The 144,179-nt window shown below is 34.1% G+C and overlaps 1 protein-coding gene across 2 annotated transcripts; it reads left to right on the top strand.

The window, feature by feature from the left end:
- Positions 1 to 59,078: 59,078 nt before the first annotated feature.
- LOC150108006 (glutamate receptor ionotropic, delta-2-like) lies at positions 59,079 to 126,708 on the top strand. Of its 2 annotated transcripts, XM_090415507.1 has the most exons (12): positions 59,079 to 59,198; positions 67,338 to 67,463; positions 71,961 to 72,166; positions 73,473 to 73,631; positions 76,856 to 77,077; positions 92,365 to 92,471; positions 104,332 to 104,419; positions 104,575 to 104,733; positions 105,284 to 105,428; positions 110,290 to 110,516; positions 121,277 to 121,539; positions 126,441 to 126,708. In XM_090415507.1, exons 1-12 carry the CDS (start codon positions 59,138 to 59,140, stop codon positions 126,700 to 126,702), a joined length of 2,025 nt encoding a protein of 674 aa, XP_090271633.1. In that variant the 5' UTR covers positions 59,079 to 59,137; the 3' UTR covers positions 126,703 to 126,708. The 2 variants fall into 2 exon arrangements, with proteins under 2 accessions (XP_090271633.1, XP_090271634.1); XM_090415508.1 differs by lacking the exon at positions 67,338 to 67,463 and having other exon boundaries at positions 59,087 to 59,198.
- The last annotated feature ends 17,471 nt before the right edge of the window (positions 126,709 to 144,179 follow it).

Here is a 144,179-nt window from a genome sequence, read left to right as displayed (position 1 = left end):
GTTTCATATGTTGGAAAGTGGATGTTGGATGGTTATATATTTGTTATTAACTGGTCGAGTCACTGGATTTCTGAATATCATTAGTTTTATCTTTTCTAAATTTAGGTGTATATAGGTTTTCGTGAGCCAGACTATTATCCGATTTATGTCATGTTGCATATTTGTTTGGGCAATGCTTGCGTTATTATGGATGGATATTATAGGTGTATCGTCTGAGTATTGGAATATATTACCTTTGAGAGGTAGCTGAGTAATATTGTGCATATAAATGTTGAATACAGTTGAGGAGAGTACAGCTCCCCGTGGCACTCCGCAGGTTACTGGTAGCTCTCTGCTTCGGTTTGATCCGATACTTGTAACATGCTTTCTATTTTGAAGGTAGTTTTTAAACCACCTGTGAAGAGGCCCTAATAATAATAATAATAATAATAATAATAATAATAATAATAATAATAATAATAATAATAATAATAATCTGAAATATTGGTATCGTGTTCTGTTATATAAATTAGATTTGGCGATTACTTGTCAACGAGAATTGAATTTGTCGACTTTATTTTCTTGATTTACTTGCTTGTTACTACAATATGATTTCTCTTGTATTTTGACTGGAAAAGTTGCAAGACATGCAGGTCGTCTCTGTCACCGTCTCTCTCTCTCTCTCTCTCTCTCTCTCTCTCTCTCTCTGTGTGTCTCTATCTCTGTGGTCCTCGAGTAGAGAAGTGATGACTGTCGTTTTGTATATTTCTCCGAATGATTTGCGTAATTCGATTGTATTAGATAGTTTATATCTTCCGCCTATCTTTTGGAATGTACAATAATTGCAGTTTTTTTTTTCTCATTCTTTCCACAGTATATGTTCCATTTGGTATTCGTGTATTTACTTTGTTTCCTTGTTTTTCATTCTTGCGTATTAGGTGTTCCTGCGCTTCTGTTGCTACGAACAATTTCGAGTTTATATTTCTCACTGCTCAAACACCTTCTATACAAGCATTATTGTACTGTTCATACCACACCAATGCTCACACTAGGGAAAGTTTTGGTAATTTCTTCCATGTTTATGTAGCAAGTATATCTTTTATTATGTCTTGAAAAGAGTCAATATTGTCAGCAAACTTGAGATCATGAATGAATTTAACTGATTGCCTTTCACAGCTTTTGTTTGACGACGTTTTTACTACTTTTGTTTCGGCACATTGTGGTCATCGCCATTCTCTAGGTATAGATACTCCCTTTGCTTTCTATGTGCGTCTCGAGATCTTGGAGCAATAGTAGTAGTCGTTGGACATTCCTATCACCTCCATTGTCGCACAAACGTTCATCGCAGAGTTACAGCTGAGTCACTTAGTGATCGTTATTGTCTCAGTGTGCTTCGCAGTTAAATGGTCCGCTAAAGTTAATGTTCACCGTGAAGCATTGTGGTTGTGCTTCGCTATCTTAGCTTTCTTGTGTGCGTAAATAAAATTTAAATAACGTAAAATTGAAGTGTGAAATAATATTCCACTAGCTCATGCGATTCATGATGTTAGTGCCTCAAATTCAAGTTCCTTATACCATCGATTCTAGTGCCTGACGATAGGGGCTTTTGATGGATATATACTGTATTTCTTTATGATCACGAGGTATTTTGCCATAGAAAGTAATTTATCCATTATGAATATTAGAGATTATATGCACACAGCTCATTAAACTCTACCGTAGAATTGACGTAGAATAGAGAATTAAAATCGATTTCGAATTTTAATTCTCTGACCTCACATTTAGGTCATTAACAGAGCTCGTAATATTTCTATAATATCCTAATTAATCTGATATTCCAAAGTATATATGATCTGAAATGTGTCATTGAATTTGATACTACTCTGTATCTCGTTGTTTTGTTGCAGGAACTAGAACTTAATTATCTCTCATTGGACGAAAATAATGACAGCTCAAACCATTTACAGAACTATTATATCAGACAATTTAGAAGGCCATGTTTTCCTTCGAGAACAATGCACATTGATAGAGAAGAATACATCGCAAGCAATTTCCGTTCAGTAAAGTCATCTTTCTACATGTGTCGAAATTTGAATAACAGCGAATTGAACATTGTATTTAAAGAAGTAAGTTTTCTCTCATTTACTAAAAATTTAAGTCAGCCATATCAATGTAGAAAAGCAAAGCGTTTCTAAAGAGGAGGGTATATTATTTCCTATAATGAGTTTCCATCACATATTATAGAACTTTGAATTATCAAAAATTTGAAAATTTCATATTTTGAAAAGTGAAAAACAAAAACAAAAATAAATAAATAAAATAGAATACAAATAAACCGCTGATATGATTGAATATACCTTAGCTCTCGGTTTGAAAAATTAATGCTGAATTTACGAGTACATTTCCAAATAGAAAACGCTTCTTAGAATTCTCCCGTAGTGACCTCAATAATATTAAACACAGAGAAGAAAATTCTGAACATGAATCAGCATTGACAATGTTCATGTTTTAGATTGGGTTTTTACTCAGTTTATGTATTTTTAAATTAATTCGGTGGATTATTCTAGGAAACGTTTTCAGTGTTTCTTTTATTAGTGTAATAATGATTAGAAAGATTAATTGATTAGGTGATTTATTTAAATATTTCAAGTGTCGTGCATAAAACGAATATTTTACTAGTTATTCTTGTATTATTTGGAGACAAGTTTAATATTAAGGTGAACATGAAGGGCGCTTAGTAATTTATTATGCTCATATAATAAAATACATAAAATTGTAACGATCTTGCAGTTCCTCAAAGAAACGAACCAAATTGAAGTAATTATTTATGAGATATCAATTATTTTATTTAGTGCTTCTATGCGCTTAGCGCTAAATTTTTGCAAATCGTACATGCTTAGTATTGGTCACACGATAAAGTAAAGCAATATATGCTTAATGTATATACATATTGTGATCATTTTTGATCATTTCTCACCCATTCGAAGCATACATATTTTCTAAAAACGGGAAAAATTTTAATTTTCACTTTGTTCTGGTTCAGTTCCTCAATGTTTTCAGTTGATACATATCTTTTCTGATATGAAATATCATATTCGAATAATTGTCTCACAGGTCTCCATGTCAAAATATTTTATTGAAAGAATATGAGTCTCCTCTATATCTTTTCAATCTCACTTTTTAATATATACCATTTGATGTGCCGATTTCTCCATAGTTCCAAATATAATGCTTTATAAAAATGAATGGTGTTTTGGCTCTGTACGATGCCATACTCAATATATATAATTTATGTGTTATAGTATTGAGATAGAAGGTGTTGAGTCAAACGGAAAGCTTTTTTATTCAAAATGTTCTAGATAAAATTTTGATAAGTTACATGATAGTACCGATCCGATCGCAGTTCCTTCGACATGTTGGTATAGTTATTTCCATGTACAATACCTTGATGCGATTTTTTGGATTTGAAAAGGTCCGCTATGTCTTCTGGAAATTCTTCGGCTAGAATATTTTTGTATGGGAAATATTCGCGAAGAGGGACGTGATGTCAAATATCCACATCATATCTGAAGATGTCAGTCTTCTTCGAAATGGAGCTTTTAAAAATGGGGTTGTCATATTTAAAATGCCGATCGAATCCACAATATGAACAAGTTGACAATCACAATTGTGTTGTTTGGTGCTTCCTGCATTCTCTGGGGGAAATTTGCGTGGTATGTTCTGAGATTTTTAACAGTTTCTTGGGCTATGGATGTCGTTTCGTCTGAGAGCTTATTAAACTTATTAATTGCCTTTTAGTAGCATTCAACTTTTATTAGGATTTTTATTCATCTAATAGAATAAATTCCTATCTCGTAGGAATAGATTCATTTTCCGTACATAAAAGTTGATAAACTTGATTCCTGGAAAGATAACATGCTATTTTTTAATATTATGAAAGAATTCAAGATTCACAATTCGTTTAGGTGAAACTGCCAACTTAATTCACTGGGGGAACATTAAATTCGCCTTGCGTTCATCCGTTCAGTGGCGTCCAGATGGATTACCCACTTCTCTGTGAGTAATTTGGATGAATAATCGTTCCTATATTTTTAATACTTATAAAAATGAAGTATATGTTACATTTTTACTTAAATCATCTGATTCGAATCGTCCACTAGCGCGAATACCTCTTTGAGCTACATATGCAAGTGAAGGTATCTGCCATTGAAGGAAGTTCTTCTGAATCTGTGTCTCTTGCTTTTTTCGTTTTAATGAAAAGAAATTCGGATTAAAATTTCACGACGAAAATCTAATCTGTTAGGAAGACAGAAAATAAGTCTACTTGAACTGAAAATAAATCTTCAGTTCAAGTAGACAACGGGCGAGGTTTACCAAATCCTTCTAATAATTCTTGAATGTTGAAAGTGTTTATAACTCATATATATATAATTTCCTTCTCACGATCAAAAAAGTAAACTAAGATACTCGTGTAACTTACTTCAACAGGTGTTGGACAACTCGCAAAAAATTGAATTGCACATATACATTGCCACTCTACTCTATAAGCACTCTTTAAGTTCACTCAGGAAAGCGACACTGGTCATAGAGTCATCTCTAAAAGAAAAACGCAATTGGAATTAACTCTCCGCCATTTTAGAATATCATGATTTCATTTATACTAAGAAAATTTAAACATATGAATATCTATTATTTTTTAACAAAAAAAGTTATGAAATTGGTATTCACAAATATGTTTTTTTTTTTTTTTTTTTTGAAATTCGGCTACGAAATTACAAATATTTCCTCTCTCAGAAATACCGGATCTATAACGAAGTAATGAAGTATACTACTAAGTAAATTCTTTTCTCCTTCTCCTGCTTCGTCTTCTTATTCTTCTTATTATTATATTCAATTAACAGTGTTCATAGCCAAAACAGTGAGAAGGAACTTGAAATAGAATAATCAAATTTTTGACGAGCAAAATAAGTTCAATTCAGACTTATCCAAAGGCCTAAGAATCGACTAGATATCGTCGTAAAATGTGAGATATCCCTAAATATGAGTTTTCTGGACTTGAGATGATGTTATATCCGGGAGACTCAAATTTTTCAGATATTTCATATATGGTCTAGGAATTGCTCCTAACGCTTCTATGAGAATTGAAAGAATTGAAACCATTGTTGCTTTCCTCCTCCAAAGTAGATGAATTTCAATCTCCAGTCACTATACTTTTTAGTTTTTCTTCTAGTCTTCGATCTCCTGGTATAATCACATGAGTTGTGGTAATACCACAGCAACTCATGTGGTAATGTTCATCTTGTCGTTCGACAACAGTGATGTCTGGCAAATTATGTTCAAGATATCTATCTGTCTGATATATCCATACATTTTTCATCTGTGCGTTCCCAAAAAAATATGCAAGTTGGGAAACCATATCTTTCTGCAAAAGCTCCAATATATAACTTTTGCTACCTAATTATGTCTTTGTTTATAGTCTATATGCTCAATCCTGCTGCACAGACGGCAATTGCTATCGTTGCAGATCTTTTCATTCCCCTCCTTTATTTCATTCGTTTGCAGTATTTCTTCTTGAGCAGCAAGCATCTGACGTTCTGTCTCTTTCTTTATGTTGCCCTGCTGAGGCCAATGCCAAGAAAAGCGACTATCAAGTTTCCCCTCAATATGTTTCAAATATTAACCATGCAGTGCCTTTATTTTTCCAACCTTTTGATCTTTTTGGCATTGGTTTTCAATTGTACTGCTTTATTGAAACTACTACATTCACCACTTTTCTTTGCAAGCTTCTATTAACATATATGCTTTCATCAATGAAAGCACGTTAATTAACAATTAATGTGTTTTCGTTGATGAAATCTTTCAACCCTTGGTTTTCTTCTTCTGCTGCTGTTTGCTTCATTGGCAAAAGAGAATGCATAACCTATCCACATCACTGGTGGGTTCAAAGCATGATTCACTTATTAATTTTCGTATTATTCAATCAAATGCATCTCCAAATCGGCATATGTCCAGTCAATTATCACCGCTCTGTATCTGATGCAGGGAATGGCTTATGTACTGATTGCTGTAAGTGTTGCCTGCATTCAGCTTGGAATAGAACTTATGTAACTCTTTTCAGAAATTCACACACTTTTTCTTTTTGATTTCTGAACTTTTATTGCATATTTTATTATTATTATTATATTATTATTATTATTATTATTATTATTATTATTATTATTATTATTAGCGATGATGTAGTTTGGATCTGGATCCTATTTGATGAATAGATTATGTTATGTAATAGAGTATGTAATATATTATATACATAGTGCATAAACTGTTTGAGATAAAATCTAGAAGATGAAAAGTAGATACCGAATACAGCAATTGTCTAACTTGGAACATAATAAATGCATTATTGCTAATTCCAAAGCTATTGCAAACACTTTGGGCGAAAGAGTTTCTAGAATCTCAGCAACAGCATCATATTCTGCCTTATCATATTCCAGAATTTTTAATATTGAAAGAGTGGCAAGAGAAACACCGACTAAGCTTCTGTAACAAGAGCAGAGTGCCATACAATCAGCCATGTATTAAAGATGAACTCAAAAGAGCACTTTGCTATCTCACCTGCGCATTCGGCCCCGATGAGATGATGGTATTTAACCACTATCTCATCTTCCACCATCTTCTCTGGAGCTGCTTCTTTTACTGTACAACAGTATATTTCCAGAGGAACAATTTCCTGAATCTTAGCATAAGACGATTGTCATTGCTAGTCAGCAAAGACAATATTTGTGGTATAGCTGCATTTTTAAGATCTTGGATCCTGGAACTTGGATCTTGGAAAGATCCAGAGACAGGAATCGAAACTAGGTTTTGAAGTTATGCGGTGCATATTTCATGCAAATTCGGGGTTCCCCCTTTGCCTATAATGAACAGCGTGTTGCAGCACGCTGTTCATTATGTAGCATTCCGACGTAACGTGAGTAACAGGTAAGCTGCGAGTGTTCGTGATGGTATTTAACCACTAACTCATCTTCCACCATCTTCTCTGGAGCTGCTTCTTTTACTGTACAACAGTATATTTCCAGAGGAATAATTTCCTGAATCTTAGCATAAGATGATTGTCATTGCTAGTCAGCAAAGACAATATTTGTTGTATAGCTGCATTTGTAAGATCTTAGATCCTGGAACTTGGATCTTGGAAAGATCCAGAGACAGGAATCGAAACTAGGTTTTGAAGATGCGGTGCATATTTCATGCAAATTCGGGGGTTCCCCGTTGCCTATAATGAACAGCGTGTTGCAGCACGTTGTTCATTATGTAGCATTCCGACGTAACGTGAGTAACAGGTAAGCTGCGAGTGTCCGTGAAGTTTAATTTTGCATGTGAGTAAGTTTTTGTCTTTTCATTATTGTAAGTCTAAATTTTGATAATTTTTATTTTAAAGATTTAATTTGGCCCAATGGAGAAACAAAAGCAACAAAGAAAAACAGTTTCTTTGGGAATGAAAATTGCAATTTTAGATCGCTTAGTAAAATGAAAGAGATCTACGGTGATTGGTAAACATTTTGATTTAAGTGAATCTACTATAAGAGCAATAAAAAAGAATAAAGTAGCAATAAGAAAATCTGTCATTTCTGGCACTAAGTGCCAAATTATTATTGTACTCAAGAGATGCTTTGGTAGAAAATTGGAACGAGTCTCGTAATTCAGATTGAAGAATTAACTCAAGGAAGAAATTTTATAAGTGGTTATTTAATTAAACAAAAAGCTCCTCAGTTTTTTGAACAGATGAAGAAATTGTTGCCATCTACATCAGCTTCTCTGATAAACAAATTTTCGGCTAGGAACTGATTGCTAACCGTGTTTTTAAAAAGGAATGCGCTTCATAACGTGAAGATTGCAGGTAAGGTTGCAGCAGAAGATGAAGAAGCAGCCAAACATTATCAAGAGAAGTTAGCCATAATTATTGAAGATGGTGGATATTGTCCCGATCATGTCTTTAACGCTGATGAAACAGGATTGTTTTGAAAGAAAATGCCTAGTCGAACTTGTATCGCAAAGTCTAAGAAAAAGGCATGTAGGTTTCAAGCAAGCAAAGATCGAGTAACGTTTTTACTTTTGTAGCAGTGCATCAGGGGATTGAATGTTGAAACCTCTCCTAGGAAATCTATCTCTAAAACCAAGTGCTCTAAAAGGCAAAGATCTAAAATAGCTGCCGGTACACTGGATGGCTAATAGAAAGGTCTGGGTAACAACTGCTGTATTTACTGAATGGTAATTGCTTTGTACCACACGTGGAAACATATATGAAGCAAAAACGCTCACGATTTTAAAGTTTTATTAATTGTTGACAATGCACCAAGTCATCCGCATTTAGAACATCCATATGTTCAGTCCCACCCAATACAAGCATTATTCAGCCATTAGATCAAGGCATAATTGTATTTTAAAAAATATATTATGTTAAGCACAGATTGCAATTTCTATTGGATAAACAAGAAAATGACTCATTAACAGTAACTGTTTAAATGATGTTGCATCTGCTGTAGCTGAAATCAGACCACAAACTTTAAATGCCTGCTGGAAAGCAGCTTGGCTTTAATGTGTTGCGAACAGTGCAACCATTCAAACATCTATATTATCAGATGAAATCATTCCTTTGGCACATGACATTAGTGTAGAAGATGTTGATACCTTTAGCCATAATGATGTACACGATTTCCTTGTGGATAATGTCTTATGTGACGATGATATTTTTGGATATCGATTAAATTTAGTAATCGTCGAAGATCCAGAAAACTATAGTGAAACAGAAGAAAAAACATGTTTACCTCACTGCAAATATAATTAGAGAAGGTCTTGAACTGTGCAATAAATTGGAAAATAATGTTCTTCTTAATGACACAAATCCTGAACAAGCCTTTAAATTCCAACGTTAGCTGAAAAACTGTATTTCTGGATATCGCACGGTGATGATGTTACTCTGGAAAGTGACATCATCACCGTAAAGTTTAATCACTGATTACATTGTCAGTAGAAAAACATCAGCACAGAACGAGGATGAAACTAATTCTATTTGTGAAGAACCATTGCCTTTACCATACAAATCTGATGCGTTGACTATCCCTTCTGGTGATGAATTTGATTTGGCACCAGTTGCAAACTTTGCCGAATATTGTTTAATGGCAACGATAATTCGGATGAACAAATGTAAGAAAAAAGTTACTTTCCAATAAAATTAATTGAATAAAGCTTTAAAACTAACTTAGGCATCTGTTTTCCCTGAATTTTTATAAAACATTTTATGAGATTTTAGGTTTATTTAAATTCATTACTTCGATTATATATATATATATATATATATATATATATATATATATATATATATATATATATATATATATATATATATATATATATATATATATATATATATATATTGTGTGTGTGTGTGTGTGTGTGTGTGTGTGTGTGTGTGTGTGTGTGTGTGTGTGTGTGTGTGTGTGTGTGTGTGTGTGTGTGTGTGTGTGTGTGTTCAGGAGTTAAGATTTTCAATCTGTACAGCTTGCTTGCTTGTTGTTATCCAAAATATAAATTATGTGTTTCATGTGGTTATTCTAGTATGTGTATCAAGATAAATTCAAATGCATTGTATTGCTTGAATCTTTGGAATGGTAGTGATCTGTTATCAACTTATTCTCAACTCAGTGCCTGATTATTTTTCTGAATATCAATGATTTTAGATTATCGGAGTTTAAGTGAATGGAGTTTATGGTGAACTGATTAATGTCATGTACAGTATATAGATAACATATATATATATAGAGAGAGACAGAGAGCAGCAGTTCTCTCTGGAACTCCATTTTACTGATGATTTTATAAAGGGAAATAATGTGATCCTTGCGATTTGTTTTCTGTTTTTCAGGTAATTTCTATCTTACGTAGACTTATCTATTTCAATATATCTTAACTTGTCTAGAAGACGTTCATGTTCGAGTGCATCAGATGTTTTCAAAGGTCAATAAAGTCGACAATGGCTATTTTGTTTTTATCTAAGGCAGTGTTGATTAGCTACGCTTCTGTTTGTTCTGTTATTATTCTGAAAATTATGTAGTGTGTTTAGAATGGTATGAAATATTTCCCTATATGTGTTGCAAATTTATTAATAATAACCCTTTCTATTCTTTGGTTGATAATAAATAATCATTTATCTCTATGCGACATTTCCTCTCTGCTGTGAAAACAGACTTTTTGCTAATTTCATGCTTCCTAATAATACGCAATTAAAATATGGATTATTAATAACGTCTTCGGATATTCACATAAGGTAATCTGATTCAACTTTCTATCAAAATCAGAGAAATAAACTAAAAATAATTTTAATAGCCTATACGTCATAATGATAATGATTATTATCAGGTAATATTTTCCATAAAATGCATTAAAGGGCATGTACACACACACACACACACACACACACACACACACACACACACACACACACACACACACACACACACACACACAAATGCCTTACAAATTGTTCGAATAATAAAGGTTTACATACAAAGAATAATATTTTAATAATAAAATTTGCGACATGACATTATTAATATATACAGTGTAGTCGCGGATTAATTTTTCTCATCTCTTTCAAGTTCCTCCATTATTTTGAAGTATCTTTGAATAGCAATGGGGAAAGAGTTATAAGCGGCGGTGTAGAAGGGATGTTACTGAAGATTTTAGCAGAATTCTTAAACTTCAGGTAAAGTATGGCTTCTGAAACAATTGAAATTAAATTATATCCCACTAAATCTTTACATCATTGCATATAAAATTTAGATACAGCTTGAAGGTAAAAAGATATTATACTATACTTAAGTATGAAAATACCTTACATCTCTGTGTACACGTATGTAATACCAAAGTGGTAAGCTTGTCTAGTAGTAGTGAAGTAATACTTATAGTATTACATAAGTATAGGCATTTTATTCCACTATCATGCAGAATACAGAAAAAAATTCATTGTTAACTATTAATACAACTCATAGATTTAAGGTATTTTTCCCTTACATTCTAGAATTCATCGTTTATTACTTCTCCACTAAAAACTGCATTTGGTAAATTTGATTTCTAGCCATGTCATTAGATAGAATCTCTTCGTATCATTTTCAAGTGTATGGAACAGAAATAAGGTAGCCTCATTTGATTAGCTAAACCATTTTCCTATAGCAAAAACAGAAACATTCATAGAATCTAGCATTCTATTGGTACGAACAGTACGAACTTCATCATCTGTACCGCAATGCCTACCAGCCGAATAAACTCTACTAGAATCATGTTATAAAACTTCAGTTACATACAGAATACCACAATAACTCTATCTTGACCACTATCTATCATACAGTACAAACTGCTCACCAATCTCAGCAATCACTTCTCTCCATTGTGCTGTCATTCTCAAATTTCCGAAGCGTAGGTTGACAACATTCAACTAGCCGTAGAATTCAATTTCGATTGCAAAAAATCGTCTGGTTCTACAGCTTCTGACCCAGTAAAAAAACAAACAAAAAAAAGATCGATAAATGACTGTCCCCGCCTCGTAAAAGTGACTTGTAACACATCGATATGCACTTCAAATCAATAGCTGAAACATCAAAATCCTTCTCTTCTTCCCTACAGACCTCTCCTACCAATCAGCAGGAAAAAGACCGAAATCTAAGAAAACAAAATTGGAAGAAAGGAGAAAAAATAGTGAGGATGTTTATATCATTGACACTACAAATGAAAGCTATTTTAGAAAACAAGCGATGTTAATAGCCACTCAAAAACCATGATGAAAGCACTACACAGTAAACTTGCATGATACATGTTGTAAAAAACACCGAAGAGCGTTCAAAATATATTTCGGCTCCAAAGTGAATAGTATTCGATGATATCTCCATTCTACAAAATCAGACTTATTCCTTTTAGTACTAACCTTCAAGCAATACTCATCTCAGATTTCTCAATTACACATTCTCTGACTCCTTTCAATCCCAAGTGTGGTGGCTATCCTTGACTATATATATATATATATATATATATAGTCAAGTATTAATTCTTCTATATATATATATATATAGTCAAGGATTAATTCTTTCTCTCTTTCAAGTTACCGCAGCTTTTAAAACATGATTATTTTGACCTTCTTTAGCAGACGATGTCTGCCACACTCATGCAAATTCACTAGCTGTAAATTGTAGACATCAGTGAGTCTTGGCTATTAGAATCAGACAATTTCATCAATACTACTAAGCGTTTCATGTAACAGTGACTTTGAAGCCATCTGGTGTGAAGTGGAATATAAAAATATATAGTGGGGTATTGTTATAGACCTGTTGGATCGGTTGCTAAATATGAAGAAATGCATCACCGAATAGAAAAGATGAGGAACAAAACAATCATAATGGAAAAGTTTCATTACCCAAATATTGTTTGGGTAGAAGAATAATCTCATTAGAAGAATAGAAATCGTATCATTTAACTAAGTTCTTGCGCGACAACTACCTCAAGCAGCATGTGACAGAAGGAAATCCAAGTGTTAGACTCAAAAAGTGTTAGATTTGATTATTGTGTCAGAGGGCGTTTCAGTTAAAAACGTAGCTATTCTGCCTCCTGTTGCTGACAGTGATCATGTGATACTCATTTAGGAAATGACTAAGTATATGAATGTTCCATTCAGAAAAGGTTACTTTCTAAACTACAAAGCAGAACATTATGAAAAACTAAGGAGTATACCGAGTGAGGTGGAATGGGATCAGTTGCTAGTGGGAAGAATCAGTAGTGCATGGGAAGTATTTAAAACTACTTAAATGATACAATATCAGATGAGTGTCCCGAAAGTTCAAAGAATAAATAGAGTAAGATTGAATTGGATGTGTAGTCTTATTAAACAAGAGATTCGTAAGAAAATAGATGTGGAGGAATACCGTGTGCATAAGCACGATGTCCATTAAGAAAATGATGAGCAGCAGGCTAGAACAGTAACACCTGTTGTACTGTTGTCGAAAGAAAGTTTGAGTATGAAAAGAAAGTGACTCTGGGTGATAAAGACAACCGACAACGAATTCCATCGATATGCTGCAAGTAAAAGAAAGAATAAATATGAAATAATAACTCCTCTAAATGCAGGTGACGTGAGGGAACCAGATACAGAAGAGGTTGCTCAACTAACTAGAGTCTATTTTGTTATAACATATCAACCTGCTGTACACAACATTTAACTCACGGCCACTTCTTCACTATATGAAGAAAGTCAGGTGTATGAAGAGGTGTTATCAGAGCTGTTGATAAAACCGAGTAAGAATTCCGCAATAGAGACTGATGGGATATCAGCACGTCGTGTGCTGAAAGTGTGTAAAGCTGAAATGGTTATTCCTTTGACCAGGTGGTTTAATATGAGTCTCATAACGGGAAGATTCCGCAGGAATGGAAAGAATGTAAGGTAATTCCATTGCACAAGGGTGAGGAAAAGACTGATATATCCAACTATCGAGAAATTCGTATCTCTAGAGTGGTAGTGAAGATTTTCTAATACTACCAATACTACCACCACTAGTATTCCCACAGTCACAAACATCCATGCCCACCGTGGGATTCGAACTCGTATGCTTTTGGCTAGAGAGAGGATACGCTCATCACTCGGTCATCCAGATCGGCATTTCACTGGAAAATGCTAGTCGCGATCCACTGAATTGATTTCGCGACATCCATTTAGTTAGAAAAAACTCTGCTCGAGATCAATTTTACTCTCTAATGTGTTTACCAAGGAACAAAACAGATAAATCAAACTAAAACCTCGTTTCCCAATTACCGTTTGCGATCAACACATTAAAAAAATTATAAAAATACCGTGACAATATTCAACAGCAGCACAATCCCATTCATTTAAACTCCAAATAGCAGGCAATAAATAATGCACAAATAGGAATTTGTGTAAAATAGGCGTTTAAAAAATCCATCATCATCGTCGTCATTCTTAGTTACTTGATATATACATCCTCATGAGGGTGTTCAGTCTAGAGCTAGATGATTATTATCATCATCATCATCATCATCATTTTCCTGCCATGTACTCTGAAGTGGTGCACAGAATATGATAGTACCACATGAAAAATTTACATCCTTACTAACTTCTGATCTACAATTTTCTCTAAATCAATCTGTTAACTGTCAAGACTCCAACATTATCAGATCTTATATTTCTATCGTCTACGGTACTTTGTACCGTATCAATCCACATATATCTTGGTCTTCCTCTGGGTCGTTTTCCTGCCAACTTGGCAGAGAACTTGTTTTGCTGATCTTTCCTCGTCCATTCTGTTTAATCTAGATGATTAAGTTTACATTATTATTCTTTGTCTATGAACAATTTGCTTCCAAATTAATCAGTTATCTGTCAACATTGCAATGTTGTCGTATCTAAAATATTGGTAATTTTAAGGCACTTCTGACTGAATCAATTCACCTAAACTAGATCTCCCTCTGGCTCTGTTTCCTACAATCGTAGCAAGAAATACTTGTGTGTCTGTTTATTTGACCATATCAGCGTAGATTAGCCCTCATTACACATTCTTGAATGCTAATAATGTCAAGTTCCTATTTAGTCTAATGTATTAAAACTGAAAACTTTATAATAAGAGACCATACGATTTAATTCAAAAAATACAAATTGCCTAGCTACTGTCTAGCATTATCAAGGCTGTACTGGTGTAAATACGAATGCATCAAGTTACATGAATTATGCAACTGCCTCATAGGTACTAACGCTTCTATATTCATGAAACGTGGTGCATTTGTATTTACACCAGTACAGCCTTGATAACGCTAGGCAATTTGTATTATATTCATTAAATCGTATGGTCTCTTATTATAAATTTTCAGTTTTAATGTCAAGTTCCTTTCTAATTTCTTCCTTTTAATGAGATTCTGCTATTGATGCCACATGTTCAGATCTCTAATATTTCTAAGAACTCTCAAATCTGTAATCTCTAATATTTTATCAGTAGCTTTATTTTAACAATTCTCAGATCCGTAACTTAAAACTCGTTCGACTACTGTCTCGTGTACGGCTTTAGTGATTTGGCTAATTTTTATCTGTGTCCGTAAATTTATTTAACTGGCTTCCTACCATACCTGCATTGGTTATTCTTTACAGGACCTTTTTGTAGTCCCAAAATTTCTCAAAGATTTGTCGTAAGGTGAAAACAACGTCTATTTGGCCAACCTGTTGTTATCAAAGTTTCTCTTCCACACTTTTTCTCGGCTACTTTTCAGGAATGCTTGCAGTAAACCTTCCTTGGAATACTTTGTGAAATACTTGGAATATATGAGAACTATGAGAGCTCTACTCCAATCATCTTGAATTTGATTTTATGAGTGCAGAATAGCCACTACTAAACTTTTACACCTCCATATTTTAGCATTTAAGGCAGAGAATCATCTACTTTAGCTGCCTTTCCAGATTTTGACAGTTTTCTATCTCACGTATTGATATGTACTCCTTCTCGTTCGCGTTTCTCTAAGATTTTCTACTATTCATTTGTCACTTCTTGTTTTGTGTAATGTACTTTTTTCTTAATAGTTGGTGTATATATTAAATTGAAATTCAATTTAGTATATACTATCATATGAAATCGGATTTCAATTTAGTATGTTATACTAAAGATTAGGAAGTCATTTTGCCCTTTTACAAGGCCTTGATACGAACACGCTTGGACTGCTGTTCGGATGTCTGATCTGGTTTCCTTTGTGATTTTGATACATTGGAGAACGTTCAAAGTGAAGTGTTAAAAAAATATCAGGATTGTGGAGTACTGATTACTAAGACAGATTCTGAATTTGTAGACTACACAGTAAAGATACATCAAAGGTTACACTGGATAGCAAGAGACGGTAGTTTCATTTCATCGAAGGTGTGAAAGAACATGATAAGGAATTCTTGGAAGTTGCGAATGACTGCTCTGATGGAGTAGGGTGAGAGCTAGATTTTCCTCTCTTCTTGTAGTGCATGATTGGACTGGAATGCCATTGGAATATGTGTGTGCAAGTTTTTGTTGTTATGTTTTTTTTTTTATATTGGGTCCATAAAAGAGAGATTGTCTGGTCAATTTATAGTTAGGGTGACCATACATATCGTTTTGAACGGACAGTACCGTATTTTTATTTTTATTATTTTTTTTTTTCATATTTCCCCTGCCGTCCCGTCGTTTTAACAAAAATGTCAATTTTTTCCGTTTTTAATAAAAACTATAAATATACTTTAATATTGGTCAATCATAAATTATATTCATAACCTATAATCTATATCATACGATTATAGGTTATATATCAAGTGGAGTATTAAAAACCGATATCAGGATTGTGGAGTACTGATATGGAGTCACAGCGCGTCTCAGACGCAGCGTCTGTTCTGCAGTAGCGCAGTTTTTGTTTTGCCTGTATACTAACCGCTGGCATTATTATTCATTGCTGGTGGTTTAAATTTCATATATCTTTTTTAAAGGTTTAATATTCTTTTTTAAAGTTTTAAGTCTTATTTTTTAAAACTTTAAGTCTCTCCTTGCAGTGTCAAAGAGGCGAAACTGCAGTTTTAAAGACGATCGCCAGAAAGAATTCAAATTTATTGAACTAGACAAGCTGTGTAGTGATGGAACAAAAAGGTATGCCAACATTGTAATCTCCATTTTTCTGTTGCTCATGGAGGCAGAAGCAACATCAAACAACATATATGTAGCCAGAAAGGATGCTGAAAAGACTCTGGCTTCAGTTAGAAACATCAGCTCATTTATGGTGAGACAAGAGAGTAAAAGTGATAAAATTGCAGCAGTTGAAACTCCTTTGTTTTTCATACTGTGAGTCAGGGCCAACGTTTTTGCGCAAATGATTGCTTGTCGACATTGATAAATAAAATTTATGAACCAAAATTTTCAGCAGCTCGTACCGAATCAGAAGCAATAATTACTAACCTTTTATCACCATATTGGGCGCAGTAATAGAGTATTTGAACAAAACAAAAAGCATTATAGTCAGTTCAGATGCATCAAACAAAAAAGACATCGAACTTTTTCCAATCGTTGTCTGCAGTACTTTTTGTCAATTATACTTTATTTCTTTACCTGGTAAAACATTCCACCTACAGTGTTGAAGGAAGTAAGTGCCAAATTTGCCTTACAAAAGAAAATTGTAGTTTTGCTTTCAGATAACAAGAACAACAATTTTGATGATTGCAAAAGACTTGGCAAAAATAACGTGTGGCAAAAACTTGAAACTGAACTGAAGAGGCAGATTATTAGTATTGGTTGTAAGGCACATGTACACAATTGAGTCCACTGTGTGTCGTCGACTGTTTAGCGATATATACACAGTCAGAATTGAAAAACTGAAAAACTTTTATGACTTTACAGTAAACAATTACACTAAATTGTTAGAGCGTGTAAATACAAGATTCTTATCTTTGGATCCATCAATTGACAGAATTTTAAGCACGTTTGATGGGCTTCGTTCGTATTTTCTTTCTCATGAAAAATGTCCTGTTATGTTGCGAAAATTATTTGAAGAACCCTGTTTCAAATTGTGGTTGTCATTTTCAAGAGATCAAGTGACTACGTTCCTAACATACATTAGCTTAATTGAAAAAGATAATATTTCAGGTACAAAAGTAGCCATGAACATTGAAAATCGTGTAAACAATTTATAGTCCGGAACAAAACCCCGTCCGGTTTTTGCCATCTAGATGTCCCCTTTTGATCTCAAGGAAATCTGGTCAGCCTATTTATTGTGCATTAGTACTATGTACGGGATGAGATTTTGGGAAAGAGAAACTTGTTCACCTTAAATTTGAGGGCCTATTCAGTGCATTTCTTGTGAAATGCACTGAATAGGCCCAAAGTCGTTCGGAGGCTGTTGTAGACTACGGAAGCATTAGAATAAATAAAGGAAGAGGACAAGAGATTTGTATGAGTATGCAGTTGGACTGTAAAAGATTGCTGCTTGGCAACCGCATCTGTTTCAACGAATTTGGGAGATAGAGAGAGAGAAAAAAAATAGAATTATTTATGCTAGTTATGATGAATATTTACAATTGAAATATTTAAAGATTTGTGCAATAAATCCATAATGACTGTGAGAGAGAGATTGGAAAGAATTTGTTAAGAGATGAGTCATTTATCAGTCTTGTTACTATGCATTTAGCATTTTAGAGAACGGTTTGGGGCACTGCCCCAGATGTGTGAGCTCTACTCCATCGAAGGCGAATTTTTGATTCGTTAGTGTTAATAACTGTTCAGAGGTAAAGTAATTCCTTGAGTGAAAAAGAACTCCTAATGTTTTGGACGCTATGGAAGAAATGGCCATAATATGTTTACTCCAAGGGAGTTTTGGAGTCAAGATAAGCTCATGGAAAGAAATCTCATCCTGACTAAAGATTTTATTGTAGTCAAAGGTAAGCCGGAAAATAGAGATCTTTTTCGTTGGAAATAAGGCAGAACTGTGTTTTTTGCTGACATTGAAATTAACAAGGTTATTAGAATGGTTTTGAGATCAGAATTTTAGTTTGCAATGGTTGTTCCGTGGGTTGCATTAGTTTGCATGGTGCAGGGTCTGTCAAGTAAGAAGGAGGAATATAATTCGCTGTCTTCAGCGAATCTGGATATTGGATTGATGGCCAAATTATACAGGTCATTAATATATAGAAGACAGAGGGTAAGTAAAAGTACGGAACCTTGTAGGATCTCAGCACTAGTTACAGAGTTAGAAGATAGTGAACTGTCCACTATCACGTGCAAAACTCGTCCATTGACAAAACTGGCAACCCAGATGTAGCAGTCAGAGAACAGACTGACTGATGAAAGCTTATTTAATAGACCTCTGTGCTAGACGCTATCATACTTTAGATGTTGATCTGGAAACATTTATAGACAGAAAACGAGCCTTGGAGATAACGAGTGGAACCACGTGGGATTCACTAAACGTTTCCATGGTATATGATGATATATTTAACCATATTTCTTTGTTTCTCGTCATTGGTTGAATAAAGGTGTGTGAATGAATTCAAGGACAGATACGACTGCTGGTCCAGGTAATATGTGGCTTCCCTCGATGAATCCTTAACACACTAAAGGTTTCTTGAATAATAACAATAATAATATTTTTTATTTTTTTAAAACACTTTAACACTTTATCATGTATTGAATACATTTAATATTTATATTATAAAATTATAGAAATTACAAACTTTAAAATGTTTACACATATAATAATAATAGTATATAATTTTTTTAATTCAATGATTTTTATTATTAAAATTTTGATTATATATTATGCATTTATGGATTTTTTAACAATGAATTTCATATAAATTTTCCTTTTTTGTATAATATATTGATAATAGTTACTATAAGTGGTAATTTATAGTTGCAGTTGAATAAGATTACATTTTTTTTCAAACAGTATTTATAGTAAACAATAAGTTATATATATTTTGCAAGTTTTGCTTTTAAATATTTAAGCACTGTAACAACAGCACTTCAATGTAATAAATGGATTTTTTTCTTTCTGTTGATTTCGGTTGAGATGTAATGTCTCAGCTTCATCCTAGAGATTTTTTGTAAGCTTATCTCAGGATGACACAAGTTAGTTATTTTTTTTACTGATATCATTTCTGTGTTGGAATTTGGCTGATGTTTCAGAGGTCAAATGAATAATCTGAAATGTCTGATGAAAATGAAATTGCTGATATATTCTGGTGGCATTATATCTGCGTGATTGCCCACATTCATTCCTTTATTGTGGTCTTCTTTCTGAACTAATTGGCAGCCTTTTTTTCAGTGTGGCAGGATTTCTATGTCTTCTGAGCATTGGATTTGTATCGGTTTTGAAGTTTGTGACTTCCTTAAGAATATCTTGCATCTATGATCCATAAACATTGGTAATTTGTTTTTGTTTTTTTTTTGGTTTTGCTTTTCTTGCTTGGTACAACAGATTCCGGTTGAACGGTGTTAAATATTCAAATAGGAAGATTGGTGAATTATCTTGCAATGCGTTCAAGTCCTTAGCAACTGGTGTTTTGTGCTGGCTTTTATAAAGATTGTCTCCTGTGGACTTCATTGCAAGATGAACTGTGAGTGGTGAGGTCATGGCAAACCTTATTTTTTGCTCTTCCTGGAAATCTGATTTATGGTCTGAATGTCATTATGCTGAAGGGGGATGTTCCTGGAAATCTGATTTATGGTCTGAATGTCATTATGCTGAAGGGGGATGTCAATTACATGGTATAATTTTAAAACTACATATCTGAGGTTGTCTGTAGTTAGAGTTTCAAGAAGACATGACAAGATCTTTATATTGTTGCTGATTCAAACGTTTGTGTTACAGTTTTAGTGAATTGAGTTCAGATTTCTCTTTCATCAAATTATGTTGCCTGTAACTTAGTACATTAACACTAATTTTGATGTGTTTTACTGTCTGCAAGACTTCTTCCACTGTTAAATTATTATGTTTGACAAAATCGTCATATTTGCTAGATTTTATGTTATTTGTTCGTTCTGTTTTTTCAAAGATAAAACAGAATTTAGTATTTATTTATTTATTAGAATTTATTAGAATTTAGTATTTATTAATATTTACTTAGTAAATCTTGCACAAGATTTACTAAGCTGGTTTTTACAGTCTCTACATCGTTTTGTATTAGATATATTTCAGGAGTTGAAATTACAGGACTTACTTGTATTTTTTTTGCTGTTCAGTTCGCCAATTTTGCCACTGGTATAATCGACTGCACCATAGCTGAATGGGTTTCATTATTCTCCCTGCAGAGTAGGCACATATTCCTTTCGTTGTACATTGGATTTACGTTGCCAGGTTGTTTTAGGAAGGCTAGCGTATGTAAAGTGTAGTTTTCTACTGCATTTCGTACAGGTTATATGGTTTCTATCGGTCAATAAATCCTCCAGGCATTTCATACACTTCATGACTCACCCTTTTCCCTTGAGCAACTATAGTGGGGTTGTAAAAATGGTGACGTCCTTTGTTCTTTGCTCGTTTTTGACCACTGTCCTTGCTGTTCAATTTTCATCACTCAAAATTCGGATTCTATTTAGCCAAGTTTGGTGAATTTCATATCACTATCTTCGGTGTGACAATTAGAATTACTTGGGAATACTTTCAAATTGAAAACAAGATATAGAAGCATTTTAAAACTATAAACACGAGAGCGGCGATTTCACTGTGACTGATTCCATGCCTGCACTGCACCCTCTATCAACTAATAACAATCATAATCATAATAATGCCTGCTTCCACCTTTTCCAGGAAAGGTAAATGCATGCATTCTAAATAACATGTGCTCAAAAAAGAAGTAACCATTGGATTTCTTCATTTTTATCTCTTCAAAAAGAGATAATTTGGCGAATTATGGTTTTATATTTGTTATTTTTAGCTCAGATTGAACTCTACATAGAGAGAACTGTTACCTTTTTTACTTTAAGAATCATACATATAATTCTCGTTCAATACTTCCATTACCAATATCTGATATTAATTAATCATCATGTTTCTGCTCACAGTTAGAAGAGCCATTTTTTTTTCCTTTATTATTTCTAAAGACATTTCGTGTAAGCCTACCACACTTAGATAAACAGTGACATGGAATATAGCATTAACTACAGAAGCCACAGTCATTACTATGTTTTATAACAAACCCCAAACAGGAATATTAACAGAATTGCTAGAAGAGGTGCTTTTTCACCTGTTCAGTTATTTCAGCAAGAAAAATTAAATAACATTTTTGTTTTTGTATAGATATAAACTGTTGAATACGCCTGATAAAAACTGGGGAGGAATCAAAAACAACAGTTTTGTTGGTTTCAGCAGAATGCTCTTCTATCAAGTATGTATTCATTTAAATTAAATACCAAAATTTACATAAATAAAATATACTTTATACATTAATTCTGTTCCATTATTTACTTAAGCTCTTGTTTATATTAAATGAAAAATTGAAGATTAGGCAATATGACATATACTTTTTTTAAATTCTATATTTCAGGAAGCAGATATAAATGGTATTACGTATGAATTTACCTACGACAGATCTCATGCAGCCGACATGCTGTTTCCTCTATATATTACGCCTCTTTCATTCTTGACAAAAAGTCCAAGACACATATTATCACCATATGCAATAATTCAGCCGTTTTCATTTACTGTAAGTCATTTTAAGTAATTTGTCAATACACACACACACACACACACACACACACACAAAAAAAAAAAAACTTTAATACTCTCATTTTAATATGTTTAATATGTTTCTCAAATTCTCAATATCATGAAAATGCTGGTTGTTCATGATATTTATGGAGGTCACATATTGCATTTTATTCGACACAGTTTGAGTATCTTTACCACTATCCAATAACGTGAACCTAATACACCTACTAAATGGGTATAGAAGTGGCTAAACATTTATATGAAATGTGGGCACATTACGGTATAGCTGTACCTTTTACAATACGACAGTAAGTCTATTAAAATATAGAAAAGTTTGATGTTTAACCTGAGTTTAATTATTTACTCTTCTCAATAGTAATTTAATCATATTGCAATACGATTATATATTTCCATCCAATTATATGAATTTATTCGTCTCCTCATTCGTTTCTCAGGTATGGATTTTCCTACTGGCATCACTTTTAGTAGGCAGTTTGTCAGGGTATTTCTTTCTAATAAATTCATCTCATAATACTAATTTTGTAAAAGTGGACTTCACTGATGTTTTCTGGGTACTCTTCGGAACACTTACTTCTAAAGGTAAGTAATATTTCTAAACAAAGTCCATACGTAAATAAACAAAAGACACGCACATGTCACATAGTAATCCTTCTAAGACTCGTGTATTATACATTTTATATAAATTAATTTTCATAAAATAATTTGTAAAAATGGGTAAGACACTTAAAATGATTTTTATATAAGTAATAAGATGCAAACATTTAATGGAGCCTTTAGAATACAAATTTAATTATTTTCAATTTTCCTTTCTAGACTTTCTTTCATTAATAATACTTTGTATTGGATATCTTACTTTCTTGTACTCCATAGAATACAACCTTTCAAATTAGTTTAAATAACCAGTTAAAACGACTTCTTCCATGCAGTTTCTTTTTCATGTCCAAACAGGCAATATTTTAATAAAGAATTTCAATGTCTGCTTTTGATCAAGGTCTGACATGAATAGTAATAACCTCACTTATTTGATTACAAAAGTGTTCATTTTTTGCCCTTTATTCTCTTTGTTTCAAACTTGTATCATTTTTATTAGTAATCTGAATTATGAAATTAAAAATAGATGCTACTTTTTTGGTGGCGCCACAAGTCGACTTTTCGCTTCTTGCAACACTGAAAGTCTTGACATTTTCCTACTCGTCGTGCGACTGTCTCATAGAAGTGATGCTCTGAAGTTTCAAACAATACTAGTACAAATGTATAGAACTTAACTTTGTTAGATATGAGATATTTTCTTTGGATTTTATTGGGTCATTATTCTTTATAAATATATGTATATAAGAATCTACCAGTTTCGCCAGCTTGAATCTCTCTGGCTTCTTCAGGACGGGAATGGTTACACTAACATTAAATGCTAAAACAGAAAAATGCAGTAACAACATTAAATTCAATTAAACAATTGAAAAGACGCGTGACATTAAGAGCATAGAGCGTGGAGACTTAGTCTTTGTTAGTAGATCGCGTTTTACAGTTTTTCTCGAAATTAAGTTCTGCTAAACATACTGAATTTATAAAACTTTTCCAAATGTCTTTAAATATCATGCCTTGATTTCTATTGAGGTTGTCTCCTGTCCGGTGTACCACTGCAGCTTCTTTAAAGTTTCTACGTCTGAAATCTTCGTCAGTGTACGGCATGGAGCTGTTGTTCCAATCGGTGGAATTTTTCGAAATCGAGGAATGATGGGCTAGTCCTGAAGTGTCTGTTCTGTCGTTGTTGACATCTCCTACATTTTCTTTTTTTCAGATTTCCAGGCTTCGTGATGATTGGCCTACATAAGTCAGTCCACAGGAACATGGGATGTTGTATACACCTGTGCACTTGTAGAAGGCGATGCAGTCCTTACGAGATCTTAACATGTGCCGTATAGTTAAAATAGGTTTGAAGGCCACCCTGATGTTGAAAGACTTCATGATTTTTGCTATTTTCGCTGAGAATGAGCCGGTGGACGATGTATACTACGTTACTTGAGGTTATTGCTGTGGGCTGTTTCTATAGAGAATCGTTTGAATGATATTTTGTGGGTAACTATTTTTGGATAGAGTTTTTGATATGAGTGAGAGCTCATCAAGCAGATCTTTATATTCTGTGATGATGTTTGTTGCTCTGTTTTTGAGCATATGTATGATGCTAAGTTTTTATGCATAATGATGAGTATATTTAAAGTGAAGAGAACGTCCAGATATGTGGGGCGATTTCTTCATCATTTGGAAAGACATAGAAAATGTTTTACACGAGTACCTTCAAAATATAAATTCCTTCCACAAAAAATTAAGTTCACATTACAGTTAGAAAATAACCATCAATTACCTTTTTTGGACGTACTATTAAAAAAACAAGATAATGGACAAATCAAGCTCACAATCTACCGCAAACCTACAGACACTGGACGTTATCTTGTTATGCTCTTAATGTCAGGGGAACTTTCAATTTTTAACTTGAATTTAATGTTGTTATTACTGCATTCTTCTGATTTAGGATTTAATGTTAGTGTAACCATTACAGTCCTGAAGAAGCCAGACAGAATTAAGTTGGCGAAATTGGTAGACGATTACATACATATATTTATAAAGAATGTTGGTCCAATAAAATCCAAAGAAAATGTATCATATTTAGTATAAAAGGATCAAATATTATTAGTCAAAATTATAGTTGTTAGGCTACTCGAGGACAATTACTTTTCTTAATTTTCAGTCTTGTAATACTGATTTGTTATTTCTTAAAATTTACCCGTTATGAAATGAGCAAACATAGCACATTGTTTGATTCTATAAATCAAATAAATTTCCTAAAGTTTTTACACTAATATTTAAGTAACGTTGATTTCTTTTTTCTGATTTTTGTCATTATAATCAGTAAGTAAAACCACTATGTTTTTTAAGAAAATATTTAATTATTATTATGTTACTACAAACTAGGGGGCTGCAAAAATATATTAGGATACTTGGGGAGACGCGACAACTAAAATGTTAAGAACACTGACCTAACCAGTTGATATCACCAACCTCACTAATTTTTCGCGTCTAATAAAATAATACTTAGTCTCTATCAGACTCCTAAGTATTGATTTTTGTCACCAGTAAATCTTATAAATAAAATCCTAGAATTTTTCTTTCTCGGACAATTACAAATATCAGCCAAGCATTGACTCTATTGAAAGCAATTCCCTCACATGTACTCAAATCCTAGTGTCACCTGTCATCATGAGAATTTTATTTGTTAATCTACATTCTCTAAAAAAATTGTAAAGGTTTTGTCAAGAAGAATCACACAAATCTCAGCTGTTCTTTATCATTATACTAATCTTCCTTTTCTTTCTATACCGAAGTTAAAACACTATTTTCAGATATTAAAAAATATGTTAAGGTTAGGGATCATGAGATGGCCGCACTTGTTGAACCGTCTCTTCACTGCGAGCTGATGAAACTGCCTGCTATTAGTGACAGCCTTGGGGCAGCTATCTTTGATTGGAGATTGAACAGCCCACTCAGTCTCCAAAAATTTATATAGGGCTAAAACTACTTCCCTACTACCTATACGGGAATAAAAGATGTTAGCTGATTTTTTAAAACTTTTTTAAATAAAATAACGACATTCTGGCTAAACACCTCCTATTAGCCTTTGAATTGTACATTGAGCTGAAGCGACCATAAAATTATTGATTCCTCTCACCCTAGATGGGATATGAACTGTATCTTTCGAACTGCGATGGGGACGTACTGCTGTTGTGTCCGTTGCTAAAACTATATCTACTATTAATGACTAAAGTTATTCAACCATTTTAATGATAATATAATATAAAATTTAAAATAAAACTGTTACAAGGGTCAATAATACCAGCTTCTCAAACCAAAAATATTACCGTAAAATGATAGCTATCTGGCAAGAACAAACCATGTATACTGCTAGCAGCAAAATTAATGAAACTGTTTTAATGAAACCAAAGTGAGGATCATCACCTCATGAACATTCTCACTATCCTATCCCAATGGCTTTAACAGGCCTTTAAGGCCCACAACCTTCCAAGCATGCTTGGATTTCGTAACCGAAATACGAGGATAGAATGGTCACTCCTATGCCTCAAGGTATTCTTGGCTGTATCGCTATGTGTTCAAGGGGCCGGTTTGCCTGCTTGCGGGATGAAAAACACCAGATAATCTGGCGAAAAAACCCTACTGCCTGCGCCCAAGACCGGCTAACTTGGCTATGGTTGAGGAAGATCCTTCAGCTCCTCACGTCTCCGACGGGAATCGAACCTAGGACACTCCTTCCCCAGGCATATGGTTGCGAAGCGCAAAGCCACTAGGCTAACCGCGCGGACGTGAACGTTCTCACTGAGATTTTATAATCAGAAAAAACTCTCAAAATATTTGTAAAACAGATGATTTCACATAAAGTATGTTCTAGGTAAGAATAGGGTATTGCTAATCTAGAGAAAATAGCAGATGCTATTTCTAGCAAATCTAGATATCCTTTCAAATAGTTATTTATTATTTTATTTTTATTTTTTTCAGGTTTCAACTCTTTTCATTATTCAACAGCATTCCATATTTTTGCTTCCTTCTGGTTAAGTTTTGCTTTTGTAATAGCTGCATCTTATAGCAGTTGTCTGCTGTCTTATTTGACAATTTTGAAAAAGGAAAAACTAATAGAAACAACCTCAGATCTATCGAGAGCACTGGAAAACAACGAAATAAGGTGTGGAGCAATGAAAGCTACATCTGTAGTGTCTACAATTATGGTAAGTCACTTTCATTTCACTGTGTGTGTGTGTGTGTATATATGTGTGTGTGTGTGTGTGTGTGTGTGTGTGATACTCTTAATGGAGTCAAAGATAAGGTATTGGCCCTTCATGATTAAAAGGGAAAGATTTCTTTAAGTTTAACTAGTGTACCGCTTTTGTTTAACGAATTTCAAAAAGCTTAGTACAATATTTGATTTATGACAAGAAACAGTTGCATATTCTCTCCTCATGTCTTCGTATAATGAAGTCATTACAATTCTGAAATGTTCAAACACAGTTAAATTAGTTCCGTTTCTTTTCAGTATTTACATATTCAGATTTTCCGTAGTTCGGTTTATTCATGTGGAAATCAATCCATCATGTAGTGTTCCATCAAAGAGATTACCTTCATTCTTCTCGGGAACCCATTGTACCTTTATGGAAGTGCTTAAAAAGCATTGAAACATAGCGAGGGGGATATTTTGGAAAAAAGCTCTAGTTTATCGTAAACAGAAATATTAATTAAACGAAATTACACATCACAGCTCACTAAGCGATCGTTATCATACAACTGAAGTTTACGTATACTGGTTCGTATTCAGATTTGTGTGGTTTTTATGTAAGGCGATGCCTTGCAGATATACTTGCTGAGTTCGAATGCCAAATGTAGGTAGAGAAATTTATCGCATCAATGAAGGAGTGTAGAGGATACTCCGCGCTTTGCACCTTAAGTAGCAAAGTGTGGTGTGGTGCAGTGTGGTGTGTGAGGTTCATTTTTTTAATTTTGCACAAAATGTCCGTTGGCAAGCTTGTAATATTCTCTGACAGCCTTATTTTTTAATTTTTATCGATGATCTTTGATCCCTACTATTGGAATGTAATGCATGTTGACTTATCCAATAAACATTCTGGTATTTAGTTATTGTATCGGTCACGAAATAATATTATTTATCTTTACAATACAGTACTACTATGTTATTGTTATGTTTCAGATTTCTCAAGGCTGCCTTTTCCTCTACTGATACGCTGCATGTTTGAGAAAGAGAGAGAGAGAGAGAGAGAGAGAGAGAGAGAGAGAGAGAGAGAGAGAGAGAGAGAGAGAGAGAGAGAGAGAGAGAGTTTTTTAACAAGTTTGAGGTTGCAATCATAAATAATGTCGGCTTCGTCTGGCAGAAGTCTTTTAAGACGAATTATATGTTTCACGTCCGAATCGAGTTTAAGTTAAACTTTTTAACTTAAACTTGTTTTTGTTTTATTATTCCAAAGTTCATAATCTGGCAAAGATAAGAATTAGCTTGTCTTCTGGAAATTTAGAAACTTTCTAAAACTATGTGTGTGTGTGTGAGTGGGTGTGTATTTTTTGGACCATACGATGCACTTTTTACGTAGAGAAATCGACTTAGAATTGGGGTGCGTCATATGGTCCGAAGTTAGGTGATACCGGGTAACTACTGGATTTCCACGCTTTCAATGCGAGCCAAATCCCTGTCTCGCTGCATATGTGGAAATCCCCAATTTACATACGAACACTTTACCGCCGTCAATAGTAGTTAGAGGGCGAGCGAATGCGGCATAAGTAACGCGATGTAAGTACTGAAGATGACTTAGTTTTGAAGAGATTGATAACAATAGTTCAGACAATAATAAGAAAAGTGACAAGAACGAATGAATGATGACGGTAAAATAATAAATGAAATCTAAGGTTTGTGAATATTTTATATAATATTATTTTTCTTTAAAAAATTCAAAAAAGACACACACACACACACACACACACACACACATATATATATATATATAAGGCCTGAAAAATGCTCTCAACCTCTCGTTCCGTGATGAATCAATTCTTTGATCTCACGATTAAAAAAATCAGGAAAGTGTTTCCGTGTAATTGTTTAAAATGCACGACGTTTACCCTTAAGGATTAATCCATCCATCCATTTATCATCTATTCTATAGTGGAAGGAAATTTAATGCAGACAATTTCCATTCCTCTGATCCATCTCTCTAGGAGCGTACGTATTTGTCTATAAAATTGTGAGATTGATGGATGAAAAACCCGAGTTTCGAAGAAAAAACCTTCCACTACCGTTCGAGATCGACTAACTCACTGTTCGATTGAAAAAACCTGATAAAATGTTTCCTCATGTCACAGACGGAATTAGAACCCGGGACATTACAACCGAATGGTTTAATTATATCAAACGAGAACGATGGCTCTCAGAGACTGATAAACACTAATACATAAGTTGATAATATATTTTCTTAATTAGTGGTAGTTTTTCAGGATTATAATCACCTATGTATTTACAAAAGCATATAAATTGACCATCATCATCATGCATATCAAGGATTTAGGCCTAGCATGGCCTGTTCCGGCCTTAGAAGACATCGTTGAATCGTTTAAGAGGACGACCTGGTCTTCTTTTTCCTGATGGATTGTACTTTAAGGCTTGTTTTGGTAATCTTTCTGTTTTCATTCCTTGAACGTGTTCTATCCATTTATGTTTATATGTTTAATTTTTTCTATTACTAATTGACCATATCCAGAAATAAACACGTAAATAAAATATGTTAGGCCATGATGATGTAGTGCACCTTGGTTATCGTCTAATTAGTAATAAAAATATATGCTTGACTGGTGAGCTACCGCAAGATGTTTCAAAAACTATATATATGTGTGTGTGTGTGTGTGTGTGTGTGTGTGTGTGTGTGTGTGTGTGTGTGTGTGTGTGTGTGTGTGTGTGTGTGTGTGTGTGTGTGTGTGAAAATTTAAAAATTCTAACTGTCGCCGTCCTTCTTATTCTCCATGAAGAAAAGCAAAAAGCAGTTCTTCACCCCTTAATTACACTCTCCTTGTAGCTTTACTATATAACCCGCTGTTTCTCCCCTCTTTCTACGTAAAACCTCTTCCATATTAATTTGGCAACATATATCCCTTTACGGATAACCCTAAAGGGATATAATCAATTTATATGTTTAAATCATATACCTTTTCATTCACCATCGTCTGTAAATTGCATTTCTGAACTCTTCTATCTGCTCAACATTCCAGATACCAAAAATACCTTAATCAACCCTCTCTGAAGCCTTTACAAATTCCCTCCATCCTTTTAAAAAACAGCTGGACCCCCCTCCGTACACAGTAATCCTTATGTGCCCTGGTCAAAGTGTTATGTAATGGAACGAAAACATCTTTACTTTTCAACAAATAAGTGTTCTCTACATTATTCGCACACTGTGCTGTCCTCACAAGTTTAACTTTCAAACCAGAAACGTTTAGGTCTCTGCACACAAGCACGAGCGGATCTCTGTAATCTCAACTTCCTTCAATATACTTCCACCAATTTTACACTCTACATACTATTTCTGCTTCTCAAATTTTAAAACTTTCAGTACGTAACATTAAAGTGGTAAACCCACTGACCTAGCCATTCAGCAGAGACATTCAAGTTCTATTTTCAAAGTCACAACATTCGTTCTAATCCTCATAGTTGTTCCCAGCATTGCATCATCTGCAAATGGCATATTACCATTCAGATTTCTCTTTATGTCATTAATGTACAAAACTAAACATATTAATTAAATTGACACCCGTAGTGACACCATGAGCTGTCATGCTCATCACCTGAGTGCTCATTATTATGTGCTTCCGCGTTCATCTATTTCAATATGCTCCATGCCACAGCATCATCAAGTGCTGATTTTCCTCTACTCTCTACTCATTCAATAACAGTATTGCCTTCTGCATTTGTCTCTTGTGCTTCTTAATCCATCATAATTCACACGGTAGAGAGCAGCTTACAGTGAATTGGCCCAATCATGGAAAACTCTCTTTCACATTTAAAATTATTAGCATCATTAAACGTTATTTCTGTAAACATGCTTAAAGGAATTCAAAATATCTTTCGTTAAATAACGTATGGTTATGTTTTATCAACTTGCTCCCATTCTATAACAATGTTACCATTGAACTAGAAAGGCGAAATGGATACAGCATGACACTTTTGAATTTTCCAAAGGCTTTTGACAGAACACAGCATCACAGACATAAATTGGAGACAAATAGTTAGATTATAAATATCATCATGGATAAGACGATAGATGACTGATTGAGAGATAACAAAAAGTGGTATACAGGGAGATGAGAGTCTGGAAGATTCAAGGTAACTTGTGGTGTACCAAAAGAATCAGTACTTGGTCCACTGTTATTCAATCTGTACATTTATAGGGAAGGATTTCACAAACGACATACAGGTGTTTGCTGATGATAATGTAATGATAGCCAGGGTAATCAAGAAAATTGCTGATATGCAGTACTTGCAGAATGATTTGAATAGGCTGGAATTGTTGACATGGGAAAATGGGTGACAGTTCAATGTCAGTAAATATAAAGTCATTCACCTCGGCGTGATTATATATCCAATGTCGTATTATGTTGGTAGGATTAGATTAGAGAAAACTGGTGAGGCTAGGAATCTTGGAGTGTTAAGTTGAAGTTCATGGTCATGTAGCAAAAATTATAAATACAACTCAAAAATAATTGTAATTCTGAAACGAACATTGTCATGTAAAGACAACGATGTTATTTTGTCAATTTACAAGACCTTGATAAGATCTCACTTGGACTATTGTGCATAGATCAGGTCTCCTAGTTTCAGTTGAGATTCTGATATATTGGAGAGAGTAAAAAACAGAGGGTTAAAAATTATATCAGAGTTGGAAATTCTGATTATGAAGACAGATTGAGAATTTGTAGACTACAGAGTAGCAAACAGGAGAATGATGGGTTATATGATTGAGACTTACAAACTTCTGAAAGGGTTATACAGGATTTCAATCAATGAAAATTTTCAATTTATGGAGGGTGGCCAAAGGACAAGATGGTATCTTTGGAAGCCGAGAATGAAGGTCGATAAGAAGGTGATGAAGACTTTGATTTTTCTTTCCGAAGGTGGGACGTGATTGAAATATTGAAATGGATTTCCATTGGATGTTGTTAGTGCAGGCAATGTGAATGAATTCAGGAATACGTATGGTAGCTGGTATCGTGTAGTATATGGCCTCCCTCGATAAGTCTCTTACTCCTTGTCTCTTAATAAAAATAATAAATATCGCTAAAGACATAATAAAATAATATAAAGAATTCAATTAAAAATTATGGTCAAGTTGAATAATTTAGTTTCGAAAAGTGGCCATTTGAGGTAGGTCAATAGAATTAACCGGAAGTTTACAGGTCTCCTTTTGGGGGCTTTTGGATTAGGAGAAAGAACTATAGAATGTTTCAGTTGTTTTCACGTATTTTATAATAATAATGATATTATTATTATAATGAATATTAAGTAAATTGTTAAATCTTCTATATTGCTTTTTAGAAACAATAAACAAATAAATAACCTGTCCTATTTTATTGAATAAACACTAGTAATCACAAATTGAAGACAAGCTCATATTTAAAAAGGTGCGATTCATTAAACGGAAAAAAAAAAGAACATATTTTGAATAAAAAGAGTCTGCATCAGTTACTTGGAACAATGAAACGCCACGTTTCATTGGAAGCACCTTGATATCTGAATCCCATCTAGAATATACGAATTTGCGCCTTTCATTTGTATCGAATATATATTATTTAGCTTTATCATATATTATTCCCATTAGAGGGTTTATCATCTGCCCTTGATATCACATCAGCATTCTTCAGTGTAATGATGATTTAAATCAATGATCTACATTTAATGCATTCATCAAGAACCTTTCCTAAATAAATAGTTTATGTTATGAAATACATTATAGATATTACATCACATCAGAAATTTAAAAATACCCTAAAAAGATTAAATATATATACTTTTCTTAGGTCTTGCTATAACTTTTGAATTGAAATTTCACTATGTTGTGTTGTCTTATTTGAATATAAATGATGATTTGTTTCTCTTCTTACCACAAAAAAGAATCGTCTTGTTTATTTCAAGATAATTGTTAATGTCTGATTGTGGACGGTGTTTTATTTATTTTTTTATAGGGTTCAACTGAAGGTGTTCTGAAAGATGTCGGGAAACACCTCGCAGGTGATCCTTCACTTGTTTGTGAAACACATCAGAAATGTGCCATGAAAATCTTGCAAGAGAATTACTGCTATATTTCGATGGGAAAGTTCTTACAAACTGCTGCTTACGAGAATGGTCCTGATAATTTTTTTTTGTCTAAAGACGGATTTTATATTACTTCTGTTGGTTTTTCCCTCCCCAAAGCACACCCCTGTACCGAGGTATTTTCGATAATGTAAGTGAATATAAAGTATATTTGAAGTTCAGAATTAGTAATTTAAAAATCGATTAAAAATATTTTTTCTTTTTTTTTTGTCCGCGATCTAACCCAAGTGTTTCCTTTTAAGCATTTAAATTTGTTTTAATCTTGAATTTCCAATCGTTTCTTCAGCCGAATAAGTTGGAGACTTCTCAACATTTAATTTTTAAGGTTACAGTGAAAAGGTCCAATTCAAACAAAGTAACCACTCAGACATTAAAACACATACTTCGTCTAGGAAAAAAAAATAAAGCATTTTCTGCGCTTTCTAATAATAATAATAATAAATTATTATTATTATTATTATTATTATTATTATTATTATTATTATTATTATTACTAGAAAAAGGTTTAGAAAATATAAAAGCCAGCTTGGTAGATCTTGTCCAAGAACTATTTGATAAACAGAATAAAGAATTAACAAAAAAAATAGCGAATATGAAGAGTTTGTTAAATTTAATAATTCAAAAGTCAAAGAAGTCTTACAAACGTTAAAAGACATTAAAACCAGCATTAACGCATTAACTGACAGGCAGCACAAATTGATAAAAGACACATCGGAACTCCGTCAAGAATTTAATTCCCTGAAACAACAATACGAAGTTTTAAACCAACAACAACATAAAGAAGACCGTGTCATAAACAGTCTTCCAGAAACCGAATCCACAGAAAATCTCAGAGACACGTAGTTCTAAAGTTAGGCCATGCAATTCACATCCCCTTACAGTATAATGATATTCAGACCATAAATCGGTTTCCCAGGAAGAAGAGAAAACAAGGTTCGCCACGACCGGCACCAGTCATAGTTCGTCTGACAAGCAAGGCTACAAGAGACAACCTCATAAAAGCCAGCAGACTAAAAAAAACCAGTAGTCAAGGATTTAAATGCATCGCAAGACAATACGCCAATCTTTCTACTGGGTATTTGACACCTTTCAATCAGAATCTTTTGTACCAAGCAAGAAAGGAAAAAACAGAAAAATGTATCAATTTTTATGGATCAAAGACGGCAAAATATTCTTGAGAAAGTCAGAGACTTCAAAGTCTATACAAATAAAAAGCTCGGAAGATATAGACACGTTGCCAGAGTGAAACAAAAGACTCTAACTTACTTCAATAAGAAGATCTCAACACAACAAAAATGAATGTGAACCATCAGATAGATGTAATTACAACAGAATACATCAGTGATTGTACTTTCGAATCTCTTGATGCATGGAAAGAAAACGCAGTACAAGCGAGAGGTCTCACAATCTTGCATATTAACATCAGAAGCATCCGAAAACATTGGTTATTATTACAGGCTTATTTGACGAATTGCACTGATATTATTGATATATGGATTCTTACAGAAGTATCCATAGCTAATGACAAAGCGACTGCCTTCCAAATTCCAGGCTTCCAACAACATAGATCAGGCCGCCAAACAAGAAGAGGGGGGTGGAATACTAATATTTATGAAACAAAAATTAATAGCAAAAGAAATGGCCTATTAGTTTGAGCATGCTGAAACCCTCTGCCTCGAAATCATCAGTACCACGAATACACAGCCTCCCATAATACTAAATGCTATTTATAGGCCACCAAACCTAAACATGATAAAATTCTTACACGAACTCAATTGCTGGCTTTCAAGCCAAGAAATATGCTCAACCGAACACCTAATGATAATTGGCGACATAAACATAAATATTGCAAATGAAAACCAGAACAACACTGTACAATACCTAGACACACTATCCATGTACAATCTAATACCAACAATAACATCATGTACTAGAGAAGAAATATTCGGAAATATTATCACTGCCTCCTGTCCAGACCATATAAACGTCCGAGCATCACCAAATAGTTACACTGCATCTGTCATAAAGTGCAAAGTAGCAGACCATTACTTCACCCTCTAAACCTGCACACCAAGACAATACCCATGCAATGTCCCACAGAAGAAAAACGACAGAAAACAATAATAGACGAAGAAATAGTCAACCACGAAATAAGAAAAACAGACTGGGAACACCTGGTCAGATTCAGCAGATATCTTATACAACAACATTAAAATCACACTGGAGGAAATATATAAGAAAGCTACAAAGAAAGTCCGAATTCGATCAAAAACAACACAAAATCCTTGGATAACACAAAACGTAATCCTAGAAATACACAGAAAGGACGCTTTATGGAAAGAATTAAAGCGATATCCAAATAACACAACTTTAAAAACTGAATATAAGATAACAAGGAATCGCCTTACAACACAAATCAGAAATGCAAAAAGAAGCTACTACAGAGACAAACTAACCTCGGCACAAAACAGCATGAAACAAACCTGGCATCTGATTAATGAGATGCTAGATTCTGTTCCCAACACCACTGCCTCCGAAACCATAAAACACAGCTTCATGAAAGACACAAAACCTATCCAACAACTAGCAAATGACTTTAACCAATACTTTGCAAACTCCATTTAAGAAATTCACAGAAATATTTCCCCAATCACAAAACGAGACCCTCTACTTGGACCGCGATCAAAACAGACATTATGGTTCCCAACCATAAAAGAAGCAGAAGTTCTCTCAGCAATACATCAAATCAAACCAAACAAAGGCCCAGGAATAGATGGTATCAGACCTAAAGATATAAAGCAACATGCAACTAGTTTAAGTCCTATCCTACTAAAACTAATAAATAATATATTTAAAACCGGACAGATACCAAGTATGCTAAAGACCGCAATAATTACACCCATATACAAACAAGGAAAAAGAAATTTAATCAGCAATTACAGACCCATAGCAACTTTACCAATTATCAATCAAATTATGGAGCAGATCATACTGAAGAAACTCACATCATACACTGAGATCTTTAATATTATCCCCAAAACACAATATGGTTTTCAGAAAAATAAGGGAACAACATCTCTCTTGGAAGACTTTAGAGACGTAATTAATTCCGCCTTCGACAAAAACAATATAGCCATGGTAGTCTTTGTACATCTCACCAAAGCATTCGATACACTTACACATCAAACCTTGTTAGAAAAGCTGAGGCATGTTGGAATAGACTGTCTCTTCACAGGTGGTTTACAAACTACCTCCAAAATAGAAAGCATATCACACGTACCGGATCAAACCGAAGCAGAGAGCTACCAGTAATCTGTGGAGTGCCACAGGGTGCTGTACTCTCCCCAACTCTATTCAGCATTTACAAGCACGCTATTAATCAGTTACCGCTCAAAGGTAAGATATTCCAGTACCCAGACGATACAGCAATAATATCCATCCATAATAACCCAAGCATAGCCCAAACAAATATGCAACATGATATAAATCTGATCATAGACTGGCTCACGAAAAACTCCATACACCTAAACTTAGAAAAGAAAAAATTAATGATATTCAGAAATCCACTGACTCGACCAGTTGATAACAAATATATAACCATCCAACGTCCACTTTCCAAAACAAAAAACACACAGAACAGCAAAACCACTACAATCACTCAGGTTGAAACAATACGATACCTTGGAATTTACCTCGATGCAGATATGAACTGGAATAGCCATATAAAACATCTACACAACAAACTCCGAACAATAAGTGGCAAACTCTACAGATTAAAAGGCATAGTTCCCATACGCCTAAAAACACTAATATACAAAGCACTATGCCAAAATAAACCATACAAACTAAGATACGCTATAACAACGCATGCTTTCTCTTCACCCTACAAATTAAATAGATTAATGTCGCTACAATACAAAATGACAAATCTGATCTTTTGGGAACAGAGAAAATCACGACCTTATAAGCATTGCAATGGCAGAACACAAAATGACAGCAAAACATTTATGTCATTATGCAGCCTTGCTAAAACATTATTTCGATGCCAACTACAGGACAGTTAGGAATACATACTGTATAACAAGACCTCAGACTACTAATTATATCAAATATAAATACAATAATCACTACGGAAAGGCCCCGAGAAACTTCTACATCCCAGGCATGATAAACAAATTACCTTTTGAATACAGAAACCTTACAAACTACAATAGCCTGAAAAGAGCTCTAAGGACATACTACGAACAAGAAACACGCAATATATTCGCTCAGGCATCCAGTTCAGAGACGCATCAGTACATTTCAATTTATTGTGTGTGTGTGTGGGGGGTGCCCGTGCGCGTGTGTGTGCGTGCGTGTGAGTGCGCGCGAGCGAATTTCTCAATCATAGATTCCGTAGCATCCTAACACAGCAAAAAAAAAAAAAAACATAATAATCAACTGGTGTCATCTTCAGATGAGCTTACATTTAAGCTTCGAGGATGAAAGGAAAAAAAATTAGTTCTCATCCAAGATATATCATATGTAACGAAATGCATGTAATGTACGTATCACATGAAAACCAATGTATGTATTATATGTAAACCAATGTACGTAATGTAAATATCACATGTAAACAAATGTAAAGTAATGTATCATATGTAAACAAATGAATGTAATGTATATAATAATTATAACAAATGTATGTAATGTATATAATAACTGTAACAAATGTATGCAATGTAAAAAAAAAATTATCTTAAAAGTAAATAATGAGTTTACACCGTATGTTTGTGAAAGTAAGGACACATAATATTCAGATTGCATATGTGTAAATACTGTTGTATAATCACATCTTTTCAAACTTGAAAAAAAAATAGTAAACCACAACATATAATATTATACAACTTATGTAACTCTGAACAATATAATTGTAAATTATTATTATGATTGTTATATAAAAAAAACTGTTATCATCATTACAATTTAAATCTCATTATATGTAGCACAAAGTGCTGAACCGTGTAAAATAATATACTGAATAGATGATCATTGTACATATCTAAATATTTGAAAGAACAATAAAAAAAAAATTATTAATGGAAAAAAAAATTATTATTATTATTATTATTGGCTATCGATAAGCATCTGGAACAGTTCTGAAATTCGGAAGATGAGTAGGCTGGTCCCATATCATATAGGTAGTGGTGTTTTTATTCCAGGAATGTTAAGTTTGTCATTCTGCTAAATATCGAAAATTTAGCTAGACTAAAAAAAAAAAATAAAATCACAAAAAAACTAGACTAAAAAAAATTAATAACTAAACCAAAAAATCCACAACTGCAAACAAGAACAGTCATATTTACCGATGTACTTCATAGGCTGTATTCCGTGATGATCAGTGGCAGTCAAAATATTGCTTGTACCGAAGCACATTAATCACGAAAACCGTTATACATTAGAAAACAGTACATGAATTTTTCTAAAATACAATAAAATAGCTATTTTAATTCTAAATGATCACTTATTAAAAAATTTAGAAATTTTAGAGTTTCGGAATTATAAAAAGTAACTTATCGAAAACGATCCGTACGTGTTTTTTTTTTTTTTTTTTTAATATTGTATTTGCAATGTACGTCCGTTATTCAGTTATTCCTATTTGGCGTCAGTTTGACGAACACATGGTGACTGCCGAACCTCATAATGTTTAGAAATACTTCCTTTGCTATCAGAAAGTGTAGGATCGCACGCCTTCCACACAGAATTACCAGAAAGTCCATGGTGGCGACATTCCAACCAACAGCCTATTGGCTCGAAAACGCATACTGCAACCAGTTGGTCAAATATGCCGACGTTATTTAACTTTTAATAAGCTTGATTTCAAGCTGATTTTAAGCTCATTAACAGAAAAGTTGTTATTAAGTTTGAAATCAGCTTAAAATCTGATAAGGGCTCCAATATATTAAACGGATTTTTGGAAAGTAAGAAAGGGTTTGGAGCTCGAACCACCTTTGTTATCCCTTGCTTTTATATAGCACTATTCTGTGAAGAATGTTCGCACTTTTATGTGAACATTCTTCACGGAACGAAAAAGGAAAAACATATACACATAAAATGATAACGTGAAAAAACAGAATTTGCGAAATATTTTATTTATTGCAACCAGTGTGTTTGATATGCAACATAAAAGTGTTCATTTTTATTTACAAGAATAAAAAGCATTTTGTTCGCAATGACCATTCTTTCTAATGGCTGGGATAAGGTTTTCCCTATATGGTCATAAACATCTGCACCGCAATACATACTATACTTCAAATGCAAGAAAAAGGGTTAACCTCATTTTATGAGTAATTACTTCATACAGACAAGTGTACAGACAACTGCAAAGAAACAAATCATGCATAACCGAAAAATAACGACACTGTACTGCATACAGAGAAGCAATGCAAGTTTTATCGTAGCGTCATACACGAAATCTAACAACATTCAAAATTTCAGTGACATTTTTCATAATGAAATCATTGGGTTTAGAAAACAAACCTGGTAAACTAGCCTGTTATTGTAGTATCCCTTGGTTTTGTATCCTCCACTATGGAAGGATACCAAAATATATGAACATGAAAACAACGACAAAAAAAACAAAAAAAATACAGAAATTACATAACATACAAACATAACAAAAATAATAGGTAGTGCCTTACCAGATATATATATATATATATAACTCGAAACATATATAAATATCTCGAGAGCATTCAGAATTATATTTGAGATTTTGATGTCATTAAGATAGTACACGAATATTAATTTTATAAATAAAATTTAACCGATAAAATTCAAACTTGAACCGCATTAAAACATTAGGAAAACTAGCCTGCTCGACGCAGAAGAGAGAATTATATCACGCAGGGGGCTCACCAGCCACATTGGACATGTTTCAGAATTTCGTAAGATATAAGATTTTTTAAAACACATTAGTTATTAAAGACACATATATTTATAATCATACTGATATTATTAGATTATTCAATTACTGAAGGGTGCTGCTTGATACTGGCGAATGATGAACCGTTGGTTCCTGCTACGCAGAACAAAATCCCAAATGCATGATATATGTTATCAATTCAAAATATCTTTGTATTTTATTATATTTATTTCTTTATGAAAAATATATTTGAATGTATGTATTAATGTGTTTTATGAGATTTTGATATCAATAAAACGAATGTTACTGTAGATGTCTGTAAAACACATTACATATGTATGTCGCCCACAAGCCAAATTTGGGCACGGCTGATACATCGTTAAGAGACTTCCCGATTGAAGAAAACAGAAATGTGAAACCTACCATGTCATATTTTTTTTATCTTACTTCATAAAAAATTTGCTGGTCGCGACCTACTAAATTGATTAAATTCCACTCTAATTGGTTGCGACCAGCAGAATGAATTATCCTAATCCTGTATAGTTACAGTTATGGCTCATTTGGGAGAGAATCCATATTTCAGAATGTGATTGTGATGTGTGTCTGTATGTGTGTAACAGAGAATGTGGTTAACTTATTATAATAAGTAATTATATACATTTCTAAGAATGTAGTTATTTTAAAATTTTATTTTAAAATTAAGCATTATATCGAGAATTTCCCTGAATTAAACGAATAAACAATTGTTGAAAACTATTTTCATTTTCTTTCCAGGATAATAAGACTCCATCAGTCAGGAATAATACTGAAACAATGGAACAGTATTCTCTTTAAAATGGAGTTAAATGTAATTCTGAAAAGAGAAGCTGAGCAACAGGCTAGTGAAACGTCTCCAGCTTTGAACTTGGGTCACATTCGTATGTCATTGATTTTGTTAATATCAGGATATATGATTTCATTCCCTGCTCTCCTATTTGAAGTCCTTTATTTCAAATGTAAAATAACTCTAAAGAAGAAAAGTCAAAAGAACAGCAAATAGCTCAGTCCGCCAAGACAAGAACTGTAGTTCAGTTTATTATTTAGTTATAAAATCAGGATAATTTCAAATCTCTTAAATATGTTGATTGGATACTTACCAACGTTTTGTCCAGCATATCATATTTTATCTCCACAGTATCTTATGGAAAATGTTATCCTTCAGTGCTGAATCATTTATTTTACCTTTCAACCCATAAATAAGTGAAATATGATTTCATATTAAAGAAACGATCACAGAAACTATTGCGAGGTTGGAAAGCGACCATATAATTCCCTACAAAGATCAGAGGTGTTTGTTTGTCATTGTCTGCAGCTGCCACAAGAAGCAGAATTCAATCTAGTGCATAGTCATATTTAATCCTTTATCGTCATTATGATGAAGAGAGATTGACAAATTAAGGAAACCTTGCTCGCTGTTCAAAATATTTACTCGTTTAATTAATCCACTCAATAATTCAACGAGTTCCAGAAAATGATTACTTGTGCTATATCCTGATTGGAAAAGTTACTTTTTAAATTGAATATAAACTATTATATTTTGTCTCTGCAGTTACTTACTACCTAGCAAAATATTCTAGCCACAGGAATATGGGCGAACTCATTTGTCGAGCCCACATTATTATTATTATCATTATTATTATTTTTAGTAGTAATAGTAGTAGTATTGGTAGTAGTGGTAGTAAATTGTAAACATTAATGCAATCATAAACTAACAAGAAAGCATAATCCTTTAATCATGTCTAAACATTCCTTGGTCTCCTATTTGAAGTTCTTTAATTCAAAATTAAAATGATTCTAAAGACGAAAATTGAAAAGAACAGCGAATAACTCAGTCCACCAAGACAAGAATTGTAGTTCAGTTTATTATTTAGTTATAAAATCAGGATATAAACGTTTATATCGAATACCAAACACACGTCATGAAATCTTCGAAATCATAATATTTGTTGAACAGATTAAAGCAAAAAATGCCCTAGAAAACCTCTATGGTTTAGATCAGGAATGTCAAACTCGTTTATCTGCAAGGGCCAAATTAAGAATTATACATCAAGATGCAGGCCGCAACAGAAAAAAAATCTCGAAATAAGAGGAAACAGATTTTTTAATATTAACATTAGAGTATATAACGACAAAATACAACCATGTTACAAAAATGCATATAAAATGTAAAGTTTACATATTTAAATAAAATTATACATATCTTTTTTAGAAAAAAACTTGAGAACGTTGTTCATTAACGAAATCTTCAAAATTTGGTTGAATTTGTTGAGCTGTAGTTATTTTCAATATTGATTGCATATGTATGTCTGTTAATCTTGATCTCGCAATTTTATTATACTTTAAAGTTGAAAATAGTTCTTCGCATAAGTATGTGCTACCGAATATACATAAAATACGCCTAATTGCACATAACACATTCGGGTGTCTATCGATTGATAAATAATTATTGAACTTTGAAATTCCAACATCCATATATTTTTGTTTCAATACGGAATCACATTGAATTTCGATTAATTCCAACTGTAAATTGTCATGAACAGTTACAACATCAATCGATAGAGAAGAAGTAAATAGGCGAAACTGATTTTCATATTTCTTAAAAATCTAAAAATCGCCCTTTCGAATTCATTTTCTAATAACTTCATTTCATTGGAATATTCTGAACATTTCAATTTCGGCGATTTTTCTAATAATGATTCACAACATTCAAAATGGGATAAATTTTTAAAAATTTTTTTTGAATTTGTTTTTGCCAAAGTAATAATTTCTGTTTGAAAATGTTAATATTATCAAATAATATAGTAACTAATTGACATTTGCCTTGTAGCTTAAGATTAATTTGACTAAGGTGACTTGTAATGTCAACTTAAAAAGCCAGGTCCTTTATTCATTGATCATTTTTAATATTTCACATTCATAATTTTTCGATTCTAAAAAAATGGTAATTTGTCCAGCATTTCGAAGAATCGCTTTAAAACTTTGACTGTAAAGCCATCTAATTTCTGTATAATAATGTCGATCGCTATATTCACTTTCTATATCTTCTAGAAAGTTACTAAATTGGCGATGATTAAGCCCACGTGCACGAATAAAATTTACAATTTTACTGACATTTTTAGGGCATGTTCAATACTTTAGAGCATATTGTTTTTGCTCATGAATAATGTAACGAAAATGTTGAAAATTATTATTACCTTGTTCTTTGCATTTTTCTTTTAAATTATTAACAACTCCTTTAAAAAACACCAGTCATGGCAAGAGCACCATCTTTTGGAAGACAACCTAGTTTTTTTAACGGTAAACTGTATTCTTCCAAAACTTCCATAAGGGCGTCAAAAATATCAACTCCAGTAGTTGAATCATGCATAAGAATAATTTCTAGAAGTTCTTCACTTACTTTTAATTTCATATCACAACCACGAATAAAAATAGCCAGCAGAGCGATATATCCCGTACATCTGTACTTTCGTCAATTGCAAGGGAATAGGTCTGAAATGTTGGAATTATTGATTTATTTGATTCCTTTAGTTTCTGGCTATATCATCAATTCTGCTAGCAATGGTATTTCGAGATAAGGCTTATATTTTTAAATTTCTTTAAATAATCAGGACACAGCACCTCGACTGCTTTAATAATACATTCGCCAATAAATTCCCCTTCAGTGAATGGTTCGACTTGATTGCAATTAAATGTGATAATAAATAACTGGTTTTTGCAGTAGCTCTATTATCTTCAATAGGTTTGGTAAATCCGCATTGTTGATTTTTTGTTGATAAAGTAAACAGTACACTTTGTTACGACTTGAAAATTTGCTAACGGCTAGCCTCCGATTGCTGTGGTCAACGGATGTATCCGCGTACGTAGGCTTGTTCGTTAAAATTCAGTAAAATTCGAAATTTATGCAGTGGTGTAACAAGATTTTTCGAAATGACAAATAGAACATACTTTCCTTTAGAAATTGCAGAGTGGTTTGGCGTATAAAATAATCTTAAGTGGAAATGTTACATTTTTAAATATGTTTATTTATTCTGTGTTGTCAAAAGTTATATAACATTATTGGTTACAAAGTTTGGCTGGCCGCATGTTACTTGTCCACATACGGCCCGCGTGTTTGTTATGCCCGGCTTAGATGATAAAAACGATGTTTTAGTTAAAAACGCCTGCTCTGAAAACTAGAACGTGAAGAACGTTATCAGTCTCTCAAACGAATACGAGTCAATTCAGTTGCATATGGATGTGGTGAGTTTCTTTGGTAGAAGATAGAGCAATCCACTATATAAATTAGTCTGCTTGCCATGCATATGCATGGAGAACTTAGTTTAGTTAGAATACTGACAGGAGCTGAGGCTATGAGACAAGTGTATTATGTCTATTAATTAAGAGTAGTCGCATTTTCAGAGCTGAGAACCTGAGTTATGGGAAAGAAACTAATCCGTATTAAAGAGAGAGAGAGAGAGAGAGAGAGAGAGAGAGAGAAGGGTGGGGGGGACTAAATCGTGTGTGTGTGTGCGCGTGTTATATGCAATGCGGCATATCACTCTCAATTCGGCAGACTTTTATTTCCAACAAATATAAAATAGTATTTGAAAATCAACATAATGATATAAAAAATTCCAAAACATAAAATTATATTAATTCAAGTAAAGAAAAAAAAGCATTATTTGTTTTCGAAAATGTTGCACTACATAAATTCATTTATTTCTCCAACTACGCGAAGTATATATAAATAAATACATTCCCCTTATCAGGTACTTACCTGTACGTTGTTAGGATATTATTCTTAATTTATTGCTGCAAAGTAGAAATTCTATGTAACTTTGCTTGGTCTGAGCAGCAGTAACTGTGCAGAAAGATGTTATTCACTGTATAAGGTAATTAATGCCAGGTTTCTCTAATTGCACTGAATAATGTACTCATTCTAGATGTTAACAAGTATCGTGTATTAGCTGTTTATGTTGTATTTTAAGTTACAATAAAGCTGTGTTGCTTGCAGCTGTGTAGTATTTTGTCATTTGGGTAGTCGATTTTTGCTATTCCGGGTCATTTTTATTCCAACACAAATATACTGATATACAGGCATTTTATATTATTGATCAGTTAAAATACAAACAAATATAGAATCCCCCTTGATTAGTATTTCTGATGTATCCTGAAAAAAAATAGACTTTCACCTTCTACATGTATTTGATTTTAAAGAGTGCGTTTGTTCCTGTCCACTGTATATTGCGAACGTGTTAAAGCAGGGGGTGGGGAACCCCTCACCCGCGAGCGAAATTTCGCCCGCGAGTCTATTTCAATTCACCCCTTTGCTGATGTACTCGTATGTACATCAGCACACTACCTACACTATATATAATAGTTAAAATTTTCCAGTCGCCCGCAGAAGTTTTTAAATTAGCAATTTTCGCCCTTCATACTAAAAAGGTTCCCCACCCCTGTGTTAAAGTATTTAATCATTTTGACAATGCATATAACGACAAAGTTGTATTTGTGATTCTTTGTTCGCAATGATCGTTAAGAAAAGTACTGAAAATGTACTGAAGCTGCACGTTCAGATTTGTATAAACGGTTATAAAAAATCAAAGCAGTTAGTGAAGATAATTTCGGATTACATAACCTACCTAATATAACATAACATTAACTAATGAAAGGGAGCGTGAGGGGGGAGGGGATGATGAATCAGCACCCTCTACTGAAGTTTTCGCTGATAAGACTAATCAGAATACTCGAACAAAAATTCACAATAATTTAACAACACATTCATGGCATTTTTGCTGCATTAGTATGCATGACAGCACGGAATTCATTCAATTTCAGTAAATTTATATACAGTATATAGAAATATAGAGTGTGGCCTATAAGACAACTTTATTAAATGTTTAAACTCCTTCGTAACTTATGGACCACCCTGTGCTATAACAAAGATCATCACGGACACGAGAACAATATCGTTTGCGGATTTTATTACTTAAGCTGTTTTACCAGTAGCTAAGATTTGGATACTGAGGTAGCAGTTAAGTCTCCACATGCAGCCAATCCGAGTAAGCTGGCTGAAGACTATCACTAATTTACAAATGGCATCCGATAAAGTTCTGACACCTTTTGCCATCTCATGGTTCCTAAACTTAACACAATATAGGTATTATTTCTGAAAAAAATCCCATGTCACTCAACTAAGTAAATATTATTTTTATGGCTATTTAGCCTATTTTTGTTTAGGAGTATCCCTTTTTATAATGTCATTGGCTTTTTACTCAATTTTTAGGGCATTATTTCCAAGCCCACTGGGAAAAAACCCGGGTTTTAAAATTGGCATATCTCTTGCCTCATCCGTAATTTTGCCACACATCTCTATATTTCCACATTTGCAACCCCTCCTGTTCCCGTTCAATCATAAAAATGTATATAACCATATGCCAGATGCCTCTGAATAAGCAGAAAACCAGCAACATCCTTCAAAGGTATGTCCGAATTAATCTTCCTATATATTCTTCATATATATATGTCTTTAATACGACAGTAATGTCCTAACAATTGATAAAAAGACAATGACATTATAAAAACAGTGCTAAAAACAAATCTACTAGAGAAATAAGAAACACTTTGATCAATATCATTTGTGCGTCACACTAAAGATATACACCTTCTTTCTAAAAAGAAACCGAACTTTTCGAAAATAGACGAAACTAGCTGGGCCACCTGTTGTGTCTTTTTGTTGTCGAAAGCGGCAACCATCATTACTGTTGTGTCAACTGTTTATGCATTTATTTCATTAGAAGCCGAGTTGTAGTGCCAAGAGTGACAATGTGTTTTGACGAACTGTCGGTCGTTACGATATTCATGCCGTTAACCCATCTATCATCAAGTGAAGTGCACCTTCATTTTCGGACTGGTATCAGTTAAGTGTGTATGTTACAAACTCAACTGATACCAATCTTCCAGAGTTAGTAGCCGCTCTGCAATTTCTGTATATTCTCTTAATGCAACCGATGGTTGACTGAATGGCATCATGTTTTTCATCAATTCCAAAATCTGATAATGGTAACTGTACCATAGGCCTTTCCGAGTACACAAAACAGATGCATTTCCTGCCATCCATTTGAATATACTTTTTCCGTTTTTTCGGAATTTGTCTTATGTGGAAAATGTCATTGACAAGATTTCCGTAATGAAGTTTCTTTCTTATATAATCGTATATAAGAAAGATACAGATGTTGAAATAGTTAACTATACCTAAGTATATTTAAATTTTTAAGTTGGAATCATCTGTAAATTGGAACGGAATTCACCTCTCGAATTGGAAGAATTGTTTCAAGAAGAATTATTATATTCAGAACAAAATACAGATTACTAACTTGCAGATTTCCTGTAACTTTCCTTACCAACGCAGTTAATTTACCTGATTTTTCAGAATACGGAAGTACCTCAGGACTCTCAACGGCCGCTCTTTCGTAGTAGATATCCTTCAAGAGCTGTAACATTGCTGTGCATTTTCAAGATTCCTGAAATTCTGAGGTATGAGTCTGGTGGGCTATGGAAATTTTGACAAAGGGCTCGCATCGTCGAGCAAAAAAAATGCCGTATTTCACAAAAACGTTTATTAATAGAGTTTGTGTACAAATGCCAATCAAAAAGTATGAATTGACAATAAACCTGTAGCTATCATTCATGATCTAAAAATGAAATATTTGCACACAATCATCTGTGTTAATTTATCTTACATAAGAAAAGCATTTTTAACTATCAAAATATAATAAGAATAAAACCTTTTATAATCGCACATATGAAATAGTCCGCATTTTTTATAAACAAAATAAATTTCTTTTGTTTGCGGTAGAAGTTTCTATAATCAATCTATAAATAATAAATAAATATTATATAAAAACAATAATATTGAAGTACGTTAAATTTCTCCTTTGTTTTTATACTTCAAGTGATAATCAACGGTGCCAATCAAGGGGGCATTGTTTTATAGTCCAGTCCTATTTATTTATAAGCGATTACCAAAAGTTAATTCTTATTTGTAAAATTGTAGTAACAGTAACTATAATATTGTATTTAATAAAATCACTTTGATAGGTTACCGTATGAGTTTTTCGCTTAATATATTTCAATTTTTTTTTTTAAATAAAGTAAACAAGAAGAACAAGGGGCTCGCAAATTTGACCAATATTTAACAAAGGTCTCGGGCGAGCCCCTTATAGCTAACCACTGGTTTGACCGTACATCAGATGTAGTTTAAATCCGATTTGTGAACTAAATTCGAATCTTTAATGACTAGTGTAAATTCGTGTTAATTGATTGTTTACAAACTCTTTTAATAATTAGTCACATAATTGTTAACAGAAATTGTAATAGAATCATTTAAGTTTGCGCGTAAAGTAACTTTACTGAACTTTTTTGATTACATGTCGGTAAAGACTTAAAAGAAGAGTAGAATAATAGTCTCGTGAAATTTAAGTGGAATGATTTGGGTTCAAATTCTGTCCAGAGTAATGAGTTACTTTTTATAAAGAATCTTCTGATGAAGGTGATCTAGCTGTTGTCTTATTGAGAAGGTAGAGTTTCCACTTCGACACTTCATGTTTTTTTTTTTTTCTTAATACGAAACTGCTTCTATGATAATTAGAATAAAATCGAAGGGAATATCAAGGTATTAATTGGCATATATATGTATAAGAGCCACTAGGAAGCTAACTAATATTTCATTTTATACGTACCTTCCAAACACGGACGTCTCAGTTTAGTATTTGATCACTTGGTTGAGAAGGAATAGTACGAAGCCGCTGCAGTTTTTTTTTATTTAGTTATTTTTATTGAGTTTTACTCAATGATATGTTCTTTGAAGGATGGCTGTTGTAGATGATACGTAGACGAAAAGGATATCTGGACAGAATGAAAGTTGACCAGATGAGAAATCCGTTCGATAGGCTCGAAGATGACAATTGTTGTACAGGGTAAGTTGGACTAACGATCAAAAGCAATTCAGTAGTACAGCGTCATGAAAATATGTATGGAAGAATGGAAGAGAGTACAGTGGGCCCCTTGCTCAATGTAAGAGGAGTGCTCGAATGTTTGAAAAATTAGAGAATCGAGAGTTAGAAGCTGTACAGATGATAAATACATTTTTCTAATCGAAGAAACACAAACACGAATAAGTAAGATAGGATTCTTTCGTATCCTATCTCTCTTTCGTATTCACCGAAAATCCAATTTTTTGTTTATTGATCACCAAATAGTTCTTTATATCAATCTGGAAACTCTAACAATTTTCATTCCATGGAGCAACTGCAAGAATACTTTTGTACGCTTTTGTTTGGAAATATATGGGAATGACATCCTGTCCTCACAGAATAAACATTTAAAAAGATGTTTCAGCGAAACGTGAATTAACCGATCTCAGTGTTGGTGATGATAATTTATCATTTTTTATTTCCAGAAAGTTTATATTTTCTCTCCCGTAAAAAATACATCAACTGAATTAATGGGATTGTGAAAAATGCAACTAATAAAATATTTATTTAATGCATTGAAAATTACCATTAGACTGACAGCCCTCCTTCCTAATTAATTAAATCTAACTAAACAAATCCGCGCTGTTATAAGGAATAAAAAGTATATAGTAATTCCAAAATGTTGTCATTAAATTCATCATACATAATGACATTATTTATTTATCTCAACTAAAATTACTCACAGAAAATCCACGCCATATTTGTTTCTTAATGAAGCTCACACCCATAACAGACTCTGGTCCTGTAGCCAAATAGACGTGTGGGAAGACCAAGCTTTTTATTTAGATCAAATAAAATTAAACCCAGTTAGTATGTCGAATTCGTGTGCAGCTGGCCCTACATCGATCAATGAAAGTCCGCTCCCATCTGAAAACATGTGTGTATGAATCTGTATATCTAAAACAAGCAAATAGACAGGTATGTAAGTCAAACACCCATTATAGTCCTAAGGAAATATCACATTAAGCAGATAATTTCGTGCTTTGAGTGCTTATTTCACTCTTCATCTTTTTGTTTAGTCATTGTCGTTCTCTGAACTGAATAAATATTTTCGATGATTGGACAATGGTCTCAAAAAACATATTATTTGAAAGAAAAAAGCAAAATATTTCGATATTTATATCCTCGTTATCCACTTTTTAAATTAAAATTAGCTAATATTTAATTTGGTTAATTTTGTACAATTATACAACTGTGTGTAATATTGTAATATTCATTTGGTTTATTTATTGCGTCATTGAGTACGGTAGTGTTGATATCTTCAGGACAATTTAATATAAAAGAGTATACATATGATTTGAAAGTGATCACCACTTAGTTATTAAACAGGATAAAATTAAACAACATATGGAAAAATATGCGGGAATATTCTAAAAGATATTTAATGTTTTAAAAGGAAGTTAAGTTAATCATTTATCGAGGCGAACTGTATACTCAACTATACATATATTATTCAACAAAAGATGAAGGTGTGTGAAACCAGAGACCAAACCGTGGATAGCCAGTGGTATACACTGAAAAAAAAAAAGAAAACCCTGATCTATTGACTGATCCAGAGAGGCATTCTTGGAGATTTTTGCAAGAATAGAAAAATGTCAACATGTGCGTTCTGTAATATAACATATTCGGAATATAAATTGGAGTATAACATGAATGAATATGACGAAATATATGATTGAGGTAAGCTATGTATTAAAGAAGCTAAGCAAAAGTCATAGGAATAACACTGGTAAGAACACCAACGATAATCGTTAGGAAGGTAGCAAAATGTCCTGGAGGCTATTGTAAAAATTCATAGAAATTGATATGGAAAAATTATAGAAAAGTATAAAATATTGTAAACGAAATGTGACACGAAACTTAGATAAACATGTTCTAGCTCGCTGGAGTAATTACATAGAAAGACTGCTAAGACCAGGAGTGACACCACATCGGTAGAAAACAGTACATATAAATACTAAAGGTAGATAAGTCATCAAAAATCTGAAATTTGGAAGGCAGCCCGAGCAGATGACTTTCGACCCAATATGTTCAAAGATATGTGTATAAAGTGTACGTGTACTACATAATTCAGAAGGTCTAACTCCATGTATAGGGAATAAAGCTGAATATCATAATTACAGAGAAAGTTCTCTATTAAACGTTACAGGTAAGAGTTATGTAAGCATATTAAAAATTGATTGAGAAAACTTGTGTGAATACAAACATGGAGAAGACCTCACTGGATTAGGTCTAACATAGATCTGATTTTGGCAACAAGAGGATTTTTTTCAGTCCCGCTTTATTAGCAGTTTCAAGATTCAACCCTCGAAGTTGAGAAAAAATATATTTTTCTCATCTATGAAAGAAGGTATTTTAAGCGTGTGACTAAAACTGAAAAAAAAAAAAAAAACAGAGAATTCAAACGATTTTTGACAGTAATGCTCATTACGGTTTAGAATCATCCACCGATAGCAATTGCTACAGTTTACCGTTGGCAAGCTTGTAATATTCTCTGACAGAGCCCTATTTTTTTAATTTTTATCGATGATCTTTGATCTCTTACTATTGGAAAGTAATGCATGTTGACTTATCCAATAAACAATCTTTTAGTTAATTATTGATTCTACTTATATTAAGGGTGATGGAATAATTTCCTTTATCTTTACAATACTACTATGCTATGGTTCCCAGCGGCAGACTAGGCGACAGGTCGGTTAGGAGTGGTACTAACAAGTAGTCGCATCTAAGTAACACGCGGACTCTGCATAGGAAGCGGGAATAACGCGTAGTGAAAGAAGAAGTCTACTATGTTATGTTTCAGATTTCTCAAGGATGTCTTTTCCTCTACTGATACGCTGCACTTTTGGAAAGGTAGACAGAGAGAGAGAGAGAGAGAGAGAGAGAGAGAGTTTATTTTAAAAAGTTTGAGGTTTCTAGCAGAAATAATGTCGGCTTCGTCTGGCAGTAATCTTTTAAGACAAATTATGTGTTTCACGTCCGAATCGTTTCCTTAAACTTTTTAACTTAAACTTGCTTTTGTTTTATTATTCCAAAGTTCACAATCTGACAAAGATAAGAATTAGCTTGTTTGCTGGAAATTTAGAAACTTCCAAAACTATGTGTGTGTGTGAGTGGGTGTGTGTTTTTTTGGGCCATACGATGCAACTTTTTATGTAGAGAAATAGACTTAGAATTGGGGTGCGTCATATGGTCCGAAGCTAGGTGATATCGGGTAACCTGAATTCCCACGTTTTGAATGCGAGCCAAATCCGTGTCTCGCTGCATATGTGGGAATCCCCAGTTAACATACGAACACTTTACCGCCGTCAATAGTAGTTAGGGGGCGGGCGAATGCTGCATAAGTAACGTGATGGTTAGTACTGAAGATGACTTAGTTTTTGAAGAGAGTCATAACAATAGTTCAGACAATAATATGAAAAGTGACAAGAACGAGATGAATGATGACGAACTAAATGATGGTGGTAAAAGTTATGGTAATAATAAATGAAATCTAAGGTTTGCGAATTTAAAAAAAAAAAAAAACATCAGCTAAGGCCTATTTATTCCCGTATAGGGAGTAGGCTAGTTGCGAAGAGTTGCGAATTTTTATACAATATTATTTTTCTTCAAAAAATTCAAAAAAAAAAATATATATATATATAAGGCCTAAAAAATGCTCTCATCCTCTCGTTCTGTGATGGATCAGAATTTTGATTTCACGATTAAAAAATCAGCTAAGAGTTTCCATATAATTGTTTAAAAATGTACGACGTTTATCTTTGAGGATTAATCCATTCATCTATGCATTTATCATCCATTCTATAGTGGTCTTAAGGAAATTTAATGCAGACAATTTCCATTCCTCTGATGCATCTCTCTCTCTAGGAGTAGACGTATTTGTCTATAGAACTGTGAGATTGAAGGATGGTTGAGGGATGAAAAACCCGAGTTTCGGAAGAAATACCCTCCACCACCGTTCGAGATTGACTAATTTACAATTTATTGAAAAGACCTGATAAAGATTTCTTCATGTCAGAGACGGAATTCGCTCCCGGGACTTTACAACCGAATGGTTTAATTATATCAAACGAGAACGATGGATCTCAGAGACTGATAAACACTAATACATAAGTTGATAATATATTTTCTTGAATAGTGGTAGTTGTTCAGGATTATAATCAGTTATGTATTTACAAAAGCATAAAATTGACCATATCCAGAAATAAACAAGTGAATAAAATATGTTAGGCCATCACGATGTTGCACACCTTCGTTACCATCAAATTAGTAAAGAAAATATATGACTTAATTAATGAGCTAGTGCCAAAGGTTTCAAAACCTGTGTGTGTGTGTGTGTGTGTGTGTGTGTGTGTGTGTGTGTGTGTGTGTGTGTGTGTGTGTGTGTGTGTGTGTGGGTGGGTGTGGGTGTGGGTGTGTGTGTGTGTGTAAAAATTAAAAATTCTCACTGTCACCGTCCTTCTTATTCTCCATGCAGAAAAGCAAAAAGCAGTTGTTCCCCCTTAATTACACTCTCTTTGTAGCTTCCTTAGATACCCCCCTCTTTCTACGTAAAAGCTCTTCCATATTAATTTGTAAAAAACCTTAAGGGGGATATTATCAATTTATATGTTTAAATCATATACCTTCCCATTCACCATTCTGTGAATTGCATTTCTAAATTCGTCTATCTGCTCAACATTCCAGACACCAAAAATACCTTAATTAACCCTCTCTGAACCCTCTACAATATCCCTCCATCCTTTTGAAAAACATATGGATTACTGTACACAGTAATCCATATGTGTCCTGATCGATAAATGTTATTTAATGGAACGAAAACATTCTTACTTTTCAACATATAAGTGTCCTCTACATTATTCGCATAACGCACTGTACTGTCCTCACAGTTTAACTTTCAAACCACAAAGGTTTAGGTCCCTGTCCACAAGCACCAGCAGATCTCTGTATTCTCGACCTCCTCCAATATACTTCCACCAATTTTATACTCTACATAGTATTTCCGCTTCCCAAATTTTAAAACTTTACACTTCGTAACATTAAAGTGGTAGACCCACTGACCTACCCATTCAGCCAAGAACATTCAAGTTCTCCTAATAAAGTCACAACATTCGCTCTACTCCTCATAGTTGTCCCCAACATTGCATCATCTGCAAATGGCATATTACCATTCAGATTTCTCTTGATGTCATTAATATACAAACTAAACATACTAATTAAACTGACACCCGTAGTGACACCATGAGCTGTCGTGCTCATCACCTAATTGCTCATTATTATGTGTTTCCACTTCCATCTCTTTCAATATGCCACATCTTCATCGAGTGTTGATTTTCCACTATGCTCTACTACAATAACAGTAATGCCTTTTGTATTCGTTTCTTGTGCTTTTTTCTCCATCATAATTCATACGGAAGAGAGCAGCTTTCAGAGAATTTGTCCATTCATGGAAAGTTCTCTTTCACATTTAGAAAAGTTTGCATCGTTAAACTTTATTTCTGTAAACATGCTTAAAGGAATTCAAAATATCTTACGTTAAATAAGGAATGGTTATGTTATAGCAACGTGCTCACATTCTATAACAATATTACCATTGAAGTAGAAAGGCGGAATGGATACAACATGATACTTTTGGATTATCCTAATGCATTTGACAGAATACAGCATGACAGACTGCTGCATAAATTGGATAAAATGGGCTAGTTTATAAATATTAGCATGGATAAGACGATGAATGGCTGACTGAGAGATAACAAAAAGTCGTACACGGGGAGATGCGAGTCTGGAAGCTTCAAGGTAACTTGTGGTGTATCACAAGGATCAGTACTTGGTGTACTGTTATTCAATCTGTACATTAATGATATAGGGAAGAATTTGACAAGCGATATACAGGTGTTTGCTGATGATAATGTAAAGATATCCAGGGTAATCGGGAATATCGCTGATATGCAGTACTTGCAGAATGATTTGATTAGGCTGGAATTGTTGACATGGGAAAATGGGTGACAGTTCAATGTCAGTAAATATAAAGTCATTCACATCGGCGTGATTAAATATCCAATGTTGTATTATGTTGGTAGGATTAAACTAGAGGAAACTGGTAAGGCTAGGGATCATGGAGTGTTAAGCTGAAGTTCATGGCCATGTAGCAAAAATTATAAATACAACTCAAAAATTAATTGCAATTCTGAAACGATCATTGCCATGTAAAGATAAGGATGTTATTTTGCCACTTTACAAGACCTTGATAATATCTCAGTTGGACTATTGTGCATAGATCTGGTCTCCTGGTTGCCGTTGTGATTCTGATATATTGGAGAGAGTAAAAAAAACAGAGGGTTAAAAATGATATCAGAATTGGAAATTCTGATTATGAAGACAGATTGAGAATTTGTAGACTGCAGACTAGCAAACAGGAGAAAGATTGGTTATATGATTAAGACTTACAAACTTCTTAAAGGATCATACAGGATTTCAATCAATGAAAATTTTCAATTTATGGAGGGTGGCGAAAGGACAAGATGGCATCCTTGGAAGCCGAGAATGAAGGCCAATAAGAAGGGGATGAGGAATTTAATTTTTCTTTCGGAGGGTGGGGCGTGATTGAAATGGATTTTCATTGAATGTTGTTAGTGCAATCAGTGTGAATGAATTCAAGGATAAATATGATAGCTGATATGGGTGGTATGTGGCCTCCTTCAATGAGTCTCTGACTCCTTGGAGGTCTCGCTTAAAAATAATAATAAATACCTCTAAAGACAAAATAAAATAATGTAAAGAAATCAATTAAAAATTATTGTCAAGTTGGATATTTTAGTTTCGAAAAGTCGCCATTTGAAGTAGGTAAATAGAATTACCCGGAAGTTTACAGGTTTCCTTTTGGTTGCTTCTGGATTAAAAGAAATAATTACAGAATATTTCAGTTATTTTCACGTATTTTATAATAGTATTATTAATATTATAATGAATATTAAGTAAATTGTTAAATCTTCTATATCGCTCTTTAAAAATAAAAATAAACAAATAAATAACCTGTCCTGTTTTATTGAATAAACACCAGGAATCACAAATTTAAGACAAACACATCTTTAAAAATGCGCAGTCCATGAAACCAATAAAAAAATGAACATTTTTTGAATTAAAAGTGTCTGCATCAGTTAATTGGAATAATGATACTTCACGTTTCACTGGAAGCACATTGATATCTGAATCCCATCTAGAATACACGAATTTGCGCCTTTCATTTGTATCGAATGTGTATTATTTAGTTTTCTTATATATTATTTCCATTAGAGGGTTTGTCATCTGCCCTTGATATCACATCATTCGCAATCACGTTCACAGAGTGAAAGTAAAAGATGTATCCCACGAACACATACAAAAGCGTTATTCAGTTTAATTATCAGTGATGACAGATCTAATAATAATTTAAATCAGTGATCTAGATTTGGTTAAAAACCCTGATGGAACTGATATAGATGGCAGTGCCAGTATTTTGGTGATGTCCGGAGGGCCATACCCTGGAAGTCTTAGTATCATGCCTCCACGTGGACCTCCGGCGAAACATGGTGTCGTAATGAGCCATGGCAAAGTTGCTACTAAGCAAAGAGCTGGCAGAAAGCTATAAAGTGCATCTCCCAAGACGTTATGTGGCCAGCATGGGAGATGTTAGGACCTCAATGATATCTGCTGTTTCATCGTTAGCGGAAGAATTCATATATCAATGGCAATGTGAAACAACTCGCAGGCGTAAGATTCTGAATACAGATCAATGGCTGACAGAGTGAGCCAAGTTAGCAGACGTGGAAGAGATCGGGGCCTGACCACGTTACTATCCTCTATCCTATAGTCGACCATGGAGAAACGGAAATATTTTACAAGCTATGCTTTGGAAGTTGGAACCTCTGCAACGTCCCAAGCTGTAAATAGTTACAGCGAAGAAGACACTGAAACTGTGATTAAAATAAGCGCTGCAAGTGCACTCCAGGACGATGTCAACTTAAATCCGAAAGGAAGTTTGGCATCTGATATTCATCGTTTGAAAACAAGAAATACCGTCCTGAAAATTGGAACTTGGAACGTAAGAACATTATATAAACTTGTGAATTTTGACAATCTTATACAGGAAATAAAAAGACTTAAAGTTGATGTGATGGGAATCAGTAAAACAAGATGACCTAACATGGGAAAACTAGAAAAAATTGGCTTTACATTTGTATATTCTGGTGGAGAGAAGAGTGAATATGGAGTGGGTTTCATGATTAAGAAAGACATCTTTAAATCTGTAATGGGGCTGTGGCCCATAAACGAAAGAATAATACCTATTAAATTAGCCGCAAAGCCTTTTAACATCATAATTATCCAGGTTTATTCCTCTACGATGACTCACAATGATAAAGAAATAGAAGATTTTATAATAACTTACAAAAATCTATAGAATATGTCAAATCAAATGAAATACTCATTGTGATGGGTGACTTGAATGCAAAGGTTGGAGAAGGGGAAGAAAATCCAGTTGTTGGAAAATTTGGACTAGGCGACAGAAATGAAAGAGGTGAGAGATTGCTACAATTCTTCATTCAAAACAACTTGCGCATAATGTGAATACTAACTTTAAACATCCAAAGCGCAGACTGTATACTTGGACAAACCCAGATAACTCTATAAGAAACCAAATAGATTTCATAATGATAAATAATAGATACAAAAATAATATAACCAACATAAAAACATACCCAGGTTCTGATATAGGTTCAGACCATAACCCTGTTGTGTCCACTTTAAAAATTAAGCTACAAAACATTTCTAAAAACAATCATACTGAAAGACTTCACTTCACAGCTCTGAATATACCTGACAACATAATGGTGTTTAACTCAGAAATTCGGAAGAAATTAGATCATGTAGGATATAAAACAGAAGACAATATACTTTGTAACACAGAGGAAATTGAAAACAGGTGGTCAAATTTTGAAGTGCACTATATAAGGCAGCTAACGAGGTTATCCCAAAAATTAAATACAATAAGAAAAAACCCTGGGCAAACAAAACTACGCAATATTAAAGTAAATTTATCAACGATAACTGAAAATAACGCTTATCTTATCAGGAGCTTTCAGAACACTACACACTACCAATCCCTCTAGCGGCGACTTCCCGACATAGATTATGCTATAAAACACTTTAGCACACTAACTACACTAATAAAACTACAATAATATACGAAAATTACACAATTAAATCTAATAAAATATTTAATAAATCAACAAAAATCACAAATCTTTCACGAGCTCTCCGACAGTACGTCTCTTCACCAGCTAGCCTCGACACCTGTTTCTCAACATGTCAGTGTGATAAAATATTTATCATTGTGATAAAATATATAAAGTATGTGATAACATTTTTAGCAAGAACATAACATTAAACAATCGCAAGGTTCAGACTAAAAAAATCATGGAGACCGCGCGGAACACAATCAGTGCTTGTTCACAGCATGTGCGACATTGGCGAATGCGGCGGGCGCCGGAAAGATACGACTAGTGGTGAGGCATGAAGCGGGACGGGAATACGTACATATAAGAAACCGCGTAAAGCCGGATTCGAGTAAGTCGGGGTATGACTGTATATAGATATTTGCATTTTCTTAGTAATTTTCTATACAGTCTTGAAAGTCAAAAAGATGCTAAGATGGACGGTTAATGAAACTAGAAGCCCATTGCTCCAAAGAATAATCTCCTTTCAGAAAGACATAAAGATATATATTGTATGTATACAGAAAAAAAGAAGTGCGTTCGATAGTGTCAATATTATTGAAGTCCATTGTTGCCATTTTAATTTTCAAAGTGTCATAAAACCATTCGGAGTCAACATTTCGTGCAGATCCTTTTTTTTTAGAAGTGAACGAGTATTCTCATTGGAAAAGGTAAAAGAGCTTTAAAACAAGTAATACATACGAAGATAAAATGCTACGCATTGCTATGCTAAAATCAAAGGCTTTTGAAGTAGAAGAATATGAAGACTCTCAGAAGAATTTTCCTGCACATTAATTTTCTAATTTTCAGTATCTCACATGGTAAAATTATTTTGTTATTATTTATTTTTATATATTTTTATTTTTGTTTAAATATCCAAAATATCGGATAGTTAGACGTATTTTTTCCTGAAGGTTTTGATAATGGAAACAAAGAAGTCGATAGTTCAAAAGTTTATTTCATTATTATTTTTATTAATAATATGAATGCATGTAGAATAGGCATGAATTCAAGTATGGCTGAATACAATGAGAATGAACTATTGCAGAATCAAATGACTGAAATCTGAGTGAAAACTGCACTGTGGTCAGAGTGTGTTTCGTGATGACCGTTCTCTTATAAAAGAAAAATTAACAACCTAAGAATATTTTTTTTTCAGTTAAAAATTGAAATGAATATATATATATAATAAATTTAAAATTTTTAATATTAATTATTATCGAAAATTTAATAAGCATTTTACTTTCATTTACGAAAATGTTTTTTTTCTTTTGTATGCATTTAATTGACGTACTGTTTTCTTCCCGTTATTTATAATTACTGAAATTATTTCTAGAATTTAAATCAATCATTGTATTTCGTACGCATGAAATTGTAGATAAAATGATTGATCCAATATCAAAGTTCATTATGATAGAAATAACGTATTATACCATAAATCATTTTGCATTACCTTCCAGATATCAAAAAAGCAATCCGCGCTTTTCACTCGAGAATACACAAAGGAGTTGCACAAAGCATAGAACTTTCAGCATAACATGCTGCTTCATGATATTACTGGATTTTGTAATTCGCAATAATCGTGATTAAAAAATAATTATTTAGCTATTCACTATAGTAATACTCTATCCATTTAAATATGATATTTGAAATGAATTGCTGTAGTGAGAGAATCCATTACTAAACCATATTTCCTTCTCACTGGGGGGAAAAAAAGCAAACGTTTTATTCTGAAGTATACAAGTTACAGAACGTATGCTTTTTGATCAGTCTCTTTAAAAATTTAATGTTCATTTTGTGAATATGCTCTTACATAACTGACAATGATTTTTTTTTATATTTAATGACTATCCTTAATTATTTCATTATCCTAACCATTTTCATCCAGTATTGACTTAGTTGGTTACACACGAGGTAAGTCATACTGATTTTTCTGCTAAACAGATTTGAACGCTAGCAGTTATCACATATTAACAACAAATTTTGCATTAATGTAATAGAATCTCCAGAGGCTAGAAGATATTGGCCATGTTTACGAAATATTTTAGCCAAAAGTGTACTCTTATTCAGACGCCTAACTTACGTTAAATCAAAAGATAATGCAGTTACCTAAAAAGAAAATAAATATAACAATTAATGGATAATTAAATAAATTAAATAACAACAGAGAGGGAGAGAGAAAGAGAGAGAGAGAGTTGGTGAATATGAATTTAAGACTCTGTCTCTCTTTTCTTTATGGATTTTTTCCAGCTTTTTCTACTGTGAAGATATCGCTGTCACTAACAGCTGCTTTATAACTACGCTTGTGTGTGATTATCCATGTTGAATAATAAGCTCGTTTCCAGTTAGTAATCACGTTATATAATGTAATGTAATAAACACATTGGTGATTTTATTTTTTTATGTTTAGGTTTGCGCTTGTGTACTCGCGTAAAAAAATTTGTGTGGTCCTTACAAAAGGTTTCCAGATAATCTAAACCTTTCGCGTACATAGTATAATAATGATCGCTATAGAAATAGAGAATAGTAGAGATCCAACATTTTATTATTATTATTATTATTATTATTATTATTATTATTATTATTATTATTATTATTATTATTACTATTTACACAAATGGTCTTCCTGAAACTGCACCTACAGAAAACTTCAGTGATGTAATTTTAAAATTAGGCCATTCAATTGCTATCGCTCTACAGGTTAACGACATTCAGACCGTAAATCGGATTCCTAGGAAGAGCAAAAAACAAGGCTTGCCACGATCTGTACCAGTCATAGTTCGTCTTACAGGCAACTTCACAAGAGACAATCTCATAAAAGCCAGGAGACAGAAAAAACAGTTGCCAAGGACTTGAACATATTGCAAGATAATACACCAATCTTCCTATCCGAATATTTAACACCATTTAACCAGAATCTGTTATACCAAAGAAGATAAGCATAAAAAGAAAAAATTACCAATTTTTGTGGATCAGAGATGCCCAGATATTCTTGATGAAGTCACACACCTCAAAGCCGATACTAATGAAAAGCTCAGATGACATAGAAAGCCTGCCAAAATGAAAAAAAAATATTCTAATTAGTCCAAAAAGAAGACCACAATAAAAATGAGTGTGAACCATCAAGACAGATCCAATAACACCAGAATATATCGGCAATTTCACTTTGCTCAAACCTTTCAGATCATTCATTTGACCCTCAAACATCAGCCTACTTCCAACACAGCAATCAAACTGATAAAAAAATATCTAACTGGTGTCATCTTCAGATAAGCTTATTACTCAGCATCGAGGATATCTCAACCGAGATCAACAGAAAGAAAAAAAAGATATATATATATTTCTTTGAAAGCGATAACTACAGTACTTCAATTACATTGAAGTACTGTAGTTACCGCTTTTAAATACACTAAAAGCATAAAATTCCTAAAAAAACTAGAACAACATGTTTTGTAAATTAAAAAAACATTATTATTATTATATGTGTTTCATTTTGAAAATTTTTAAATTTAGTAATTTCTATAATTTTATAATGTAATTGCTTTATTGTATGCAACACATAATAATAATACAATTAATATAATATTACTATGTAACATGAAAAATAATCTAATAAATTATTACATTATTTTTAATATTTACTCATTATTTATATAATTTTTTAATTATGTAAGTGATGAGTTTATATTGTATGTTTGTGAGAATTAGGAAATATAATATTTTAATTGCATATGTGTAAATACTGTGTATAAACACACTTTCTCAAACTTTGAAAAAAAAAAGTAAACTACAACATGTAATATTATTTGTGTAACTCTGAACTATATAATTGTAAATTATTACTGTGATTATTATTTTAAAAAAAATTGCAAAAAATCTATTTTATCATCATCATTACTATTGAAATCTCATCGTGAAAAATATATGTAGCACTTAGTGCTGAACTTTGTAAAATGATATACTGAATGTTACTCAAGATGATAATTATATATTTGTTAATATTTGAGAGATCAGTTATTATTATTGTTATTATCAACAGATCTCCAGTTAAGGGACTTCAGTGAAGGGAGTTACGGGACCCTTCGTAGGAGGTCCCACTCTGAGTAACATTCACAGCTCAACGTACCTCGACTTAAATGCATACTCAGACAATGCATTCGAATCCCCTACAACTCTCCATGCAAAAAATCACCCCTTCACCCCATTGCTTACACCCAACTTATACGGCTTCAAAAGATGGCCTCTCGTTCCATCACTGTCTTGAGATATTTTATGAAAACACGTCCTCGCTAACCTGGGTAATTACCTCTTAACAATTTTTCGGTCTCAATCAAGTCACCCCTCTTCATTCTATCCACTCTGCAATTTGAATTCTCTAAATCTGTTCTCATGTTCCACATTCCAGAGACCAGAAACCAGCTAAGTCAATCGTATCTGGGCTCTCTACCACATCTCATCATCTTTTTGAAAACCTGGAGGCCAAATCTGGGCACAATAATCCAAAGTCCTGTATAATGGAATCAAAACATCCTTACTTCTACTGATCAGTGTGCACCGCACCATACCAATAATAAGCTGAGTCGTCCTCACAAGTTTAGCAAATTGACCACGAAATTAAATGTCTCTATCCACCACAAACTCCTAATTGTTTCAACTCCTCCATCTTCTCCAAAATATCCCAACCAATCCTATACTCTGCATTTCATCTTGGTTTCCCAAATTTTAAAACGTTTCACTTTGCAACATGAAACTGAAATACCCACACACTTGTCCATTCTGACAGACAATTAAGTCCTATTGCGAAGATATATCTACATTACTTCTCATAACTCATTCCAACTTTGAATTTATTCAAATTCACTTCTCCATACACAACCTGCTGATACCCATCACAGAGCCAATCTCCATCCAACTCACTAATTCGCTCTCCAACCCATCTGTTCCGATTTCACTAACGATTTGTCATCTGATAATGCAATTCTTGGCATTGTTTTGCCAGCGATTCTTTACTTAAAAAGAATATACGTCCGTATATTCGATTTTTATTAGTGAATTTCTCAAATCTCACCTCCCCTCAGCACTCACTCTTTAACAACTTTTGTCCTAAGGGTGTGTTCTTTATTAATTACTTTTACGAACCGATCGAGACTTATGAAAAATACATCCCTCTGATATTCCATATTGAATGAGAGTTTTTGCTCTCCTAAGCTTCCAGGATACTCATACGGAAGTGTCCCGACAGTGGATGCTTGCCTAAGATGCAATTTATGCAGACGTGGATATGAGCGGCGATGCTCGGTGGCAGGATGGGCCTGTGCGTGAATAAAACCACAGCTCAGGGATCACCTAGTTTTTGAAGTAGGCAATTTTCTTATAAAGTGTGGTTGCCATCACTGCATCCCATTAGATGCTTTCCTATGGTATAAATTTTGCCATGGCCTTTGTCGAGGACCTTCGATGGAATGATTTTTCCTGATAGATGAGCAGTTCTGCTGGGGTGGTAGGTGAACCTGTGACTGAATTGAACCACCTTTGTGTATGTATGAGTAAAATTACCATTCGTGTCATTCATTGATGACAGTGGTCTCTGAAGAAAACCAACCAGTTCGAAACAGCTGTCAGATAGGTAAACTTTTTATCAATGAACTATTCAATCGCAAATATCGGGCACTGGTGTTCTTTTAAAGTAGTGCATGCTACGGCAACTCCAATGCCGAGGAATCTACCATGAAAGATGGTGATTCGCCTAGAAGACGCCATCTGATCTGAATCGGTGGAAATTCAAATTGTGGTCTGAGGTTGAGAGAGTAGATTCCATGAAACAACATACTAGTATCGTAAAACAAAATGATTTACATTTACGACGTAAATGATCATTATACGCTGTTCAAGTTGTAATAGTATTTATGACTAGGCACGTATGCCAGAAAGGGTTCTAGTTGTAGCAATAACGACTTATGTTACTATACAACAATACAATTTTGAAACATATTATCTTATCTTTCACTACATCATTTCTCGATTGACTAAGCTATTGATGCCAAAGATTTGCAGAATAATATTTTGTATATTTTAATTGATATTAATCGAACTCCCTAATAAACATTTCCATAAGTAAAATACTCGATAATGTTTTCATTATTTCATGATTTTATTTATTATTTTTTTAAAGAAAATCCTTCATTTAACAACTCAATGAGTATTTTTGGTTCATTTTGTTAAAATATTGTCTTTTTGATCGCAATGAGTAAAAAAATCTATACGCTTTTAATAAATAAGTGACAAAGAAAGAATAACAAACCGAGACTATACTGTTTTTTATTCTCATTGTGAAACTATTCCAAGAAAATATGGAATAATGGTAGATATATTAATCCCATGCGAGAAGCTTTCACATTACTATAAGTAAATGACTATTTCAAGGTTATTCTTTATATCTCGGTATATCTGATCAATGATTCATCATTGCGAAGTGAAGTTGCTTAATTTAGCATCTATAAAAGGATTGCTGTATTTACCACTGCTGAAATCATATATGTTTGATCGTCACAGGTGGGGGGGAAAGTTCAATATTGCTGGTGCTTTTTCTCATTCAAGGGCAAAAAACAACACTCAGCGTAAAACTCAGATATTTTTCATTCTCGTTTTTGAACTTCATCACGAAACTGTCGACTAACGTTAGATGTGTTTTCTAAGTGGTCAAGTAAATGGCTTTCCAAGCGCTATTTTTTCCGATAATTTTTCTCTTGTTATAAATGATTATTATACAGAAATAATTCAGAGTGAGTTTTATTTTATACTCTATTATACTTTTAAAAACGTTATGCCGGTTTCTTAAAAGTTCTTTACTATTTTTTAATTCGCCCGCTAACAATAACTTAATAACGTTAATGAATTTTTTGAAGCACATGCTACTAACTGCTATGACGCAAAGAAATATTTTTGGCGTTCAAGTACTAAAAGCTCTCTAGAAGATATTCTCTCCCTTCTCTCCCCCCCCCCCCGCCTAATATCGGAAAATAGCTAGTACCTTGGGACTTTAGCTGTCAAAAGTTTAGGATAAAGTTGTATTGGTACCCTTGATATTTCAAAGGCATTTTCATCGAATCTGGCATAAACGTCTACTCAGTAACCTGCAGTAGAAAAGTCTACTTTCCACTCTTGGGATAATAATAGCCAGAGTTTATTCCATTCTTTCAAGGAATAGTATGGCTATGCTTCCTTTTCTTTAGAATTCTCCATAAATGCAGGAAGACTCCTGAGCTCTGTGTGAATATCAAATTTACTTTCTACTATACATACTGGAAATGGCGTTTTTTTTTTGTTTTTTTTTTCATTGACTTCAAGCGATAACATATTGCATTCTTGCAACTTATTTGAAATAACTAATTAGTGATCAAAGTGAGTTCAGTCATCAAAAATATTTTACAATCCTTGCCTTATGACTGATAACTACTGCATCAGTGATATGATGACAATTAGTGGGTCGATGAAACGAAAGCATAATTCTGTCTTATTTCTCATAATATATATAAATAAATAAAAACCATTACATCTCGTTATCTTAGATACTGGGCAGAACAATATGGTGTTTTGTCCTGCTGACAGAGACAAACACCGTACTACTATACGCTGCATAAGACGGACGCAATGTTGCAAGCACTGCAACCTGAACAATTTCAGTTGCAGTGCGTTCTCTCATTGAACGATCTATCAGTTGGCATTGTCATTTCGGCATAATGTGTACCTTGACATCACAATTAGGTTATCTGAAGTGACGAAAGATTGCATCTGTGTTTTCATTATCGTGGACGAGGTATGAATAATAAGCTACTTCTTTTCAATGGAATCGGAGGCTTCAGTTGCATAGTACTGCTACTGAACAAAATCTACAGACTGACTACCATAAGCTAATAATCCACGTCAGACTGCTTCAGAATAACGTTTGACTTGTTATTGTTAAGTCTTTGTTTGTTTCTTAGGCTGAGAAACTCATTCTCTCTCTCTCTCTCTCTCTCTCTCTCTCAATTCCATCAGCTGATAATATTACGCTTAGTTGTTTTTGAAAGCTACATCCTGTTTCTATTACACGAAAGAAAAGCAACTGACTTACACAATATGCTGGCATCGCTTTCGACTTCCGTTCTTTCTTCTCAATGCAGCAGAGTAAATAAATGCGCAATTGACTCTATGTAGGTATTCTTTGTTTGTCTTATAAGAAGAAGAAAGAAATATATATATATATACATACTAGGGGGATCTCCTCCCCCTGACGCCTACGGCGCCCCACCCAGTTCCGGACTGGTAGGCCAGTTCTCCTTGAATTCTGATGACTCGAATTTTGAAGCCTCAAAAGGAGGGTTCCGTCCCCCTGATGCCTGCCCGCCCCCCGAGTTCCGGACTGGTAGACTAGTTCTCCTTGAGTTCTGATGACTCGAATTTTGAAGACTCGAAAGGAGGTTCTTTCCCCCCCCCCCCCCCCCCGGAGGCTACCGCGCCCAACTCGCCGAGTTCCGAACTGGTAAACAGGATCTCCTTGAATTCTGATGACTCGAATTTTGAAAACTCGAAGGGGAATTCCTCCCCCCATAGCGCGTACTCCCCCGTTATGGACTGGTAGGTAGGCCGGTTCTCCTTGAAAATTCTGATGACGCGAATTTTGAAAACTCGAAAGGGGTTCCCCCCTGGCGCGTACTCCCCCCCCCCCCCCGAGTTCCGGACTGGCAGGCCGGTTCTCCTTGAATTCTGATGACTCGAATTTTGAAGACTCGACACTCGGAGTAGCCCCTGAGTTTCAAACTTTTCAAATAACTTGACAAAAAAAGTGACACAAAAACGTTACAGAAAAAGGCTTATCATTTTATATTATTGGGTATATATATATATATATACACTATGGCATCAGTAAAGGTTTTTATTTTGGAATTCCTAATACAGGTTCATGCTAATGCTTTATGCAGGTTCATCCTTTGAAAAACCACTAGAATCCTGGGAATGCTCTGCTGTGCCAAAACTCTTGAAAGATATCCACTATGGAAATATCGCAAAAGCAAATAATATAATGATTGTTTATTCTCCTAATTCAGGTAAATAAAATCTAATACAGTGCTTTATAGTAGACAACCTGCGAAAAGTTTATTTTAAAAAAATGCACGATTTTTATGTATGTATTTTAACACAATATGACTTAAAATCTAACTAAATTTTAAGATTCAGCAATTTACATACAATAGGATGCATTAAGAGTGCACTCAGCAGTTTAATCAGAAGATTAAAAACAATTCTGAAGTTTTAAGATTAAATCTGAGTTGTTCATTGAGTAACAAGAATGCGTTTAGTTTGAGAATACTTCGTTTGAAATTGCGAGCGAAAGCACAATAAACCTTCAAAAAGGTATTGCAACTGAAGGTGAGACATGCAGTTTCATAGGAAGGTGGCATTTTTCATTTAACTATTTATTCAGGAAGACAGACAAACACACTGAGAATCCAAGTAACTGATAGACAGAGTAGAAAATAAAATTTGGATTATATTCCCTGAGTAGGGCGAAATTGGTTTATATGAAACCGATGTACTTGTCTGTGATAGGTTATTAAGCCTTACCTGTAAGAAGAAATCACTCCGTTGTTAATCTTTGTTGGAAATTACGGCTTAAGCAGCTAAGACAATGTGCTAATTATAATGGCTGTAAAATATGCGACTATTCGGTTGCTTGCTTTGCTGAGTGAAACAAGAAGGAAATAAATAAATCAACAGGAGGAAATTTCTTGCTCCTCCATACGACCGGATAAATACACTTCATTTGAAAAGCCTAATAAAGATTTTTCGTTCCCAATATGGGATTCGATGTGGATCATTCCATTTGCTTGATTGAGACTATGATTAGATAAGGAGTAATGGTAGAGACAGCTTAATGTTGAAAGCATTTTTATTCTGTTAGTAGAATGTCTTGCCTGCTAGTTTTCCTGTTAGCTACTAGGAGACTAGTAATTCCTGTAATGAAAACGCTCCTAGATATTTCTCACTAACGAAGTGGCATTATACTGGAAATCTTCTTAACTGAAAGGCGCCTACTGCATCAAAATGAAACTGGAAATAATATTTATTGTTTTTATTTCCAGAAGACGATAAATTTATTAAACATACCAGCTATCGCTGATATGTTTAATAAATTTATCGTCTTCGTTATAGTAATAGTTGTTTTACATTTAAATTAAACATATTTGGTCGTTTGAAAGTTAATCATAAAAGAGATATTGTTTAATACGGATCATATACAAATATTTTAACATTCTTTGCCTACCAGTTTCGCTAGCAAACTGTCTAGCTTTTTCAAGGTGTTGACGGAAAAGTATAAAAAATACTAGTAAATGCAAATTGAAAGGAACATTAAAAACGTTGTAAAAACTCTAGTAGCTAAGGTTGCACGTTCGCGTGATAGAGACCGAGTGGACTTATAAATCCATTTGAACTAGCTAGCTGTAGTTTAGATGGATTTAGAGAGAGGATGAGGTTTTTTCCAAGAACTGTTAAGAATAGTACCCTTTGTTTCTGTTGAGGTTTGCGGCAGTTTTTAACACTACTGCGGCTTGCTTGAATAAAGGATGTCTATGATCGTCGTCTGAATATGGCATGGAGCTATTTTGCCACTATATCGTGTGGTTAGACGTACAGAAATTATGTGCTAAGCCGGAAGAAATACTTCTCTTGTGGTTTCTATCAGCAACGTGCTCCTCTTTCTGATCTCTAAACTTCGCGAAGTTTGTCCGATGTAGGCGAGACCACAGGAGCAAGGAATGTAATATACTCCAAGATACTTGTAGAATGGCACTTTGTCTTCTCGTGATCCTAAAAAATGTTTGATGCTGGTGGTTGGTTCGAAGATCACTCTGATGTTGTGGGCTTTTAATATTCTGGCTATTTGATAGGAAATTGTCTTGATGAAGGGAATCACCACAGTAGAAATGAGGTCAGAGTTTGGTTCTTCTTGTCTGGAGTTGTCACCGTATAGATATTTTTTAATGATGTTCGGAAGGTATCCATTTTGTGATAATGTTTTGGCTATTAGTGAGATTTCAGTCTGTGTATCCTCCTCTTCTGATATAAACTTACGTGCTCTATTTTTCAACATATGGATAATGCTTAGTTGGTGTGTCTTGTGATGGTTAGACATATAATGGAAGTATATTCCAGTGTCTGTCGGCTTTCTGGAAATAGCTAAATTAACACTATTTAATTGTCTTTTTATCAAGATGTCTAGAAAATGCAGATGGTTGTTGTTTTCAACTTTCAGAGTGTATTTTATCTTGTTATGTATGGAGTTGATTTTATTCACAAACAATTTTAGGTTTTCTAGGCTATCTTGTCATATAATGAAAATATTGTCGACATATCTCCACCATATAGATGGTCTGGGGGAGATTGTTGAGAGAATATCTTTTTCAAGTTTTTCCATGAAAAGGTCTGCACAAGATGGTGATAGCGGACTTCCCATTGCTAGGCCTTCTAATTGTTGGCATACAGTATTATTAAACTTGAAGAAATTAGAATGAATGCAGTGTTTAAACATCTGTGTGATGTCTAGAGGAAAGAAATCTTGAATAATGTTTATTACCTCTTCTACTGGTACATTGGTGAAGTGCGACGAAAAATCCAGATTGGCTAGTATATCTGTTGGTTCAATCTTAATGCCTTGGAGTTTATTTACAAAGTGCTGATTATTCTTGATATAGGATTCTGTTGATCTTATTTTGTTATTTAGTAAGTTCACAAAATGCTTAGTCAAAAGGTAAGTTGGGGATGATCTCTTATCAACGATTTGATGGAGAGGTATATCCTTTTTTATGTATTTTAGGTGTCCCATATAGTCTGGGAGTAATGGGATATGAGGATTTTATTCATCTCTTCGCTTCTTCTTCTTCTTCTTCTGATAGTTGACTATCAGACAACGCTACCTATAAGATCCTATACAAAAATCCCGCCATAATAAATCACAATGAAAAAAACAACTAATCCGTAGTTACAACATTTGGTCAGACGATGTGAAGAGAAGAATTAAAATCCTCACATCCCATTACTCGCAGATTATATGGGAGTAATGGGATGTGAGAAAACAATAATCATCTGCATTTTCTAGACATCTTGATAAAAAAGACAATCAAATAGGGTCAATTTATCTATTTACAGGAAGCCGATAGACACTGGAAGACACCTTCATTATACGTCTAACCATCACAAGACACACCAACTAAGCATTATCCATATGTTGAAAAATAGGGCACGTGAGTTTATATCAGAAGAGGAGGATACACAGACTGAAATCTCACTACTAGCCAAAACATAATCACAAAATGGAAACCCTCCGAACATCATCAAAAAATATCTCTACGGTGACAACCTCAGACAAGAAGAACCAAACTCTGAGCTCATTTCTACTGTGGTGATTCCCTTCATCAAGACAATTTCCTATCAAATAGCCAGAATATTAAAAGCCCACAACATCAGAGTGATCTTCGAACCAACGACCAGCATCATTTTTTAGGATCACGAAAAGACAAGGTGCCATTCTACAAATATTCAGCAGTATATTATATTGCTTGCTCATGTGGTCTCGCCTACATCGAACAAACTTCACGGAGTTTGGAGATCAGACAAAGAGAGCACGTTGGTGATGTAAATCACAACAGAAGTAATTCTTCCGGCTTCGCACATCATTTCTGAAAAAAAAAATAGCTCCATGCCACGACGATCATAGACATTGTTTATTCAGGGAAGCCGCAGTAGTGTTAAAAACTGGCGCAATCCTCAACAGAAACCAGGGTACTATTCTTAACAGTTCAAGGAAAAAACCTCATCCTCTCTCTAAATCCATCCGAACTACAGCTAGCTAGTAATCACATTATGCGTTTACAACAAACACGCATGCTTGATAATGATTAAGAACAATAAGTCCATTCAGACTCTATCACGGGAACGTGCAACATTAGCTACTGGAGTTTTTACAACGTTTTTAATGTTCCTTTCAATTTGCATTTACTAGTATTTTTTATACTTTGCTCAACGCCTTGAAAAAGCTAGACAGTTTGCTGGAGAAACTGGTAAGCAAAGAATGTTAAAATATTTGGATATGGCAGTATTAAACAATATTTTTTTATCCATAGATGTTTTACATTTTATGTATTTTATGTTTGACTTGAATCACCAAGTAAGATTTTTTTATTTATTTTTTTAATTTCAATGATGGCTTAAGAGATGACATGTCTCTGGAAGCGCTGTGTGATCCTTTGTTGAAGGTAAACAGAAAAAATATTATACGAATTAACAAAACTTCTAAAGACGTAAACCAGCAAAAATAATGACTCTAGAATACTAACTTACGATTCCAATGTTGAATACAATGAACCTAAATCAATGCTTTATTTGATGAAAGATGAATCCAATTAAAATATGTAAAATATGTACTGTATTATGATTTATGTAACGCTTAGTTATTTAGTTTCTTAATCGTGGAAAATATTACTTTCTTTGTAAGGAATATACATATACATATGCAATAAGAAAAGTTTACAGTTGATATTATACAGCTTTCAGCACAGTGTCATGCACAACTGCGCAGTTATCCATACATGGATATCCCCACATGTTGTTTGGAATTCAAGAAGGACTGAATATGCTGATTTCCCATTACAACCCTTTAGTTATTAAAAAGAGCTACGCATTAAAGGTTCATAGAGTGATGATGATATACCTTTCTGACAATGAAGACAACACTGTGGAAATATTAAATAAGGTAATATTTAAATCATAGCATATTTGGATTATTTTAATTCATCAAAATTTGGTTAAATGTATTCACTTTTTCGGATATTCAAGAAAAGTAATTATATAATCTATAGTCATTCCAATGATCAATATATATGTGTGTGTGTGTGTGTGTGTGTGTGTGTCTATAATTGCCATTGTAAACAAATATCAATAATATTCAGAGTTTTTTTACTAAAAAGTTGTTAAACTATTAATAAACTTAAAAACTGTTAATAAAAAAACTTTTATAATTTCTGTATTCCGCTATGCAGCAATTTTGGATTTAATATCCACCTAATGCTTGTAGTTTTGCATCGCCGAAATGAAACCTTTTGGATCTTTATTTTAGTAAATACTTTTACCCATCGACGGGGAGTTCTCATGTGAAAAATACACCTCTCCTACGCTTCGTGTTCCTTAGTAGAGAGTGTATGCTCTCTGCGGTTTCGGCAACTCGGCTCCCGGTAATGGGGGGGGGGAGAGACTTAGATTTCGGAGGGTTTCACTTGAGAGAGCATTTTGAGTCTCCAGGGAAAGTTCTTTCCGGCGTGGTTGATGAGGGGCGGTGTCAGTGGGTTATTTTCCTTATAATATTAGGGGTTCTTCTGAGTGGTGGGGTGAGCCTGACACTGAATGGAACTAGCGCTGAGTTGGAAGATCGTTCGATCACTCGTAGGGAGTGGTCCACTGGATCGCCTAATTTTTAGAGGGGACGTTACTTAGAAACGCTCCCGTTGAGGGGGGACTTAAATTTCGGAAGAGGTTTGCCTTGAGAGGTCATTTGAGTCTCTAGAGAGAGTGATTTCGGGCGCTGGCCGTGTCGGTGGGTGATTTTCCCTGGAATATTAGAGGTTCTGCTCAGTGCTGGGATGAGCCTATCACTGAGTGGAACCAACGCTGTGGTGCGCGATTTCGGTCACTCGTAAGGAGTGGTCCGGGGAATCGCCTAATTTTTATAGGGGACTTCACTTAAAAATTGATTCCTGAAGAAAACTAATGAGTTTGAAACAGCTGTCGGGTCAGTGAAACCTCATCAAAATGAACCAATAGGAGGCGAGTATATTGAACCTCGGGAAAAGCGTGCATGCCATCTATTAGATTCGGCTAAGGCAGCTCGTATTATGACGCAAGTGTAGTCCAGTAAGCTCTCAGGACAATCTTCGCACGAACATTTTGTAGTTTCTGCATTCGGTTCTGAAATAATGTGGGATTTAATATCCACTTAAATTTTGTAATTCAGAGTTTTGTTTAAATGTTTCAACACCTATTTATCGCAAATCCTCTATTTACAGATACCTGTTCCGTTTAAGTATTACATGAAATGGTTCGTGTTTGTAAACAGGCAACCAAATAACGAGAGCTTGTTGCAGAGTTTTAAGCAAAGCATGACTGGAATTCACTATGTGTTGTTCATTTCGGATTGCTCTCAAATACAGGAAAAAGATCGAAATGTAAGTATGTTATATTATATTGCAGAGCAAGGTTTCCAATTGATGGATTCTTCATAAAACCATCATGCTTAAAAAAGTATTAATTGTTTGATTACTAAATTTTCAGAGTATAGATTAAATATTTCCTAGATGTTCCATATTTAGTAGTATCTTACGATTAGTGAAGAATAATGTAAATAATCAGGTCAGATGATTTCTTTAGTTTCCTGTGTTTAGGGCCAAATTAAATGGATGATACGACATGAACTGCTGTCCTAATTAGTGATGATGTACAGCGATTAGTAATGCTTAGAATAGTTGTACTTGAAGAAGGGTAATAGAAAGTTGATTTATTTACTTCTCATGAAGTAAATTGCTGGATATAATGCATAAGATGGGACTCAGTAACCTTACATAAAATGAACAATAATTTTACTAGCATATTAATATTCGATCAGTTATTTTTTAGAGAAGTCCTATTAGGCTCAACCCTAAATGCTTATAAAATATTATTGTTTACGACTACTACATTATTTCACATGTTTCTCTAAAATTCTCTTTACACTCTTTATTGTGATTGCTAAAAATCACTTATCACGATGAGGTGGCAAGAACTTTCTTTATTCATAAAAAAAAAACAGAGTGCTAAAGTTAAACACGTACTGGAGATTATAGCTAAACATTGGGAGGATTCGTAAACTTAATAAAGGTACACAATGCAACTTAAATACTCACATATTGTGTTCTAGTGTACGTCAACGACAATACAGGAGAGAATGATCACCAGTAAACAGAATGAAACATAGGAGAACTTAATGAATATATCTTATTGAATCCAACGTTAGTGATACAGAAAAACAAGTGGCACCAAAATCTGAGTTCTCCCAGATTCATTGGAAGGACCCAAGGATATCAGTGGGGAGACATTATCAGATACAAGAAGAGCAAAGCATCGATCGCTAGCATCATGCCATCCACAACTTGAGGTTTCCTTTCCACAGTCAAGTGTACATCAGAGTATAAGTGATAAATCATCTGCACAAGAATCCGTAACTACACAGTCCACAGTTGTGCGAAGATACAGAAGTCGAAACAGAGCCACCTGAGGTAAAAGGTATTGTACATATTCTACGATAGCACACATTGAGGTCCCACCTTTAGTAACCCATTCCTGTCGCTGTTGGTTCACTCGACATACACATTCAACTCCACCTCACAGCATCAGAATTTCGTGAACATTTCCTTGTGTTGTGCTGTCTGAATCACCAGTATACAGCCATAATTAAGGAACAATTGTGAAGCATGCCCCCACGTGTTTTTTCCTACATTTTGCCCTTCCTCATATATGGGATCAATATATAACAAAAATTAAAACTAGTCTCAATTGGAGATAGGTGGATTTTCTCCCGAAAATTTCTGGTTTTGCGTCCCTATATAACAACAAAGTTGTCCCGGGAACACATTAATGAAAATGGAACTTGTCGGCTTTATTATCTTCCTTTTATTGCAACACGATCTCTCTTGGATTTTGACTAGAGAAAGTTGCGATAAGTGCTGGTTGTCTCTTTCTCTCCTCTCTCCATCTCTCTCTCTCTCTCTCTCTCTCTCTCTCTTACTCTCTCTGTCTCTGTGGCCCTCGAGTAGAGAAGTGATCTCTGTCGTTATACATATTCCTCACTGTTGGTTCACTCGACATGCTACATGATTTATGCGATTCGATTGTATTAGAGAGTTTATATCTTCCGTCTTTCTTTTGGTATGTTCAACATTTTCAGTTTTCTACTTCATTCTTTACACATTATATGTTCAATTTGTGTATTTACTTTGTTTCCTAGTTCTTTATTCATACGCATTAAGTATTCCTACGCTTCTGTTGTTACAAATAGTTTCGAATTTATATCGCTCTTTGTTCAAACACTTATTCTACGCATCCATTATTGTACTGTTCACACTTCACTAATTCTCACACTCCGGAATGGGTCTTCCATGCTTGTGTATCAATTATATCTCTTACCATATCTGGAAAGAGTCCATATTGTAAGCGAACATGAGATCAGGAATGAAATTAACTTATTGCCTTATCACCAAGATTTTGCTTGGTGACTCTTTGTTTTTGCCTTATTTTCGGCATTGAGGACAGTGCCAATCTCTGTGTATGATTATTCTCTTTGCTTTCTATGTGCTTTGGGAGATCTTAAAGCATTAGATATTGCAGCCGTTGCCTAGAATTTGGACATTATTACTGGTCACGTTGTCGCACAACGATTCATCGCAGAGATATCGAATGTTTCACTTGTGACCGTGATTGTCCCTGTGTTCTTTGGCTAGTTAAAAGCTCCGCAAAAGGTTAATGTTCAACGTGAAGCAATTTAATAGTGCTTCGCTGTATTATCTTTGATATTATCATTTATTCTAGTATATTACGACAGGAAGTTTCTATGGATATATATACTGTATTTCATTAGAATCACAAGTTATTTGACGCAAGAAAGTAACGTTTATCCATGATAAATTTAAAGTTTATATCCACACAGCTCATTAAACCATACTGTAGATTTGACACTATGTCGCAAAATAATTCAGGTTAGTATTAGTAGCATAAGATGGTGGGCAGTTTTCTGTTATATTTTTAATTTCGTTAATCTTTAAATCGTCGCTAGAAAGGAAATCATTTCCCTATAATGCCACAGAGTTAGGGCTGAAAGAATTTCTTCTTGCTTCATTCCCTCCCCTCTGCAATTAAAGTGCAATAGGATTTTTATTATTATTATTATTATTTACATAAGACAAGCAGAAGTCTCGTGGTAGTAGTATGTCAATTTTTTTATTATTATTTGTTTCATCTAAGGTTGTGTTAAACATTCTATGACTTTTTATGACTTTACCTATACTGAGTCAGTTCTTATTCATTAATCTCAAGGTGCGATGATTAAAACAGCTTTCTTGGTTTGTAAGATACTGCTTATGTTCACAAGGAAACGACAGGATGGGAGAGGAATCATGACAGTTGAAATTCTTAAATCATTGAAGACACTGAACGATAACCAGCAATATTATATTCAATATAAAATTCACCCGATTTCGAATTTTAATTCCCTTTGCTTACCTTTAGTCAGGGTAATCAATAGAGAGAGTAGCATTTCTATAATGTCCTAATTAATCCGATATTCCAAATTTTAAATGACTTGAAATGTGCCTGTATCATTGAATTTGACACTACTCTGTATCTCGTTGTATTCTTACAGGGATTAGAACTTAATTGTCTCGCACTGGATGAAAATAATGACAGCTGCAACCATTTAGATAACTATTATATCAGACAATTTAGAAGGCCATGTTTTCCTTCGAGAACAATGCACATTGACAGAGAGGAATACATCGCAAGCAATTTCCGATCAGTAAAATCATCCATGTTCTACATGTGCCGAAATCTGAATAACAGCAAATTGAACATTGCAATTAAAGAAGTAAGTATTCTGTTATCTACTAATATTTTAAGTCAGCCATTTCAATATAGGAAAAGCAAAGCGTTAATAAAGAGGTAGATATATTATTTACTATAATGGGTTTCATTATAGTAAAGAACATTATAGAACATTTTACAGAACTTTTCTGAATTATCAAAAATTTTAAAATTTGATATTTTGAAAAGTAAAAAACAAAAGAACTTTGAATAGGAAAAAATCGATGATATGTTTGAACATGTTAGCTCTCCGTTTGAAAAACGTATACGGAATTCACCACTTCCAAATAGTAGAGCCTTATTAGAATTCTTTCGTAGTGATCTGGATAATTATTAGACATAGAGAATGAAATTCTGTGCAATTATCAGCATTAAAAAATGTTGATACGTTACACTTCGTGTCTAGATGCTAATAATAAACATATCATTCCGAACTACGACATCGATTCCTAACAGAATCACCTGAATGCACTGCTTAAAGCTTATTATTATATCAGGAAGTTAGTCGGTTTATGACATTCTTAAAATAATTCAGTAGATTATTACAGGGAACATTTTCAGTTTCTTTCATGAGTGTGATAATAATTAGAAAGATTAATGAATTAGGTGATTTCTTTAATGACTTCATGTGTCGTGCATATATTGCTAGTTATTCTTGTATTATTTTCGGATTTCTAATATTAAGCTGAACATGAAAACTGCTAAATATAGTATTTCATTATGCTCACATATTGAAATACATAAAAATCAAACGATCTTGCAATTTCTCAAAGAAACGACCCAATCGAACTAATTATTTTGGGGATATAAATTGTATATTTAGTGCTTATATGCGCTAACTCTAAAATTTTGCAAATCGTAGAAACTTCATTTTGCTTACAAGATAAAGGAAAGCAGTAACTTCTTAATGGTCATACACGGGGTTACCTTTTTTTTTCCTCACGCCCATCAGAAACATACGTAATTTCTATCAACGAGAAAAAACCTTTCTAATTTTGTAATGGTTCAATTCCTCAATGTTTTCAGCTAATGCATATATTTTCAGATATGAAATGTCACATTTGACTAATTGTCTGATAAGTCTATTCAAAATATTTTGTCGAAAAAATTTGAGTCTGCTCTACATATTTTACTGAGAAATTTGAAGATCAGGCTTATACACAGGAGCCATTACCACTGGAGAGTGAAGTGAGGTGAGCGCTGCAACAGCTATCCAGTACTAAAGCACCAGGAAGAGATGGAATACCCATTGAGCTGCTCAAAGCCCTGGGAGAAGAGACAGTAAAATTTTAACAGCTCTATGTCAGCGAATTTTGATCACAACTTCATGGCCTAAGCTCTAGGGAATGGAAAAAATCAGTTTATATACCTTTATTGAAGTAAACCGATGCAAGAGAGTGCGAAAATTGCGGAACTATAGCACCGATTTATCATGCACGTAAAGTGTTACTTTAGATCATTCGGAAAAGACTGGAACCATTCATGAAGAGAGAAATACCAGATGAACAGGCAGGATTTTGAAGGCAGGAGAACAAGAGATCAAATCGCCAATGTGAGACCGATAGTAGAAATGCACAGGAATGTCACAAGAATGTATACTTTTATAATAAATTTATTTTAATCCTTTATCCAAGTGTAAGCAAACAAAAGCTTGCGCCTGAAGTATCTTTAGGACTGAAGCAACTCGTGGTAAAAGTGGACCAAGCTCTCATCACTACTTGTCTTAGTATCTCACATAATGCAAAGCAATGGTTTTCAGTCAGAAGCAAAGATTTTTTATTGGAAATATTCTAGGTAAAATTTTGATAGGTTAGGTTATAGTGCCTGCCTGTGTAGCTCAGTGGATGTGGCGTTTGCACACCACCGCGCTAGGCCGCACGAAGGAAGTCTTGGTTTCGAGTCTAGTCGGCGACTAGAGGAAATTTTTCTAAGCCTTTTTTCGACCGGTTCCCGAGTTAGTCGATCTCTGGCACGGGCAAGCAGGTTTTTCCTCCCGGAAACTCGGGTTTTTCGTCCTGTAAACGCAAGAAAATCGACCGTAGAACCCACATTATTTCAGACATTAAATATATTGTGTTAAGGTTAGAGACCACGAGATGGTGGCACATTTGAGCCGTCTCTCTTCACTGCGTACCGCTTAATTAGTGATAGCCTTGGGCCATCTGTCTCTGATTGGGTACCAGTGGAGATTGAACTGATCACTCAGTCTCCAAAAGTTAGATAGGGCTAAATGGCCTCGCCTACTCCCGTATATACGGGAATAAAAAGGCGTTAGCTGATTTTTTTTTGATAGGTTATAGTGCCGATGATCCTAGTAGTTCTTTCGACTTGTTGGTATAGTTGTTATTTTCATGTAAAATACCCTGAGGCGCTTTTGAATGAGAAAATGTCCACTATGCGTTCTGGAAATCCTTGGACTAGAATATCTTTGTATGGGAAATATTCTTTACGATGGACATGATGTCAAAGGGCACCATCATATCTAATAATGTCAGTTTAATGTATTGAATTCTTCTTCGAAATTCTTTGCAATTTTTTTATTGGAGAAGCTGAGTGGCCAATGAGAGGACACAGAAAGAGAACACAGTATATTGAATGTGATTTTGAATGTGAAAAGATCCACTATGAGTTCTGGAAATTTTGGGGCTAGAATATCTTTGTATGGGGGATATTCTTGACGATGGACATGATGTCAAAGTACACCATCACATCTAATAATGTCAGTTTAAAGTCTTGAATTCTTCTTCGAAATTCTTTGCAATTTTTTATTGAAGAAGCTGAGTGACCAATGAGAGGACACGGAAAGTTTAACATGAATATTCAGATTTTAAAGATGGGCTGCGTATGGATCCACAATAGGAATAACTGGTTTGTAGTTCGGTTCTCCATGCATTCTGTGGCGGTTGCATGGTAGATTCTGAACTTTTTAACAGTTTCCTGGTCTATGGTTGTTGTTTATTCCAATATCTTATTAAACGTATTAATTCGCTTTTATTAGGATCGTTCTAATTAGCATTAATCTAATAAGATGAATTTCTATCTCGTAAGAATTGAGTTGTTTTCCGTACATAGAAGTTGGAGTCTAAGATTGAAGAGTTGCTCCCTTTGTCAGCATTTTATGATGATTATGTAGTAACTCTGTATGTAGTTTTTAAGACCTCAGAACTTTCAACTCAAACGGTGATATATTCATTTCTTGTGGTGTCGAATCATAAATGACTTTGGATACCTCAAAACGAAATTTACTAATTTGATCCCTAGGAAGATAAATTTGGATATTTTCAATATTATGCATTAATTTGAGATACATAATTCGTTTAGGTTAAACTTCAACTTAATGCACCAGATGAACATTAAATTCTCCTTGCGTTCATCCGTTTAGTGGCGGTTACATAGGTTTACTACCCACTTTTCTGCGGGAACTTAGGACAACTATTCGTTCCTATATTTTCACTACTCATGTGAATGTAGTACCTGTTACATTTTCTGAATCGAATAGTCCACTTAACCGTGCGGAAAGGCTTATGTGTTCGTAGCACATGTTAATTGGATTTTAACAGTATAGATGCGAACACAGATTGATAAAAAATAACTATATATTAACTTAAATGCTAATATTTCGCAGGTATTATATCCAGTATCGTCTGAGCATAGTTCACTTGCACTACATATGCAAAGGCAATATCTACCATTGAACGAAGTTCTTCTGTTTTCGTTCTTCATTATAATCAAAAGAAATTCAGATTAAATTTCACGAAAAAATCTACTCTCTGATAGAAAGGAAGACACAGAAAATACAAATATCATCATTTCAAGTTGGCAAGGGGGAGAAGTTTACCAAATCCTTCCAAATATTTTCATATTTCTCAATTTAGAAAATTTTTATAACTTATATATATTTTTCCTCCTCTCGACAAAAAGAAGAAAATAAGATACTCGTGTAACTTACCTCAAGAAGAGTTTGGACAACTTGCATACAATTAAACTTCACATAAATATTGCCACTCTATCAAGAAGTGATTTTCAGGTTCACTCAGGAATGTGGCAACTAGTCATAGAGTCATTCATAAAAGATGCAAATTTGAACTACTCATCGGCTTGAATAACACGAGTTCATCTGTACTTGGGAAAAATGTAAACATCTACTCTTAGGAAACAAAATGTTATAAAATTGATGTTCACAATTATATATATATATATATATATATATATATGTGACTATGAAATGATAAATACTTTCCTTCTTGAAAAATATACTGGATCTACAATGAAGTATACTGCTGGGTAGATTCTTCTTCTTCTTATTATTATTATTATTTACTGAGGGCAGGCAGTGTGTAGGCATAAGAATGAGCACACGCTGGTACCGCTGCTCTCGTTTTTATAGTTTTGAAGCGGTTATAACTCCCGTTATTAATTTAAGGTGTTACAAAGTAATTCTACTGTCACGCTGAAGACAGTGATATATACGTCACCGAAATCAAATTTTGAGTGCTGAAAATTGAACAGAGTGCATTTTGGTCACCAACATACGAAGAATAAAGGACGTCGCAATCTTTACAGTCATGCTTATTATTGTTATTACATTTTCTGTGCTTCAGTAAAATGATAAGTAAGTCTTTTATATAAATGTATATATATAAAATATAACTTTATACTAATATTAATGTTATGTTTTACACTTTTCACAAGCATAATTTGGGACGCAGTATCTACACTGCTCCATTTACAATAAGTGATTTTTCCGTTTCAATAATATTTCATCCATAAAACTACATTGGTGTTTTCTGTTTGCAATAATAAATAAATAAAAAGATTAGCCGTGTTTCCTATGAACGGCGTGTATTTTACTCAGAGGAAAATTTAGGTTCAGTTTAGAGTACTGTAGTTCCGATGGTTTCTGTTTCCAATATTTACTACATAACAACCAATATATTTCAATATTATTACCAATATAAGAACCAATATAATTAAATATATTTCAGCATATTTCAATAAATATTTTTCAGGAATATAAACATTCGGGGTTGTTTTCCGTTATGATCGTTGTAATTGTACGTAATGTAGTTATTCATATGAGATCTCGTAATTCTCTTCATGTTTCTAGCTATACTGTAGATAGCATCAAATTAATACTATATTAAAAACTACGTACTCGAAAGGTGTTCTTGAATATGAACATTTTGTGATGTCATTGCAGTGCAGATTTGCGTGATCCCTTTGTTTCAAAAGAGCAACGCTGTCATTTCATCATTTAGCAATAGCGTATCTTAGCTTTATTTCCACATAATATCCTTTAAATAAGTGCATTTATATGTTCAGGAGCTAAGTTTTTAATCTATACAGCTTGCTTGCTTTTATACAGAATTTATCTTGGAGGTTTTTCATGTAGTTAATCTAGTATATCCACCAAGATAAATTCAAATGCATCATATTGCTTAAACCTTTGAAATGATAGTGATTTTCGTATCATTGGATCTCCTATAGCGTATGTAGGAGATAGTGATTTACTACATACGCTGTAGGAGATCCAATGTTGAACTGTTGTCTACTTTCTGTCAACTGACTGCCTGAGTGGTTTTCTGAATATCAATGGTGTTAGATTATCGGAGTTTAAGTGGATGGAGTTTATGATGAGCCATCTGGTGACCTGATTGAAGTTCCATTTCATGTTTATAAATATGGATAGATGACGTATCTCCCATGTAATATCTTGCCTCTGGAAGGTCGATGATTAATGTTCATGTATATCGATGTAAAAGAGAATAATAATAATAATAATAATAATAATAATAATAATAATAATAATAATAACAATAATTTTTTTAAACATTTTATTGTCTCAGATAAATTACATACATAGATACAACAATAGTTTTATTTACACGTATATATATATATATATATATATATATATATATATATATATATATATATATATATATATATATTTATATATATATACATAAATATTATGTATATATATATATATATACATAATATTTATAATACATTACAATTGGGAATAACAAATACTGGCGAGTTATTAATATTTTTAAATTATAATAATTTTTTTTAAATAAATAATATTTTTGTTCACTGCTAAAATATTTACATATACATATATACAATAGTTATCTTGAGTATAATAGTAATAATTTTTTTTTCTTCTTTTTTTTTTCTCAGATGAATTGCATACATAGTTGCTGTAGTAATTATATATATATATATAATATTTATAACGCATTACAAGTGTGTATAACAGATTCTTGCAAGTTAGTAATTTTCTTCCTCGAAGCTTAGCAGAGCTTATCTGAGGAAGATAATAGATGACAGAGGGTGGTGGTTTCATGGTTGTGTTCCTATACTAGTCACAAGCCAGGTGTTGATTTTACTGTTTGTTGGTACGTGCTTGAAAGACTTCGACTGCTATTACAGTTTAACTTTTATTTATTTTTTTATTTTTTTTCATTTTTGTGCAAATAGGGTTGGATTTAGACGTGGTGTGTTTGTTTCTTTGTGTTCTTGTAGTGATAGATTTTGAGAGGGGGGATTGTCATAGGTATGTGTGTGTGTGTGGGTGGGTGTGCATGTGTGGTGGGGGAGAGAGAGACAGGAATTTCTCTAATTTTCATTTTCGCTATAATATTTATATAGTGCCTGTTTCAGCTCTCTGTATGTTCCTAGGTTTCTGTTGTCGAACGGCAGTTTGTTTATCATGCCAGGTACGTAGAAGTTTCGGGTGGCTTTGCCGTGGTGATTGTTGTACTTATATGTTATGTAGTTTGTTGATTGTGGTCTTGTTATTTGATATGTTGTTCTGGTTACTCTATATGTTGGGCTGTAGTAGTGTTTTAACATGACTGTGTAGTGGCGTAAGTGTTTCACCTTGAATATTTTGTGTTTTGTCCGTGCTTCCTGCAATAATAATAATAATAATAATAATAATAATAATAATAATTTTTTATATATTTTTATAGCACTCTCAAATAGTTTCATATATTGTATACAATTATCATCTTGAGTAACATTCAGTATATAATTTTACAAGGTTCAGCACTAAGTGGTACATATAATGAAATTCAATAATAATGATGATAACATATAGTTCAGAGTTACACAAGTTATATAATATTACATGTAGTTTACTATTTTGTTTTTCAAAGTTTGAGAAAGAGTGCATATGTGTAAATACAACAGCATTTACACATATGCAATTAAAATATTATATTTCCTATTTCTCACAAACATACAGTGTAAACTCATTATTTACATATTTTTGTAATAATAAGAATAGTTTATTACATAGTAATATTATATTAATGATATTATCACATAATAATCAGTATCGTCTTTATTGTTATATACTTTGCTGACCGTTTTGTTACATTTCTGCATTTGATTATAAGGATTACGTGTAGATGAGTGAGGCAGATTAATCCCACCTACTGCGAAGCTTGGGTTAGCATTTATGAAGAGAGTTGGATTTAGCCTTCACTATTTATGTTGTTTTTAATGTTTTACACTACTACTACTACTAATAATAATAATATTTTTTTAATAATGAAAATATTTTTATTCATTGCTAAAATATTTACACATACAATAAACATCTTGTGTGATATTGCAAATTATAATTTTACAGAATTCAGCACTAAGTGCTGCATTTTCTACATTGGATTTCAATTATAATTTTTAATAATACTTTTTTGCCTCTATGTTGTGTATTTACAGCACATGTTATTCTAATATTAACAATAAAGATTATACAGAATTTTTGAATACATAATACACAGAATATTTTTTAGAAAAATAACAATAAAGATAATTTATTGATTGCTAAAATATTTATACATACAATAAACATCTTGTGTGACATTCCATCTTATAATTTTACAGAGTTCAGCACTAAGTGCTGCAACATTGGATTTCAATTAAACGTTTTAATGATAATTTTTTACCTTTATATTATGTATTTACAACACATGTTCTTCTAATATTAAGAATGAATATTATACAGAATTTTTTGTATAATTTTTTTTCAAAGTTTGAGAAAGAGTGATTATACAAAAAAATTTCTGCATTTATTTATAAGGATTACATGTGGATGAGTTAGGCAAGTTAATCCCACCTACTTCGAAGCTTGAGTTAGCTTTTATGAAGAGAGTGGAATTTAGCTTTCACTATTTATGTTGTTGCTACTGTTTATGTATGGGATGTAGGCATTGGATGCTAGTGATTTGTGATGTGTATATTAGTGTTAATGGTATCTTAACTTTGTTGGTACATTTTCCAGAGTTCGTTTTTTAATGTTCTGTAGTTATCTACGTGTTTTAAATTTCTTGGTAGGTTATTGAGTTGCGTGGGTATCTGATGTGACCTCACAAAAGAACCTTATGAGTTGTTGAAGGGTGTGGGGATGTAGAGAGTTGTTGTAGGTTATGTTACACAATATGTGTCTCTGTTGTTTCGATACGTGATGTTGAAGTAATTCCTTGTTAATGTCACGTAGTGTTTCAAGTTTTTAATGCTCAGAATTCTGTCTATTGTCATGCCCTTGTCGGATATTCGTTGTTGCGTGTAAGGTGTCCAGATCACTGTTGACACGATTTTCCTGTATAATGTTTCTAAATTTGTAAGGTGGCTGTTTCATGTATTTGCATAGATTGTTATTTCGTATCTGAGTAGGGATTGGCATTTACCGTGATATAGGAGTTTTTTTATGGTGGATGGAATAATGTCTTTAACTTGGAAGAGTTTTGATGCGATGATCCGGAGTTTGGTGTGTAGGTATTCTATATGTTTTGTCCATTTAAGGTGGGAATCTATACAGAGATCTAGGTATTTTGTGTGTATTACAGGTTTGATTTCGGAACATTCGAAGGTATTTTTGTTATTAATGCAGCGGTATGTGTGACAATGTATCGATAGTGATGTGCAGCGTATGATTCTTGGGTTGTGTATTATCAACATCTGTGTTTTGGTGCCGTTTATTAGAATTGCGTTTTGGTACCATTGATTAGAATTGCGTTTTGGTGGAAGTATGTTGTGATTTCATTTAGGTCTTGCTCTGCTTTGCAGAGAGCTGTATTAATGTCTGTGTGGAAAGCTAGTGGTGCAGTATCATTTTTATTATTAATAAAAATTTATTTATTTATATTTATTTTTTTTTCTTGGATGAGATGAGATGTATTTTCTCAGCTTTCATCCTCGAAGCTTATTGAAATATTTGACTTCTTATGGATATGTTATGAACATCGTTATTGTATATGTTGAATAGAGTGGGTGATAATATGGCACCTTGAGGTACACCGTGTTTTATTTGTATACTTCGACTGTGACATGCACTTATTTTCGTTACTTGTGTCCTGTTTGAGAGGTAGTTCTTGAACCATGTATGCAGTGTTCCTCTTATGCCTATTGAGTATAGTTGGTGAGTAGTAGGTAATGTTCAAGTGTTTCAAATGCTTTGGTTAGGTCCAGCAGTATAAGGACGGCGTCCTTGTTTTTGTCGAGAGCTTTGTTTATTATGTCGGCGATGCCTTCTAATAAAGTAATGGTGCTTTTTGTTGTCTGAAAGCCGTATTGGTTTTGTGAGGTGATGTTCTACTTCTGTAAACAGTTCTGTAGTCTGGGGTGTGTTATTATTCTAGAATCTACCAGTCATTTTGAGATGACTGGTAGTGTAGCTATTGGTCTGCAGTTCTGAGTATCGTTTCTTTTGCCGTTTTTGTATATTGGCGTAATTACTGCAGTTTTTATTTGTTGTAGAATAATGGCTGTGTCGAATATTATGTTCAAGAGTTTCAAAAGTATTGGATTTATTTGTTTAATGTGTGTTATAAGGTCTGTGAGTCTTAATTTGTCTATTCCTGGAGTGGCCTTTGGTTTTAGTTGAAAGATTGCTTTTTCAGTTTCTGTTTTGTTGCGGGTGGAAAATACATCGTTTGTTGTGGACTTTGTGTCGGTAGGTTTTTTGTTGATCGTTGGTAGTTTGCCTTTTTGTAGTTGTGTGATATTGTTTATGAAAGCATGGTTGAATGAGTCTGGTAGTTCCTCTTGGTTTGTGTCCTGACCGAAGCTTTTTGCAATAAAATCTTGTGCTGAAGTTTTCTTTTTTTCAAGTTACTATTTCGTTGAGTGTAGCCCATGTTTGCTTAATGTTGTGGTTATATTCCATGAAAAAAAAAATTAGTTGTCAACTACATTACATATGTATATTTTTTAATAATAATAATAATAATAATTTATTAAATATGATACATACATACATTACATTGCATAGTTTGATTACGTATGATACAAGATTACATATATTTGTTTACATTTGATACATTCATGTATTCTGATAATAATAATTTTTTTTTGTAATACTAATTATAATATTTTGTAACATATGATACATACATTACATACTTATCATTACATATGATACAACATTACATACATTTGTTTACATGTGATACATTTATTTATTATTTTTAAAAATTTATTTATTTATATATATTTTTTTTTTCTTGGATGAGATGAGATGTATTTTCTCAGCTTTCATCCTCGAAGCTTATTTGTGAGCTCATCTGACGATGACACCAGTTATTATTTATTGGTTTATTTGGTGTATTGGAAAGCTATCAAATCAAATCTATGCTTAATTGGCTTAATTTCCACTATAGCCGTTGATTGAGAAATTCGCACGCACACACACACACACACACACACACACACACACACACACACACACACACACACACACACACACAACAACTTGGAATGTATTCATGCATCGCTGAACTGGAAGCCTGAACGAATATATTGTGTTTCATTGCGTTTGTGTGGTATTTTGGGTGCGTGTTCCTTGTTCATTGTATGTCCTTAGAGCTCTTTTCAGGCTATTGCAGTTTTTAAGATTTCTGTATTCAAAAGGTAATTTGTTTATCATGTCTGGGAGGATGTAGAAGTTTCGCGTGGCCTTTCCGTAGTGATTATTGTATTTATATGTGATATAATTAGTTGTCTGAGATCTTGTTATATGGTATGTATTTCTGACTGTCCTGTAGTTGGCATGGAAATAATGTTTTATCAAAGCTGCGTAGTGCTATAAATGTTTTGCTGTCAGTATTTTGTGTTCTGACATTGCAGTGTATGATTTTTTAAAAATATATACACGTTAGCACAAGAATAATGTTTAATGTGCCAAATATTTCGGTCTGAATATTACAGACCGAATACATAGGAATAGTTTTTAAAAATTAAAGTGGAATACGAAGAATTGATCATTCATACATAGAACGAGCCCCGTGATGTCATATAGCTAAGTATTAGAAGAGTAAACATTTTTAAAACATAATTTAAGATATTAATTCCCAAATTCATATAATGACCTTAAGTAACATTAGAATATTAAAAAAAAATTAATATGTTATCCTGATTAAACTTTCCCAAATTTTTGATATAGATATACTGTCATTACGATTCAAGTTAGGACGTTGAAGTATGGCCTCTACACTTTCTTTAAATAAACGTTCAAATTTGTAGTGACATCTGTGTTGGAGGAGTCTTGGACCAAAGGATGTTGTGGTTTCTGTCCAATCCATGCTGAGCTATTCCAGATTTCTCAGGTTTGTTGTGTTGAATTGATGACTAATGCTCTTGAATTATTTTTTCTATGGAATGTCCAGTTTGTCCAAAGTAATAAAGATTACAATTACAAGGAACTTGATACACACCAGGTAGAGACAGGGTTGAGTGTTTATCTTTAGATAAAGGAAATTGGTTGGATAATTTATTAATAGATGTATAAGTGGCTGTTAGATCATATTTCTTTAAAATTCTCGAAATTGGTTCTGAAATCCCGGAAATATAAGGAATAGGAACTCGACGTATTGAATATTGGTTGTTTTGTGTTGGTTTGTAAGAATCGAAAAGATGTTGTGTATCCTTTTCGGAGAAGCTATTTAGTTTCATGTGATGTTTGATAGTCGAAAATTCCTTCTGTAATAAATGAGAAGTTGAACAGTTAGTTTTGGCTCGTCGGAGTAAATATTTTGTGACTCCTGTTTTTTGACAAGGGTGATGAGCAGATTCTTTGAGAATATAACGACCTGTGAAAGTTGGTTTTCTGTAAACTGTTGTTGTAAGAATACGAGAAGGTGAACGGATGAGAAGGACGTCTAAAAAGGATAACTTGTCGTCTTTTTTAATTTCCATGGTAAACTTTATACGAGGATGTAAGGAATTGATACTGCTTAAAAAGGAAGGTAAGGAGTTTCTGTCGTGAGGCCATACAGCAAAGATGTCGTGTATATATCTAACCCAAAAGGATGGTTGAGAGAATATAGATGAGAACAGGACTTTTTCTAGATGTTCTAAATAAAAGTTTGCAAGATTAGGAGAGAGTGGACTTCCCATAGCTGTTCCTTATGCTTGGTTGTAAAATTTATTTTCACATAAGAAATATCCAGAGTGCATTTCAAAATCAAATAGTTTTATAATATCTTGTGGGAAGATGTCAGCTAGTAATTCCAAATTCTCTTTGACATTCGTAAATGACATTAAAGATTCTATATCAAAGGCAAACATAAGATTTGTAGGTTGTAAAGATAAGTTATTTAATTTTTTTAAGAAATCAGAAGAGGTTTTCAAAAAAGAGCGTGAGTTTGCCAATGTTTGTCTTCAACAATTTAGATAGAAATTTGGCTATGCGATAGGTAGGAGAATCAATATAATCCACTATAAGGCGAAGAGGAATATCTGTCTTATGTATTTTTGGTAGACCATAAACCTTGGGAAGCTTTGCAAAATGAGTTTTTTGTCTTTTAATAGTGTCTATATCTAAACGTATGACCTCATCTACAAGGGAATTTAATTTCTTCAGTTGTCTGCTGGTTGGATCGTAATTGAGTTCCTGGTATGTTGAGTGATCTCGAAGTAAATGGGAAAGTTTTCTTTTATAGTTTGAAGAGTCCATAATTGCTGTCGCTTTTCCGTTGTTAGCTTTGGTAATGATGAGGTGACTGTTGTTTCTTAAGGAATGTATAGCTTTCTTTTCAGAAGGAGATATGTTCAAAGGAGGAAGCTTGGCTTTAAGTAGCGAAGAAGCAACGTCTAGACGGAGAGCATTAGCTTTTTCACTTGACAGATGAGTGAGGTTCCGAACGATGTTAACTAGAAAATCTAGATATGGAATCGTTTTAGAGACAACAGAGAAGTCATGTCCTTTTGAGAGGATGAGTGTTTCATTATCGGTTAAAGGTCGACCGGATACGTTGATGATCCAATTATCTGGAACTTGGAAAGGTTTGATTTGTTTAGAAACAAGAACATCATATTTGTGGTTTAGATCTTGAGTTTATTTTTTATAGGAACGTTGTAAAGAGCGTTTAGCTACATCCAGAAATATGTTAGAAAGATGTGGTTCTAAGTTTGTGGAGATATAGATACGGAGATCAGAAACTAGCTGAATGTTAATAGCCAGATCATGTTTAGCTGCTTTGAGTTGATTACGGATTAAAGATAAACTGGTGTTCCTGTAAATATTATGAGCTCCAGGAGATTTAATAGTTTCTTTAATCTTAGCAAAATTAGGAATTATCTGTTGTCGCGGCATTTTTTTAAAAAGATGATCCTCGCTCGTAACTTACCTTGAGTTCCTGATAGTTTGCCTAATTTCCGGTTTTTTTTTGGTGAAGTTTTCCCCGTGAAGGAATAAAATTTGATTTTTTAACGATACTTGTGACATAATGATTAGAAATATATAAATGTTAGCACAAGAATAATGTTTAATTCCTGTTTTAAAGTCGTTATTGTCTCTTTGTTCCCACAAGATCAGTTTTATCATTTTGTACTGTAGCGACATTAATCTATTTAGTTTGTAGGGTGCACAGAAAGCATACGTTGTTATAGCATATCTTAGTATATTTTGGCATAGTGCTTTGTACATTAGTGTTTTAGGCGTGTGGGAACTATGTCTTTTAACCTGTAGAGTTTGCCAGTTATTGTTCGGAGTTTGTTGTGTAGATGGTTTATGTGGCTATTCCAGTTCATATCTGCATCGAAGTAAATTCCAAGGTATCGTATTGTTTGAACCGGAGTGATTGTAGTGGTTTTGCTGTTCTGTGTGTTTTTTATGTTGGAAAGTGGATGTTGGATGGTTTTGATATCAACTGGTCGAGTCACTGGATTTCTGAATATCATTAATTTTCTATTTTCTGAGTTTAGGTGTACAGAGTTTTTCGTGAGCCTTATAAATAATAATAATAATAATAATAATAATAATAATAATAATAATAATAATAATAATAATAATAATAATAATAACAATAATAATAATAATAATAATAATAATAATAGAGAGAGAGAGAGAGAGAGAGAACAGCTTTCTCTGAAACTTCAGTTTACTGGTGACTCTGCAAGGCGAGACAATATGATGCTTGCGATTTGTTTTCTGTTTTGTAGGCAATTTCTATGTACATAAGCCTATCTATATCAATATATCTTTTCATGCATCTGATGCACTCAAACATGAACAATTCATGTTTGAGTGCATCAGATGTTTTAAAAGGTCAATAAAGTCGACAAGGGCTATTTTGTTTTTATTCAATACAGTGTAGAATATCTACGCTTCTGTTATTCTAACGGAAATTATGTCGTTTGTTTGGAATGGTATGAAATATTTCCTTATATGTCGCAAATTTGTTAATAATAACCCGTTACTTGGTTAATAATTAATAATCATTAATTTCTATGCGTCAGTTTCGCTCTGCTGTGAACTAAGACTTGAGAAATTTCGTGCTTCCGAATAATTCTCAATTAAAATATGAATTGTCGATAACTTCTTTCGATATTAATTAAAGGTGATCTGAGTTCAACTTTCTATCAAAATCTGGGAAATAAAGTGAAAATAATTTTTAATTTTCCTATCCTATACTTCATAAAGATAATAATTATTATCAGGTAGTAATTTACAATAACGCAAGAAAGGGCATGTATTGTACACACACACACGCACGCACGCACGCACGCACGCACGCACGCACACACACACACACACACACACACACACACACACACACACACACACACACACACACACACACACACACACAGACATATACATACATTCCCTTTCATGCGTTTACGCACAGAGATGTACACTTGGATGCCTTATAATTATCATCTAGGAATAATAAAGAAATAAATACAAAGAATAGTATTTGAATAATAAAGTTTACGATATAGACATTATTAATACATACAGAATAGTCGAGAAATCATTTTCTCTTCTCTTTCAAGTTTCAGCATTATTTTGAAGTATCTCTGAATAGCAACGGAGAAAGAGTTATAAGTGGCGGTATACAAGGAATCTTAATGAAGATTTTAGCAGAATTCCTAAACTTCAGGTAAAGTATAGCTTCTGAAAGTTGATAAATTATACACCACTATATGTTTGTATCTCTGTGTATAAAATTTAGAAACAGTTCTTGAAAGTAAAACTACTATACTATGGTTAAGTATGAAAATACCTTACATCTATGAGCGTATACTTATGTAATACCATAGTGGTGAGCTCGTCGAGTAGTGGAGTAATACTTATAGTGTTAGTTAGTATAGACGCTTAATTCCAGTATCATGCAGAATACAGAAAAAATCTTCATTGTTTGTAATTCATAGATTAAATGTATTTTTTTCGTTACATTTCAGAATTCATCGTTGAATATTTCACTAAAAACTCCAGTGTTAAATTGATTTCTAACCAGGTCATTATATAGAATCACTTGGAATCATTTTCCAGTCGAGGGAACAGAAACAGGGTAGCCTCATTTGGTAATTAAAGCGTTATCTTACATCAAAAAGAGAAAGATCCATAAAATCGAGACATATTAGAGATACGAAGGGAACGAAATTCATCATCTGTTAGTACCGAATTTCCTACCAGCTACGTGAAGTTGCATATTATAAACTCTATTAGAATTACATTATAAAAATGAATTTGCATACACAACACCACTATCATATCATATGGTAGTTGCTATCATATGGTAGCTCTGTTACAACATGTAAAAGAGCATTCAATCTAGAATAGTGTCTATATATATAGGGGACTATTCTCGATTATATATATATAGAATTTTAAGAATTTTATAGAATTTTACTAGAATTTTAAGTAGTATTGTTTGCTTTTGTTTATTGGTGTATCTGTGCAATGTTTGTGTGTTTTCTGTTATTTTAATTGTTATTTTTAAGATACGATAGCGTACATATGGCACCGATAAAGAAAAAAATGGCGGCCAGGTCGACATAATTGTTTAAGAGTTTTGATGTAAACGAATTTATGCAATGTGCTGTCTGTGAGATGTATGCGTCGCGAAGAGCGGTGGGAGTCTGGTTAGAGGGTGATAGTGGAATTAATATGTGCAGAAAGTGTAAGGAGAATGAGGATCTCAAGCGTGTTTCGGGTGGCGAGAGTGATATCGTTAACGATAGTCAGAATGTAGAAAATGGCGGTGTGATAGAGAATTGCGTGGTAGTGCCAGATAGGTGTGAAAGCGTCGGTGAAAGTGTAATTGATGGTAGAAATGCAGAACGAATGGATGATTTGATTGATAATAAAAATGGTGAGATAAATGCGAGTAGTGAAATTGCACGTTTGAATGGAGCTATACACAGAGCAAAAAGGCAACTGGAGCATATGGAAAATGTGTGCTGAACGTACCGACTAACAACCGGCAAAAATCTGTGACGACAAATAATAGAATGTTCGTAAACGTCAATAAAATGAAGGAGAGAGTGCTGTATGGGAATTTGCTATTAAGAGGTGTGATAGTTGTGATTTTGTGAAGTCGTACCAGCCGGGTGCGAACATAAAGGACGTCAGCGAATCTATTCGAGTGCAAAAACAGAGGGTGAAAGAAATTATAATCGTGGCAGGAACAAATAATTTGAAAGAAGACAAAATGGAAATGATAGAGGATGTGAGGGAATTACTTCAGGTAACAAAAGAGAAGAATGAGAGAGTTAGGATGGTGAGTATTTTGACGCGGTATGACAGTGAAGTGTTTAGAAGGAGGGCCATAATTGCCAATGACTTTATGCGTGGGTTATGCATGGAGAGTGGTGTGGAATTTGTGGATGTGTGGAATGAGTTCGATGGGCAAAAGGACTTATATAAGATGGATGGGTAACATTTGAATGGAATTGGTGTACGGAGGCTTGAAAAAGTGTTGATGAAGGATGTGGAAGTGAATGTACAGAATCAGGGAAACTAGATTTATTAAGGAGGGGGGGGAGTATATATGCAGACTTTAGGGAGGCAGTTGAGTGTATAAATGAGCATAATATGCCCGAGCGAGTACGAAGTACAACAAACTAGAATGGGATAGTTAGTATAAGGCATCAAATTAGGGATGGGATAAATGGGCTTCTGCAATTCATGTACACTAATACCAGGAGTATTAGGAAGAAGAAGGAAGAGTTTTTGGCTTTAGTTGCACTTACAGGCCATAGGTTGTTGGTATTAGTGAAACATGGCTGACAGAAGATGATAAAGCTAGTGGAAGGTGAACTGCAGGATGGAGAAAAGAGCACATTTGAGGCTGTTTGTGAGATAGAATCTAGCAGAATAAAATGTACAATTGGGTGCTGCTATAGACCAGGTGATGGAATAGATGATGGAGATAGTATGCATAGGCAAATAGAAGAAATGAGTGGAAGGAGGGTAATTACTATGGGTGATTTCAATTATCGTAACATTGACTGGAAAGAGGAGAGGGCAATGGGAGGAAGGAATTGGATTTTATGCGGTTATTAAGGGACAACTATCTGCGGCAGCACGTAGTGGAAAATACCAGGGGACAGAGAGTGCTTGACCAAGTAATTGCAACAGAGAATGTGACTGTAACGAACATGACGATGTTGCCACCAATTGGTGAGAGTGACCATAAGGTCATGACTTGGGAAGTGGCTAAAGGAGTGGAATTTACAATTAAGACAGGGTACATGTGGAATTACCGGGCTGGTAATTATGACAAGCTTAGGTGTGTGCTTGGCTCAGTGCCATGGCATGTAAAACTGCAAGGGCTGGATGTTGATAGTGCATGGGCGGTGGTTAAGAAGTGCTTGCAAGAGGCAATGGTTGACTGTATACCAAGAGTTCGAATAATAAATCAAGTAGGGGTTAAATGGATGAATAACACTATAAAGAGTTAGCTGCAAAAAAAGACACAGTTGTAGAGGGAATTTAAGGCGAAAGGTGACCAGCAGGCGCATGAACAGTACAAAGCTCAGGCCAAGATGGTAACAAGGGTGGTAAGAAAAGCAAAAGCGGATTACGAAAGAAAATTGGCTATGCGGGCTAAAGAGAATCCCAAACAGTTTTTTCAATATGTTGCAAGTAAAAGGAAAAATGTTCATGGCAGAATGATCTTAAAAATGCTGAGGGTATGGAGGTAACCGAATCAGTCGATGTAGTGGAGTTACTGAGCGAGAACTTTGCAAGAGTATATCATCCAGCTGGTGGCATTGCAGAAATGGAAGAACCAACAGCTTATACTGGAACGGTGATAAATGAAGTAGACGTAACTAGTCTATTACAGATCCTCAATGTCAATACAGCTGTGGGATTGGATGGTATACGAGCTCGTGTCGTACGTGAAGCGGCTAAAGAATTGTGAGTGCTCTTGAGCCTCAGGTCTGGGTCAATCCCAAGGCGGTGGAAAGTGGGGAAAATAGTTCCGCTGCATAAAGGGGGTTCCAAGGCTGCTGTTGAAAATTACCGGCCAATCAGCATAACAGAAAGCATTATCAAGGTCTTGCAGAAAATAGTCAAGAGGAAAATACAAGATTGGATAGAAGAAAATGGGATACTCTTTTGGGGACAGCATAGTTTTGTGAAGGGTAGGTCATGCCTCAGTAATTGCTCACCTATTATAACACAGTGACTGCTGAACTGGATAAGGTTAATGGGTTTGCAGTGATTCTATTAGACCTTGCTAGGCCTTTGACAGAATACCACATGGAATTCTAATCAGTAAATTGCATATAGGGGTTGGTGAGATGGATATAGGGTGGGTGAGATGGATAGGAGGGTGGTTGACGGAGAGATATCTTAGAGTGGTTTATTCAGGAGTAGATTCCACAAGACGGCCTGTGACTAGTGGTGTGCCACAAGGATCTGTTCTTGGACCACTGCTGTTTAATTTGTTCATTAATGATATAGGAAAGGATCTGAGAGGAACAGTTCATTTGTTTGCGGATGATGCAAAGTTGGGTAGGGCAATAATGAATGCAGTTGACGTCAAAATTTTGCAAAATGATCTGGATAGATTGGAGGTTTAGGCTAAGGAGAATGGATGTCAATTTAATGTGGGAAAATGTAAGATTATACATTTTGGGGTGAAAAGATTAACAGCAGTTTTCAACACTGGTGGAATACTCCAGGAACAGGAAATTGTTAAGGCATGACATTTAGGAGTGCTGGTCGATAAGGAGTTGAAGTTTAGGGGCACATCGCAAAAGTGGCCAAATCAGCTCATCAAATCACTTGGTTGCTGAAGAATACGTTGACAAGCAGAGACAAGCAGATTATTGTTCCACTGTATCGAGCCTTGATAAGACCCCATCTCGACTACTGTGCCCATATTTGGCAACCTAGGTTTCTTCTTGATCGGGAGGAGGTGCAGAGGATCCAGCGGCGAGTGACCAAGATGATAGCAGGTCTGTGGAATGAACCTTATGAAAACAAGTTGAGGATTTGTGGGTTGCAAAAATTGGTTGATAGGCGGAGGAGGGGAGATATGATTGAGACATTCAAATTACTGAAGGGTTTCTATAAAATTAATGCAGAAGATATTTTTGAGAACAGGTCTGGTTGTGGGAGGACTAGGGGACATCCATGGAAGCTGGGCAAAAGTGTGGTTAGTAAGGGTCTTAGAGCTGGGTTCTTTACTTTTAGAGTGGTGAATGAGTGGAATGCTCTCCCTGAGTCCGTGGTAGATGCTCTGACAGTGAACGAGTTTAAGGCGTGGTATGATAGATACTGTAGGAATGTGGAATAGTTGTGATGAATATGATTTGGGGGCTCCCTCGATGAGTCTAGTGACTCCCTAGAGTTGCCCGTAATAATAATAATAATAATATATTTCGAGTTGCTTAGATATTTGCTCTCACCAATGGCCCTAAACATAATAAAACACCAGATAATCAACAACTCCAAAACACTACACTAGAGATATCTTCAGAACTAGATACCCTTCCAAAGCCTGTGTGGCAAAGAAGGGTGACAAAATGGAAGAAATAACAATAACTAACTGCCATGTTAAAGATTGCCAGTATGGATTGTGCAGCAGTCTATCAGCATTAGATCTACTTACGTAAGTTACCTACATGAGGACAAATAATACGGAAAAGCTTTTCAAATATCAATTGTTTCCATTTCATATCTCTGAAACATTTTGAGTGGAAATGCACATATAAGATGCTGGAGAAGAATACAGATCTGACAGTTGTCCAACTGTATCATACAGACTGCAGAGAAGAGTATACAAAAGAACGTGCAGTATATTATTCATGTATGTACAAAAATGAAAGGAGTATCAGAAAAAAAGGATCGGAGTTTGTTTCCTTAGTCAAAATGTTCCGACCTAAGATTGTAGGGGTATTAGAGAGACCTGGATATCAGAATCAAGTATACTAACGGTTATCGAGTGTAAACTGTACATGTTTTATGAAGGATAGGTAGGATAGGAAAGGAAGAGACGTCCTGCTAGTGATATCGAATGACTTGAATCCAGTTAGAGGCGAGACCTAAGATTGTAGTACTACTACTAACAGTATTTCATTTGGCAGTGAGTTTGAAGCCACCTGGTGTGAGATAGAATCTACAAAGATCAATTACATAGTGGGGGGTGGTGTTACAGACCTGGTGGATCGGTAGCTAGTGATGAACGAATGCATCAACAAATAGAAAAGGTGAGTGCGGAAACACAGATCCTAATGGGAGAATTTAATTATCCAAATATTGATTGGCTAGCAGTAGAATCTCATAAGAAGAATAAAAAAAATGTATTGAGCTGTTGCGGGAAACCTTCCTCAAGCAGCATATGACAGAAAAAAATAGAAGTCAAAGGGTGTTAGATTGGATTATAGTGTCAGAGGACGTTTCAGTTAAAGACGTAACTATTCGTCCTGCTGCTGGTGACAGTTATCATACGGTACTCACTTGGGACGTGACTTAGTTTATGAATGTTCCATTCAGAAATGGTTACATGCTGAACTACAAAACAGGAAATTATGACCAAGTGAGGAGTATACTGAGTTTAATTGAATGGGATCGGTTAGTGGATGAGGAAAATATCGACAGTGCATGGGAAGCATTTAGGAAATGATTAAATGATACAATATCAGAATGTGTCCTCAGAGTTCGAAGAATAAATAGGGTAGGAGTCAAATCGATGTGCAATCTTATTAAGCATGAGATTCATAAGAAAAAAAAAGATCTATAAGGAATACTGTCTGCATAATCATGATATCCATTATTAAAATTATAAGCAGTAAGTGAGAATATTCACAACTGTCATAGGATAAGCAAAGCCTGAGTAAGAAACGAAACTGTCTCTGCATGCTGAAGAAAACCCACAAACATTTTATAGATATTCTGCAAATAAATGAAAGACTGAGTAAGAAAAAATAACTCTTCTGAATGCAGATGGCGTAAGGGAAACAGATGCTAAAAACGTTCAACCAATAAGTGTCTATTTTGTTAAAAGCTATCAACATGGTATACACAAGATTGAGCTCACATCTACCTATTCACTGGAAAGAAACACAGGGGTATGCCAAGAAGGTATCAGGCCTGTTGCACAAAGTAGATCAGAATTCTACAATAGGGACTGATGGTATATCAACAGGTGTGCTTAAAGAACAGCTAAACTTTCTCTTCTCTTGACCAGTCTGTTTAAAATAGGCCTCATAATGGGAAAGATTCCGTAGGAATTGATAGCATGCATGACAATTCCATTGCAAAAGAGTGGTGCAAAGACCGGTGCATCCAACAATCGACGAACTAGTATCTCACCGGTCATTGTGAAGGTTTTGGAAAAAAAATTGGTTAGGACTCGCATTCAGAAATGGTTGACAGTGAATCTCTACTTTCAAATGAGTAACATGGGTTCACTAAAGGAAGATGATGTATTAACAATTTGCTCACATTCTATAAAATATAACCACTGAGCTAGTATCATGGTTGCACCATGATACTTTTGGATTTTGCAAAGCTTTTGACAGAATACAACATTGTAGACTGTTGCTTGAATTGGAGAATGTGGATTCGGATTACAAAATATTAGCATGGATAAAAGGATGGCTGAGCACAATAATCCAAGTACTACCCCGAGTACCATTTTTTGATCTCTATCAAAAAATGATAGAGATCAAAAAATGGCATACGGTGGGTTTAGGCCTGTAAGATTTAAGGTAACCAGGGGTGTACCACAAGAATCAGTGCTTGGTCCAATGTTATTCAATCTGTAAATTAATGATATTGGGAAGGATTTGACAAGCAACATATTGCTATTTGATGATGATGCAAAGATATGTAGGTAATCAGGAATGTTGCTCATAAGCAGCACTTTCAGAATGATCTCTACAAGCTGGAATTGTGGGCACGGGAAATGAATATTAGATAAATGTCAGTAAATCATATATTTCACTTTGGCACGATTAGATATTCAGTATCGTATTATATTGTGGGATACTGGAAGAAACTGATCAGGCAAGATTTCTTGTAGTGTTGTTAGGTAGGCAGTTGAAGTTCAGTTGCCATGGAGCGAAGATTCCAAATACAACCCAAAAGATAACTGCAATGCTGAAAAGAACGTTCGCATGTAAAGATAAGGATGATTTTTTGTCTTTTTATAAAGCCTTGACAAGACGCCACTTGACTCTTGTGCACAGGTCTGGTCTCCTGGTTTCCGTCGTGAGTCTCATATAATAAAGAGAGTGTAGAGGGAGAGTGATAAAATTATACCAGGATTGTAGAATACTAATGATGAAGGTAGATTAAGACTTTGTAGACTGCAAACACTCGCAAATAGGAGAATGAGAGGTGATATAATTGTGATTTACACACTTCTGCAATGGTCATACAGGATTTCAGTTTATGGAATTTTTTAATTTATGGAGTAATCCTCACATGCATGGAATCATACGTTCTCCAAAGTACTCTGACCTCTCTTTCCCTTACTAAACCCTGGTTTTCCAAAAGATGCACCGAGGCTGTACAAATGAATACCCAGACATAGCATTACTGGCTCAAAGAGAGAACCCCATTCATCTTTAGAGCTTATACCCAAGTGCAAAGTAAATGCAAAAAAAAAAAAAAAAAAAAACAATCAATGCCTTCCAAAACTGAGTTCGAAAGAGTAAACATCAGGAGATCAGATCAGCACTCTGTCGAAACGAAAGCCGAACCTTTTGGTCACCCGCCAAAGCAATCTGTTGTAACCTCTGCCCAACACTTTTCCCACATCTATCATACCTAGATAGCTCCATCGCATCATCAGCTGCAGAAAAAGCCAATCTCACACATTGCTTCTGATTCACACATAATTGACAAATGTCTCCCAACCATTCCTGATGCCCAACATACAATGCCCACTATATCCTTTTGCCAGAATGAAATCAGTAAAATACTGTCCAAATTAGACACAAAAATATCTCGTGGCCCTGACGGTATTCCTGAAGAACTGTCTCCTGTGCTATTTCGCTTATATATACTGCCGTACTTCAATGGTAGCTATCCCACAGCCTGGAAATTGGCCTATATTCAGCCCATTCCCAAGAAGGGTTACAAGTTACTGGCGTCTAACTACTGCCCCATCTTGCTCACCTCAGTCCTGTCTAAAGTAATGGACAAAATCAGAAATTCCCAACTCCTAAACTACGTTGAAGCTACCCGTCTAAAAAAACTACCCGCCAATATGAATTCCATAGCTTCTGATTAATAGGAGATCTGTTCACATATGTCACCTACCTCAGGAAAATGTCATGGAGAAGTTTGGTAAATATCATGCGGTGAGCACTTGATACCTCCAATCCGTTTGACTGGATCTGGCACAGGGGCTTACTAAGGATGCTGAGATCGTTTGACCTGTCTCTGTATTTGGATTGCCAGCTTTTTGTTTAGATGTACACAGTGTGTGTGGTGGAGGATGGTTCCTTATCCTCTCACCATTCAACTAATTCCGGGTTTCCACAAAGTTGTGTCCTCTCACCAACCCTCTTCCTGTTATATATCAATGACCTACTTCAGCTGACCTCCAACCCAATATGCAGTTTTGCAGACGACAGCGTATTGCACTCCTCTCTTTGTTTTGATAAACCTTACTCCACACCTCTCCACTTATACTCTCAGCATTCAACTAATGCCGGGTTTCCACAAGGTCGTATCTTCTCACCAACCCTCCTCCTGCTATATATCAATGACATACTTCAGCTCACCTCCAACCCAATATACAGCTTTGCGGACGACAGGGCATTGCACTCCTCTCTTTCTTTTGATAAACCTTACTCCACACAGCTCACCTCAACCTACAGAACAGCACCCACTCCTGCCTGCAAATCAGACCTCCAAGCCATCCTCCAATGGGGTTCAGATAAGTTAGTGAATTTCAATGCAAATAAAAGAAATACTGTCTCATTTCCCATGAAAAAGAACCATTTTCTCCCAGTATTTCCAGACAATCTGAGATTTCTCTTCTTGGATTTACCCTAACATCAAGCCTCCTCTAGTATAAATACATACAAAATCATTGCATCCTCAGCACCTAAAAACTAGGATTTCTCTTTCGCTCAAGACGTTACTCCACCTCTGAATAGCTGTTAACCTTATACAAATCGCAAATCTGCCCAAGCATCGAATACTGCTTCCACATAAGGAGTAGGACCCAAAAGCTCCCTCAAAATGCTTGACTCAATACAGAGGAGAGCAATTAGATTAATGACAGATCTCTTACCAAATCACTCTCCCCACTTTCGTACAAAAGATAGGTCTCCACACTGTGTGTTGTTTTATAAAAATTTCCATGGAAAATGTTTATCTGAAATAGCACCAATAATTCCCCAACTTAGTACTAAGCTCATTGGAACACGTGCAACTACTGTTTAACATACTTAAGTGCACCTTGAATCCACAGAACAAGTTTTTCTCCTTCTTCCTTCCTTCCCAGCAACTATTATACTATGGAACACATCTCTTTGATGTGTTCCCTAAGGAATACAATGTACAGTCATTCAAATCCAATGTGAACAAGTACCTTCTTTCCCAACTCATGCACGGTACTAATCTACTCTCGTGTATGAATTCAACATAAAAAAAAATATTATTAACTCCAAATAGCAGGCAAGTACTGCATAAATATGAATTTGTATAAAATACACATTAAAACACTCGTCATTATTGTCGTCAATTTCCTCATATACATCCTCAAGAGAGTGTTCAGTCTAGAACTAGATGATTACATTTACATTATTATTCATCACCTATCATCAATTTGCATCCAAATTAATCTGTTACTTGTCAATATTCCAATATTATCATATCTAAAATTTCGGTTATTTTAAGGCACTTCTGACTGAATCATTTCAACTAGGCTATATATATCTCTCTCTTTCTCTCTGGGTCTTTTTCCTGCAATCTTAGTAACAAACACCTGTGTGGAACCTTTCGTCATCCATCTTGTTACTGGTGACCATGTCAATGTAGATTAACCCTGCTTACACATTCTTGAATGCTAATATTGTCAAGTTCCTTTCTAATGTCTTAACTTTGAAAGTGATTCTGCTGTTGATGCCACATCTTCAGATCTCTAATTTTTTGTAAGAACTGTAATTTATGATATTTGATCAGTTGCTTTATTTCTAACCCAACTCTCAGATCCGTGACTTAAAACTGGTTTGACTATTGTCTAGTGTATTGTACCTTCAGTGTTTTGGCAAATTTCTATCTGTTTCCATAAAACAGATAGAAATCAACTGACTCACTACCATACCTACTTTGCTTCTTTTTTACAGGTCCTTTTTATATTCCCAAGATTTCTCAACTGTTTGTCGTTAGGTGAAAATCTGATCGTGACAACGTCTATTTGGCTTGAATACAGCTTGTTCTTTTCCATGTTTCTCTTCAACACTTTTTCTCAGCCGCGTTTCAGGGATGCTTGCATAAACCTTCCTTGGGGTACTTAGTAAATAAATTTTTCTGTAATCTAACATGCAACTTTATTTCATTTTTTTAATAGATGGCAATGTGGGAGCTCTGATACAATCATCTGGAATTCTACCTTCTGACTAGCCCTTTTGAGTTATGCAGTATAACCACTGCAAAACCATTATACTTCCATATATGAGCATTTAAAGTCGAATATCATCTACTGGAGCTGCCTTTCCACATTTTTAATAGCTTTTCTATCTCACATATTGATATGTACCCCTGCAGTTGGCGTTCGTCTTGAAAATTTTCAACTCTTTTAGTATTTGTTTTGTGTAATCATTTTTGTGTAATCGTTTTTGTGTAATCGTTTTGTGTAATCGTTTTGTGTAATCGTTTTTGTTTTCTTAATAGTTAGTACATATTAAGTCAAGGATCATATAGTAAAAATTGCAAATACCTCTGCATGGATATTTGCAATGCTGAAATGAATCTTATCATATAAAGATAAGGAAGTATTTTGCCATTCTATAAGATCTTGATGGGAAGCTGCTTCGACTTCTGTGGAATGTCTGATCTCCTGGTTTCAATTGTGATTCTGATACAGTTGAGAGAGAGACTGTGCAAGGGAGAGTGTTAAAAATGACATCAGGATTAGGGAATAATGACTAGTAAGATAAATTGAGAATTTGTCGACTATATAAAACAGATACAAGAAAGGCTATACAGGATACCAAGAGATGGAGTTTTTCGTTTTATTTTATGAAGGGTGGAAGAGGACGATAGGTTGTTGCAAGTTGAGAATGAATACAGACAAATAATTCATTACTGTATATACAGTTGTGGCCGTCTAACCGTCGGCCATAACTGTACACAGTGAATTATTTTGAGTAATTTCTCATTTCTTGTGTTTAAACTTTTAATTACCTTTGACCCCTGAAGATGTAAGTCAAATGACTAACGAAACTTATCGGGTTTGTTTTTTATTTTCATTTAGCTTAAAACATGTGGTCCAGTTACCGGAATCTTTCTTATGAATAAATATTTTTGTTTATTTATAGATATAAACTGTTGAATACGCCTGATAAAAACTGGGGAGGAATCAAAAACAACAGCTTTGTTGGTTTTAGCAGAATGCTCTTCTATCAGGTATGTGTTCATTTAAATAAAATACCTAAATGTATATAAATAACATATACGGTATACATTAATACTGTTATATTCTTACTTAAGATCTAGTTTTATATTAAATGAAAAATCGAAGATCAGGAAATATGACACATCATTTTTTTTTTATATTTCAGGAAGCAGATATAAATGGTAATATGTATGAATTTACCTACGACAGAACTTATGCAGCCGACATGCTTTTTCCTTTACATATTACGCCTCTTTCGTTCATGACGAGAAGACCAAAACAGATATTATCGTCATATGCAATTATTCAACCGTTTTCATTTACGGTAAGTCATTTTATGCTATTGATTTCATCACACACACACACACACACACACACACACACACACACACACACACACACACACACACACACACACACACACACACACACACACACACACACACACACACACACACACACACACAATGCAATCTTTAATACTCTTATTTTAATATTTCTCAAATGTCATGAAAATGCTAATTATTCATGATATTCATGAATGTCACTTACAATTACAGTTAATTCGACACCTTTTAATTATCTTCACCGCTATCTAATAAATTGAACCTAATATACCTACTAATTAGATATATAAGATGATCAACATTTACAAGAAATGAGAGCATATTACTGTACCTTTTACAATAGTCTATTAAAATTAAAATTATAAAGTTTTAATGTTCAACCTCAGTTTAATTATTTGCTCTTCTTTATATTAATTTTATCAGATTGCAATATATTTATATGTATTGCAGTCTGATATTTAAATAGATATTTTTATTCATTTAAATGACTTTGTCTCCCTGATCGTTTTTTTTTTTTTTTTTTTTCAGGTATGGATTTTCCTAATGGCATCACTTTTAGTAGGCAGTTTGGCAGCGTATTTCTTTGTAATAAAATCATCTCATATTACTAATTTTGCAAAAGTCGACTTCACTGACATTTTCTGGGTACTATTCGGAACACTTACTACTAAAGGTAAGTAATATTTCTAAACAAAGTCCATACGTAAATAAACAAAAGACTTATATCACTTAAATCCTTTTGAAACTGTGTCCTATATAATTTGTATAATATGATTTTCATAAAAGTTATAAAAAATAGGTAGGACACCTGAAATTATTTAAGTAAGTAATACAATGTCAATATTAAATAGAACCTTTATAACTCAACTTTCACTTTCCTTTTGTAGACTGTCTTTCATTAAAAAAATGCTTTAAATTTAATATCTTACTTTCTTGTGGTCCATAGACTACAACATTTCAAGCTAGTTTAAATTACTTCTTCCTGCAGTGAGTTTTTGATATAATCAAATTTGATATAATCCATACAATCAACATTTCAATAAGGAATTTCAATGGCTGTTTCGGATCAGTGAGGTCTGATATGAATAGTAAGAACTCCACTTTCTCCTAATTAAATTTTAATGTTACGTTTTATAACATTTCATATGTTATACTGCAACTGAGAATGTGTTGTTCTGAAAACATTTTTCTCTTTCTTTACTAATGCTATGAATTTTATTTGTTGTGTGTGTCACTCATCTAATGAGACTTACCGCTCTGACATTTTTTGATTTCCTTTCTCCAAATGTTGATTTTACTGAGATACAATTTTTTTTAATAGCTAAGTCATATTCCTCTGATATTTTAATATTTACAATCTCTCAAGCCAGTTGCACTGATCACCAACAGAAATACCTAAGCAGTTGATATCACCAAACTCACATTAATTTTCGCGTCTACTAAAATAATACTTAACCTCGATCAATCTTAGATTTCTGCCATCAAGTTAATCTTATAAATAAAATCCTAGAATTTTTCAGTCTCTCGCAATTTCAAATATCAACTTAGTATTGACTCCATTGGAAGCAATTCCCTCACACGAACTCAAATCCGAGTGTCAACTAACATTAAAAGAATTTCATTTGTCAATCTGCATTCTCCAAAAATATTGTAAGGCTATTGCCGAGAAACCAGGCTACAAACCAATTAATGAACGAATCATAGTAGCAAGATTTCAGGAAAAGCCATTCAACATATCAATAGTCCAGATATATGCACCCACATCTGACAGCACAGATGAGGATATTAACCTATTCTACAGAGATCTGTCAGAGACAATAGAAAAAATACCAAAGCAAGATGTGCTAATTATTGAAGGAGATTTGAAATATTCCAAAGTTGGAATAGATAATGATGGTTGGGAAAGAGTCATGGGAAAATATGGTTTCGGAGAAAGAAATGAACGAGGTGAAAAATTGTTAGAATTTGCTGTGGACCACGAGATGATGATCTGTAACACAAGATTCCAACAAAAGGAGTGTAGAAAATGGACGTGGCGATCAAATGATGGGAAAACCAAAAACATGATTGATATGATTATGATTAAAAGAAGATGGATAACATCAGGACAGCAATGTCGAACTTTTCAAGGAGGGGATATAGACTCGGACCATACTTTAGTGATTGCAAACATCAAGTTGAAATTAAAAAAGAAATATAAACCCCAGCATCAGAATAGAAGAGATACAGCACGAATAAGTGAAGCAGAAATAGGAAGAAGATACAGAACAGTGTTAGAAGAGAAACTTAAAAGTGTGGAGAAAGAAAAAAAAACTCGAATTTAAGAGTGAAAAGAGTAATGAAGGCGATAGAAGATGCAGTAAGAAACAGTACCAGAAGAAGAGAAGGTCAAGAAGAAATGAATTACACAAGAAACACTTTAGTTAGTACAGGAGAAAAGAATGTTGAAAATAAGAAGGGATACATCAGAACAAATAGAAGAGCAATATAGAAGAAAGTGTAATGAGGTGAAAAAAGCATTCAGAATGGATAAGATGAAATGGTTAGAAGCCCAATGCAACAATATAGAGCAGTACTATGGAGAGCATAAAACAAGGGAGGTATACAAAATGATCAGAACCATTAATAGAAAGTGGCAACCAAAACAGACCACAATTAAAGATGAAAAAGGCAAAGTATTGATGAATAAAGAAAAAATTGAACAGCGGTGGACAAGATACTGTAGTGAGTTATATGAAGATAAACAAGATTCAGATAGCATTGGGAAACTGGCTGAAGAATTGAAGCAGATGTCACCACCAGGCAATGAGCATGATATGGACATTTTAAGAGGAGAGGTAGAAAAGCAATAGGACGGCTAAAACACAACAAGAGTCCTGGTAACGATAACATTATTGGAGAAATGATTAAATATGGTGGCGAAAGTATGGTTACAGAAATGCACCAACTATGTAATATGGTATGGAAAGAAGGGAAAATGCCAGAGGAGTGGGTGAAATCAATATTAGTAACATTATACAAGAAAGGAAATAAGCTAGAATGTACAAATTATAGAACAATTGCTTGATAAGTCACCTTGGTAAAGTGATGATGATCATATTGACAGAAAGATTGAGAACACAATTGGAAGCATGCCTTGCAGAGGAGCAAGCAGGATTTAGGAAGGATAGAACTACAATTCAACAGATTTTGACAATGAGGTTAATAGCAGAGAAAGCTAGGAGAAAAAACAAAAACATATATACTTGCTTTGTTGATTTTCAGAAAGCATTTTCTGAAAATCAATGTTCTGGTAAGCACTGTTCAGTATTGACCAGAAAGTGACAATAGCAGTTCTGGAATCCTATGGAATTGATAAAAAACTAATAGCTATATTAAAAGATGTTTATCAGAATGCAGTTGCAGCAGTTAGAATAGGTGATGATTTGGGGAAATGGTTTAAAACAAGCCGAGGTACTAGATAGGGAGACCCAATATTACCAAGCATTTTTATCGCACATTTAGACAGAACAATGGACAAACTGAAGGAAGATGCCAAAGGAATATCTGTAGACGGAATTAGAATTAACAATCTGAGATTTGCAGATGACATTATTATTATTGAAGAAGACGAAAGAGAACTACAAAAAACACTGAAACTGTTAAATGAGGAAGGGAAGAGATTTGGATTTGTTATGAACTTGGAAAAAACAAAGACAATGGTATTTGGTGAGAAGAACATGAAACAAAAGATACAAGTGATGGAACTGATATAGAAAATGTAGGACAATTCACATATTTGGGAAGTAAACTGACATATGACTTGGACTGTAAAAAAGAAATAAAGATCAGGATTGCAAAGGGAAGAACAAATCTGAAGACCATGGATAACATCTGGAAAAGTAAAGTGATCAGTCTGCAAACAAAACTAAGAGTACTGTAAACATACATCTTCGGCGGTGTACTGTAGGGATCTGAATGTGGGTAATAAATAAAGAATCAAGAAAAATAATTTTGGCATTTGAAAGAACTTCTTACAGGAAGATTATAAGAATAGGATGAGCACAGAAAATCACCAATGAAGAGCTCTATCAGAAGATATATCCAAAACAGAATCTAATGCAGAAGATTATAAAACGGAAGCTGCAATTATTTGGACATATCTGTAGAATGAGTGAGGACCAGAAGATAAAGACATTTATGTTTGGTATTTTGGATGGTTTTAAACAGAGAGGTAGACCATGCAGAGAATGGATAGACGATATAAAAGACTGGTGTGGAACAGATGTACAAAAACTGTGACACTGTACACTGGACAAAGAAAGGTGGAAGAAGATTTTGAAACATGCATCAGAAATCAACGGGCAGTGAGCCCATGGTTCATGATGATGATGATGATGTTGCCGAGAAGAATCACACATATCTTAGATGTTCTTTATCGTTATCTCAATCTTGCTTTTCTCTTTATACCAAAGTTTAAAAAAGTGATAAGAAGGTTATCACAACATCCAAAATGGCCTGTATAGCTCACTTGAAGTGGTGTTTGCACTCCTCAACACTAAACCGCCGGAATACAGACTTTAGTTCAAGTCTAGTTGCCGACGAGAGGAACCTTTTTCAAGGCTTTTTTCTATCGGTTCTCGAATTAGTCGATGTCTTGCACGGGCAAGTGGGTTTTTCCTCCGGAGAACTCGTTTTCGTCCCGTAAACTCAAGGAATTCGACCGCAGAACCCACACTGTTTCAGACATTAAAATTACTGTGTTGGAGTCAGGGACCACGACATGACGGCACTTGTTGAACCGTCTCTTCACTGCCGGTTGATTAAACTTCATGCTATTAGTGATAGCCTTGGGGAAGCTATCTCTGATTGGAGACTGATGTGCCCATTATGTCTCCAAAACGTTAGATAGGCGAGTGACCTCGCCCACTCGCTATACGGGAATGAAAGGCATTAGCTGATTTTTTTTTTTTTTAATAACGACTTTCTGGCAAAATACCTCCTATTAGCCCTTGAATTGTACTTTGAGTTGAAACGTACATAGAATTAGAGATTTCTCTTAACCTAGATGGGATATGAACTGGATCTTTCGAACTGCGATGTAGACGGACTGTTAAATCAGTTGCTAATATACCTATTATTAATGATTAGAGTTTTTTACAGCCATTTTCTAAAGACATTGTAATGTAAAATTTAACATAAAAGTAGTCCAAAAGTCAATAACACCAGCTGCTCACACCAAAAATCTTCCTGTAAAAATAGCTGTCTGGCAAGACCAGACAATGTACACTTCTAGCAGCAAAATTAATGAAATGATTTTAATGGAACAAGAGTGAAGTTCCTCACCTCATGAACTTTATCATTGAGATTTTATAATCAGAAAAAACGCTTTTAAAACAATGGTATTGTATATAAGACAGATCACTTCGTATAAACTTTGTTCTAGGTAAGAATACAGTACTTGATAATCTCGAGAAAACATTACGTGCTAGTCCTAGCAAATCCAGATATATTTTGAAATATTTATTTATTTATTTTTATTTTTATTTTTTCAGGTTTCAGCTCTTTCTATCATTCAACAGCATTCCACATTTTTGCTTCCTTCTGGTTAATTTTTGCTCTTGTAATAGCAGCATCTTACAGCAGTTGTCTGCTATCTTATTTGACAATCTTGGAAAAAGGAAAACTTATAGAAACAACCGCAGATCTATCACGAGCACTGGAAAACAACAAAATAAGGTGCGGACCAATAAAAGATACATCTACAGTGTCTACAATTATGGTAAGTCACTTTCATGCGCGCGTGCGTGCATGCACGCACGCACGCACGCACGCACGTGCGTGCATGCACACACACACACGCACACCATATAATGTGTTAATCTATAGCAGGCCTGCACAACACAAGGCCCGCGGGCCTCATGCGGCCTGCAATGCTATTTATTTTGGCCCCTCTGTTGATTGAATTATTTAATCATATGGGAAAATATGAAATTAGATGATTTTCCCCTAGCGTTGAATTCAATTTTTTCTATGATTCTGCACGTTTACGTTCATGCGATTAATGTGACCGTCCTGTTTCTTTCAACTCGACAATAAATTGCATTTGGAGTTATTCCCGCTCTTGTATTTAATAACAAATTATTACAATCGCTTCGAGGTTTTGTTAGCGCTAGTGTCGCTGCGAGGAAATTCAAAGTTACATCTCCGTGATAACGACTTGATGTCTACGAACGAGAACAAATCGTATTACACGAAGTTGGTCATTCCTTGACTGGCTTTGGCAGTGTAGTGTTTGGTAGTAACTGGAGCAATACATTACATAACTGTCATTATAACCTGCATTATTGTGCGTTTTTCATCATTAGTTTTTTGTAATTAATATTGCCAATCTCGACACAATGAGCTTAAGTAAAAACCGTAAAATAAATTCGGAGCATCGATCATTTAACCCTGAGTGGACAAACAAATATTTTCTTACGTTCTTTAAGGACAAAATAGTGTGCATTCTTTAACAGGAATCAATCGTTGTGCCGAAAGAGCAATCTAAGATGTCATTATGAATCGAAACATCCTAACCTTGGCAAGTTGGATGGAAGTGAGAAGCAAATATAAGCAGCAAAGTTATTGAAAGTTCTTAGCGGTGAACAACACGCCTTTAAAAAAGTGACATCTGCAAATGAAGTTGCCGCGAAGGTAAGCTTAAAAATATGACAGCAAATAGTTTGTGCTTTCAAATCATTTACTGAGGGAGAGTTGATAAAAAAGTATCTGATTTTTGCCGTTTCCGAATTGTGGCCTGATAAGAAAAATAATTTTGAAAATATCAGTTTGTCCAGTATGACTGTTCAGTGCAAGTAGTAGAGGTGGCACTAGAGACCAAATAGGGGTAGGGTAAATGGTGGGGGAAGTGACTGCGGAAACTTGTCGTCACTGTCAGCTGTGCGACTGTGAAATTCCAAGCATTCCATACTGCTGACGTCACTGGTCGGACAGTATGAATCAAATAGGGATAGGATAAATATTGGGGGACGTAACGCAGGAACAGTGTCGTCATTGGTCGAACAGTATGAAGCAGGTCAAGATAAGATAAGGATTCGTGCCATGGTTGGTGTGACAATATAAAACACAGGGGTAGGGTAAATATAGGGAAGCGACGCCAGTGTCATGAGTGTGGGTTGTTTTCACATGTAGATATGTGACATCATTGATTGGAAGTGGAAAAGGAAGTGAATGTAGTGGATAAGGATTCTTGCCGTGATTGGTGGGACACTTTAAACCAAATAGGGATAGGGAAAATGGGGTGAAGTGAATCCAGTGTCATGGATTTGTGTTCTTATCAGATGTAGAGAAGTGAATGGTTTTCATATGGCATTGTGTGTGATGGTTATAGATAAGATAGAGAGATAAGTTAACCAAATACCATTTTAAAAATAAATAAATTAATGAAAATGGATTACAATAACGTTTGTATGTAGTCTAGAAAAAATTCTAATGATAATTTATATTAACTTAACTTCTCTCCAGAATCGCTCTTCTGAATGCAAATAGAATGTTTGGAATTTCTCTGGGGAACGCACATCCATCATTGACGTCACGTTGTGTTTTTTTTCGGTTGTCTATAGTTAGTAGCACGAATTTTCCAATATAGGTCTGTGATATTTCATCCTGTTATTCAATATGGGAATTTTTAGTTTAGAGTCAAGAGAGGGCGGCAGTATTTAGACCTTTCTGAATAACTAATTAGAGGCTATCATTGCTGTCCCCTCAAACACACACACTTTTTTTTCTTTCATGTTCACATTTCTAAAATAATTAATTACTGGCTATCACTTGTCCCTCACCCCTCAACAACACACACTTTTTCCCCATATATATAACTCATTCGAATATTTTGATTTGTCTATAATTTTATGATCTTCAAGTTCATTACTTTTTTCTGATTAATGTTATCTTTATCACAAAGTTTTTGGCTATTGGAATTTTTAGTTTAGAGGCAAGAGATGGTGTCAGAATTTTGAGATAAATGAGTTTGATTTTTTAATGAAAAACCAAATGGCATTTAAAAAACACAAATGGAGATGAAAAGGGATTACAATAACTTTTGTATCTAGTCTAGAAAAAAATCTATTGATAATTTCGATTAACTTGATTTCTCTCCAGAATGGCTCTTCTGAATGCAAATAGATATTCCAAAATAGTTGAATTATAACCATATATTCACAGCACAACACACACACAAACACAAGGCCTGAAAGAACGAAATTGCTGTAAATAATCTGAAAATGCAGTTGACCTTTGTTGTTCCTTATTGGTTTGTGTCCTTTTTGTTAATTTCATTCGCACTGTGGATCATGGCTTTTTTCCTACGATTCTGGATGTTCTCTACGTAGTGCCACCATGGGAAAAAAGTAAACTCACCGCTTTCCTATTCTGTTAATTTTCACAACGTAGTGCAACAGTTTGTACTAAGACTTGGTATTTGCACTCGTAATTTTTTTCCCAATCTGATTGATTCTATTTTCTCTATTTTACTTTTAAAAATTCAAAATCTGCTTTTCAATGCAAGTTTAACTATGATTTTACAGGAGAGGCAACAGTTTACCATTGCACATAGCATTAGTATGTGCAAATGTAAAGAATGAAAGGTGTCAAGTCCCGTGTTTGACTCATTTCCTTAAACACAATTGACTGTTGTCGTCTCAGATAAGAATGGACGTATATTGTTTGGAACTTGTAGCAAAATACTAAAATGACTTGAAATATAAATTTCTTTATAATGAAGACTCAACTTTATTCCTAAAGAAATTTGTATTTCGGATAGAACAGTAATTCTCAAAAATGTTAGCTTGCAACCCGAAATTCGCATCACTCGATGCAGGCTTTTGATATGCTTTATATATATATATAATTTATTTATTTTTTATTTCAATCCGATTGGTTGTTTTTCTCTTTTCATTCCCTGCGTTAATTGCACAGTATTGATATTTATATATATTTTAATTCATTTATTATATTAGGTATTTTTTCCAACAGAAATAAATAATGATTTATTCTTATTTCTTGAATATGTTATCTTCATTACAATTCTAAGCAGAATAACTGAGCAAAAAAAAAATAATGAAGTGTGTGAATTTACGGTAAATTCAAACACATATGTGATTTTCTTAATTTGCATAACACATCAACAACACCATAAGATATTCATTTAATTTTACACATTTTATTTGATTGAAATATTATTTACAATATTGTATTTCTGAATCTAACATACAAAAATTAAATAAACTGAAAAATACCCACCTTTCACACTGCTGCTTGTTGATTCCATTATCCAATCTCTTAGTTTGTCCACAGATAGTGAACCATTGTCCCATTTCATCTTATGATTATATTAATTAACCATGAATTCTGCTTTTTAACTTTTTCAGGTAATTTCCAATTACACGGTGTTGACGTCAATGCATATCTTACAATTCATTCATCAGAAATACAAATTTCTTTAGGATAAATTTGAACTTTCATCCAAAAGAAATTGAGTATAAATAACACCAGTGATATCTGAAACGTTGTATTTTTACCCCACTGTAGATTTATCATTTTAGATTTCTTCATACTTCTTACATTACTTCTTTTGCCAGCACAAATAAATAGTTATTTATTATTATTATTATTTCACCGAATATTAGCTCTGGTAGGATATTTTATGTTAACTTTCTGTTACAAAGTTACTTTATAAGGAAAAGATTATCTGGCTCGAATGGTTTTCTATATAATTTATCCTTATAATGTTAAGTCATATGTTTTTAAACTTTTATCACGTACAAATCTGTGAAAAAGAAAAAATAATATATACCTAGTCTATAATTTTTTAAGCAGCATAAATGTTTTCTACCTATTTCTTCTTGTAACATTGTCTGATCATTAATTTATCCTGTCTTCTCACTCCCTAAAATTTGTGTTTGTATTATCTGTACAGCACAATACTTTTTTACTTTCTACATCAAACTTTTTAAAAATTTTAGTAACGTGATGGGTTAAAATATCTACTTTCTCTCTGTAAAATAATTGAATTCTAACAGTCATACTCAGGGCCGGCGGAAGCGGACATGCGGTGCATGCAAGCGTCGCTGCGAAGTGGGCGCCGCCGCCGGGGCCCGTTCATAAGATCATTTTTAAGAAACATACTTTTTTATCATGAAAAATAAATCTTACAGTGATCAATACTAAAATAAATAAGGCCGGATACACCGAATAAAAAATTGTAACTTGTCGCCTCTTTGATCAGCTGGCTGTTTACAGTTTTGCAGCGAGAGCAGGCTAAATGCTTGCCTACAGAGTGTTGTGTCTACTGCAGTCTATCTAAAGTGAAACGATGAACGGTTTTTATGCGCAGAAACGAATTTTCGTACAAAACATTTGTTGCCAGTTAAGCAATCATACGGTACGCATATCAGTAGGTTACTGACAGTAGCGCAGTGCGGACTATTATTTCGTCTCTATGTCGTGTTGCGTAATAATTTCTTGTGGGTAAAAAATAAAAATGGAATCAAAAATTAAAAAAAAAAAGTTATCCGTTGCACAAAATCGTAAGCATCATGCTATGAAAGAAGCAGCTGTTAATAAATTTGTTAAAATATTCTGATGCAGATTGCAACCAACTTGATACATCCTAAATCAGAGTTGAAGAACCGTGCACATCATCCAGTTTTCATGAAAGTACTATGGCAATTATTGAACAAGATAATAAGACGCATGATTTAAGTGAAAAACAGTTAGGAGAATATTTAGTTGTAGTTGACCACGAAACTAACACATTGTAAGTCTCTGTAAATTTGGAAGATCCATGTGAATGGGGAAATAGTGATGAAAAATTACGAATTGTTTTAATTGAAATGGGGCCTGTTCAAGAGAAAAATATAATATATCCCAAAGATACATATGGTCACAAATTTGGTGACACGTATTCTAATAGTAAAATGGAAAATGATGAGCTCGTGCAAAGAACATGGCTCATTTATTTCGAGATTTTAATTCTGTTTTTTGCTTTTGTTGCACACCTTCCGCAGCTAGCGAATCAAGTAGTCTTGTAGAAGGTTATAACGATTGGAGAAATGTAAGTACAACTTTGCATAGACATGAGACTAGTTTAACTCACATGAAAAAATACTTAAAATGGAAGGAAGTTGATAAAAATTTAAAAAACAAAACTACTATTGATTGCCTGACTCAATGGAAAAGAAACATTGGACGAGTGTTTTAGAACGAACGCTTGATTGAAATTATAAAATTCCTTTGTAGCCAAAATTTAGCTTTTCGTGGATCATTTGATAAATTATATGAAAGGAATAACTTCAATTCTTTTTAAAATTAGTCGAACTGTTTGCGAAGTTTGATCCCGTTATGGAAAATCATGTTGAATGGGCCCAACAACGAAACAATACAGTACACTATTTGAGTAAAGAGAGTCGAAATGAAATATTGGAAACTTTAAGTAACGCTATCAGAGACACAATTTTATTATCAATTCTAAAATCTAAACATTATTCCATAATTTTAGACTGCACGCCTGATGTAAGTAAAACAGAACAAATAACCATTATTATTCGCTTAGTTTCCTGTGACAATGGAATTGTCAAGACCAGGGAAACCTTTTTAGGTTTTGCAGATATATCAGATTCCACAGGACGTGGTTTATGTGCAACAATAATGGAACAACTGGAAAAACGGAACATTCCCATTGAAGACATTCGAGGTCACGGGTATGACAATGGGGCAAATATGAAAGGGAAAAAATATGGGCTCCAAAATTTGCTTTTAAACAAACTTCCTCGAGCTTTTTATGTGCCATGTGCTGCTCATACTCTAAATTTAATCATTAACAATGCAGCCAAAGTGAATGCAGATACAATTAGTTTCTTTGCAATTTTTCAAGAAATATACAATATCTTTTCATTCTCTTACAAACGTTGGGCGATCCTTTTCAAGTTCATAAAAATTAACATTGAAACAGCCATCAGAAATGCGATGGGAAAGTAATATTAATGCAATCCGCCCTCTACGATATCAGTTACGAGAAAATTACGATGCATTTTTTGGAATTTTAAATAATGAAAATTTTAATAAAGAAACTCAGCATGAAGCACTAACATTATGTGCTAAAATAAAGTACTACAAATTTATTTTCTCTCTTAAAACTGGGCACGATTTACTTACAGAATAAACCCTGTGAGTAAAATGCTTCAAGACAAAACTATAAACATTACGCTTGCTTTAGAATCTATCGAAAACTTAAAAATATTCTTACAAGAGTATCGATCGCACACAAATTTAAAGAAGTTCTAAAACGGCAAAAGAACTGAGTGAAGAGGTGGAGGGAGAACAAGAATTTAAAATTGGTATGGAAGTTCGACGACGAAAGAAGACACGACAATTTGTCTACGAGAATCATGACGAAACGCCACAATCGCCAGAAGATAAATTTAGAGTGAATGTGTTTTATACACTTACAGACGTTGCAATGTGTTCGTTAATAGAACGTTTTGAACAACTAAGAACATATTATGATAATATCAATTTCTTGTATAGATTACTACAAATTAACAACGAAGATTTACGAAAATATTGTGACGATTTAGAGATCTCTTGAAGGACGGCGACAATGAAGACGTAAATGCAATAGAACTATATGACTAGTTATGTGCTTTCCGGGATATTTTTCGGATGGATAATTTAAATATTCAAAACCCTTTCGATATTCTTAATTTTATTGTGTCCAATAATTTATCTTTCCCTAACTTTTCAATTACTTTAAGAATACTATTAACCTTACCTGTTAGTGTAGCGAGCGGTGAACGTTCCTTTTCCAAGTTGAAATTGATTAAAACCTACTTAAGAACAAGCATCTCACAAAAAAAGCTTGTTAGTTTGGCGTTAATAGCCATTGAAAATGACATATGTGCGGAATTATACGTTAAGACTATTATTTCTAATTTTATGAATATGAAATCAAAAACAGAAAAATTTTAATTTAAAAAATTTCAAGTATATTTATGTAATTTAATTCATTTTATGTTATTCTGTAAAGATGTTATTTTTGGAATAATTATATTAAATGTTCTAATTATTTCTGAATTCTTTTCTTATTTTTTCATTTATCTTGAGTTTCTTTTATTTTCCTAAAAGATAGTTTCACTTGTAAAAATTAAAGTCTCTTCAGTGGGAGCAAGACCCAAAAGTGAACCAAGGTTGAAGTAATACAGAACTCATATTTCCATATGCCAGTTGCCATAAGGTGTCACAATTTTTATTAAATTACTCTGGATTAGAGAAAGATGTCGGATGTTTATCCACTTGGTTAGACTATAAATTATATACATGTGTCTTCTGCAAAGTTTTCTGCCTAAAAATGAAAAAACGAATTTATATTTTCCAAATTATTTTTATTTTTCAACATAATCTCCCTTAAGACTAATATATTTATTCCAGAGAAGCTCCAGGCCCATTATCCTGTCCCTGTAGTAGTTCTCAGTAAGATCTGCAAAATGCACCTCTACAGCTGCAATCACCTCTTGATTCGAAGAAAAATGCTGACAAGCGAAGAAGAGATTTAGATTTGGAAAGCGGTAGAAGTCAGAGGGAGCGAAATCTGGGTAATAGGGCGGATGTTCCAACAATTCATACTGCGTATCCCTTATTTTTTCCATTGCCAAAACACTTTTGTGGGCAGGTACCTTTTGCTGATGAAAGATGATTTTTTCCCTTCTGCAAACAGTGTCTTTTTTCACGAATTTTTCATCTAGAATGGTTGAAAGATCGGAATAATATATTCCTCGGTTATTCTTTTCTCCTTTTCAAGATAATTAATAAACAAAATGCTTTTGGCATCCCAAAACCCCGATGCCATTACTTTCTTGCTTATGGAATCGACTTTGTCTTCTTTGGTGCTGAACAACCGGATTCTGTCCACTGTTTTGACTGCTCTTTGGATTCTGGTGTGTAATGGTAAATCTAAATCTCATCCATATTAATAAATAGACGCACAAAATCAGTTTTATTCTTCTTAAAACGCTCCAAGCATTGCTCAGAGATTTTCATGCGAGTGCATTTTTGATCTGCCCGGCACACATCTTGCGCAAAGCTTTTTCATTTGCAATTCTTCATGCAAAATATTTCCTAAACGTTCTTTTGAAATGCCTATAGTCTCAGTAATTTCACGCACTTTGACTCGCCGGGCCATTTAATATCATATCGTGCACTTGATCAATGATTTCTGGTGTTGTTACACTTTCTGACGTCCTTCACGTCGATCAACTTCAAGGGTTATACGGTCACGTTTAACCCCGCAGCCCATTTCTTAATTGTCGAAAACGAAGGAGAAGAGTGCCCATAAATTTATATGAACTTCGAATTAATTTCTTTTGGTGTTAAGCCTTCTTTTGCAAGAAGGTTTATAACCGCACGATACTCAATTCAATCCAATTCAAGGGATACAGAAAACACTTTTGCTTCAGACAGCTGTATAAAACAAACTGCTTGATAGAATGACTTACAATTTTACATGGATATTTATACGACAGATGTACCAACTTAGAAAAGAAATCATTTTGCCGATAGTGTTGCCATTTATAGTTGAGGTCGAGAACTTTTCAGACCACCCACGTATATAATTTAATCCTTTAGCCAAGTGTAAGCAAACAAAGTTTGCGCCTGAAGTATCTTCAGGACTGGAGCAACTCATGGAAAAGGTGGTATGACTTCACATCACTTTATTCAGATGATGTTAATGAAGAGACCTTTATTCAGGTCTCTTCATTGGGAGCCAGACCTAGAGGTGATACCACGGTTGAAGTAATGTAGAAGTCATGTTTTCAAGCCTTATTAAGCAACAATAAAATTGAACCAAGGGCTGAAACTTTTAGTGAGTTGAGCCCGCCGGTAATAAGAAGTTCTATTGGAACGATAAACGACAGCCCTTCGTGAAAGTGTTAAAACTAAGAAATATATGGTGAAAGTTGTTATGACAGTTTCAGATGTTATGGAATTCGGTTGAAGAGAATTAGCATTTCAGCTCAAGAATTGTCGGTTGCTTTTGTCTTTGGGTCGCGATTTCACCAATCATATGCACGTCTTTATAGCTGCTCTTTCATGTGAAGCAAAATTTAACTTGAACGTATTGTAACAATTAAAAAAAGGCCGAATAATTTATAAGCATATAAAAGGATATCACGTGTAAATCGTTAACATGACAGCAAAATTATTGGACTTGCCACCTCTGGCACGCGTGCCATAGGTTCGCCATTTATGTCCCATTTCATTGCGCATCTTTAAAAAAGCGCAATCCATCAAAATGAAAACAGAATTAAGCAGGCGGGCCTAAACGCACACACATACACTCAGACAGAGAGAAAGAAGAAACATTTTTTGAAATAAAAAGCGTTTGCATCAGTTACTTGGAACAATGATATATCAGGTTTCATTGGAAGCACCTTGATATCTTAATCTCCTCTAGAATATAAGAATGTGTGACTTTCATTGGTATTGAATGTGTATTTAGTAGTTTTCTTATATTATTTCAATCAGAGTTTGTAGTCCTTCCCTGGATATCGCATCATTCTCAATCACGTTCACAGAGCTAATATAAAATAAGTAACACAAGCACAAACAAATATTATTCGGTGTAATGATCATTAATAACAGATCTAATAATAATGTAAAGCAATGATCTAGACTTGCTGTATTCGTCTATAAACTTTCTTATTAAACAGCTTCTTATAAACAGTTTATATTATGAAATGCATTATAGATATTACTTTACTTACCGATTAAACTGCGCGTAAAAAAAAAGATTAAAATAATGTTACTTCGCTAATTATATGAAGAGTCAAAGGCTTCAATTCGGCGACATGAACTTATTTAAGTTAAGGGACTTAAATAAGTTTATGTTGCCGAATTGAAGCCTTTGGCTCTTCATATAATTAGTAATTTATTAGGACACCTTCTTGGCAATTCTCATAGTAGGGTATGTAAGCTCTGTTCGCTACAAACTTGGTATTAACTAGGTCTACCTACTTACTGATGAGACCTCAATAAAGGTTTAAACCGGTCTGGGTAGTGACCGTCTCTCATAATGTAGAGCAGTAATACAGCTCCTAGGAGCTAAGTTCACATTATGGGTAAATACCAAGAATAGTGGTCGGAGTTTGTAGTCCTACTATGAGTCGCCTCAGGGTTGCACTACCAAATGGGTCAGGTGTTGCACTATCCAGGTATTTGCTTACGCCGAACTTCATATAGCTTCTATATTCGGTATGAAACTCTTTGTGTTTCTTATTCGGCTAAGAAACAATATGGGATGTAATATCCCTTAACTTAAATAAATGTAACTTCGCTTTTGCTATCACTTTTAAATTTAAAATTCACTATGTAATGCTGTCTTAATTGAATATAAATGATGATTCTTTCTCTTCTTACCACAAATATTTTCATTTTGTCTAATATGAAGATATCAGTTCATGTCTGATTATGTATTTTTTCCCTTAGGGTTCAACAAAAGGTGCTTTGAAAGATGTCCGGAAACAAATTGAAATTGATCCTTCACTTATTTGTGTACTACCACTTCAGAAATGCGTCATAAAAATCTTGCAAGAGAATTACTGCTTAATTTCGATGAGAAAGGTTTTAGAAAATGCTGCTTACAGGAATGGTGCTGATAAATTCTTTTTGTCTAAAGACGGATTTTATATTTCTTCTCTTGGTCTTTCCCTCCCCAAAGCACATCCCTGTACTGAGGTATTTTCGATAATGTAAGTAAATATAAAGTATGTTTGACAGTTGAGAATTAATAATTTAAACATCGATTAAAGAGTTTTTAATGTTTTCGTTTCTATCTAACCCAAGTAATTCTTAAGAAGCATTTCATTTTTGTTTAAATTTTGATTTCGCAATCACTTCTAGAGCCGAATAATTTGGGTCATCAACAACAGTCGCTTGAAGCCTCTCAACATTTCATTTTTAAGGTGGCAGTGAAAAAGATCCACATTCAATCAAAGTAACTAATTAGACATTAAAACAGTTATTTTATATAGGAAAAAAGAAAGCATTTTTCTGCGTTTATGTTTTCTAAAAGGAAAACGTAAACGTAACAGAAAGTATTGCAGCTTTTATTGGTGATGAATAGCCTCCTTCTTTGTTTTCGACTCACTTCATGTCTCAGATGACACTACGAATTCCAGTATTAGTATTAATAGAATAATAATTATTAGTAGTAGTAGTACTACTACTACTGCTACTAGTAATAATAATTGGTTATATATAAGCGTTGGACTGTTTTTCCTCCAGGAAAGTTAAGTTTGTCATTCTGCTAAGTATGGAAAATGTAACTACATGGAAAAAACACGAAATTAACAACCAAACCAAAAAAGCCATAACTGCAAAGAACCGCAGTCATATTTACCTTTATACTTCATATGCGGTCTTTCGTGATGATCAGTGGCAGTCAAAATACTGCCGGTATCAAAGCACATTAATCACGAGAAAAGTTATTCATTAGAAAATAGTATGTTAATTATTCGAAGAGAATAATTACTAGAGAGGAATAATTAGTAAAAATCTACTAGAGAGGCCTTTTTTGTGGCTAAATATTGATATAAAAATGTATAGAAAAACAGAAATCTTTATATGTTTTAGATTTTGAAAGAGCATCCGACAAAGCCATGCACACTAATTTAATAAAAGTCCTTCAACAAATAGGGCTAGACGAACAAGACATAAGACTAATAAGAAATCTGTATTGGAATCAGTCAGCTACCATTCAATTAGAACATTACCACCAGTGATATTAACATCAAAAGAGGAGTGAGACAAAGATGCGTGATCTCACCACCCTTGTTCAGTATATACTCAGAGGTAATCTTTAAAAAGGCATTGGAAGAGTGTCCAGAGGGAATCATAATAAATGGAAAGATTGTTAGTAACCCACGATATGCAGATGACACCTTGCTAATTAGATAACATCATGGATCTCCAAACACTCATTCACAGAGTATACATAGAAAGACAGAGTGTACATAAAAAGCCAAAGAATGGAAATATATATAAACATCAACAAGACGAAATGCATGGACATCAACATACATCCAATCTCATCAATGAAACTGACACTCAATGGGAAAAATAACGATGAAGTGCCAAGGTATAAATATCTTGGTTGCTGACTTAATGAAAGGTGGGATCATGAAATAGATATAAAGACAAGGATTGAAGTTTTGCGGCAGTCCTTCATGAAAATGAGAACGTTATCCTGCAATAAAGACCTAAACGTGGAAGTCAGATGCCGAATGCTGAAATGCTACGTCTGGTCTATTCTGCTCCACGGAGTTGAAACATGGACATTGAACGCGACAACCATCAAGAAAATTGAAGCCTTCGATATGCGGCTATATATACAGAAGAATCCTAAAGATAAAATGGATTGAAAACTTACAAATGAAGATGTCTTTAAATCCATTGGCAATGCTAAATATCGTGCACAAATAATCAAGAAAAGAAAAACATGATATCTTGGCCGCATCATGAGAAACGGCAAATACCAAATTCTACAAACTATTTTGCTATGAAAAATTTATTGCAAAAGAGCTAGAGGAAGAAAGAGAATATCTTGGTTTGACAACATAAGACGTGGACAGGATAGAGCAACGTACAACTGCTCAGTTAACGCAAGAACGCAGTTTGTCGCCAAGATGATCGCTGAATCTTGATAGATAGGACCATAAGAAAAAGAAATCATTCTAAAATATAATAAAATAGCTATTTTAATACTAAATTATCACCTAAATCTTTTGCCTCCCTATTAAAAATTAAGACATTTTAGACTTCCGAATTATAAAAGTAACTTATCGAAAAAAGCCGTACTTTTTTTTTTTTTTAAATAATACATTTCCAACGAACATCCGTTATTCAGTTAATTAACGTCAGTTTGACGTTAATTAACTGAATAACGTTAATTATTCAGTTAATTAACGTTAACTTTAATTAACTGATTTATGAGGTACGGCGGCCACCGTATACGGTGGCCGCCGTACCTCATAAATCTTTTGCCTCCCTATTAAAAATTAAGACATTTTAGACTTCCGAATTATAAAAGTAACTTATCGAAAAAAGCCGTACTTTTTTTTTTTTTAAATAATACATTTCCAACGAACATCCGTTATTCAGTTAATTAACGTCAGTTTGACGACATACGGTGGCCGCCGTACCTCATAATGTTTTGGGATAGAGTGCCGTCTGCTAACAGAAGATGTTCGATCGCAGAATCGCCTTCCAGAATGCCCATGGCGCGATTCGAACCAGCGGATATGCCAACCACTTGGCCAACATTGCCGACGTTATTTAACTTTTAATAAGCTTAATTAATTTCAAACTGATTTTTAAGATTAATAACATAAAATCTGTTATTAAGTTCGAAATCATCTTAAAATCTGATAAAGACTCCAATATATTAAACTGATTTTTGGAAAATAAGGAATTGTTTGGCTCGAATCACCTTCGTTATCTCTTGCCTTTATATATATAGCACTACCTCTTAAGTCACCACACTTCGCGGAAAGAAAAAAAGAAAAACATATACACATAAAATGATAACGTGATAAATGAGAATTTACGAAATATTTTGTTTATTGCATCCAGTGTGTTTGACATGAAACATAAAAGGATTCATTTTTATTAACAGGAATAAATAGCTTATTGTTCCACCATTCTTTCTAATGACTGGGATAAAATTTTCCCTGTATTGTGAAAATCATCTGCAGCGCAACACACACCATACTGTAAACGTAAGAAAAACGAGTAGCTTCATTTCTGTCAGTAATTATCTGTATTCAGACAATTACAGACTATACTGCAAAAATTGCTGGAAAGTGAAGACACTGGATCTTTCATAATCGAAAAACAACGACACCGTGCTGCATGCAGGCAAATAATGCAAGTTTTATTGTAGCGTCTTACAAGAAATCTAAGAACATCTCAAAATTTCAGTTCCAGAAAATATGTAGTCACATCTGTTCATAATGAAATCTTTGGGTTTAGAAATCAACCCTGGTAAACTAGCCTGTTATTGAGGTATCCCTTGCATATGGTTTTGTACCCTCCGCTTTAGGAGGATACCAAAACATATACACATGAAAATAGCCAAAAATAGAAATTACGTAACATACAAACATAACAAAAAAAAATAGGTAGCATTACGGTTATATGTATAACTTAAAATTTATAACTTATGTTATAACTCGAAACGTACATAAATATTTTGAAAGCATGCAGAATTGCGTTTGAGATTTTTTATGCCATTAATACAGTTCACAAATACTAATTTTTAAATAACATTTAACCGAAAATATTCAAACTAGAATGCCGTATTAAAACTCTGGGAAAACTAGCCCGTTCGACGCAGAAAGAAAATTACATGACGCTGAGATCGCCATGTAATTAATAGGCTCAACATCCGCATTCGTTGTGTTTCAGAATTTCGCAAGATGCTGGATTTAAATAAAAAAAATAGTTATTAAAGACACATATATTTATAATCATACTGATATTATTAGATTGTTCAATTACTGACTGTGGAAGGGTGCTGCTTGACATTGCTGATATACCCTTGGTGCCTGCTACGCAGAACAGAACGCCAAATGCATGACATATGTTATCAATTCAAAATGTCTTTATTTTTTTATTATATTTATTTCTCTGTGAAAAAATATATATGAAAATGTATGAATAATGTAGTTTATGAGATTATATCGTTAAAACAAATGTTACAGTATATACAGATCATCATCATGCCAATCAAGGATTTAGGCCTTTGGGGGGAGTGGGTAGTGACTGTTCGTGCCTTAGAAGTCATCGTTCCATATATCTTAAAAGGATGTCCTGGTTTTTATTTTCCTAATGGTTTGTAATTTAAGGCATGTTTTGGTAATCTTTCTGTTTTCATTCTTTGAACGTTTTCCATCCATTTATGTTTATATTTTTAAAATTTTTCTATTACTGAATACTGAATCCTGGTTTAACTCTTTCATAATTTCTTCGTTTCTATTTTGATCAAATATAGTATACTTTGCAGTTTTTCTCACAAACTTCATCTGTCATTAATCTTTTTTTTTTTTTTTGTTTTATTGCCCAGATTTCACTTCCATACAATACGACTGGTACGTCTTATGTATTGTATACTTTTATTCTGATGTCTGTGAAAAATATTACATATATATGTCGCCCTCAAGCCGAATTTGGACATGGCTGATATAACGTCAATACACTTCCCGGTTGAAGCAATACAGAAATCTGACACCTCCTACCGTGAACTTTTTATAACTACGAAATATACGAGCCTCACTGTGATATATATATATATATATTTATCTTACTGCATAAAAAAATTGATTAAACGGCACTTTAATTTGTCGCGACCCGCAGAATGAATAACACTTATCCTGAATACTTACAATTATGGCTCATTTGAGAGAATCCATATTTCAGATTGTGATATGTGTGTGTGGGTGGTTGTGGTTAACTTATTATAATAAGTAAAGGTTATATACTTTCTAGCAATTTATTTATTTTAAAAGATATTTTAAAATTAATAATTATATCTAGAATTTCCCTGAATTAAAGGAATGAAAATTGTTTAAATCTATTTTAATTTTCTTTCCAGGATAATGAAACTTCATCAGTCAGGAATAATAATCAAAGAATGGAACAGTATCCTCTTTAGAATGGAGTTAAATGTAAATCTAAAAAGAGATGCTGAACAGACTAGCGAAACCTCTTCAGCTTTGAACTTAGATCACCTTCGTATGTCGTTAATTTTGTTAATATCAGGATATTTAATTTCCTTCCTTGGTCTCCTATTTGAAGTCCTTTATTTCAAAAGTAAAATGACACTAAAGAAGAAAATTCAAAAGAACAGCGAATAACTCAGTCCACCAAGACAAGAATTGTAGTTCATTTTATTATTTACTTATAAAATCAATATAATCTGAAATCTCTGTAAATATACTGATTGGATACTTACCAACCTTTTGTCCAGAATATCATATTTTATCTCTGCAGCATCTTATTGAAAAGTGTTATTCTTCAGTGCTCAAATATTTAGTTTAACAATGTTCGAGAAACTACATCGCATATCCCATAAATTAGTGAAATATGGTTTCATGTTAAAGGAATGATCATGGAAACTATCGTTAAGTTGATAAGCGACCATATAATTCCTTAAACAGATCAGCGATGTTTCTTTCTCATTGTCTGTAGCTGCCACAAGAAACAATGGAATTTATTGTTATTATTATGATGAGGGATTGTCAAAGTACGGAAACATTTTTCGCTGTTCAAAATATTTACTCGTTCAATGCATTCACCCAATAATTCAACGAGTTCCACAAAAGGATTACTAGTGCTAAATCGTGATTGTAAAAGTTTTTTTTTTTCATTAAATATAAACTGTTTTATTTTCTGCAGCTACCTCTTGCCACAGGAGACTGGGCGAGTCTAGCCCTTATTATTATTATTATTATTATTATTATTAGTAGTAGTAGTAGTAGTAGTAGTAGTAATTTGTAAATATTAATGCAATAATAAATGCAATAATTAGCCCCCATATCGACAAGGCCATAATAATAAACAAACCAACGAAACAATGCTTAGAATGTCGGAAACGATAGCCATAAAATGTGATGAAAACTCAATCAACGTCCATCGACCCTACATAACCTCCCAGTGTTCGAAGCTCCATAACATAAAAATTAGGTCACAACTCCGATCAATAGGCGATAACACAAGCACTTCAAAGGCAGAAACACGAAGCCGACATGACAGCCTACACTTCTCCCATGAGTTCCGACGACGACTCACGGTCGAAACGGCTCGCACGCCGTTAGCCTTCTCCCTAGCCCCTTTATCCATAAACCCTTCCCGTTCCTCAAAACACAATTTCTATTTTCAGCCCCCTCTTTCATCTCTTTCCTCCCTCCAAAAAGCACCCTCGAAAATAATAACATATGTATATTTTATATTAAAAAAACGTTTTTTTTATTCAAATTAATTCTAACACATTGCCTCACCTCCCCACCCCACGTTTTACAAAACCGCCTTCTCTTTTAACCGCCTAACAGCAGAAGTATGCACACCGCAGAAACCAACAACATCCAAAAAAGTATGTGCGAATTTTCTTCCAATATTATTCTGCATATATTTGTCTCTAATATACATCTGTAATGCCCTAAGAATTCTTGAGTAAAAAGCCAATGGCATTAAAAAACGGGCACTCCTAAACAAAAGCAGGAAAATTAGCCGTAAAAATAAAAGCATATTCTTTCAATATGTATAACCTTTTATGTCGAATATGAAACAATTGTACTGAAATCTTCACAATCATAATAATATTTGTTGAACAGATTAAAGCCAAAAAAATGCATTAACAAACCTCTGTGGATTAGACGATAAAAATGATGTCTTAAGTTGAAAAGGCCTACTCTGAAAACTGGAACCGGAAAAAACGTTATCAGTCTTTTCAAACGAAAATGAGTCAATTCATTTTCCTATGAATGTGGTAAGTTTCTTTCATAAGGGAAATTCATGATTTTTGAAAGTGCAAACGGAGTAGGCATGCAGCTGACAGCGAATCATGTGCATATACAGTATTGTCTGCTCTGGAAGAAAATTAATTAGATTTCTATGCAGCCAATATTTTTTGCCATGATGGGAAATTGAATATACTCTTTCAGAGAAAGAAAGTTACTGCAATCCAATCTATGAATCAGTCCGCTGGCCATACATAGGCATGGAGAATTTAATTTAGTTGGACTGCTGACAGAAGAAGCTGAGCCTACGAGACAGCTATATTATGTCCATTGATTTTAAGTACTTGCATCTTCTGCGCTGAAACTTGAGTTACTGGGGGAACACTGTGTGTGTGTGTCTGTGAGATAGAGAGAGGCTAACCATAACCTCTTGAAAAGTCTTTTAAAACTCCTTGATGTCTTAGACGAAGGAATTTGAATGTCTTATCAATTAATGCCTCCGTGGATACTATTTGAGCTACTATTGAAACTTGCAGTCTGTCTCACTCAAATTCTTGGAAAATAAAGTGCATTAATATCGTGGTGGTTAGAAGGATCACATAACCACCTCATGCCACCTGTAACAAGGACAGTGGTCTCACATAACTCGATACGACTTTAAGTAACATCCACGCACACAGTCGTCTTCTATCTCACGCCTGTGAGCTGGACGGTTTTGGCTAGGCCAATGCATTATTAAGCAGATCTTACATCATCAAAGAACAGGTGAATATCGAAATTTCTGTCAGGGTGGTTTAACTCCCTAATCGACTTTGTCGTTCTGGTAAATCCTTTACAAAAAATCTTCATGCCATGCTAAAACTTCTGAGAATTGCTTGTCAAATGAGAACTCACTTGACTGCATAACATATCCCTTTGGCATTTGGCAAGCACATTTTTAGAAATTGCTATATGTAATATGGAATAGTAATTTCAATTCGGCAGACTTTTATTTACAACAAATATAAAATAGTTAGTATCAACTTAATGGTATAAAAAAAATCCAAAATGTAACATTATATTAATTCAAGTAAAAAAAAAAAAAAAACATTATTTGCTTTCGAAAATGTAGCACTACTTAAATCTGCTTATTTCTCCACATAGAGGAAGTATGTATAAACTTCCTCTAGGTGGAGGAAAAAAAACTTCCTCAACTGTGGAGAAAGATGTTATTCACTGTATAAGGTAATTAATGTCAGGTTTCTCTAATTGCACTAAATAATGTATTCATTCTAGTTGTTACCAAGTATCGTGTATTATCTCTTTATGTTCTATTTTAAGTTACAATAAAGCTGTGTTGCTTGCAGCTGCGCATTATATTGTCATTTGGGTAGTCGATTTTTGCTATTCCTGGTCAATTTTGTTCCAAATATCAATATACCGATATAGGCGTTTTCTATTATTAATTAGTTAAAATATACCAAACAAATATAGAATCCTTCCTTAATTAATGTTTCTGATATATCCCGAAAAAAATATATAGACTTTTATCCTCTACATAAATTTGGTTTTAATGGATGCATTTGTTCCTGTTTATTGCAAACGTGTTAAAGTACTGAATCACTTTCACACTATATAATAACGACAAAATTGTATTAGTGATTCTTTGTTCTCATTGATCTTTCAGAAAAGTTGTTAAAAGACACATATTTAGAATATTTTACGCGACTGGATATCTGATAAAAGGGAGATATTGAAAATAGAATTTTTTTGTTTCGTTTTATACTCAAACGGATAAAAATTCACCGGGGTATTTTTTTTTTTAATGTACTGAAGCTGTACGTTCAGGTTTGAGTAAACGGTAATAAAAAAAAATCAAAGCAGTTAGCGAAGATGCTTTCGGATCACCTAACCTACCTAACTTAACAATCATAAAAATCAAAAAAAAAAAAAGAGTGAAAGGGAGGGGGGTGATGAAGCAGCACCCTCTACTAAAGTTTTCTATGCTAAGCTTGATGTGGATTCTCGTTCAAAAATTCACAATAAGTTAGCAACACAGTTCGTGATAATTCTGCTGCAATAGCATGCAGAACAACACGAATGCAATCACTTTTAGTAAATTTATATACAGTATATAGAAATATAGAGTGTGGCCCATCAAGTGGTTTTCATAACTAATAAAATATCTCTAGTTTCTGTATTGCATCATAACAAAAATTACAAAAGTATAATATATAAAAAAATATTAAATGTTTAAACCCCTTCGTTACTCATGACCTGTACAATATTATCACGGATATAGTGGAACTTTAAAAATGAATAAGAGAACAATACCGTTTCTTGATTTATTTATTAGTTAGGTTGTTTATCCTTAGGTAATTTTTAGAGACTAGGGTAGCAGTTCAGTCTCCAACTGCTGCTACTCAGAGTAAGCTGGCCGAAGATTATCACGAATTTACAAATATCATACTATAAAGATCTGACATGTGTCGCCATCTAGTAGTTCCTAAATTTAACGCAATATATTTATTATCTGATAAAGCGCGAGTTCAACTTTAGATTTTCTTGAGTTTACGGGAAGAAAAAACTGTTTGTCCAAGGAAAAAAACAAAACTCTTTCCTGTGATCGAATAATTCGGAAAGCGGTTGAATAAAGGCCTAGAAAGAGTTGGATAACTTCAAGTTGCCCAGCCCCACCTGAAGAAATTTTATGAGAAATTATGAAGAAATTTTGAGTGATTTTAAACGTAAAATGAACATATAAGCAATTATAATATATACTATATATAATATATACTATATATAATATATACTATATATAATATATTCTAATTATAATATATACTATATATATTATATATTATAAATATAATATTATATTTTAAATTTAAATATTTCATTGATAATTTCGCGAATTGTTTCTATGAGTAATTTTCAATATATTAAATAACTAAATTACTCTTTGCTTGTTTATAATCACACCTAAGAGTCTGTTTCACATTTGCGATAAAATTCAAAGTTTCTTGAAAGAACATATGCTATTACTCATAATGGTATTGGTTAATTGATGCATGGCTGAAATATTCTTATAAGTTTTCTTGCGTCCTGGACAGGAAATCAAAACCCTAAAATTCCAATCAAGCTATACAAAGTTATTTTTCTAGATGCCCTGTGGAATTTAATTTATTTGTAGTTATAGATCGATATGAAGAATTGTGTGTTGTGATCTAGTAGCGAAACGACAAATATTTCGCTCAATCTCACATTGTATATCGCACAAATTATAATCGATTTATAGATTGAAGAAGTTGTTTACTGTTCTTTGTAATGAGAAGCTTCTGCTTTGCTTCTACAACAGACAACCGCATGTGGTTATCATCTTTCAGTACCCATAATAAGTGACTGATGAATATTGATAAAGAAAATCACATAAACAAGTCAGCTGTATCCTTAGTTTCTTTTCTTGGTTAAAATTATGCAACTTAAGGGAAATTAACCTTCACTTTCAGAGTGGTATCTGTTGAGTCTGTATGTTACAAAGTCAACTGATACCAATCCTCCAGAGTTAGCAGCCACTCTGCATTTCTGCATATTCTCTTAATGCAACCGATGGTCGATTATCTGGCATCATTTTTTTCATCGATTCCATAATCTGATAATGGGAACTGAACCATAGGTCTTTCCGAGATACACAAAAATCAGATACATTTCCTGCCATTTGAACATACATACTTTTACAGGAATTCGTCGTATATAGAAAATATTATTCATACAAGACCAGTAGTGAAGACATAAATAATGTTTCTTCTGACACACAGAAAGAAATTCCCTTCTCCAACCTTGTAGTTACAAGTGTACTTAAAAACCTACTCATTGAGGCCATCACTCATATGCCTCTGTAATTCGAGGGATCGTTCTTATTACCCCTTTTAAGGATATGAGGTTATATAGTATATGTATATAAGAAAGATGCAGATATTTTAAATATTTAACTATAGCACAAGAATATTTAAATTTTCAAGTTGGAATACTCTGCAAATTAGAACGGAATTTACCCTCCAATAGGAATTATTTCAAGACTAAGTCTATTCAAAACAAAACAGAGATTACTAACAGGATGATTTTTGTTACTATTCTTACCAACGCAGTTGATTTACCTGGTTTTCCAGAATACAGAAGTACCACACGATACTCAATGGCTGCCCTTACATTATAGATATCCTTTAAGAGCTGTAATATGAATGCATTTTCAAAAATTCATGTGATTCTCTGAGGAATGACCGTATATCAAGTGTAGTTTTAAACGGTTTTGTGAACTAAATAAGCAATTTAATAACTCAGAGTAAATTCCTCTTAATTGGTTCTTTAACAAACTCTTTTAATAATTAATTGTTAACAGTGTTACATTCTGAATGAGGTCCTTTCTATCAAAAGTGTCATTCAGTCAGGATTTTAACAAGAAACAAAATTCTGAACTGGAAATAATTTTAGTCAAAAAGGCAAAAAGGAAAACAAATTAGAATTACCCTAGAAAGAAGTAAAATAGAAGTCAAATTTGTATGTCTAAGTTAAAATGTATTGTTAAGAAAATGTTGGTATTGTAAATATACTCTGCGTAAGAATGTGTGTCTAAATGCGAACGAAGGTGCAAAGGTTGCTAGCTAGCTGCCTACGATGACGTACGCCCGAAGCGAAAGCGTTTGTGGAAGGCGAGCTGAACTCGCGTTCCGCGAAAACAGCGCTCTGCAAGGAGCAGAAGTGTAACGCAGCCACATAAGGGCACATTGGAGAGCTCAATGTGAGATCCTCTGATACGGCAATAGGGTGCTACAAAGGGCAATAAAAGCGAGTTCACTCGGGTTTGAATCCCCCCCCCCCGTTTTTTTCTGTTCCTGTTTCCTCTTGTGGACCAGCAGTGCTGACCGATTGACGGCACCAGACAACAATCTCCTCCCCGGTTGCTAATTGAAAGAATCAGGTATTCTACAAGTAGGATGACGCCATCCACCAACTCGCGCCTTCGGTAAGAGTTTACCGATGCGAGACAGCGGAAGCTCCTACCGTTGAAATTGACAAGGTTATCTGAGCCCCATCTGAAGTTGTATTCCAGGTCAGAATTAAGGGAAGTGGTGGTTGATGTTCTGTGGGTTGAAGGAGTTCTGTAGAATAAGGTTTGTAGAATGAATGGGAGGAGTTTCCAGCATTAGTTGGACAGTGAAAAGATACCGAGCCGTCTACCATCACACAAAGTGTGTATCCAGACAGCAGGCTGGCAATCCATCTGAAGAAGTCCTGAGACAATCTAAACGATGGGAGTTTGCTTAGTAAGCCATTGTGCCAGATCCAGTCAAAGGTTTTAAAGATATCAAGTGCAGCTACTTGGATTTGCCAAATTTCTCCGTGGCTTTTGTTGTGGGTAATGTATGAGATTAGATCTCCTGTTGATCGGCATCGACGGAATTCGTACTGCTGGTCGCTTAATAGCTGGATAAATTGAAGGAAGAGTAGGAGTTGAGAGTTTATGCTTTTCTCCACTTCGGATAGGACTGATTGAGTGAGATAGGGCGGTAGATAGATGGCAGTGATTTGTCACCCTTTTCAGGAATGGTTTGAATATAGTACAATTTCCAAACTTTGGGATATATACTAGTGGAGTAAGAGAGTGTGTACAGACGGCATAGGATAGGAGTCAGTTGTGTTGCAAAAATATTCAGGACAATTGGAAGAATGCCATCAGGGCCAGGAGACTTATTTATTTCTAATTTAGACAACAGGCTTGCGATCGCTTTTAAAAATAATGATATAGGGTGCATTGTATTTTGGGCAGTTGGAATGACTGGAGGACGCTGGCCATTTTCAGTTACATGTGCATTGGAGCAAAGTGTGAAGCCAGGAGATAAGCTTTTTCTATGGGTGAATTTTCTATGGTTACCATTGAGCCCATCTGGGTATGATAGGGGTTGGCATAATGTAGGGCAAAGGTTTTGATCAATTCTTTGGCAAGAGACCAAAAGGCATGGCTGCTATTTGGACAGGTTCCAAGTATTCTACTTTTTGCCTGTTCAAATTCTGTTTTAGAAGCATTGATAATTTTCTTTCAGCTGTTTCGGGCTTCAGTAGGCACTGAAGGAGAATAGGGTTCTTGATTTGAGCCATTGTGATATGCCTAATTTTTTATTTGTACATTCTTGCACATTTTTTGGAGAATCAGGGTTTAGATAGTGGACTGAAGTTCAGGTGATCCACGTGAAGGACGTCCAAAAAGTGTAAGAACACCAGAAGTAATTGATCAAGTGCACGGTATGGTATTGGATGACCGGCAAGTCAAAATGCATGAAACTGCAGATATAGGCCATAGGCATTTCAAAAGAGCGTGTAAGATATATATTGCATGAAGAATTGCAAATGATAAAGCGTTGCGCAAGATGGGTGCCGTACGCCCACAAAAACGTACTCGCATGAAAATCTCTGAACAGTGATTGGGATGTGTTAGAAAAATCCAAACAGCGGTTGAAACAATGGACAGAAGTGCCAAAGAAGAAAAAGTCATGGCATCGGTGATTTGCAATGCAAAACGCATTTTGTTTATTAATTATTGTGAAAAGAGTAAAACAATAACCGGTAATATTGTTTCGATCTTTTGACCAGATAGATGAAAAGATTCGTGAGAAAAGATTCGGTTTGCATAAGAAAAAAATCATCTTTCTTCAGGATAATCCACCTGCCCACAAAGGTGTTTTGGCAATGGGAAAATTAAGGGATCTGCACTATGTTGGAACATCCATCCCATTCCATAGATTTGGCTCCCTCTGACTTCTGTCTCTTCCGAAAACAAAACCTCTTCCTCTCTGGTCAGCGCTTTTCTTCGAAACAAGAGGTGATTGCAGCTGTAGAGGGATATTTTGCAGATCTTACTGAGAACTACTACAGAGAGAGAGAGAGAGAGAGAGATAATGATTCTGGAGCATCGCTGGAATAAATGCATTAGTCTTAAGGAGATTATCACTGTAAGATTTTTATGGAAAGCAAAGAATACTATAATATTAATTAAAAAACTTTAATTAATACTTCCGATATTTTAGTAATGTTGCATTACCACCTTCAGGGAACATAAAAATAATCATAGGTGCACGCAGGCACCAACACTAAAAACCTATGGCTGAAAACAACTGAAGTCCGTCCTAGAATCCTGAAAGGTGCCACCTAGTGGGCTGAATTGGGTAGTAGTCCTGGTTGTTGGGCTGATGTTCTAAGAATACGCAAGCTTCCCATATTTGAGGCAGTCTTATGCATCCAAATTTGTTGAGGTTTGGGCAATTTTTTAGAGTTTAGGCTGATTCCAGAAATAATATCTCATATTTATACTTTCTGCGGTATAGTTAACTGGCTTTCTTCAAGTTTATTTTGTGACGGTTTTTCCAAAGCATGATCAACAAGTCTTGAGTGGCTGTATTGGTGGAGAACGGATATAATCCTTACGTTCAGATAAATTGATATTAGCTGTCATGCCTGTTTGTCCATCGTAAGAAAGTTTGCAATTATAAAGGACCTGGTATACTCCAGGTAGGTATAGGGGAAGTGGCTGGTTCTTGGCGGAGCGGATAAGAGATGCCAATTTTTAAATAACTTTAGTAAATGGTTTGTAACAAGTTGACAATTCAAACCTTTTAAGGTTTTTTTACGATTTTCGTTAGCTTTTTATAAGTTCCCCGAATATTAGGAATTATGATAGATTTAGAGTAGTCCCTATTATGGAGTGGAGAAGGGGATTGATGTTAATTGGTTTTAATATTTTTTTTGGGATTTTATTGGGGTTGTAGCCATTGGCTACAAAGGTATTAAGAATATGCTTAAGTAAGAGCAATGATATCTGAACTGATTAATTTTCCCCTGTTATATAGGGATTTTATAATCCAATATTGTTGGGAGGGGGATGATTTGCTGGTGAATATATCTACCTCTATGTGTAGGTTCTCTGTAAACATAGAAACTGATGGCGTGCAATCAGAGTATCTAGGAAAGGGAGACTGTTATTGTTTTCTTTTTGTAAGGTAAACTGGATCCTGGGGTGTTGATTGTCAAAGGGTGATAAGACGTTCAGGAGTGTGTCCAAGCCATGCTTGGACACACTCCTGAACGTCTACATAATGTAGTCAAACAGTTGGTTTAAGTGGATCCGAGTTTCAGGCATTTTCTTCAAAGATCTCCATAAAGAATTTGAAGAGAGGTGGAAAAAGTGGAGAACCATGACTGTCTTCTCTGTCTGTTTATAGAATTTTCCCTGCCAAACTAAATAGCCTGAGTGCATGGTGAACTGAAATTGGGCTTAGATATCGGGAGGAAATTTGGCTTGTATGAGGTCCAAAATATCTTTGACTGGGACATTGGTGAATAAGGAGGTGACATCAAAACTGACCATTATGTCAGTGTGTTGGAATGAGAGGTTTTCTATACTGGCAATAAAGTGGGCTGAATTTTTTGTGTGTGAAGGTGTGTTACCAGTATTTTGTGTAAGCACTTTGGCTAAATTTTGGCTAATTTGTATGTGGGGGAATAAATGCCATCCACTATGATACGTAATGGCACTTTCTGTTCATGGATTTTTGGAAGTCTATATATTCGGGGGGGGGGGGCGGTCTAGAGTTAAACAGTTTTAATTTATTAGTCACTTCCACAGTCCAAGAAGTCACCTTCTTAAGGAGCCTATGGAGTGTTCTGATTTGGAAAACTGGTGGGATCATATTCTATAGGGAGGTAGGTAGACCGATCTAATAGTAAAGAAGAAAGCTTACCTCTGTAGTCAGTTTTGTTTAGAACTAAAGTGGCATTTCCCTTATCTGCTTTAGTAATTTTTATTTTACTGTTATTGTTTATTGCCAACAATATCAGACTAAATGTAGCCCGTGTTTTTACCCAATCGAAACCTCCAAAACGAAATCTATCTAAAGAAGAATTAAAGGCTCTACAGGAAATAAAAATAACAGTAAAATAATTACTAAAGCTTACTAAAAGAAAGAGAGTGAGAGCGAAAGAGAGAGAGAGAGAGAGAGAGAGAGAGAGAGAAAGAAAACTGTTACTTTCTTATCATTTATCATGAGGCAAACTGTTTGTTGAAAAACACATGATCACTTTGCACGGAAATGAAGCTAAATCTTTCTAACGGAAGTACATATATCTACTTGAATATAAATCTGAGACACAGGCAGTTGAATTACGCAGTAGAAATTTTACTGAAATTAAAAAAAATATATATTTGCATTGTTTTTAGTATTTTGCTATATAGTCATTAAATGTCAAAAAGATATTAAGAGGGACAGTTAATGAATCTAGAAGCCCATTTCTCCAAAGTATAATCTGCTTTCAGAAAGACATTGTATGCATACAGAAAAAGAAGTGCGTTCGGTATAGTGTCAATATTATTGAAACCATTTCAATCATTCTATTGTTTAAAAGCGTCAGAACCATTAAGAGTCAACGTTTCGTGACGATCATTTTTTTTACAAGTGGCCGAGTATTATCATTGGAGACATGAAAAAGACGCTTTTCAAAGAGTGCGATATATGTAGGCGAAACGAAATACGTTGCTATGCTAAAATCAGAGGCATTTGAAGCAGAAGAATATGAAGAATATCAGAAGAAGTTTGCTGTACATTCTAATGTTGGGTATCTCAAAAGGTAAAATTATTTCATTATTATTTATTTTTATTTTTGTTTAAATATACAGAATACAGAATAGTCAGATGAAATATTTTTTCAAGGAAGTTTACCGAAAGAAAGAAATCGAGAGTTCAAAAGCTGATTTTACTATTATTATTATTATCAATATGAAAGCAAGTAAAATAGGAATGAATACAGGGTGGGACTGAATAGAGTAAGAATGAAGAAATTTAATAAGCATTATACTTTCATTTATGGAAATGTTTTTTTTTTATTTTTTATTATTATTTTTTTATACATTTAATTGAATTATTCAAGTTCTTTATAATTCCTGAAAGGCTTAGATATTATTTCTAGAATTAAAATCGTGAATTGCGTTTCGTATGCATGAAATTGTAGACAAAATGATTTATCCAATATCAAAGCACTATGGTAGAAGTAGTGTATTATACCATAAATCATGCATGACCTTAGGATATATCAGAAAAAAGCAATCCCGCACTTTTTATTCCAGAATACACAAAATGTGGCAGCACTCATTGAACTTTCAGCATAATATATTCCTTCATGATATCAGTGGACTTTGTATTCTCAGTAATCTTAATTAAAAAATAAAAAGTATTTATCTACTCACTATGTTAATACTCCATCCGTTTATAAATATGATATTTCAAATGAATTGCTGGTAAAAGAATCCATTACTATACACTATTTCAGTCCTCCTCACTTTTTTTTATGTATAAAAGTTACAAAACGTATGCTTTTTGATCAGGCTGCTTTATAAATTTATTTAAGAATATGCTCACAATAATTCATATTCAAATTTTTCACGTTTAATGACTATCCTTAATCATTTCATTATCCTTACCCACTTTCATTCAGTACTTACACATAAGGTAAGTCATGCTGATCTTTCTGCTACACAGATTTGAACGTTTGCAATTACCACATACTAACAACAACAAATTTTGCATTACTTATAATATAATACCCATTGGCTAGAAGATATGGGCCATATTTACTAGATATTTTAGCCAAGATGGTAATCTTATCGAGGCCCATAACTTCAGTTAAATCAAAAGATAATGGAATTACTTAACTAGAAAGGAAATGTAACAATAGGTAGATAAACAAAGAAGAAAAAAGAACAACAGAGAGAGAGAGAGAGAGAGAGGGAGAGAGAGAACATTTTACCGAGCCTCTGCTTTTTTTTCTTGAAATAATTTAGTTCTGTTTTTTCCAAAGTGCAAATATCGCTGTCACTAAAAGCAACTTTAAACTACGCTGAGGGTGATTATCCATATGGAGAGCAATGAGCTGGCTCCCAGTTAGATATCTCGTTATTTAATGTAATGTAATAAATTATATTAGTGTTTTTATTTTGTATGTATAGGTTTGTGTGTATACTCGCGTAAAAAATTTGTGGGGTCCTTACAAAGGTTTCCAGATTATCTTAACCTTTCCGTACATATGATAATAATCGCTTTAGAAATAGTGGATAGTAGAGATCCAACTTTATTATTATTATTATTATCATCATCATCATCATCACCATCGACATCATCATTATCAACAGACCTCCATGGACTTAAGGGACTCATCGTGAGAAGTCTCACTCTCACATGCACAGCACATCGTACCTCGACTTAAATACATTCTCGGACAATGCATTTCAATCACCTACCACTCTCCATGCAAACATTCGACTCCTCACCACCTTGCTCACAACCACCTTATACAGCTTCCATAGATGGTCTGTCTTATACCTATGTCTCCAGATATTCTATGAAAAACCTTATCTACGCTAATCTGGGTAATTACCTCTTAGCAACTTATACGTCTCTATCAAATCACCACTCTTCCTTCTATCCACTAGTCTCTGGAATTTGTATTCAATCAATCTCTCCTCATATTCCACATTCCAGAGACCACAAACCAACTTAATTATTCGTATCTGGGCTCTCTCTAATATCTCATCTTTTGAAAACCTGGTAATTAAATCTGTGCACAATAATTCTTATGCGGCCTGAACAAAGTCTTGTACAATGGAATCAAAACATCCTTACTTCTACCGATCAGTGTTCATGAACCATTCCCATAATGCGCTGTGTCGTCCTCACAAGTTTAGCAAAATGCCTACGAAATTTCACGTCTCTACCACCACCACCACAACCCAGAAACCGTTCATTTCCTCCACTTCCTCCAAAATATCCCAACTGGTGCACTGCATTTCATCTTAGCTTCCAACATTTTAAAACCTTACCCTTTGCAAAATGAAACCGAAATCCCCACACACTTGCCCATTCCGACAGTCTATTTAGATCTTCTTTCGAAGATACATCTACCCTACTTCTCATAACTCTTACGAACATTGCGTAACCTACAAGCAATTATATATTACCATTAAACCCTTTCCAATATCATGTATATCAAATTAAACAAGAATGGCTCCAAAACAAACCCTCTGGGGGTTCTGTTTTGGAGCCAGTAAGTGACTTTCTTCCTCTGGGATATTACTACGTACACAACCTGCTGATACCTATCAGACAGGCAATCTACAATCCAACCACATCTCTTTTAATTTCACTACTAGTTTGTCATGTGGTATTCTATCGAAAGGTAAACTATCAAAATTGTTTAAAATCCGAAGGTATATAGAACTCTGATATGTTCGTAATTAATTTTTGATCACAAAAAGTTTTGAGATAATTTTGACCACAGAGTTTCTGATAATACAATCTTCGACATCGTTTTGCCAGAGCTTGCTCTACATAAAAGGAACACAACCGTTGACTAATAGTCCGTATATTCTTCTTTTATTCGTGCATTTGATAATTGTTTCACTGGTCTTCTAGCTATCACGAACTGGTTGGTTCTCTTCAGAGGACGGGCAGAAACCTGAAGGGAAAAAACTCTCATTCAACATTAAGGAAATCAGAGAATCTGTCATAGTTTCTATAAAGTTCGGCTTTGAAATAATGTCAAATCATTACTATTTACTATTTCTGTATAATTTCCATCGTTGAAATGAAGTGTTGTGGCTCTTTCTTTATACATAACCTTTACGAATCGCCCGAGAGTTATGAAAACTCATCATTCTGATATAGCAAATTTAGTACTGAATGAGAGTGTTGGCTCTCCTAAGCTTCCATGCTACGCCTCTGAAATTGTCCCGATCACTACATTACAATGGATGATTGCCTATGATGTAGTTTCTGCTGAAGTGGATATGAGCGGCTTTGCTCCTGGTAGAATGGGCAGGGCCATCCTGGTAGGATGGGCCTGAGTGTGAGTAGAACCATAGCTGAGGAATGAGTTAAACAACATATTTCGCGTTACTCATTTAGGTTAGAGGGGTTACCTAGTTTTGAAGAAGTCCATTTTCTTATAAAGTGTAGTTGCGTCACTGCATTCCAGTAGATGCTTACCTATGGTATACTTCTCCTGACGTGGCCTTTATCCGGGACTTTCGACGACTGCTTTTCCTGGGAGATTAGCAGTTCTGCTGGGCTTGAGGTGAACTTGCTGAATTGAAATGAACTGAAACTGATTTGAAACACCGTTTTGTATGTTTGAGTGATCGAGTGTTATGAGTTCAATGATCATTCGTGTCACTCATTGATCAGAGTAGTGTCTGAAGAAAACCAACCAGTGCGAAACAGCTCTCAGACAGGTAAACTCTTTATCAAACACACTAATAAATCTCGAATATACGGACGCTCGGGTATTCTTTGAAGTAATCAACTACGCAATTCCGATGCCGAGGAATCGACCACGAAAGGCGGTGAACCTTGCAACAGGCGAAGACCACAACGTCGCCTCCAATAGTGGTTGAAGGCGATTTTGTTGGACCAAATATAATCTTTTAATTGGCTGCCTAGAAGGTTCCAACTGATTTGAATCCGTTCGACTTCAAAGTCTGGTCGGAGTTTGAGAGAGTAGATTAAAAGAAACGACATGCTAGCATCTCGAGCCTGAAGAAATGGATTTCGAGCTGTAAATTATTTACTAATAGATTAGATGCTCATGCGCTGTTTAAGTTGTAACAGCATTTATGACTAAGTACATATGTCAGAAACGGGCTTTAGTAGTAGTAATAACGAATTGTGTTAGTGTACAACAATACAGTTTTGAAACGTATTATTGTTGACTGCATCGGTGGTGTAGTCAATGATACAATTTTATCTTTTTATATGCGCGTGCCTGATTAGTTTACAAGTTTACAAATCGAGTTGCTGACAAGCTGGGCAGTTCTTAATAGAGAAAAAGTTAATAGAAAATTAATTAATGAATTATTTAATAATATTTAATAATTAATTATTTATTTATATTATTTAATTTATATTAAATTAAATTTAATTTAATTAATATATATTATTTAATACATATATATATATATATATATATATATATATATATATATATATATATATATATAATATTTTATAAATAATTTAAATATTTATAATTTATAAATAATATTTTATTTTATTTATAATATTTATTTATACATAAATTTATAATATTATTCGGTGTAAAATTGATTATTATCGATGAAATGCTTACCATATTTACTCAAATATAACTTGCCCTCGCGTATAATTCGCACCCCTGATTTTACTTTACGAAAAAAGTCATTAAAAGGTTTTGCATAAACCTCGCGCACGAAAAATGTTTAAACATGTTGACGTCGAGGCGATAGTAACTCGCTCCCCGCGGTAACAACATGACCTCCCCAACAGACATCATACTGCAGAAACAAGAAAAATAATTAGTTTTATTGTGTGCCTGAATAAAGTACAGATACTTATGCATTCTGTGTAATATATTTCTCGACATATACAGTGGTACAATTAGAGACAGCTGGAATAAAAATGGTGCTAATTAATAAATTACATGTCCCCTCTCACAGAGCCTATGCTGTAAAAACTCCAGTAAAACCATATGTTGCACAGGAAACACAATATCTAACCAAAAACTATTGTCCAATTTTTCAATTATATGAAATAAGAGTTTGTTTGATTGCATTTGGAATTCTCGATGTCATTATGACAGATCACAAAGGCTAACTTCAAATAAAATTCTACCACGAATTGAAACATGTCATATAATGCTTCTGTGAGTTCCCTTGTCAGGTCGAATGCAAACAAGCAGCAATAAAAATCAACCAAGGGTGGAAACTTTCTCAGTTCAGCCCGCTGGTAATGAGAAGTTCGGTGGGAACGATAAACGACACCCCGTCGTGAATGTGTTAAAACTAAGAAATATATGATGAGTGTTGTTATCACAATTGCAGATGTTATGGGACTCGGTTGAAGAGATTTAGCATTTCAATTCAAAAATTGTCGGCTTGCTTTTATCTTTGAGTCACGCTATCTTTTGCTAATACCATACCAACCATATGCACGTCTTCATAGTTGCTCTACCTATACAGGTCTACCATTGCTGTCTGTTCTGCGGTAAGCTTTCCACTTTCCACATTAGTCATTCGTGAAGGATTGTTCTTTATGTATCTCAAGTCTTAAAATTAATGTTAATTTTTGCTTGGAATAATGGGAAAGAGGATGTCACTGTTTGGGTTTCTGAGAATCTCCGCATATATCTCGCGCTACAAATTTTTAGTTTTAATTACAGAAAAAAAAAGTGAGAATTATATTCGAATAAATACGGTATTATCACATACACATGACCAATATTTATATATGCAAAGTATTCAATTTAATAAATAAAAATGAATGAATTTCTAAATTTTAAACACTAGTTCCAACAATAATTAATATTTTGAATTTAAAAACAGATCACTTTAAAACAGAAATTAAACTTTATTGAAAAAATGAAAAAAATAAACTTAGTTTCTTTTATTAGAACTGACTTTTTGAAAGTTTTAGTTATGTAGTGAGAATTTTGTTGCTATTTTCTGTCCGTTATCTTATTAATTCTGGAATGAATTGAAGTGGTTGCCAAATGGAGACTGTCAGAAAGTTGCAAGTGGTTCGTTTTTCGTTATAAGTAGTCATGACAAACAATGCAGTTTCACAAATATATGTGGTGGACAAACAAAGAAGAAATCGCATTGATATTTCAACTAAATTTGAATATTCATTTTTCATTCTTATCCAGAATTTCGAATTACTCATAGAATTGAAAGTACTTTCTAGTCTTCTGTCCGATGATAATTCAAAAGTTGAAGAATTTCTTCATGGGAATGTCTCTTTGTGCTCAACAAGGGGGTTCACATA

Source organism: Typopeltis vanoorti, chromosome 3 (assembly GCF_054136105.1).
Source record: "Typopeltis vanoorti isolate ZY-2024b chromosome 3, IOZ_Tvanoo_1.0, whole genome shotgun sequence".
In the NCBI taxonomy this organism is placed as follows: Eukaryota; Metazoa; Arthropoda; class Arachnida; order Uropygi; family Thelyphonidae; genus Typopeltis; species Typopeltis vanoorti.
The sequence above is the reverse complement of the archived record's forward strand: the minus strand, read 5'-3'. Positions and strand labels throughout refer to the sequence as shown.

Bases quoted from the DNA above. Each gene is read 5' to 3' on its own strand.
- LOC150108006 (XM_090415507.1), top strand. From the start codon at position 59,138: ATGAAGACTCTCAGAAGAATTTTCCTGCACATTAATTTTCTAATTTTC. The intron at 92,472-104,331 runs GTAAAGTATAGC...GTTTATTTATAG, and splicing joins GCAGAATTCCTAAACTTCAG to ATATAAACTGTTGAATACGC. The intron at 110,517-121,276 runs GTAAGTCACTTT...TTTTTCCCTTAG, and splicing joins CTACAGTGTCTACAATTATG to GGTTCAACAAAAGGTGCTTT.